The sequence below is a fragment of the Elgaria multicarinata genome, chromosome 2 (genome assembly GCF_023053635.1).
Source record: "Elgaria multicarinata webbii isolate HBS135686 ecotype San Diego chromosome 2, rElgMul1.1.pri, whole genome shotgun sequence".
In the NCBI taxonomy this organism is placed as follows: Eukaryota; Metazoa; Chordata; class Lepidosauria; order Squamata; family Anguidae; genus Elgaria; species Elgaria multicarinata.
In genome coordinates, this window is record NC_086172.1 from 82,094,571 (window position 1) to 82,238,749 (window position 144,179).

Sequence of the window (144,179 nt, forward strand, 5' to 3'; positions counted from 1 at the left end):
AGGCCTGCTGTGACTCTTTTTATTGCACTTTGAGGATAAGATCATTCAACTCTGGAGCAATTTAGATGCAACAGTTATAATAGATCGAAGAGAGGTATCCAATGCCTCAACTAGCCATCTTTTGTGGAATTGATTTCAGTTAATATGGCCTGATGGTGTGGACAAGGTGCTTGCAGCTATGCAACCAACCGCACACACTTTCAATCCCTGTGCCTCATGGCTAATTAGGGCATGGCTGCTTTAGTTGAGGGGCTGGTTAATGCAACATTGTGTGAAAGTCTGGTGCTTGCTATTGTAAAGGATATGGCTGTGTAACCATTCCTGAAAAAGCCTTCCATGGAGAAAGGCTCTGTGATAGCTATTGTCATGAATCCCCATGAACCCCCCATTTTGAGGGAAGATGACTGGGAAGGTTATGGTGTGGCAAGTGCAAGCATTCTTGGATGAAACTTATTATCTCCACTCATACCAGTGTGGTTCATTATATTTTTATTGTTATATTTTTATGGTCATATTATAGCTCTTTCCTATCTCTCCTCTCTCATCTCACACTATTGCCCCGCTCGTGCTCTTCGCTCCTCTGATGTCATGTTTCTCACCTGCCCAAGGGTCTCCACTTCCCTTGCTCGGCTTCGTCCATTTTCTTCGGCTGCCCCTTACGCCTGGAATGCTCTTCCAGAGCATTTGAGAACTACAAGTTCAATCGCAGCTTTTAAAGCTCAGCTAAAAACTATTCTTTTTCCTAAAGCTTTTAAAACTTGATTTTGTTCTGACTGTTTGGTGCATTCTGTTTGGTGCATTCTCTTCCCCTCCTTATTGCTTTATTATGATTTTATTAGAATGTAAGCCTATGCGGCAGGGTCTTGCTATTTATTGTTTTACTCTGTACAGCACCATGTACATTAATGGTGCTATATAAATAATAATAATAATAATAATAATAATAATAATAATAATTGTTAACTACTTTGATCATTCACTGGAAAGCAGTATATAAACCCTTGTAAATAAATAAAATAATATATAAATATACAGTAAGCAATATGGCTTATATTGTGCCAGGATATTGTGAAATATCTTAGGCCTCTAAGGGATCTAAAGGACCCCTCCGGGGTCAGCAACTTTTGAGCCACTCTAAAGAACTGGTTCCCATATCAGAGCTGATCTCTGATATACGTGAAATGATAAAAATGTTTCTAAGCATGTGTAGAGTACCTTTGAAACCGAGTTTCCCAGACAAATTTAGGGTTAAAGAGCAGGGGATTCTTCCAGCAGAGATGGCATGACTTCCAGACATAGTTGAGCCTAGAAAACCGTCTTTTTCGGAATTAAGCGCAGGAGAGAGGGGTCTCTTCTCCCTCATCTCAGCAATCTCCCGTCTTCTTCCTCCGAGCCCCCTCCTCACGCCGCGAGGCCTGCTCTTTTTGCCAATTCTCCTAGCCAGGCCGCACTTCCCGACACCAGAGGGCGCTTGAAGACTCAGCTGTCACCATGGTTACCGCTGGGTGCGTAGCGGGGCTTACGAAGCTGACGCAGTGGGCGGCCCGGCGGGCGGAGGCGGCCCTGGCACGGGCGGAGGCGAGATTGGAGAATTGGGGGGCAAGCGAGCCCCGGGATGGAGGCGGCGGCGGCGGCTCTGGCCCGTTGGCGGCGGCGCCGGAGGCGGCGGCAAAGGGGTGAGCGGCTACGATGACGTCCCCGGCTCGAGGGACTGAGAGGCGGCGGCCGTGGCGGCGATGCCAGGGGGGCTCACGGGAGGGCGGATGCCCCCTCGCTGTGCGGGTGAGGAGTGACCGCGCGCCCCTGGCCTGAGGGGGCAGGCGGGCGGGCGGGCGGGGCTGGAGGACGGAGACCTCCTCCTTATGCCTTCCCGGGGACCGGAGCCAGGCAGAGGCCGTCGTGCCGCCCGCGCGGGCGGGAGCGAGCGAAGAGCCTCCGCCCACGCGCCCTGCCCTGGCATATGGCAACGCGCCGTGGAGGGACTAGGTGCCTCCCCTCCCCCAGCACCACAACCGCCGGCGCCGCCAGAGGTGGAGGGCCGTGTTGCCATGGTGAACGGGGAAGCATCCCTCCTTCCCCCCAACGCCACCGGCATGGGAGCTGGGCGGGTAAGAAGCGACCCTTTCGCTCTCGTGCCCAAACAGGTGCCTGCTCCTGCTGCTGAGTGAGGCAGCCCCTCCGCCTTCCCAAGCCTGGCAGCGGAGGAGGAAGAGCTTGGGATACCCTGCTGCGGTTGGGAGCGGAGGGAAGAAGCACGGCGTGGGGGCGGGAGGAGGAGGAAGTGCATCCTCGGATGGCTCGGGGCAATGGCTTTTCATATGGCCTTGGCTTGCTTCTCCCTTCCTCCCCGCTTGCCTCCCAGCACCCCTTTTCCAGAACTAGGTAGGGTGTTGCCTGTTGCGGGATTATATGTCGGGGAATAGAAAGAGCTCGCGATTCGGGCTGTGCAGAGTGTGGAACTGCTGTGCAGCGGGCGTAGATTGATTTATGCGGGTGCGCGCATGCCTATGAGTGTGTGTGTGTAAGTAAGTGTGTAAGAGGAAGAATTTATGGCCTTTGCTTAAACGTTTTTATAATGTCATCTTTTGGCAGAATTTAAGCTGGAGGCTTTCTCTCTTCCCTCCCCCAGTTGGGTGGATCTGTGGATGCTGCCACTGGTGGAGTTTGGGGGGTTACAGCTTCTTACTTCCTTCATATGTTCTTGTGTTCCTGTCTTGGATTTCAAAAGAAACTGCCATTCGTGTTTGTACATCCATTCTAGGAACTGGATTTGTATTCATAAACATTTACTTTGGAGAAAAGGGGGATCTTTCTATATCTTGGCAGGAACAGGGAGGAATTGGTCTGGATATCTGCTGGGTCTGAATATTATGCAACATTATTACGGAGTTCAATCCTTTGAAAGTTAGGTCTGCTTAAATTACACTGAAGTCAATGAGACCTTGCCATATGTGGTGAGATCCTATGCATGTTTACTTGGAATCCTTTTGACTTCTGTGGGACACTTATGAATGTGCAATGGATTGCAGCCATAGTTCCATTGATTTAAATAGGACTGAAGTGTGCCTAATTGTTCACAAGACATTATGTTTATATTTGTATTACTGCCTAGAGCTGGGAATAAGACAGATTTAGGAACAAATTGTTTCAAAGGACATGTAGTTTAGAAAGACACAAAGAAATTGGTAAAAATGAATCCTGGATTAGTCTGTAGCAAGCATGTAAATATGATGTATATGTGTACAACCTTGCTAAATACTTGACTGGGTATTTTATATTTATCTTATATGTGCTTATTAAAACAAACAGCTAATGATGGACAGTATGGATCTGTGAAAGGGTGAAAGAAGCCTGTGGAAAAGGAAGTCACATGGTGAATATATTGAAGAACTTAGAATACAATTTTAATGGGTGGAGTTCCCATCCATTGCACTGGATTATGCCATTTCTTTGGTTGATGTGCAGTGGTATTCCTAGAGAAACAGTGTTCACAGTAGAAATAGATAACAGAGCTGCTTTCGTGGAGTATAAATGGGTAACACTGGATGTACCAGTGACATCATGAGATTAAATCAGGTGTGTGTGTGTGCCCATGCCGGGTTGATGACCTGGAACAATTGATTAATTCTGTGCCGTTTTTACCAAACTGTTGCTAAACAGAGCAAGTCATAGAATTCAATATTATAATGCATAATTGAGAACATTATGAGTATGGTGTGTACTATGGTACCAAGGCTCACAAAACTTATGATTCAGGAATGTACATTTTGCTTTATTCATTGGTTACAAAGATATCCTCATGGTGATAATGATGTAAGTGGAGAAGATTGTTTTTGTCTTTGTGAAGAGGAGAGTTCATGTCTGTGGGGATTACATTGTGTATTATCCTGTGTTCATATAAACAAAAATGATCAGAACTTGGTACTTTTTTCAGGCCTTGCAGATTTTGTCCCTGCCACATCTATAAAGTAGTATAAATAAGCTCTATGCACACTGCCAATAGCATCCCACAATGTGGTTAGGGACATCTGCTAACGGTGAGCTGGGCATACAGGTCCCCGCCAAGTTTTTTTTTTTTTAAAAAAAATCCTCCTATATTGCAGAGAGAAACTGTATTCAGAACTGGTGGTGAAGCTACTGCTACCGTCCATAGCAGTGGAGGCTGGTGGCTCCAAATTTGGTGAGGCTATGAATCCACTCTGGGTTTCAGTCAGAACCAGCCAGATCTCTAAAGGACCTGTCCAAGGTGCTGAACCTATTTTGGTCCTAGGATTCAGCACCTTGGATAGGTTCTTTAGAATTCTGGCTGGTTGTGACTGAAAACCAGAATGGATTCACAGCCCAACTGAAATAGGAGCCACCAGCTTCCCATGATCTATAGAATAGCTATGTTTTGGTAGCAGTTTAGTTATACTGCTTTCTGACAGTTTTCTCATACTCTTAAATTCAAGGTCCTCTTAGCGGTGAAGTGCATTTTCAACTTTTGATTAGATTTTTTTTTTTAGAGTGCCTCCTATAATGTGGTATAAGCAGAAAAGGTTGTTTGGTATAGTTGGTCCTGATCATATCCTCACGCCTTGTTCTCCCCACCCCATGCCTGTTAGCAATCATCCCATGCCCACATCCCCACCCCACGCCCACTCATATCTTTGACCATGCTCCTTTTTAAAAGGAAAGACAATTTATAAGTAAACCAAAAAAGAAATAGTGTCACATGTTACCTGTAATCAGGCCTTGAATGGGGCTTAATTTGTTCCAAGGCTCAGTCCTGGAATCTATGGAGTAATAAATAAAAGTGTTTCTGAATATGTACTTCAGTTTATCTTAAAGAAGTATGCAGAAACTATTTGGCCAGGGACTATAATGGGATAAAGTGTGTTCTATAAGGCAATAAGAGTTTGAAAATACTGTTTCTAAATTTCTGAAAAGCTATGGTCTGTGCACAGGCACAGAAGTTTCTCAGATCACATAGACCTCCCATACTGATTTCTGTTGCAAGATTTCTATGTATTTTGTATTGGGTAGAAAAAGGAAACATGAGTGTCTGTGTGGTCAGATTGTGTAGTAAATGTTTTGAAGTGGTGGTAGCTGAAAGATAACAGAATGGCAGGCTGTGCTTATAAACTGCTTCATGCAGCTTTGGGAACACAAATATGTCATTTCTTGTTTTTTCCATTGGTTACATTGCTTTCTGCTAGGTGATATCTGTGGGGTGGGATGAGTTGGCATTTCTCTATATGTAGATGAAGGTGTTTCAACATGAACTGAAATATTCAAATAGTGCTACTATCTTGTATCTGAGAACATGCGCTTTCTCAGCTGGAATGTAAATTAACTTTTCCCCAGTCCTTTAGAAGCTGAGTACTTTCACACTGTACCACTGAAATGTGGGAGAACTCACATAGCCTTTTTTTTTAAGTGGCAAACACAAACAAGGTTGAAACCTTTTTCAACCCAAGGCATGAATTCCATTTCAGAGAAGCTTGTGTGTGCGTGCGTGTGCATGCACACACACATCCGAGGGATGGGCAGGGCCAAAGGCAAAAGAGAGGAGGGCTGAATTTTGTTTTAAATCGATTGTTTTAAATTCCATTGTTACCAATGTATAGTAAGAATCAGGTCGACTTAGTAGTAACCATAAGCAGCATGTTTAATCACAAATAAATAGGACAAGCCTCTGCATGTCTACTCAGCAGCACTTTCAAATAGCATCCCAAATATCAAACCTACGCATGACTACTCGGAAGTAATCTGGGCAAGTCTTTGCATATCTCCTCAAAATTAAGCAGGACATGGCTCTCCAGTTAATGCTTCAGAAGGAAGCAGGACTGAATCAGCAGCTTCCTACCAACTTCTTAAATCAAGTTTGCCACTGATAGTTCTTCCCATATTTCTGAAACAATGGTGTAAATCTGCTCACTAAAACATGTTAATTTACAATTCAGTACAGCATTTTATAACACCAAGGAGGATATATTCCCACATAGGGTCTCTCTAATGCCCAGAAGTCATGTGTTTTTCTGTGGCCAAAGTATGGGGAAATAAAGGAACTGAAAGCTGTGTCTGCTATAATGTCTTCATTTTTTCTTTCTAGTCCACTTCGCTGTTCTTTCTACTTTGCCTCTCCTTTACTAGGTTGTCTCCCTCTCTTAACTTAATCTTCTGCCTTATCAGGGCCCAGCTCTACCACCACATAAGCACAGAACTACAACAATACTATCCAGCCTGCATCTTTGCACACGTGACTTTAGTCAGAGAAATTTAGGAAACTGCCTTACACTAACCTGGTCTGCATGATCAAAACAAGGCACTGTGGCCTATTTAAGCCACGGTGGCTTTGTTAAATAGCTGGTGTGTGCCAGGTGCCAGTAGCCTAATTAGCTGTCTGAGCATGGCTTGTCATGTTGTTTGAACCCAGGCGGCATGGTTTGTTTGAGGGGAAAAACACCCAAATAACTCAACAAAGGCCATGAGTTGCTTCTCTCTCAAACAAGCTGTGCTGCCTGGGTTCAGATGACACAACAAAACTCACCCGGGCAGATAATTAGTCAAATGACGCTTGGCACACGCTGGTATGTGCTGTTAATTTAAACAATCCATAGAGCCCAGTACTGTAGACACTGACAGGCAGTGACTCCGCCAGAGTTTCAGGGAGTATTCATTCCTAGCCTACCTAGAGATGCTGGGGACGGAACATGAGAACTTGCACATGAAGCATGGGGTCTATCAACGATGTATGACAAAGCCCAGAACTTTCAAAAAGCAAGAGCTGGTAGGATGAATAGAGGCATTTTTATGAGAGGAAATGGATGCCTATGCATGATTGGTATGTGAGTATGACAGAACTATAAATTAATTTTTATAAGACTGTAAGTTTAGGTTTAATATATTTGTGATTAGATTTAATTGTAACTATATTATTTTTAAAATGAGAAAGAAATTTATTATTTTATTGATTATTTTTTAAAAAACAATCTGATTTAAATTAAACAATCAATTTAAATTTTAAATCACAGGATCCCCATCTCTACCTTAAAGCAATGCCACACTGGTTTGTGAATCTCTTTATTATTTTTCCCTGGTTTTTATTTGTTTTTTAGCTCTTTGAAGGATGCACATCCTCTCTCTCCATTCTTGAAACACATCTATCATCTCTCTCTCTATTTATCTATCAGTAGAAGACATTACTCCTGTCAGCAGCTCCACTCTCACACACTATGGCAAGGTGAGCCCCATCTGATTTGCATGGATTGGATCAGGATTGTAGGGAAGAGCTCTGCTGTAAAAACTGAAGTATAGTTTGGGTATGTGTTATTAACTGATTATGGGCGTGAACTTATGCATGTTTAGACAGAAAAAAACTTCTACGAAATGTCTAAACATGCACAGGACTGTGCCTTAAACCCTCATCTAGAGCTCTACGTCAAAAGACAAAACTACTGCATACATGAATGAGAGTCTTTTATACTTTGGAGCCAGTCTGTTTCCTCTTAATTAAATGCCATTAATATTGAGATGCTTAAAACGTGGACAGATTTTTACTATATAATATATAACCAGTACCTATATTTTTAAGCAGAAATACAGATATAAATCACAATGAAATGTAAAGTTGTAGAGTTGTGCAACAAATGTGACAGATGAGTAGCTGAAACAGGGGTTTCTCTTCTCCATTGCTAGAGTTTAGAGGACAGTAAAAAAGACATTTCCTCAAATGATTAGAAATCAGAGTTTTCATTTTACAGAACTGAAGAAAAGCTGTGTAATTAAGGAGAATGATGAATAAAATACAAGTAATATCTGGATACATAATTTTCTGCTATTGAATAAGGAATGGTGTTGCTAAATGAATTACCCTTCTTTTAACATTCCAGTTTGAAGGTAGATAGGTAAGTGATACTGCAACAAGTTATGTTAGAAGTAACTTTCTTTTAGTGTATGTATTGATTACCATGTTAGTGTAGACATTTATAAAGTATGTAAGTGAATTAGCAGGTCTGGCTAGGGTTGGGTAAGCATATTAATACTGCTTACTATTTTAAAAATCTGAAAGCTGTTCAAACATTAAAACATACATTGAAATCCTATTCAGAGACACAAATTTCAAAAATAACAAAAACATGCGAGAGCCAGTATGGTGTAGTGGCTAAGGTGTTGGACTGGGAGTCGGGAGATCCGGGTTCTAGTCCCCACTCGGCCATGGAAACCCACTGGGTGACTTTGGGCCAGTCACAGACTCTCAGCCCAACCTAACTCACAGGGTTGTTGTTGTGAGGATAACATGGACGCTGCCTTGGGTTCCTTGGAGGAAAAAAGGCGGGATATAAATTAAATAAATAAATATGCAAGAGTTATTGTTGCACTTTTTGATGTATTGCTCGTAACAGGAAATGTCATGATACAGCAGCATTTCTTTGTCACTCACTGATGTAAATGTCTCTCCTTACTGAAAGCTGAAAATATAAATATGGAAACTTTGTCTCTTCTCTCTCTCATCTACTTACAACAATATTTTGGGCAAGAAATGTGCCAGTGCTCATCTGTGAAGTTTCTTGGGTCTCCTTGTGAAAATGAGAGATGTAAATCATGTAATATAATAGTCAGGATTTGTAATTTAGGATATTCTTGCTGTGTTGGTCTCCCAGAATGGGAGACTAACAATCTAAGCATAGCCATGTCAATTTGGAAGCAAATCCAATTAATTTTAGTGAAACATGCTTCCTTCTAGGATTGTAGCCATATAAAAAGTTTAGATGCTGGACCAACTTTTCTTGATTGTACTATGTGGGGAAGAGTCTTCGCTTAATGATAAATCATATTTGGTATATCCAGAAAAGGGTCACAGGTGGCAGGTTGGGAAAGATGTATGCGAGAGACCTTAGAGAGACTGCCCGACAAAATAGGTAATACTGGGCTGGAAGATGCAATGGACTGACTTAATATAAGCCACCTTCATATGTTTCAAAAAGCACCTTGGGGTGGGCATTCCTATGGATTGTGCCCTCGCTGATCGGAAGTCCCCAAACCCAGAGGCTTCCAAGATTCCTATGCTCTGCCAGGCTGAAGCTGGCAAGATGAGAGGAATGGTGAAGGTGTTCTTTGCCTATCCATCTGCCCTTTATGGTGATGTTTGCTACACATTTTTTTAGCCCATTTAGCGATGGAGCTATGGAGGGGGAGGAAAGGTGGAAGTTAAAAAGACAGGAAAGTGTTTAGAATCCAAATCAAGCCAAAATTAAGCACTTTTAAGTACCATTGATTTTAGTGTGGAGAGATTTAAGTATGCGCCTAATTATCCTACTGAAATAGGTGAATTTAAAACATTTTTTAATTTTGGTTGGATTATGCCCTTTGTATGAATAAGATGGGGATATGCTTAGTTTAGAAAAAGCAGTAAGGAGGTGAACATGGTTAAAGTATAATGGACAGTGTTTTTATTGTATCTGTTTGATGGCATCCCTGTTGATCAGTATGGAACTGAAGTCCTTGTTAAATTTGGTAGGTACTTCTGATTGTCTTGAATGGCATGGGGTTCCCCTAGGAGTCTATAAAGTTGTCTGCTAAACATAGTCCCAGGTAACTTCCTGTATTTTCAAATATTTAAAAGGATCTTAGAAGAAGGGCAAAATTTTACATTCCGTCTCTTGAGAATAGGGCAAGAAGCTATGTTTTTTAGTTTTGGTGCTGAAGCATGACTAATTTCAATCCAGAAGGGATTTAGCGGGTTCTTAATATGGAATGATTCTACCAAGATAAAACTTATGGACTCATCATGGCTTAAAGTGATGCCCAAACATGGCCAGTGTGGATTTTTAAAGAAAGATTTGTGGGAAGGATTCTAATTACTTCGTTCTTCTGGATTCTTTCTGAAAGGTTTGCATGGATGATGCATTTCAGTGTAATTAGGGATGGGGTCTCATGATCTGAAATGGAAGATTCTGTGGCGTTAATGCACTCCTGTTTTCAAGGCAGTGAAGTGTGGAGGAAGTAGGAGAGGCCTGTGTGGGGCCTCTCCTCCCATTCAAGGTGCCATGCTGGAGTTGTTTGCTACTCTGGCCTTAGCTAGACCTAAGGTTTATCCTGGGATCACCCCGGGGTGATCCCTGTTCATGGAAATGACACACAGGATATCCCGGGAGCAGGCAGGGATGACCCGGGATAAACCTTAGGTCTAGCTAAGGCCTATGTCTTGGCTCCCAAGGTAAGATTCTTGGCATAAGGATCAGGACGGGCTAGCAGGCAGGATGTATGCACAAGCAGAATTGGAGCTAGTGGCTTACATAAGATAGGCCTGTGCTACTCGCCTGCCTTGATTCTGCTTGCAGAAGTTAAATAGGCATGCTTGCCTATATGAGCACCCCTTTTTGATATCTTGATCTAGGTGTACAGATCTAGATCAAGGGAATGTCTGAAAAACTGTAAATTGTAGTTTGGGATGGCAGACTAGAAAATCCTGGTTATAATATCTTGCCCATTTATGCTTCCAAGGATCCAAAGAACAAGTATTTACTGAAAACGTTGCATGTTATTTCTACTTTAACACTTCTCTTACAGAAGCACGCCAATGATTTCAACTACTGTTTAAACGTAAAGGCACGTGGCTCCACTTGTGCAGTGGATTTCAGCCTTTATCTTATTCTTCATTTCTTCGGATATTTTATTTTCTCAATAAAACATGAACTTCACTTTATTTATTTCTACTGTTTAAAATTATTTTACTAAAACAAATGAAATAGTTCAGAGGCTAATAAGAAAAGGGATATTTATTTATTACAATTTTTTATATCCTGCCTTCTAAGGCAGCTAACGAGTAATATCAAAAAATATTTTTACAATGACAATAAAACAATACCAAATTGTAAGAAGTCAGCATGATCCTTCCCATAGGGTAGTTGATGGTAAAGGAGGGGACAGTTCACTTGGAACAGGAGCAGATGCCTCCTGATGTCTTCTTTGCCCTCCTCCCTCTCTTTTCTGAGGTAGACTACCAGTTCCTTTAAAGGATTAAAATATATGTGCAAGCGCCTGTGTTTTCAATTGCCACACTCACCATGTTGAGTATACTGCTGATCTTTCTAGTGAGCATGAAAAGCAAGCAGATTTTCACCCAGCTCCGGAGCTGCAGAGTGGTAATTGCTGCCTATTTCCCCAGCTCCATGGTTTGGGGAAGGCAAGAAGTTGTTTGGCCACTTGGTTGCTGGGATGCCCACTTGATTGCGCAGAGTGCCTAAAGAACAAACTTCAGCCTTCTACACAAACTCCAAACTGGAGAGGAGACAGGGTCTTGTCAGCTTTGGTCTAGAGATGTGAAAGCCTAGGGCGGGGGGGGGGGGGGGAACAGAAAAATTTTGGGGGGGTTGTTTTTCTGTTTGTTTGTTTTCCCAAGGATCATTTTTGGGTTCCCCCCCCCCACAAAAAAAAATTGGAAAATTGAGCAGCTTTGGATTATGAAATATTTTCTTTTAGAATTTAAAACAAAGTATTAATATATTGTTACACAGTCTTTACTCCATCAAAAATGATTTTTAAAAACTATGTAATAACACTTTTATAAAAAGACTAGAGATATAAAATGTCTGGAAATAATGAAGCCATGGGGATTTTTTTTTATCCTCTCTGTAAGATTCCCAGCATAGTTAGTTCTTTCATTCCTTATTAAAATTATTGATCTAAAGTATATTTTACTGATAGACAATTATGCTCAGTTTCCCAACATGTGAATAGAGTTACCCTTGTGCATCCTTCACAGTAAATGCGCATTCTTGACAGTTTGGGTTTTGTCCTATTCAGTCTTGTGTTTCTGATGCTGTTGCAGCGATTTAATGTAGTTTTAATCTATTCAATCAATAATTAAAATTTTACTAACCGACTTTAGTTTTAAAACTTTTAAAATATAATGACAATTTTATGAGCAAACAAAGGGCCTTGCTAGACCTACCTGATAATCCGTGTGGGAGGAGGGGCCAGGCCGTGCTAGAAGTAGCTCGGCCTGTAGGCCCTGTCCACACATAAGACACGACGGGACTGAGGGAAAGCCCCGTCGCGTCCTCCATTTTTTTTTTTTTTTTTGCCTTAAAGGGCCATGTGCACAGGAGCGCACCAATGGAACAGTAAGTGTTTTTTTTTTAAAAAAATAAAGGGTTCCCCGCTCCCCCTGCCCCTGATTCCCCCCCAAAATGCCTGATGCCCCCCCGCCCGCTCGCTCACCCGTCCTCCCCCGCTCGCCATGCCCGTCCCCGCTCGCCATGCCATCCCCCGTCCGCCATGCCCTGGCCCCGTTCTTCCCCCGTTCGCCATGTCTGCCCACTCGCCATGCCCACCCAATCACCCGCCTGCCATGTCCGATGCCCCTCTGCACACCCCCATCCGTGATCTCCACACCCTGGCTCCGCTCTTCCCCCCCATCTCTCCTGCCGGGTCCTCTCTTTCCCCCGGCCCCATCTCCCTCCCCCCTTTATTCCCCCCCCCCCGGCCCGAAGGCACAGTGCTCCTATGGAATGCTGTGCCCAGTGTGTGGCTTCTCCCGGCTACTCACGAGTAAGCGAGCAGCCGGGAAAAGCCACAAAAGTCGCTAGACCTTCTGCAGCCCCGGCCTCAGCCCGGGGCTGCGGAAAAGACGGGCCATAAGTGGATCCGGTTATCCCGGGTCAAGGGAGGACTTAGCCCGGCCTGACCCCGGGATTCCCTGTGCGTCATCTGGATGCACAGCAGGGAGCCCGGGCCTCACACCGCGCTAACTCCTCGTCTAGCGACGGCCTAAGTTATACATAAAGTAACTTTAGGAGCTGAAAGGCTTCTTTATGTTCCTAAAGCAGCCCTCCCCAACCTGGTGCCCTCTTGATGATTTGGATTACACTGCCCACCCTTTCTAACCATTGGCCATGCTACTGAGGAACTGAAGTTCAAGAATATCTGGATTTCACCAGGTTGGGGAATGCTGTCATAAAGCAACAAAGTGACTTTAGGTCTGTAAAGAGTGCTAAAAATAAATAAAAAGTGTTGCTTATTTTTCAGTTTCCCCCAAAATGTCCAAGTTCCCCCCCCCCCCAAAAAACCCAGAAATTTCCAGAAATGTTACATCTCGAGTGGGGCTTTGCTTCTGAGTTGTTTGGAATGATCCAGAAATACAGAACCAAACAAACTTTGTTCGCTTTCTCTAGCTTCAAGTTGGAGAGGGGGACAGGGCTTGTCAACATTGCTCTCTGCTTCTGAGGTACTTAGAAAAATTTGAAAGTACAATGCCAAGGGGAATTTACCCAACATTAAAAGATAAGAGCAATCATCATAATCATGGAGCAACTTTTATTTAACTTCAGCTTTCAGTGTTTCCTGGATTAGTAACATGGGTGATCCCATGCAATCATGGTTCATGCATAGATTGGAATGACATCAATTTACCATGTAGCCAGATTTGACTGTGTGATGATATTAAGGTCAAATTAAGGCAAGAGAGATAGATAGAGTTCAAGGGAGGACAATTTGAATGAACAGAATTTCATTAAGATGCTAGACCTGAAAAAGACAGCTGACATAAATGCTCCATCATGTGCCATTAAATGCCTAGGAGTAGAGAACAGTCTTAAGCTGGCACTATATTGGTGCCAGGTGGGCCTCAGTGGGGAGGTAGTTCATAGTAGGGAGGGGCACCCGTGTTGCCACCTTCCAAGCCTCCCTCAGTGAAGCCACTTGGAGGAAGGCCACAGATGTTCATCGTAGTGTCTTCATAGGTTCATGTTGGGAAAAGTGTTCCATCAAGTATTGCAGCCCCAAGCTGTTTAATATATGCCATATCAAAGATTATGTATATGTCACAATACACTGTACCTTCTCTGTACATTAGTTGATGATGGTGATGTTATGGTTCTCAGGCAGGTAGGACATTCCATGTGAATAATCTATCGTTCCCAGTAAGCTTTGTGCCAGTATGTCAACATCTTTTGGGGGCAAGTGATCCATGAAAACAATTGCTAGGGAGTGTGTAGTCTTACTTACTTACTTACTTACTTACTTACTTACTTGGGGTGTGCTTTGTTTGATCTGAATCCGTGCCCTGTGAAATAAACAATAATGGGAACTACTTGGAAAATGTAAAGAGCTTTTCTGTCTTATTATTGAATGGCTTCTTACATATCATGCCAAAAGGAAGCTGCACAGAATAAGAAATACACTGAACTTGAATGCAAGAGTTGTTTCTTTTCTCAAGAAGTCACTCGGAGAAGGCAGGTGCTGTCTAACCAGTCTTGCTAGTTGGCAAGCATTGGCAAAACTGTATGTGACACTCTTCCTTATTCTAACCTATGCAGTCACTGGCTTAGATGTAAGATTTTTGTTTCATTCCATATGAAGATCGGCACTTTTTTTAGAAACCACTGAAATATATTCAGAATTTGGGACAAACACCAGAATTTCATTTGAGTAAGCAAAAAAGAAGGGGCTCTGAATTCAGTGAGACTGAATTTAGCATTATGCTGTATCTCTCATTGATTTTAATGGGAGAGATGTGAGTTCAATTCTTCCCAGTGAAATCAACAGGCCACAAAAACATTTAGCATTGGCTATATTGGACTCATTATGTTTGTAATCAACATCTTCAAAATCTTTAACACTCCAGTGAGTTAGCCAGTATTAGAGTTGCCAACATTGTGATGGGGGGGGGGGGAGGGGGCGGGATCAAGTTCTTTGCCTTCAACAGTTAAATGACAGAGGGGAAATAAACAGCTGAAGCTTTTCCTACCTCTTTATTTCCATGCTGGCAGGTAGTATTTACTTATTATATAATTGTTAAAGGCCCAGGAACCCTGTCACAAAAAAGAACCTATGGCAGTCCTAGCAAGAATATTGTAGTATTCAAATGCCACTTGCTTAAAACTATTAAGATTTTTCAGTATACTATGCTTGTGTCATATTTTTTCTATATCCCATTTATCTTGGAAGTATATAAGAGAAATGTGTCTGTTTAGTCCAGGAAGTTTCCCCTCTTACTAGCACTAGAGTGAATTGCCATGAGAGAGAAGGGAAAGGAATGGAATTTCTGTTCATATTAAGAACTCTCCATAATACATTTAACTTCCTGCATCCTTGTGGTTCCAGGATACAGATTTTCAAATAGAGCTTGATTAATCATCTCTGGGTGCTTTCAGACAGACGGCTTTTAGCATTACAATCAAAAGACATTGTGCAACTATCCTGCCTTTTCCTTCTTAACATATTTTCTGTAGCAAGGGAAAAAAACAGAAGGAATGAAGGAAAAACATGGAAGGGTTACAAATGGAACATCATCTAGATTTCCTGTGAAATCACATGAATGAGGCCAGGTGATTGCACAATGAGAACCTCATCTGGAAGCCCCATCTCTACTGGAGGAATTACTCTTCTAAATATGTTCCCTGCTGTTGCTTTAATAGTCTCTGCATAAACTGTCTTCTGCTTAGTGTTTTGTAGTCACCAATACCAATTAGCCTAGCAATTTGCCAATAAGACAATAGTCCCTATAAAAAATCCAAACAGAGGTGTAGTCAAAAGGGAACAATTAACTAGCTCTGAAAAACTATGCTGCTTTGGAATGAGAAAAGTAAACTTCCCACCCAGTCTCTCCTTCTTTCCAGCCAGTAAAAACTTTGTAAAATCATCTACTTGCCAAACAGTGTATCTTCCAAATTCCAGACATTTTGAAATCTGTCTCCTCATCACATTGTTACTAACTCCTTATTTGCAAAAGGAGGTTTAAACCACGTCACCCAGGTAATCCTATGTCAAAAAAATGTCTGCCCACAATATATCTTTAGTAGGAGACCAATTAACATTTTGGTTCTAGGAGTAGTGGCAGATCATTAAATAGCACTGGGGTTTGCAACATGCTCATAGACGCCTCTATTGGGATCTACTGCCCATCTTGATTTTTATTTTATTTTTCTTAAGATCGTTCTTAATTAAAAACAACAACCCAAGAGGCTGACTGGATGCAAAGTGAAGTGCTGCCCTCCAGTGCCATCTTTATTTTGGTTCAAAAGAATTTTGCGTTTTGGAGCTCAGACCTCTGTCTTCTATTTAGGTTCTTGGCCAAGTTACTTTTCTTTTAGGCCATAGCTAGACCTACGGTTTATCCCAGGATCATCCAGGGTTCATCCCTGCCTGAGCGCTGGATGCCCTGTTTGGCACTTAGATGAACAGGTTTGACCCCAGGACAATCCTGGGATGAACCTTAGGTCTAGCTACGGCCTTAGTCTCACTAGCTTGCCTTCTGGAAAATGCTTCTCTCCCCCCCTTACCCCCCTTTTTGCTGCACCCACTGTCTTTTGTTAGGGATAAATTAACGTTCGTTAGTCATTGGGTTGGATCCAATGTTGCCCTTACGCAGTAGGCCTGCGGCAGCACGTACACAGCCAGTCCTACCAATGGCAATGCGTGTGTGGGCTCTACCACTGACAGCCATGATGTAGTGGTTCTTGGGACAAGCACCAAAACGAACAGAAACACTTGTTTCTGGAAGAAGTGTGACCTCCAATTCTGAAAATGAGCCTTTTTGCTTGTTTTGCTGCTTTCCCCCAGAAGGGCTACATCACAGCCAGCAACAATAGGTGCTGCACGCTTGTCACTGCTGGCGTTCCTGCCCTGCACTGCCCAAGTGCAGCATTGAATCAAGCTCAATGGAGAAACATAGGCATCATCACCCAGCATGATTTGTTAATGGGGGAGACTTCCAAATCATGTTCTCAAATGAAAGAGCACTTGGGTACAATGTTGGTAAATTGGTTCCATTTATACCAAGTCTTTCATTTTAGCTCTAATCCAGACATCAAAAACCAAGTCACTAGATCCTTAATGACATTTGAACAACTAAAGTTGTGGAGTACAGGGTGTATGGGGTGTTGGGGACTTATTTCCATATGTGGTCAGAATGTCATCATGTACAGGGATTCTGAAAGGACATCTTTAAGGAATGCAGTCTTCTAGTAAAGAAGGACATATAGATTAATTAAAAATTAGCCCTGTTATCAATTTTTAGTGGACAAAATATCCAAATGTCATACAAAGAAATGTTTATTTTGTTTGTAACAGTACACTTATTGTGAAATGCTGGAAGAGTTCTAAAGATCTATTGGTAAAAATGTAGTATAGTTATATTGGACAATTATATTGGCAGAAAAATTGACCAGATAAGTCTGGGTGCAAAGACAACAAAAGGAATCAGATTCATTTCATGAAATGTGATGTGCCTTTATTGACATTATTAATAAACAGGATGAGGGGAAAACCCACCAGAAAGCCATGGAGAATTGTGGAAATGTGCATTGTAACTGAACACTTAAAAGCCCTAATACATTTTTATGATAGATTTTATTATATGTGATCCCTTCACCTTGATGAATTTGTTGAATGATTGTTGTACATGTTATGAAATGTTTTTTCTTGTTGAAAAATAATAATTACTGAAAAAAGGGAAATGATTCATATGTCACTATGTCCCTGGGTTACTTATGATGTCTGAACCTGAGAGATGAATAACCCATAGTTCTGGGTTCAGATGTCACAAACCCAGGGACAGAGGGTCAACCCATAGTGTTTCTGGGTTATTTAGTTCAGGGGGGTAGGCACATAAGCAGGAACTAGCACACACACTCACTCCCGCTCGTCTTCTCAACAACCCAATTTGCTAACCATGGGTTGTTATGATATGTGAACTATGTCTGTGAGTCAGGTGACTTTGAACCAATAAAAAAGGCATTGTTTCCATTTCAGATGGACAAATATTTAATTTAGCATGTAGAATTCATCCCTACTGGGTGCTAGGATGTGGGTAGTAGACAGGTAGAATCCGCAAGATTCCAACTGTGATCTGGCTTCCAGGAAATACCAAATTGCCTAGAATAACTGATTGGAGGGAGATTCAAGACAAATAAAAGGAAGTACTTCTTTACACAGCGCACATAGTTAAATTACGGAATTCACTACCACAATATGATGGCCACCAATTTGAATGGCTTTAAAAGGGGATTGGATAAATTCCTTGAGGAGAAGGCTGTCAATGGCTACTAGTCCTGATGGCTATGTGTTAGCTCTAGTATCAAAGGCAGTAATCATATATACACCAGTTGCTGGGGTACATGGGTGGGAGGGTACTGTTGCACTGTGTCCTGCTTGTGGGTCCCTGGTTGATAGCTGGTTGGCCACTGTGTGAACCATTTAGTCCATTTAGTGCTGAACTAAATGGACCCTCAGTCTGTTCCAGCATGGCGCTTCTTATGTTCTTATGTTTGGATGGCTTCTCTACACATTTGGGTTTATGTTTCTCGCATATCGAAAGGATAGGCTTTGACTATTGCCTACCTTAATTATATGAAAAGGCTGTCAAGATTAATACCCAAATTAATGAACACACAACTGGATATATTATATTGCCATCACACCACTGCTCACTAATCCCCAAGGAGCAGATCACCTAGTTAAGATATAGCATCATACTGGGAACTGGTGCTCATTTTATTAACTATGACTCCTTAGGAATGTTAATAAATTAGTGGTTATGCATTCTATAAACATGTCAGATTTCTACCTGTAATTATATACATCAGTCATTTTAAATACTTTGCATGTAGTTGACATTTCTTGCATTGTCACTTGATTCCCCCCACCCCATGCTCTTTGTGCATAGGTAGATACTATTTGTATAGGCCCCCAAAGGGCATACTTTAGAGAGATTCCTTTTCTATATTTCATATGTATGTTTGTGATGGTTTGTTTTTAGTCAGTCGACATTTTCTTAAAGGTGAGGGAGGATCAAATGGGAGTTGGAAGAAGACTCCTACTGAGGAAAGAAGTGCTGTGTTATCAGTTAGGGAGAAAATTATTCACCTTTGCCTAAAATTCTCTTTCATTATTAAGTTCATTTTTCCTTCCATTGCAGTGTTTTTGGATTAGGTTTTTTGCCCTCTATAATCTGTCTCCTTGCCCCTGTTTCCAAAGATGAGAAGAAAAGGGGATTTAAGATTTTTCTAGCATTCTAGCAATAAGCTCTTAGCCTGATTATAGCAAGCTGCAGAAATTGGCACAATAAAGATTACCAGAAGGCCTGTAAAATGATTTTATTCTGCATTTGGGGATGGAGTTAGTGGGAATTGGCATGCTCATCTTTAGTTATGTGTGAAAAGTGATGACACCTTTGGATTTGAAGCCATGAATTTGAACCGCGTTCCTACTGATTATGTTCCTATTTCCATGTACTGTGCACTGTTTATTTTTGAGCCAGGCTTTGCTGTCCTACTTTACAAGGTAATTAAATGTAGTATGATGGACTATGCTGGTTTACAAGTAAGTAGAGCAGCATTTTTGTTATGTTCAGATTGGATTTGTTCTACAAATCCTAACACCGCAAGGCATTTTTTTCTGCAGTAATGTATGTTGCAAATTTGATATGTATATGTTCTGAACAACAGGGCTTGGAAGTTGGGAATTTTTAATATTGAAGCGACTGCTTGTTTACTATGAAAGTACACTACTGTGTATAAGTCAAAAGAAACTATGGATTTGCTCTGAGGAACGTACACAAGAGACCAAATCTCAGTTACTAATCCCTGACTATTCTACAGCCTATTAAGACTACTGTATACTGTAGATTTATGTTTCAGCTCTTTTTCTAAAGGTTGGTTTTAAGAGGTGCAAGAGCTGTTCTTCAAGTTCATGTAGTGGAATGTTGTTTTGTGAGACTCTTAGGAGACATTTTAAGTCACACATTTTGGAATAGCTAATATTTTAAAATATTAATTTATTTCATGCAGTAATAAATGGACACTTGCACACATTTGGAGCTTAAGCTCAATTATAAATAATAAAATACAATGTCTGCAGTGTCACACAGTTGACCTAACTCAGACTGTGGATATTTCCCCCCAGTGATATGATTAGATAGAAGAATGCTTTTCTTTACCCTAACCCAAAGGCTTTTTAGGTTTGCTGGGTCAGACTGTGGTCTGTATAAATGGGGAATCAGATCTGCAGACTTCCACAGCATGTTGTCTCTGAAACATGGATAAAGCAATCCTGTCCAGCATGCAGTATTCTTATGGGTGTCTATGACCTAGATAATCATGTTTTGTTGCTTTCCTTCTTGTAAAAGAGGGAAGGGAGAAAGAACTAGGCAGGCATTCTTGGCTAGAGAGGGTGGGTGGAGGGAGGAGAAAGAATCATGTGGGCGGCTTCAAGAAATATTCATTCTTCTGAAGGATGGTTGTTTGGTAGCTTACTGTGTAGTGGTGCTTGGGAAGAATATAACCACAGGATAGTGAACGGACAGTTTCTGCAAAACTTACTATCTGTTTTCTGGAGAGTTGTGCATATCCTGAAGTCTGTTCACTGTGGACACTGGAGGTATTCACATGCAAATAAACAGCAATATACATTTAGGTAGGGACAAGTGAGTGTGAACTTTCTTGTGGGTAGGTGGTGATGGCACTTGGCATCTTATTATTTTATTTTATATTTTGTTTTAACTTGTTAGCAATGTGGAGACGGTGTGTATTATATCTGTATGGGCATTTCTGAATATATATATTTTTTAATCTTGCTTTGCACACTGGTACACTTCTCAAGTGTGGGTGAATGGACAGGTGTGAATCCTTTTATATACTTGCACTAGGGTGAAGGGCTACTGTTGAAGGCACAAAAGCTCTGTCTTCCTTTGTATCTGTTTTACTCTAATTTTTGCAGATGTGCTTATGGATGTCCATCCTGTTTTATATTGTCCTTGTAGCTCCTTGTGTAGATTACACAGTGTGTGTGTGCATGTGTGTGCGCGTAAGGATTCTTCATGCACTAAGCTTTAAAGCATTTTGCTGTTGTTAGAACGGCAAGTCATGTATTTTGTCTGACCTTTATTCTCTGAAACATGTAACACTCACATGGTGATGAATTAGCCTGACCAAAGATGCTAGTTAGTGCAATAATCTTTAGAGTCAAAGTAACAGTCAAGGTAAAAGGCAGTAGCAGAAGTAACCCAATCCATCATTATCTTGTAGAAAAGACATGTGGCCTCCATATTTCAGAACTTGTAGGCACATGTTAACAAGTGATTTATATCTCGGATGATTTGATACTGTTCTGTTGTTGAAACTGGCAGAAGTTGGAGCAGTCTTAGAAAAAAAAGGTGCAGGTAGTCTTAAGGCATAAAGATCAGCTAATGATAAACCAACCATTCTCAGTCCCAAATGATGATGGGTCAGGATCTAACATGACCCTACTGTCATTTGTGTGTGCTGTGGATGGCAGTAGTATAGGAGGCTGGATTAGGAGATGGGTATGATAGATGGGCCCTGAGCACAGATAAAAATAAATTTGTTAAGAATTTGAGAATTACTATTATAAAGGGTGCTTCTGATAGTGGCACAACACATTCCACAGCCGCAAGGCTGTATTCTGAAAGGATTGTAATAATTTCCTTTTTATTGTTAGATGTTTACCCATTTGGTACATTGACTGTTGGTGTTGTTTGTTTGTTTATTTATTTATTTATTTATTTATTGCATTTATATCCCACCGTTTTTCCTCCAATGAACCCAAGGTGGCATTCATAAGCTTCCTGTTCTCCATTTTATCCCCACAACAAAAAACCTATGAGGTAGGTTGTGTTGAGAGTCTGTGACTGGCCCGAAGTCAACCAGTGAGCTTCTACGGCTGAGTGGGGGTTAGAACCCACAGGTAGACGTTTCTTAAAAACTACCCAATCAGAGCAGGACATTGAAGCTAGACTACTCTTGGCTTTCATTAGTAGCTTTTTCTCTCCCCCCCTTTTTTTTGTTATTATCCTTTATACCCATTGCTTAAGGATAAGAAAAAGTCAAGAATAGATATTACAAATCCATTAGTAGGTTACTAATAATGTGGCCTTGCTTGACTACTTTTTGACTTGTTAGCTACCTCTACATGTTTTAAATATTTAAGGAAAGAACAAAAATAATGCTCTGCCAGCCAGAATGCTGTGACTGAACAAGGGCTACATATACATTACTTTCAGAACCATTGAAATAATAGAGGTTGGGCTTTGTCTTTGAACAGAAAACTCACGTGTTGAAATCCACATTACACTGTTGTTCTGTATTTACAATACAGATCAGATCCCTGTTGTGTTAAGCTATAAATAAATAAATAAATAAATAAAGCTCTGAACAAATTTATAACAATGCTAATCCCTGTCATGTCACAGTGTCCATCATTTTCCAAATGAAGTAATCTCTGACTTGGTCATGGCAGCCTCTTTCTGAAAGAGGTAAGTTAGTGTATTTGTACACCAAACTGCAGCTGCAATGTTGCCCCTTTCAGACCTTTTATTATCAGGACACTTGCACCATTATGCTTCCACTTAAAAAAAAAAAAACCCAGAAAGAAACTTGCATTCTAAAACAAAGAGCTATTCTGAAGCAATTTAATGCTTGAGTTGAACAAAAGACAGGAAACTGTAACCCTCTTGCTCTGCTTCATTGCTTAAAAACAGAGATTTTGAATCATCGGGGTACTGGGCAGTGTTCACTGCTTGGGCAATAAAGCAGTTTGGAATGCAAGGGGAAGGGCACAATCTTCTAAAGCAGTTCACAAAAATATGTAGTACATGATGTGTATATCCTATAGTCATGAGATGGGAAATCTTTACAAATTCAGCTTGGCATAAGAGGAGAAGCCTTTACTTTCTGAATAGAGTAAATGAGATCTTGCTTAAATAAGGCATGGGTATCCACAGTTTCCCCCCCCCCCCCAACAGGAGAGGGGGAGTCTATATATAAATAAATACAAAATATGCAAATAGACATTTAAGCAATAGCCTTCTTCCACTGTTTGAAATAATCAGTTGCATCATGATATAGAATGGGGGGCATTCACAATATTTAGGAAAAAACACAACATCTGTTTTCTCTGTTGTGGCACCCCAACTGTGGAATGCCCTCCCCTTGGAGGCCCGATTGGCGCCAACATTGATTTCATTCCAACACCAAGTAAAAACAAGTATTTTTAACAAAGCCTTTGATGGTTAAACTCACTGGCACATTGTTTTAACTGTTTTAACTGCTTTTACTGCTTTTAAATTATATATTGTTTTAACTTGGATCATGGTTTAATTTGTTTTTAACTGTGCATATTTATTGTTTTATACTGTATGTTTTTATCTGTACGCCGCTCTGAGATCTTAATGATATAGGGCGGGATATAAATGTCTTAAATAAATAAATAAACACCTGTGAGCAGAAGCTAAGATAACTAGCTGGTTGGCTATTATGAAATAGAAACTGTCTGTGGTCTTATCTACATACACACATCTGACATTCACACCCAGTGCTGCCTCAGCCTGCGTCTATCCACTCTAGCTCAGTATCTCAACTCTTATTTATTTATTGTCATTACATTTCTGTATCTCCAATAGCTGAAGCTCTCTGGGTGGTTCACAACAATTAAAACCATAAAATACAACATAAGGTACAATTTAAAAGTTGAAAACTACAGTATAAAATAAAAGTCAAAACCAAAATAAAACCTAGCAGCAATGCAAACATTTAAAATATAGTAACAGATTTAAAATAATAGAAACTAAAAGACTAAAATGTTTGGGAAGATAAGAAGGTCTGGTGCCAGAAAGAGAACAACATAGGCATCAGGCAAGCCTCTCTGGGAAGCTCATTCCACAACCGGGGTGCCACAACAGAAAAGGCCCTCTTCTTAATACACACCCATCCACATTGGAATACTTTACTGCTCCTGTGTGGGGCCACTGCATGAATCCAGGCACTGTGCTTGGCAAATGTGTTTCAGATAGCTGTAGAGTTCAGTTCAGCATTTAAGTTTGTGTGAAAAAAAGACATTTCTCAAAGTTGGTCGGGGTGGTGGTGAATTTCTTAAAATGGGGAAATGTTGGAGGTTGGCTAAAAGCCTTTTTTGTATTCTTTTGTAGTGAGGAGTGAGGCTTTCTACAGAGCACCTGTCTTTCCCTGATAGGTTTTCTGGGGGCTGGGGTAGAAGCCTATGGCCCTTTCTACACCTAAGGATTATCCTAGGAAAATGGAGGGATCATCCCTGCCTGCTCCCGGGATCCCCTGTGTGTCATTTGCATGCACAGGGATGATCCTGGGACGATCCCTTGAAAAAAGGCAGGTGTAGAAACGGCCTATGAGAGATCATCAGTGCTCACTATCAGGCTAATGTGATGAGGCTTTCGCAGCACCTAGGACATGTGGCAGGGAAGGAATGGTGCCCTGTGTTGTCACTCACTGAAAAGGGTGAGTTGGAAAGAAGACCATGACCACCGAGTATTACACTAAGGTAAGCCAACCATCAGTCACCCCATGAAATTCTGTTTATTGGTGGAGGGGGAATGTTCAGGAACCTGTGGAAAATTTTGGCCTAGCACTAGTTTGCTGCTCCAGCCTCTGCCTGCTCCTCTGTCTTGTTCCAAGATGGTATAGTGGGGCCTGGTGACTGGTACACGGGGGATGCCAAGTCACAGGCAAGCATTTTGCACTCCCACTCATTGCTGCCTCGGTTTGTCAGTAAATAAATAAATAAATAAATAGGGATTTATTTATTGGTATTTTTTAATCTTCCCTGTGACCAGTGACTTGCTTGGAATGCTGGAAGTTTAAGACTTGCCTCCTCCACATGTCCACATTCACCTCTGTCCTAATCAGCTTTGAGCAGAAAAAAAAAGTCTTTCACTCATCGTAAGCCCCTGCCCCTACACTTATGGTGTTTTTCAGTGAACTTAGCTAGGGGCATCTTCACATTTTATATGATGTTCATGCAAATTGCCAACAAAACCACAGAGAAAGTATGACATTCCTTTAAAATGCAGGCATTAAGGCTTGTTACACAAAGACCCCTGAACCTATTTGGTGTTTGGCAAGTTTCATCCCCCCAGAAGGGGCTATTATGCCCGCGAATATCATCAACATCTATTTTAAAAAAAGTTACACTTTTTTTTGGTTTTCCCATTATGGTTAATAAACAATATCTGGGGCTTTGGAAATAATCTAGTGGAGGTGCCTCCCTGCAGACGCCCATTAACTCAATATTAACACAGGCTTGAGCTTTATACCATTGGTAAATGCTTTAGCTAGTAGAGAGGTGCTACTCTTCTTGTTGATGGGTATCCACCCTGTCTTGTTTGAAAACCAGAAGGGCTGGGCATTCTTTAGGAGTGATATTGTGATTTCAAGTTTGTCCTCTTAACAGATCTGAAATCTTAGAAATGTTCTGTATTTAATGTTGATTTCTGAGGAAGCACTATTGTTTCCTCATCAGTCTGCAGGTGGGGGCTCACTTGACTAAATGCTCCTCTAAAATAGAAACACCGTACTTTGTACATAGAAAACTAGTATGTTGGGGAGATGGCTAGGCTGGAATTATTTCCTGTGGAAATAATTTTCCACAGGAAATTTCTCTGTGGAGGTCATTTTTTGCATGGATGAGAATTCAGTAGAAGAGTCCTACTTGCAATCTGAAGAGATACAGCCTAGGCACAGGTTTTCGGCCTAGTTCTCATTGAGGTTCAATTAAGTATGCTTTAAAAGACCAATTGAAATGAATGGGATTAAAGCCCTTAATTGTGTTATGTAAAGCTCTATCTGTGTCAGTGGGATATAAAATAGGAAACTATTACATTGAGTCAGACTGCTGGTCCATAGAGTCCAGACACTGACTAGTAGTGGCTCTCCAGGATTTCAGGGGGGATACTTTCCTAGCCCTGTCTGGTGATGCTGGGAATTGAACATGAGATCTTTTGCATTTAAATTGTAGATCTTGATGAAAAGTAGACAAAGCAAAATTTGATAGAGGGTAGAAATCCTGCTGAAAAGGCTTCACCTGTGACCAAGACATTGTTCCATTTTAGATTTGCATGACCAAATTTTATTGCTGAGTTCGGATGACATGCTAATCAATGGTTGTTTCCCATTCTGTTCCTACCCCCACCCCCTGCCCCAGTTGATTTCCATGTTGGCCGAACTCAGCCTATATGTCTACCAGGGCATAAAGTAAGACAGAAAAAGTAGCTGAAGGTTTTGTTTCCAGTTAAGCCAGACTCATGCCATTTGAAAAGAAGTGGAATGGAATGGTTTTAGAACCACCTGTAAAGAATGGCATCCCACCCCACTATCCTAGTTGGAGGACTGATGAATCTTAAATTCCTTTTAACACCTGAAATCAGAGGACAGCATACATCATTATTACTTTTATTTATTTCTTAAATGAAATTTAGATTAGTAGCTAAGGTAGGTAGATTTAGAAAATGTTTGGAGACATCTTTGCAGTGTACATGTATGTTTACCCCCATATGAGCATTAGCAACTTTAGCGGGGTGGGGCAATTTAAACTTGGAAAATTGCAAAGGCAGAATGAGTTAATTCCCAGTGCCGTGGGACACCCCCCCCCCATTCCTCCTCCAGCTGTTTTACTTTTCTGGGGGGGAAAACCCACAGGAGATCACATCACCTATCTCCCAATATCTAGTCTGGTGTTGCCCTCACTTCAGGCAATTTAGAGACACTTCATCATTCTTTCCGTACTAGGGAGATCAAAAGGAAAAATGGTATGTAGCTTCCTTCATCCTAAATATATTTTAAAAAATCTACTAAGGTCTGAAAGTTTCCAGAGACCTATAGAGTGATCTGCTTGTAGCTACAACATGCTAGCTACTCTCATTAGTTGTGATGTGCATTTTGATCTCTGGTCAGAGTACATCATTAAGGTCTGAACATCGTTTGAAAGTGTTTTAAAGGATCATGGTCCCTTTTTCTTGAGACAGAAGCCTTCTATTGAAAATAATACCTGATAAAACATCCTTGCCTTTTTTTTTTTTTTTACTGAAAGCAATTCTTACCACATGCAAAAAGCCTGATTAAAAGCAAATAATGACAGTGAACAGTCTCCCCATACCTCTCATTAAGGTTGTTCCCTTGATAGAGGCTCTGTGCCTTTGCCAGATGCATTAAAGGTAGAAATTCAGCAGATGCTATTTTCCCTATCACTGCCTCTCCAGTTTGGGAAAAGTTTATCTTGTTTAATTGCTGTTGAGCATGTTGAAGAAACCAAAGCCTTGCAAGAAGAAGAAGAAAATATATAGGAACCCTAGGAGGAAGTGTATTAAATCAGGTTTGTTAGGAGACTAAAAGGGCTCCTATAACTCTCATGAGGGAGAATTTGATTACTGCAGCAGTGCAGTGGAAGACGCCACACCTGGCATCATTGTATTTACCTCTGTACTCTCAGGGTCTGACCTGATAATCCTAGATGGAAAAGATGGGAGAGAAATGGTCAATAGTCCGCACTTATAGCAGAACAATTTCTGAGCAGTGGTTGTTTGCTACATTTAATTTGGTCTCCACTAGATGTAGGATGGAATTTAACACACTATTTTCAGACATGGTGGCGGTGTGTGTGTGTGTGAGAGAGAGAGAGAGACGAAGGGGTGGGGGGAGACAGAGGGTGGTGACTAAGGGACAGACAGAAATGCAGGAACTCACTCTATCAATGCGGTTTCAAAAACGTAGAACCTGGCTGGTAGCAGAAATCAATGCATTAACACACAAGTGAAGTCTCAAGACATGAAAGGTGTGTGTGTTCATGTATTCCTTGCATGCTGATATAGATTTTGTTTTCCCATCAATTATTATTAGTTCTCCCTTTCAACTCCTCCCTCATTCTTTTAGTAGCACCCCTTGCTGTATTGTCCTCTGTCTTGAAGTTTACTTAGGTTAGCTTCTTCAAACAAAAGGAAATGAACAGCCCACCAGCTACTGTTCTTCAGGGACTATGTTATATTGGGAGCCCAGGCTGTGAATGATAAAAAGTGTCACCCCGAGAAGGTATGACATGGATCACTAAGCTAGTGGGCCACTCTGAATCTACTGGAATTCAAAAGCCCTATCACAGAAAGGTTGTCTAATATATTGGTGAAAGTGATAGTGTGACACTCTTTTGGATTTTGGAATTATGGAAAAAAGGGTTAGTATTTTATCAGCATGGTAATATGCTTTGAAGCTTGGTCTTTAATTAAAGTAATGGGAAAAGGGGTGTTTTCTGTGAATGGGGTGGTAAGTAAGAATTCCTGATCTAGTCTCCTGATTGCTTGAGGAATTCGCTGTAAGGGCTTAAGTATCACACAGTGAACAGTGAAGTTCAGGAGTTTATTCTGCTCCTGTTTTACGGATTTCATTTGCTCCATTTGGATGGTCTACTGGTGGAAAAACACACAGCTCTTTATTCTACTGAACAATTTTAATTGTTTCCTTCTTCCACACCAGCCCAGACTGCTTATATTATCTGCAAGCCAAAATGTAACTTTCTTGATGGAATACATTTTCTCAAAAACATTCATTTTTAGTTTTTTCTTAATGTTTCCTGTTAGTACAACTACAAATAGTAAATTATGCACTTTAACTTCTGTACAGTAAAGAGGAATGTAGAAGTTTACCCATCAGAGATCAGAATACATGACTAAAAATTGATAAGGGGTGTGTGTGTGTGTGTGTGTGTGTGTGTGTGTGTGTAGGAGAGAGTGGAAGAGATTTTTTTTCTAATTACATCTGTGCTCATCCCCACATACATGTCTACCCGTGCTACAGCACTGACTCAACCGAGCTGTAGGCATATTTCTCCAGAATCAGAGGGGCTTTTATGGAATTTCAAGACAGGAAATTAGGCAACATATAAATTAGCTGGATCCTTGTTGTGGTGGTAGGAGAACTCAGGTGACCAAAACTGAATAAACAGAGCAGTATTTCAATTTAACCTTTAATCTGTTAATTGAATCAAGTAATGAAGGAAGAGGATGAAAAATAAGGTGAAAAATATAACAGGTTTTACATAATTCAGTAGTGCATTCTCCTCTTAAGTAATTTTGTGAATGAATGCTTAGAGAAGCTTAGCTTCTATGCCCTCAGTCCTTTGTTTCCTCTTTTCTGTCCCCACCTTGGGTTTTGGAGGCACCCCTAAGGGGCTGAGAAGATTGGTATTTACTTTAGTCTTGGGGGGCAGAAATCCCATTATTTGAAAGTAGATGTGCTAGAGGTTGTTCCTCTGTTCTCCCCAGAAACCATTGTAAAATAGGAGTTATAACTATGTGGTGCAAATCCTGATAGAAAGTACCATGTAGCAAAATGTACCATGCTGTTTCTACTTCTCTTGACCCACCTGTTCCTAATATGGTTTCCTTCTAAACCTTCCGTCCAATAAGGTGGAAGGTAGTACATTGTATCTTACCAGGGTAAAAGATTTCCCGAATTTAGGAATGTGCAACTCAGACAGATAATTGTCTCTAATCAGAATGGTCTGAGGTCCAACTTAAATGAGTTTAGAGCTCCACATCCCAGATACATTGTTGAATTAGCATTTTGGCTTTTGGATAACCCACAGCTATTTGGGTGTAAAGCCCAAATTTTGGAGTTTCTCATAAAGCATCATTTTTCAGTTTCTCTGACATGCATCAGTTAATTTCATTGGAGCAAGGCCCACTGGGAAGAAAAACTGCTTTACCCAATAGTGGATCTTGAGAATCCATGCATGGGCCTCCAAGGAGGTTTGCCCCGTCCAAGCACTCAAAGCACTGTGTAGAGGAACTTAGTGGGCCTGTTCAGACAACACGCTAAGCCATGGTTAGGCCACTAACCGTTTTGCAGCAAATGGTTAGTGAGTGTGTTTAAACCATGGTTTTGTAGCCACCATGGTTAGGAATGGTTCACACGACATGCTGTTTAGCTCAATGTTTAGCTCAATCTGCTTAACCACTGTAGCTTAGGCCGTTGCTAGATGAGGACTTAGCCTGGTGCGAGGCCCGGGCTCCCTGCTGTGCGTGCAGACGACGCACAGGGTTAAATCCTCCCTTGACCCGGGATAACTGGATCCGCTTGTGGTCCAGTTTTTCCGCAGAAGGTCTAGCTACTTCCATGGCTTTTCCCGACTGCTCGCTTACTCGCAAGTAGCCGGGAGAAGCCGCGCACTGGGCACAGCACTCCATAGGAGTGCTGTGCCCATCGGGCTGGGGGGGGGGAAATCACGGGGGGGGGAGATGGGGGCTGGGGGGAAAAGAGCGGACCTGGCAAGAGAGATGGGGGGGAAGAGCGGAGCCAGGGTGGGGAGATCACAGATTGGGGGGCACGGAGGGGGCATCGGACATGGCGGGTGAGTGATCGGGCGGGCATGGCGAGTGGGCTGGCGAGCGGGCAGGGGGGCATCAGACATGGCAGATGGGGGGGAAGAAGAATGGGGCCAGGGCAAGGAGATCAGGGATGGGCGAGCGAGCGGGGGCCAGGGCAAGGAGATCGGGGACAGGCGAGCGAGTGGGGGGCGGACATGGCAAGCGGGGGGAGGACGGGCGTGCGAGCAGGCAAGGGGGCATCAGACATTGAGGGGGGGAATCAAGGGCAGGGGGAGTGGGGAACCCTTTATTTTTTTTAAAAAAAAGCCCTACCTTTTCATTGGTGCGCTTCTGCGCACATGGCCCCTTTAATTTTTTAAAAAGTGGCCGAGGCAACGGGGCTTTCCCTTACCCCGTCACATGTTAAGTCTAGTTAGGGGCGACGGCCCGTGCTAGCTGCAGCACAGCCTCGCCCCTACTCCCCATCAGATTATCAGGTAGGTCTAGCAAGGCCCTGAGTGTGTCGTCTGAACAGGGTCAGTATGATTTCAAATTGGGCAATGCTTTTATGTACACAGAGACGGGATCCATATAGCATTTGGGAGATAACCTTAGCCTAGAATACTTGAATGGCTGAGGGAAGATACTGTCCTCCTTTTTTATAGAAGACATGCAGGTATGCCTTATCAATTGTATTTTTAATTTGTGTGCACCATGAACCGGAAAAATATCCAACTATCTGAAAAATGTGACCTGTTCAATAGGATGATTGTTAATCTTCCACTTATACTTTATTTTCCTACTCGAGAAGACCATAACTTTAGACTTAGCATAGTTGATGGTCAGTAGTTAATTTTTGCAATAACAGTTTAAAGCTCTTAAAAAAAAACATTTTAGACCTATACTCATTCACAATAATAGCATCGCATCATCTGTGTAGAGGAGTATAGGCAGAGGTTTATTTGCTAATTTGGGGTTGGGTAGGAACCAGGGTGGATTTGATTTAAATCAATTTGATTTAAATCACGATTTAAATCACTACTCAGAAAGACTCGATTTAATCATGTGACTCCCCCCCAAAAAAGTGCAGTCTTCCTTGCTATATAATTCGGAGTTACCAAAGACTCATTCTTGATGATATAGTCTTAATATTTACAACCAGATGTAGGTTTCGTTTTTAGAATAACAACTTTTCAGATTAGTTTTAATCTTAGCTTCTTGTGCAGATCTATTCCACTCACAACAATCTATTCATTTATTTTTTTTGAAATTTAGCACTTAAGAAGTAAGGGGTTCATTCTGTGTACATAGATTTGCAAAGGAACAATGAGATTGTTATTATTATTATTATTATTTATTTATTTGTTTATTTATCTGCAGACACAAATTCACAGTTTTGAGAACTGTAAAACCAAGCATCTGTGATAATCTAGATAGAAAAATTGCCCAATAATCTTACAGAAACCTTTGGAAAAGCATGACATTGTGAATGGATTAATGGAATTCATTTACCAAAAAATTTAAACATTGCATGAATATACAGCCTCATGCTACATAATTAAAAACTAATCCTTATTTCATGATGAATAACCTTTGGACTATAATGTATCTTAAGTAGAAAACTATCTTTAGATAGATTTTTCCTCAAAAAGCATTTTATTAAAAAAATCTGATTTAAATAAAAAACTGAGTTTTTTTATTTTATTTTTAAAAAATCATTGATTTTTATCCACTCTGATAGGAACATACCATCGCCAAATTATTAACTAGTGAGTTGATGTAGAAGTTGAATAATGTGGGCGCCAGTATGCAGCCTTGGTTTGCTCCATTGAAGGTCAGAATCCAACCTGTTAGGTGTCCCTTCCTGTTACATCTAACCCGTGAGCTTGGTATCAAGGTATAAACTGCATATCAGAGCTAGAAGGCATCTATCAATGTTGTTGCTTTGAGTTTTTATTATCGCAAGCCCCCAATCCTCTGGAATACACCCTGAGTGGACGACATATATAAATAGGGCTGGCAGAACAGGCACCCACCAGTCATGTGCACACAACTGCCCCCCCCCCCCAAATTAGGTAACTTACTGTTAATTAAGGGCTGCTTCACACATCACTGAGTTCCTGCATAAAAGGCATTTCCATGTAGGAACAAAATCTCTGTGTGCATTGTAACATGGCGATTCTATTCCCCGGTTGTGGGGTGGTTGTTGTTGTTGTTGTTGTTGTTGTTGTTGTTTGCTTTATGTACAAATGATGGGAAGCTGTCTCTTGGCATGTGATAATGGCTATTTGTATAGATAGGTCCACAAATCCAGGGAAGATAGTAACATCTATCAAATGGTCAGATGTTACTTCTGTTGTCAAGGTTGTCCTGATTTGTTTTAAGGTATACTCAACTCCTCAGTAAAACTAGGGCTAGTTACGATTGGGTTCTGGATGTGGGTATAATAGGGAAAAGGACTAGAATGGAATTGGGTCACTTTTACTTTAAGAAAATTGTTTACACATGGACCAGTTGTAATACTCAGGTGTGACTAAAAGAAAGGGGCCCTCCAGGCCTACACTAGTATTTGTGGCTTAAAGCAGTTGCATTTGCCAGGACCATAGAGGAGAAATGTATACAACCCTGATTTCTAGTTCCCATTTGATGACAGTTTGGCGATGTGTCTACAATTTCCTTAAAACATTTTCATTCTTGTGCTGGTTGTGGAGTTAGCACATTTTCCAGATTACACTGAACCACAGATTGAGAGTATGAGGTATTACATGCATCATGCTGGCTATATGTCAGCAGCAGCAGGTTGAATTTACTTCAGGATCTAAGTTTAAAATGTGCATACCTAAGGTCACTATGTGTCCCAAGAATAGGTACTGGCACTATTACCCTAATTGCTTTGTTCTGAACCTGTTGTACCATGTAGTATGTACTTTTTCTTGTCATGGTCAGATGGGTTTATTTATTTATTACATTTATATACCTCCCCATAGCCAAAGCTCTCTGGGCAGTTTACAAAAGTTAAAAACAGTAAACATTAAAAAGTATAAAAATTTAAAAAACTGTGAGAAACATAAAAACAACAGCATCCATTTAAAAACAACAGTTCTGGGGGCCGTTAAAAAACAAACTTAGTGTTGTTAAATGCTGTTAAATGCCTGGGAGAAGAGAAAAGTCTTGACCTGGCGCCCAAAAGATAACAGTGTTGGCGCCAGGCGATCCTCATCGGGGAGATCATTTCATGGTCGGGGGGCCACCACCGAAAAGGCCCTTGTTGCCATCCTCCGTGCTTCCCTTGGAGTAGGCACTCGGAGGAGGACCTTAGATGTTGAGCGCAGTGTACGGGTAGGTTCGTGTCGGGAGAGGCGTTCCATCAGGTATTGCGGTCCCAAGCCATGTAGGGCTTTATAGGTCAAAACCAGCACCTTGAATTGGGCTCGGAAACATATAGGCAGCCAATGCAAGCAGGCCAGAATTGGTGTTATATGCTCAAACCTCCCTGTTCCAGCTATCAATCTGGCTGCTGCATTTTGCACAAGATGCAGCTTCCAAACCATCTTCAAAGGCTGCCCCATGTAGAGGGCATTGCAGTAATCTAATTTGGAGGTTACCAGAATACGGACGACTGAAGCTAGGTTATCCCTGTCCAGATAGGGGCATAGCTGGGCCACCAACCAAAGCTGGTATAAGGCACTCTGTGACACCGAGGCCACCTGACCCTCAAGTGACAGAGATGGTTCTAGGAGAACCCCCAAGCTACGAACCTGCTCCTTCAGGGAGAGTGCAACCCCATCCAGAACCAGTTGAACACCCCCATCTGATCAGAAGAACCACCCACCAGCAGCATCTCAGTCTTGTCTGGATTGAGTTTCAGTTTATTAGCCCTCATCCAGTCCATTGTCGCAGTCAGGCACCGGTTCAGCACATCCACAGCCTCACCTGATGAAGATGAAAAGGAGAAGTAGAGCTGCGTGTTATCAGCGTACTGGTGACAACACACTCCAAAACTCTGGATGACCACACCCAACGGTTTCATGTACGTGTTAAACAGCATGGGGAGCAAAATGACCCCTGCGGAACCCCATACTGGAGAATCCAGAGGGCCGAGCAATGTTCCCCAAGCACCACCTTCTGTAGCCGACCTGCCAAGTAGGAGCGGAACCACTGCAATGCAGTGCCTCCCACTCCCAACTCAGCCAGACGTTCCAGAAGGATACCATGGTCAATAGGATCGAAAGCCGCTGAGAGATTAAGGAGAATTAACAGAGTCACACTCCCCCTGTCTTTCTCCCAACATAGGTCATCATACAGGGTGACCAAGGCTGTTTAAGATTATTGCTTGAAGGACCATGGTAATCTATGACAGCAGTTTATTTGCATTACTTAAATCATAAGAAATTACTGGCTGAGTATAAGCTCATAATGATATGTGATCAGTTTTGAAAACAGAAATATACAATGGAAACCACATCTCCTTATTTCATGTGGAAATTCTGTGAAATTGCATTCTTTGAATGTTTATCTGATGATGATAGAAAACACAGGGGCTAGTTCATTAGCTTTATGGAATGAGTGGTGATTCTAAGTGGCTTGGCCCTCTACAGCACCAGTTATCTCAGCTACAGTGCAGTCCTATGGGTTGTGCTCTTCTTGAATGGAAATCTCCAAACTCAGGCCTTAGCTAGACGTAAGGTTTATCCTGAGGTCATCCCTGCCTGCTCCCGGGATATCCTGTGTGTCATTTACATGAACAGGGATGACCCCGGGATGATCCCGGGATAAACCTTAGGTCTAGCTAAGGCCCAGAGCCTTCTGAGCTTCCAGTGCCCTGCCAGCCTGCTGCCAGTAGGGTAGGAAGAACCACAGACATGATTTTTGCCTCTCTATCCTCCTATTGTTTCTTTTTCCTCTAGATGGGCCTCTGAGCCTGTCTAGAGGAGGTGTGCTGGTGGAGTGAGGTCTGGAGAGGCCATAGTAACCTGGCCTTTCCTCTCCTCTCCCCGTCCACCAGAATGTCCCCTTTCAGACCTCTGTGAGCTCTTCTGAGGCGCTGCAGTTTTTTCTGTGGTGGTTGAGAGGGGACAGGGGAGAGATTGCATTTTGGAGTCCACCTTTAGAAGTCATAGCAGTATCTACAGCTTTGGAGGGAGGACTTGGAAAAATCATGGTCCCTGGGATGCTTCCAAGGGACCAAGGGATTGCTCTCCCCATGTGGTTTCTTTCCATGCTGGCCCTGCCAGTTTGTATGGAGGGTGATTGCTACTATAAGAAATAACCACATCATCTTCAGTCTTTGTTTCTAAAAGGGAAAAACTGATTTGTAGTCACAGTTTGTTGATTTGTTGCTGAAAAAGAAGTATAGGTTTGGGTGATAACAGTGACCCTTTGCAATCCTGCAAACCAGCCCACTGTATGATCACTGAGAATGTTCTGGTGGCCTCCTTCTGCTCTTCCAATTAGGTTCCGCAAGGTCAAGGATTAACTTTTGTAAAATGCATTCGTTTGAGAGCTGATCAAAACGTTACCTGGGAAAGGGAATGTTTCTTTTAACTGAGGAACCCTTTTGATATTTTACTGCAGTTTGGGATTACATGATAGCAATTCTATCTCCCCTTTCATTTCATGCTGGTAACAATTTATTATGCAACTTTCGATTGTTCTTTGAGTAGCATTTCATGGGTTTTTTATTGTGAATATAAACAAAACAGAACAGAAAATACATTGTGAAAATGAGGGGGGGACACATATATTACATATATAAGATTATTGTCACTTTCCATCATATGTACTGTTCATTTTTTTAAAAAAGTGGAGAGAGTTATACAAAAGTTTCAAGAAAAGCAGACCAGATATCCGTATATTTATCCACTTGCAAGTTGCGTCTGTATAACACCCATTCAAAAGTTGATAATGTTATTAGGTCCTCCATCTATTGCATTATGGAAGGTGTAGGCTTGTCCTTCCAATATGATAGTATAAGTCTTTGAGCTGTAATAAGGGCTCTGGAGATCCATCTGTTGTGACCATGTGTTAACTTCCAAGAAGCCAGTAGGTAATTTAGGAGGACATGCACATTGTTCCATATTATAGGTTGTTTCAGTACAAAGTTCATTCTTATTATAACCTCCTCTCAAAAAGGGGTAACTATTGGGCAGTGCCAAAACATATGAGTTAAAGAAGCATTAGATGCATTACATCTCCAAAAATTGTGCCAGTTAGACAAACGCTTATTGAAAAGGCATTGTGAAGTCCAATTGACCCGAAATAAAAGTTTTTGCTGAGTAAGACGTAACCTGAGATCCATAGAAGCTTCAGATACAGATGTTAAAGCAACCATCCATTGGTTAGGCAAGATACGGCACTCCAATTCTCTATTCCAATCTAGGGCGTTACTAGACGTTACCTTCCGCAGTCACGTCGAGGCTTCCAGATGACGTTCACGAGGATCCGCCGTTATCCTGCGGTGAAGCCTCTTTCTCCCGACTTTAAAAAAGTGAGTTTTAGGGCGCCTTTTCCTGCCGTCCCGCGGTAATTTGGAGTACGTGTGGGAGGATGTGAGGTCACTGCGGTCCGCACTGGGCAGGAAAAGGCGTGCTAAGGGGGAGTGGTCAGCGGCTTCGGTCAAGCCGCCTCCGCCATTTGCGCGCAGTCCGCCAGCTGGGGCAGCGCGGCGGAGCGTCTTTTTTTTTTTATTCCCCCAGTGACAGTTTGCGCAGGAACGGAGGACCGGAAAAGTGGCTGGTGACTCCTTGCGGTGGGCAGCTACCGTGGCCGCATAATGGCGGTGCTGTACGCTGCCTGTTAGTGTGGGTACCAGGCTGGCAGAGGGCAGAGCTGTTTGTGGGCTGCTGCCATGGCTACGGCCAGATGTGGGTTGGCTCCTTGGGATGGGGCACAGGGCACAGAGGCGGTCATCGCCGCCGACACCTCAGAGGCATGATGGGAGATGTAGGCACAGAGTGGCCATGCAGACGATTGACCTCGGGTCATATGACACCCGCCACGACCCCCATCAGGAAGTGAGCGCATCAATGTTGACCCTCAACAGCACCAGCAGCACTTCAGCTGGCACTGGCACTGCCGCCGCTGCCGCCGCCAGGGCCGGCGGCGGCATCGCTGACGGCTGCGCAAGTTTGCGGTCTTTCGGACGTGCGCAAACCGTGCAGCGAGCGAAAAAAAAAGCCGCGGCAATCAGGCCGGTGTGGCTGCGCAACCGTGCTCGCGGCGGCAGCAGCACAACCGGCGCAAACTTCCGCCACAAATCGAAGGCAGGTGTGGATCATGAGGCGTCACGGCTGAACGGGAAAAGCCGCTTTCACCGCTCCTCAACGACGGAACACCCGGTAGGTCTAGCAACGCCCCTAGTCTTAAACTATGGGTATCATATTTACTTACTGCAATTAAATACACACACACACACACACACACACACACACACATATATATATATATATATATATATATATGGATCGACGTGTCAGTTCAACTATTATAACAGTGCTGGAGGCTCTGAAGCTGTAAAAGCAGCTAGATGAAACCTAGGTTCCAGCAGGTGTTGCAATTGTAAGTATTGCCACTGAGCTGTAGCACGTAAATTATATTTAACACACAAGTCTGAAAAGGACAAAAACTCATCGTCTGAGCCTATTAATTGATCCAAAGTAGAAATCATCTTATCCATCCATGTCCTCCACAGAAATGGTTTCCTTCCGATTCTTAAATCTGGGTTTCCCCATATAGTGATGTTAACATTACAAAAAGACTGTATAGAAGCAAACCAACTTCTAATTGAGTTAGTTTGAAATTGGCTGTGAGAACCTTTTCATCTGGGAAGACAAATCAGTTGCTGTAGAACATTGAACTCCTGGTATAGTGAAGAATTGCTACACTGGAATACCCAAGCTGCTGCCAAATATAAATTGTATAAAAGGACAAATTGATTTTGCAAAGTGTTAGTAGGGGCAAGGCTTGTTTCCAGGTTGCTTGAAGATGACTTAAATAATGGTCACTCTACCAATGCCCATTTCCATTGGCTTAGTTACTGAAATGTCATTTTTCTGCTATTTTGCCATTATTCTAAGAATCTTCTTCAAAGCAGAATACTTGTTCTCAAAACAGGGAGAAGAGTTAAGGAGTATTTATTTTAGTCTCACTTTTTAGGTGGATTCACACTTTCCTTCCCTCTCTATGTTATTTCACTTGATTTTTTAGGTTTATGGAATCGTATACACAGATACTCTCTGCTATGATTTCCATGATCATTGTGATACTTTTTAAAGCCGCCATGAATATAAAAAGTACAACAAAATATAGCCATGTAGCGGTTTACTCTTTGTTATTTAATAATTACATTTCTCCATGCACTCTTTTACCTGGGCACACAGTAAGAAGGAAATTGATTGAAGAAAGAAGTAACTGGCTTGCATATGGCTGGCTTCTTTAGCAGCTAAATCCTTTCCAGCTTTTTCTGGGGAAGACTTAAGAATTCTCAACAGTCAGAATCTGGTTTCATATGAAACAATTTTTCTTGAATATGATATCTTTTAATGTGAATGTGCTGTTTTGTTTCCTTCTCTTTGGCCTGCCAGAACATCTGGACACTGTTCTAAGTGCCTTTTTGTGAAGCTTTGTAAACCGCCCAGAATGCTTTGGCTCTTGGGCGGTATAGAAATGTAATAGATTAAATGATTTCTCCTTTCTCCAAGTATCTAGGGTGTTTTTAAGGCTGTTGACTGCTGATATCCATGGAATTGCAGTGAATTATTGATAACTTCATTCCACTAGCTTTCCTGTTTTCTATCTCAGCAAGGCTTCTATTTTGGTCAGTTAGCATGACTGCCTACTCAATCAAAGTAGGACTCTGCATACTAATGTCACCTTTTTGGCACGACACAGCTGTGACTTGGACAAAAAACACAGTAGAAGGGAGAAAGATAAGTTCTGTTTTGTGTACATCTGAACTTTCCCCACATTGCTGGGAAGCCATTTTTGCTCAGAAAGCCAAATTATCTAACATACTTGACTCTGTTCGGCTTTTGAGACTCATCCTTGTAGCTCCTAGAAACATTTCATGGTAAATATTGGTTGCTTTCTGAACTCCCAAATGTAAGCTACGAATGGGCTCAGTAGAATACATAAACTGGGAGTTTATGGATTTTGGCTGCACAACCTTTGAAGTCGCCAGAGCATTGAAACATAATTTATAGGTTGTGAATGTTGGCATAATTGAAACCCACAACTGATTGGTTGTGAAAAAATCAGTTACTTTATACATTTATCTGAAGCTCTTATAATAGAACTGTGGGACTTTCCTTCATTTGCTTTTTCTGATCCAGCATTTCTTATCTTCCCACTCTGCTTGCTCTTGGATGAGGCAGCTAGCCAGTCTTCTTTTTTCATTTTTGGTTCATTAATTTCAGTATCACAAAATCTTGACAGAGCTCCTTATAAAATGATGTCTAACTTGTGGAATTTAAGAGACTCTTTTCCCCCCTTCTTGTTGGAAGAGAGGGTGTTTTAAGATTCCTCATTTATGTTGATGGAAAACAAGGCAAGTTCACCACAAAGTACAATTATTCCAAACACCTATTTAGGTATATGCAAAGACTTGTACAGTTTCATCAAGGCTTTTGACTTTTTCCTCCCCTAATAGCAACTACCCACATTGGATTTTGAACCAGTTTTGAAACTCTCACAAATTTCAAGAATATCTTGACAAAGTGCAAGAACTGTTGTTTAAAGGATTAGTCAATGTCATATGGGTGATACAGTTTAAAGGGACTCTGGTGGCTGAGTGGCACAAGCACAGCAGTATATAGAAAATATGCAGGTGGCTAGTTGGGGACATATTTGTCTAGGAGAGAAAATAAAATCATGAAGGAGTTCATACAAAATTCAAACACATATGATTGAAAAAACCCTAAGTATGTTATGAGAAATAGTATAAATATAAAAATATTTAATTCTAGAAAGAAGCAGCTTTCCTATTGTACATGAGTTCAGGAGTAAAGAAGGAAGGGAAAATGTCAGGTGCATTGAGCAATATGAAATCACAAACCTTCAGGAAGCCAAAGAGGGGCTGCCTGAAACAATAGCTGGCTATTAAGCGCAACCAAAACTTGTGGACATTAGGAATTGACAGAGGAAGCTGAGGAAAGGCAGAGATATGGGGCAGTCTTTGATACATGACTTTGATGTAAGAGATGAAGAGGCTTGGAAAAATATTCCATCAGCTGCAGCAAAATATTACAGGGCCCTGAACTATATAATGAGAGAATCTGGGGATTGAAAGATATTTTTAAAAATGGGGCTATCTGATTAAATAATTAGACTAGAAACAGATTTTAATTTTCTCCCATAATCTTCCTTGTGGAGAGAACATAAGGGGTGATTTGAAAAGCAGATTCTGTGGGATAGGAAGATAACTCACAGTTACATTGAGGCCCCTCTTACATGGGTTTATGCAGACGGTAAGTGCATGCAGATTATGTGCTTGCTGTACATTTGTGCACAATGTACTGTGTGTGGGAGTTGAGTAGGAGGAGTATATGCTCTGTGTTTGAAAGTGTAGTCATTAGAGAGTCTGTGTGCAAAGAGAAAAGCCATTTAGCTCAGGGTTGCTAAAGGATGCATGTGCAATTTGAATATGACACAGGGTTTCAGGCACCTTAAACTTCTCTTGCATACATGGTTGGGGGTGGGGCGAAGAGAGATTTAATGTTTTAGCATTTCCTCCCTCCTTCCCTGTTTTCCAATTGCCCATGAGGGTATTGATCTGCTCTCCTGTATGTCTTGCAAATTAAGACTGGACTAGGAGCATAGCTAACAGAATGCAAGAAAACTGGCAACAATCAGGTGGTGAACTTATTTTATTTATTTGAAAAACTATATTCTGCTTTTTAAATAAATCAAATGGTTTACAAAAATGAGAAAATACAGCAAAACCAACATAAATAATAAGATTGTGTCCATTATAAATGTTCAATAATGAAATCATTAAAAGTCCTCTGGAGAAGATCTTTATTTTTAAAGCAGACAGACATTTTTAGGCTAACTATAGAGATGTAGTTGCCTAACTATGGGGGAACCACTATCGTTGCACAAAGTGAATATATCTATCTAATCAGTGGCACCTAGAGCAGGGCCACTAACTGCCTTCTTAAGGCATGAAAGGAGAAGCATGGCCTTGGATATGTTTGCTCCAGGTTACTTAAGTTTTAATAGGTTATCATCTACACTTGGAATTGAGAATGGAGCCTAGTAGGGAGCCAGTATAGTTCAAACAAAATGAGTTGTCTGTGTTTCTGCTGCCCTGTTGCTGTGAAAAACTTTAGACTAGGATACTTGAAGGACTGTCTCCCCCGATAACAGCCCTGTCCATCCATAGAGATCAGTAGGAGAAACCCTTTTGATTGTCTCACCACCTTTTGAAATGGAGTTGGTTGGAACAGGGGAAAGGGCCTCGTCTGTACTGAAGTCCAGAATCTGTCTTGCCCCTTCTTTATTGATCTTCTGCGGCAAGCTGAATATGTTTTTGCTTCAGCAAACCTTTAGTTTGACTTTTGTTTGTTTTGTTTCCTTTGGGGTATGTCTTTTTAATTACCTGCTGGATTTTTTTAATTTAAATTGTTTTATTATTGTGAATTGTTTTTAATTTTTGTGATGTTGGTTGGAGGTTGTTGTTTTTTTAGACTGTAAAAAAACACCCCTCCTAAATAAATAGGTAAACACCATCTACACCAGTTACTGTATTGTGAACTTCATCTTTTTCAACGAGAGCCAGACTAAAAGTGTATTGCAGTAGTTACAAAACCGTGGATGATTATTCCATTATTCATGGTTACTGTTAAATGTTTGTAGAAATACACACTTCTGGCTAGTCCCATCTGTGTTCATCTGTCCTATAAAAAAAAGTGGATGAAGTTTGGAGAGGAACTGGGCAGGACCTGGAGCAACAATCTGGGGTTAACAGCAGAAAGTCAAGGATGGGGTCTGCAGGACCTAGGATAGCTCCCAGCGTACACAGGTATTGCTCTGAGAAAAGGCAGAATTTAATTGGGATCTTAAAATACTGGCAATTCAAGTCCTGGTGATTTTTTAAGCCTTTATCAGTGAGCTATTGGGAACTTAATTGAGCAAAACCTTTGCTGAGGGCCTTGGGACAGAACCCAGTGCTGCCCATCTGCTAGGGGAGCTGGCTGCCCATTCTGGTCTGCATGCGGCCAGCTCTGCCATTTCGGGTCCATAAACAGCCCCAAACACTTGCAGAATGACAGTTTAGCACTTCTGGAGGCAAGGCCCCCAAACAAATGGAACCGCTTATTTCTGGAAGAGGGCAGGTCAGCAGAGCTTCCTTATGCGGGCTTCACTGAACTGCCCCTTTTGAAAACATACATTTCTGCTCATTTCAGCTTCCCTTGGGAAGTGCTAAATTGCTGTTCCGTGCGCAGTATTGGCTGCTTGTAGACCAGCAGAGGCAGGGCTGGCCACATGCCCAAGGGCAGCATTGAATCTTTCCCTTTCTCTCCAACACCTTTAAGTGGCCTCTGCATGTACCTTCTGTACCTTCTGGCCTTTTGGAAACTTTCATAGAACCCACAGTCTCCATATTTGGGTGGTCTGAGTTGCTGGTCATTGCAGAATAAGTTCTCATCCTTGGTATGGTTTATATGGGTTGTTCACCCTCTGATTGTTCCTTGTGCAGGCTTGGGGATCATGGAATTGCTGAGCCAGGCTCCTCCAGCTTTTAGGGCATGTCTCTATTTGAGTAAGACCAGATATTGCATACTGCTCAGTACATGTCTAACCAATGTGATCTGCATTAAACCATGTGCATGAATTGGTTTTAAGTGCAAGTTCATTGTTGGTTAAAGAGGAAGGATTTGCTGTTTTTGTTGTGGTGCATAGCAAATTGTGAATGGCTGGCCCTACCGACATGTTCTTAGCATCAGAATTCAACTGGTATTCAGTTTGTTCCCTCTCCTCCACAACAACTCATAATAGCCAGAAATGGCTACAGAAACAGAAATTTGTTAACAAGAGGGAACTATACCTGATGTGCAGCCAGCATGAGCAGTTTTCATAGTCTGAATTTGGTGTCTCGTTTCCAATGTCGTTCGAGAGCTGCATGCATTGTGGAGGCAGGACTTTTTTAATCTGTGGAGTGATTGGGAAACTATATGGAGGCCTTCTGTTGACAAATTGCAGAAAGAGCTCTTTGGCAAGTAGGCAAAGTATTGCTGCTTTACAATGATATTCTAGGGGGGCTAGATATTGAAAGTAACAATAGAAACTGGCAAAACTATGAAAGAAAGAGGCTTTAGAAATAGAGACTAAAGCTAGGAGGGGAGTTAAGGTGATAAAAGTGGCACCTGTATTATCATTATCATTTAAATATCTATATCACCCAGTAGCCAAAGTACTCTAGGCGGTTCATAAAAATTAAAACCATAAAATATAGTAATGGAGGAACAGAATAAGAGCAGTAAAGGAATGTATTAAATTCACAAGGGAAGCCCTTAGGGTCTCATGTGAATGAGATCATTCTAAATTGTGTGTGTGTGTGTGTTGTGGGGAAGGGGTGTCTCCAAGTGTAAGTGTGGGTTCATATTTCACTTCTGAGATGTTAATTATAGGAGGGTCTGTGGCTCAGTGGTAGAGCACATGTTTTGCATACAGAAGGTTGCAGGTTAACTCCCTGATGCTCTCCAGTTAAAAGCATCAGGTAGGAGGTGATGAGAATGACATCTGCCTAAGAGCTTGGAGAGCTGCTGCTGGAGAATATCTGGGTTAGAAAGGCAAATAGTCTGGTCTGGTGTAAGGCAGCTTCTTCTGTTTGAGTGTGTATAACTACGTGTGATATTTATGTGCATATGAAAGGTGATGGACATTGTGTACCCTGTGTGTTAAGGAAGTGCTGGTTTCAGTGGATCTGCTGCACTCCAGTACCATGTCTTGAAGCATGTTATTTATAGCAGCAGTGGAATCAGACTAGAAAAGTTCTCTGAAACTGTCATTTATATGAGCTGGAAAGCAAGAGCTCTTCTCCCTGCTGTGCTGTCTTCTGATTCCCACTTTAATTAATGAGCTATATGAGTAAGGTTAAGAGAACTGGGGTTGGAAGCTTCCACTCGAAATCTAGGATTATTAATACTGCGATCTAAGGTTTTGTTTTGTTTTCTCTTGCTTTCCTTTGTAGATCTCCCCCTGGTCTCTAAGATAAAGTGCATTAAATATTGCTCTGGCTGCATTTTGAGACCCTTGTTTTCCAAAGTATTTCCTTTGTTCTTAGTTGTGCTTTATACCCTTTGCTAAACAATGAGCTAAAGTCACTTTGGCTGCTTAAAAGTTCAAGTGTGGAAGAACCTGTTTGTTAATAAGAAGTCACTTCATACTGTTTATTAGGTACAGCACATTAAAAAACAACCACCCTGCGCTAACAGCATATAATTAATATATGCATGCATCATTATATTTTGATTAGGCAATATTAGCTCTCACTTTTTCTTTTATTATTCTCTTGCTATACAAGCATGACATGCATTGTAGGTCAAGAAAAACAATGATGGGTTAAGACAATAATTCTGTACCACAGTCCTTTGTGAATATGGAATGACTTCTTTTTCCCCTTGAAATAGATCCAGTATAAACCCTTCTGCTTCCATCAAGGGCAAATGATACTGCAAGAAAACATTCACATTAGTGTTAAATTCCCATGTTTGTATGCAGATGTTAGAAGGCTTGCATTCCCATTGAAGTACACTGCACATGTCCTTTCCTAGATACAACATTGGTTACTTTGGCATTTAAACACTGCTTCCTTAATGCTCTATTGAGAATGTTGGAGTGAAACAGTATCTCCTGTGCTGCTGGTATTCAGCAGCCTAGATTAGTAATGGGCTGAAAGAAGCTTGTCTTTAAAAAGCAATGTTCCCTGGAATTTAGGATGTGCTGATAGGACACCTCACAAAATATTGAAAATAAATTTAAATTCCTGGCGATGATAGTGGCTGCAAGGACTGAAGCTTGGCTAAAAGACTAGACCCAGAAAAGAATGGATTTAAGTTGCCAAGGAAGGTAACTATTAGTTGCACAAATAATTGTAATTGGGCAATGGAATGTGTTGGCATGGGTTTACTCTTTGAAGTCATTTAAGATCATACTGAGTAAGAGATGGTTTAGATCCCCAAGTCACCTTTCTACCCCAGTGACTGGCCACTAAACAGGAGACAGCAAGGTAATCAGGAAAGTATGAAGGCCATAATGGGCTGGGCATGTGAAGAGAAGGCATATCATAGAGTACTCTGGATTGCTATAAAGAACTTTTTGGGCACACATTTGAACTGAACATCCATCTAGGTTGGGGCAGCATGTGTGTAACTCATGTCTTGCTTTGGGTTTAGCCTTTACTGCTCCCCAGATGAAATGAGAATATATACTCTTACTTTTTTCAAAGGGCAGCATTGGCTAAAAGTAATGTACAAGGAATGAAGTACTATACAAACATAGCTGGCTGCTTGACACAAAATTTGAGTGTGCCCCAGAGTCCTCCATTGAACTCTGATGACTTCAGGGTGAACTCTCACTTTATATCCCAAATTCCTTATACTGTACCTTCCATTGCCCATTACCCCACTACTCCTCTGCAGGATGGAGAATGGCAGCTAGACTTTCCTGAGGACCACAGGGAAAACTGCTGGCATCCCTTGTAGAGGCAAAGTCCATCTGTGGGCTGCCAATTTCCCCATAGTTTAGTTGCATCCTGTAGTGTAGAGGATTGAATAAATGGCCTTGTAAGTTATTCACTAAATGAGCTTGAGATCATTTACAGCTCTTCATTATAGATAGTGTACTTCATTATGGCGATATGTACTTAGAAATGGAAGCTTGCTTCAGTAGGAATTAAACATGAAAAGGATTTTTTGTGAACCGCCCAGAGAGCTTCGGCTATTGGGCGGTATAAAAATGTAATAAATAAGTGAATAAATAAATGCAACAGTGTTTCCATAATAATTTGAGTAATTTAATAATTATGTTGGCTATATTCATATATTCAAATCAAGTGCCTTACTTGATTTAGTCCCATCGAATTCTGGGTGCCTGAGTAAATTGGCACAGAATTTGGCTGCATGATGAATAGGAAACACACAGGCTGTGTTCAGACATCATATTAGCCCATGATTGGTGATTGGCAGAAGATCCAAGACAAATAAAAGGAAGCTGATTGGTGGGAGATCCAGGACAAATAAAAGGAAGTACTTCTTCACACAGTGCATAGTTAAATTATGGAACTCACTACCACAAGATAAAGCCATGGCCACCAATTTGGATGGCTTTAAAAGGGGGTTGGATAAATTCCTGGAGGCAAAGGCTATCAATGGCTACTAGTCCTGATGTGTTATCTGCCCCAGCCAGGAGGCACCTGATCCAGCAACCAAACCCCACACAAATACTCACAAAAAAGTGAACATGTCAAGTGCCTTGAGGTGTTTGCAGGATTAGATCAACACTTCATACACGGCTTCGCCCAGTCCTGTGATTTCGCCCAATTGTTATTTTGCCCATTCGCTAATGTGCAGTTGTGCACTTTAGCAATTAAGCTATTGGCAGCTTAGAGGTTTCTTTTACTTTTTTGTGATGCTATATTTACATAGAGCTTTTGCACTACCTCATGGTCCTGCTATTTCGCCCATTGGTCTATTGGCTTTATGGGGGTGGGGTTTTTTTTATACTATATCTAGCCTGGTCCTGCTGTTTCACCCATCTGCTAGTGCATAGTTGCTCACTTTAGCTATTGGCAGTATAGCGTTTGTGGTTTTTTTAAAAAATATACGATATCTAATCGTGATCCTGCTATTTTTTGACTTCTGGGTCTGAAGTTGGAGTGGTGTCTGCGACTTCTGATCCAGGAATCCAAAATACCCTGTGGTCCCCCAAACTCTATCTAGGGGCCATAAGATTGCTCTCCAACGCTCTTTTAAAACCATCCAATTTGGTGACCATTCCTACCTTTTGTGGTACTGAATTCTGTGCTATGTAAATGAATACTTCCTTTTGTCTGTCCTGAATCTCCGATCGTTTGGTTTCATTGGATGATCCCAGGTCCTAGTATGATTTTTCCACACTTTCTTTACAGTTTCTTCATGCCATTCATGATGATTTTGTACACCTCTATCATGTACCACCTTACCTTTCTTCTAAGCTAACAAACTCCAAATGTTGTAATCTTTCCTCACAAAAGAGTTGCTCCAGCCCTTTGATCATTTTGGTTGCTCTTTTCTGCACCATTTCCAATTCTACAATATTCTTTTTGAGGTGCAGCGTCACCTCAAAAAGTATCAAAAGTGTGGTCACATAATAAATTTGTATAAGGGTATTATGATATCGACAAATGTATTTTTTATTTCTTTCCCAATAATCTCCATCATAGAATTCACTTTTTCCATAGCAACTGCATGTTGGGTCTATTTTTTGGTCAGATCTATTTTCTGGTCAGCCACCACCAACACAGATGCTATCAGTATATATGTGAATGCATCACCTTACATTTTCTTACATTGAACCAGTTTTGCCACTTTAATGCACATCCCCTAGTTTAGAGAGAACCGTTTTGTTTTAGCCACCTTAAATATTTTGTCATCATTTGCAAACTTGGCCAGCTCACTGCTAACTCCAGATCATTCAAATAAATTTGATTATTGTTAGTTTTATAATGCCAGTTTGTTAACTCAGCTCTACTCCTATTGAAATTAAAATCCTACACATCATTGTTCTCCAGACATAATTGCCATATTCCTCAAAACATTTCTTTCTTGGATTTGAACTAAGTTTAAGCATTACTAATCTTCTTGTGTTTATTTTTCCTTTCTCAGATGGCATTGAGAGTTAACATGTTCTGACTAGCTCTATGAGACTTGTTGCCAGTGGTCTGGCTGCTGATATTAGGAGTTCCTCCCTCACTGAATTTTTGCTGCATTCTTTTTATGTTCACTGAGAAGAGGTAGAAAAGCAGGGCATGTGATCATTGTTTTCCAGTTGTTGTTTTTTAAAGTTTTCTCATAAGCACAACTGAAATGCAGGCAACACTATTGGCAAACAGATCTGTTAAGTGCACTTTCTGGGAATGTTTATCTGTTTTATTTCTGAAAAATATGCTGAGGATATTGATAGTACATCTTGTATAATTTCCAGAGGCTAGTCAAGACATTATTGGTGGGTGTATAAGTTTGGAGATGTTCTCTCACATAAGTAGCTTTTAAAATGCCTGTTGCTTAGTGCCATCTGGTATATTTTCAGGTGAATATGAACTTGACAGGAATGAGATAAAATGGTCCTTTGGTGACAGGGAAGGCTTCCTTGTTTTCACAGGAATTTGTAGATATCCGCCTTCCCGCAGCCAAAGCTCCTGTTTAGGCCATCATCAGTGAATACAAAATTGTAAGATGACAGTGAAATACCAATAACATCAGAACTATGCTTCAGTGAGTGACATTTTTCAGTCTGTATTTATTATTTAAGATTTCAATCAGTACTGAAGGCAGTGAGGAACATAAAGAGGAAGAGAACTAAAGCTCTTTGTCTTCAATTTGAATTTCCATATATTCCTTTTCTAATCCATGCAAGAAGGGCCTACAAAGAATTGCAACAGGAAGAAAAGGGACCAGAGGGTGTTTCTTATTCTTTTTACTCACTATGAGTAGATTGTTGGGAAAAAGCTCTGAGAAAGCTTTTGTCTGAGCCACTAAGGCCCGCCATAGTCCATTTTGAGATAAAGGAAAGGTTAAAACTTCCTTTCTCTCCTGAGGCAAGTATTGGGAGGAGGGCACTGGGTTCAGAAACAACTGGGTTCAGAAACAACTGTGCCAGAGGAGCCTGCAGTCTTTGAGCCCAACTTTCTCTTTCCATGGTTTGTTTGAAGGTGAAAAGAGGGCTCAGCCTCCCTTTGCCTTTGAAGCAACCACAGGGGAGGGGGAAATTTGGGCAGTCAAGAGAGTAGGGAGTCTAGTGCTGCAGCCCAAGATCTCTCAGGATATGTTTGCAATCTACCCTCCTACTCTCTAGCTTTATTATCTTGCTGTCCTCAGGCCCAGCATGTCATGTTCTTTGGGGGATGATAATAAGGCAGAAGGTTATCATTCCCTCCCACTATTAAGGGATGTATGAGAAACTAGTTTCGGTTTGTTTTTGATCAGGATTTTATCTAGATCACACCTTCTCGACTGAACACAGACTTGGGTGTAACCTGCAGTTGAAGTCTGTAAATTTCCGAGCTTCCGATATGGTTCACGGATCAAAAGATTTGCGTTCATTTGAAAAATGAGCATGAAAATAATGCATACCATTGAAAAATGCACACAAATATGCATTAATCAATGGGAGAAGAATGCATACATTTCAAAGATGTGCATAATTGATGCATATATTTGGAAAAATACACATGGATTTTCATGCAAAAAACAAACAAAGCTCACACAATCTCATATAGACTCCGAGTCATAACGAACTACAACATGGAATTTGAGAACTTGATTACGTTCAAATTTTGCTGATTCACACATTCCTACCTACTGCTATTTTACAGGGACAGAGCGTATATTGGTAAAATCCCTCTCCTACCCTTTCTTCATTTCCCCACCCTTCAAGTCTGCAGAATAATCTACACATGGACAGTTTAGAAATATGTATTCCCTGCAAAGTATGCAGCCATCTGGAGCAACTCCAGCAGCAATCCATAAGCTAGTATGTATGTTTCAACACCCATGATATAGAGTGGGCTGGTAATTTGTGATACAGAGTTGCATGTTCCAGTTGCATCCAGAAATGCTTCTCCAGATGTTTAGTTTTCCACCTCTACTATGGTTCCTCCTGAAAGTATATCTAATGGCCACAGGTAAGCAAAGCAAGGGAGTGATTTGGGACTGCACCATACCACCTCGTTTCATTGTACCATCTCTTCAGAGTATATGCTGTGAGATGATGTCTAAGATGCAGAAAGAGAAGCTCCTTTTTTTGAGCAGACATAGACTAGAATGCCCCTCCCCCAAAAGCTGAAGACATTTCCTAAAGATGAAATCACATCCTCCAAAGAAGAACAACCTCCAGATTGTGAAGATGCACGTTCCAAGACAGAAAGAGCCCTATTCATAGGCTTTAAAATAGCAGTGTGAAGATTGATGATGTTTTATACATATTCTGATTACTGATTTCCGCTTGAGCTGGGTATGGTAAGTGCATGCCATCTGGTGTGATTACAGGGGAGAGTTTTCCAAGTGACTGTAGTCAGGCTAATATAGATTGGAGGGTTTAGCAGTGAGAGTGTCTTATCTGGGCTGCTTGTAAGGTGGAGGACAATGGGTACATAGACATCCCTTTTGGCAAAATGAGATTCAGTAGCCTTCTGGAATTCCCTCTTCTTTCTCTGTTCGTTTTTCGTTGTGTGTCGTGTCTTTTAGATCATAAGCCCACTGTGATCAGGGACTGTCTTCTCTTATTGATTATTTGTAACCTGCTCCGGGAGCTTTTTTGGCTGAGGAGCAGGATAAAATTACTAAAAATAAATAAATAAAGTGACCAGCTTTTCCCCAAGTCGCACAGATTCTGTGGAGTTGCAGATCAGTTTTTTAACTTTCTGGAATTTTACACAAATTTAGTCGTAAAATACATAAAATAAAAAAATGACTGAAAATGTGCATTTCCTCCCTAGGTTAAAGCATGAAAGTGTGCATGGGGACGGGGGGGGGGGGCACATTTTTTCAAATGCAAATTTGTGCAAATTGAGCAATTGGGGAAAATCCGATTTTGTCAATGAATGGATGATGAATGAAAATACCTGACATTCCATGAAATGCAGATGGCACAGATTTCACAAAATTTGTACATTCTTACTACTACCTTCCACTGTCCTTCCCCAACACCCATTCCCCTCCTTTAGGTTTTAAGTAATTATAATTACAAAACTGTATAAAACTATTCTAAACAAACAAACAAACAAACAAACAAACAAAATCATCAAAATAAAGGAGCATTTGGGAGAAGGGTGCTAAATCCTTCCCCCTCCAGCATTGTACCATACACTTTTCTCTGTTGCTAGCTCGCTTCCACAACTGGAGAAAAGTGGCTGAAGTTGATGTCCTTCAGAGAGGTAGGAAGCTGGGGAGTGGGGAGGGTTAAGTAAGATTTCACACACAGCTACTTTATATGTGAATGAGGCAGAATCTGAATGAGACTTCATCATGTCTAGTTTGGCTCTATTTACAGTGGCGGGATGGCATACAATATAAAGTGAAATATATGGAAATATTTTAAAACTTGCAGGGCAGTTTTGCCAGAAACTTGTAAAGGACAGTTGAAATCGTTTTTTTGGAAAGTGTAGTTGTTTTCTGTATTACTGAGAAGCTGGCCAGAAAAAACATACATTCCGTAGTATATAACTGGACCTTTAGGTAATGATTAAGTAGATTGTTATAGGTTGACTTTATTGTAAGGACTGGTCTGATGAGAATTACTTGGCACTCCCTATACAGCATTCTCATTCGTGCTTTCCCATCAAAATAATATGCTGGCCATTCCTACAGTTAGAGATGGTCCAGGCACCACAGGTTTAACAGAGCTGTCAGTTGTGATGCCTTAAAATGACACAACCTAATTTCGAATCTGTGCATAGAAATGGAAAATGCATCAGGAGAGCAGATCACTTAAAACCGCAGATGTCCCTAACATACTGTCACTCTGGAGCCTTGTATAATTGTTGGCGTTGCAGTGGAGCAGTGATTTGGACACTTTGGGTTACATTCTGTGATTTGTTTTGTGGACGAGTACAGAAATTCCTCAAAAATACAAGTGGTTGTGATTAAGTCTCATTTCTGTTCAATGGCCCTCATCCAGCTACACATGTTTGCAGCAGCAGGGGTTGCATGTGTGTAGCATAGGTCAGATTATCACTGATACCGTTAATCTACTGTTTTGAAGGGGCAGTTAAATCCAACTCCTTCCCACTCCATGCTCTCTCCTGAATATTTGATCAAGACGGTCACACTGTAATCCACACAGCCCTAGCAGCATGGTTCCTCAGCCAGCTAGGGATATGCATGATGAAGTATGCTTTTATCCATATCTGCCCACTGCAAATAGTTTCAGGATCTCGTGCTGTCTACAATCCATCATTTGTGTACTGTGTCTGATTTGTCCCTGATCTGTATCTTGGAAGTTTTGCATGAAAGTAAATAGCCACATTCATACATACATGGCTTGGGCTTAACAGGCTTCCTCCTTCACTTCTTTCCTCCTTTGCATGTTTTGGAACCAACCCGTTTTCCATTTTGGTTCCACATCTCAAACAGAAGCTTTAAATCTCCCTTCACATGCAAAGGAAGGACAAAGAGGAACAAAAATATGAACCCAAAACTCACCGCTGCATTCTGAATCTGAAAACAACTCATTTTTTTTGTTTAACTATTTTGTAATTCCTATGCAGTCATTTTCTTCGTGAGACTATGGGCTCATATACACCAAGCAGGATATTCCACTGTGAAAGCAGTATGAAAGCAATATATAAAAGGCAGGAGCACACTACTGCTTTATAGCGATATTGAAGTGCACTGCAGGATCTACACTACTGCTTTCTAGTGGTACTGAAGTGCACTGACAACTGTTGGGGCCCATGACACATCTACACCAAGCAGGATATAACACTATGAAAATGGTATGAAAGCAGTATATGATATGTGTCAATGGGCCCCAACAGTTGTCAGTGCATATCAATACCACTATAAAGCAGTAGTGTGGCTCCTGCCTTTTATATACCACTTTCATAGTGGAATATCTGCTTGGTGTAGATGAGCCCTATGTTTGCTATTTTGTTGTCATTTTGGATCCGTCATTGAAAATAGAGTATGTTAACAAAAAAAGAGGTAAAGTAGTAGTAGTGTATCTTCTTCTGCTACTTATGACTTATTCATTGAGATATTTATATATCCTATCCCAAATACTGTGGACAAGGTATAAATAAAGTGTAATACTTTCAGGGTTTCAACTTTAACTAAATTTCAGAAACTACCTTATTCTGAGCGATCATTGGTCCATCTATTCCAATATCGTTTTCTTTGACTGGCAGCAGTGTCTGTTTTCATCTTAATTGGAGGTACCAGGAATTGAACTTGAATTACCATCTCTATGGAAAATATATACTCGACCACTGAGTTATGTGAATCTAGGACATTTGGAAACCACTATGAAAAATTGGGAAGAGACCATTTCAAGACTTCATGCAGTTGGTATTCTGTGCCTGTGTCTCCCAGTTCATCAGAAAATTTAAATTGCAGGGTTATGGTAGGGCTGGGCAACTTCTGGATGTCTGGGAATGTTTTTTGCCCCCCAGGCCCCCAGTGTAGGCTGCAATCTGTGGGGCACTGCTGGTTGCCTGGGGGGGAAAGTTTGAAATCACCGATTTGTCACTGACATTCAGTGGCAAACCATTCCACAGCACTACAGAGTGCGAAAGTGGGATACTTTAGCTTTGTTCCAAGCTAAATTGAACCCTGTTAGTGCTCCATAGTGGCTACAGAGCTATAAACAAGCTAAAATTGGCTGTTTGGCTGCTATGGACACATTTTTTCCTCCAGGAAAAAAATATATATTTTGGGGTGGGGGTGGGGGCTGTAACGTGGCAGCAGTGGGGCTGCACGCCCTGTGTTGTCCACCTCTGGGCTATAGGCAGGTAAGTCAAAGCTTGTATGGGTGCAGGTGTTGTGCTTGTTAGCTTATTTAAACTAATAGTGTAGCTCATTACCTTCCCTACATCATTAGGAGTGGGTATCTCAAGGCTAGCATGTCAAACCTAGAGCTGTATGTGGTGTGTCTCCTAACTAATGGGATATTGTAAGCCAATTTCCATATCTCCTTGCTGTGTTCAGCTTTTGCATTTATCTGTGTGCTTCTGCAGCTAATGCCAGATCTAGTAAGATGCTGGATTTAACTAAATCTTCTAGATGTATCTAAAGTCTTATGCTAGTTGAGCAGGCCTTATGCTTGCTCTTTACATTAAATTTACTCCAGAAGTATATATTATACACTACTGCTCCCTCCACCCTTCCTGACTTATCCCTGAAAGTGTGTCACTGAGAATTCAGCCTAAACTACATGTTAACATTAAGCATGCTATTTAAAAATGCAATTGGGAGATGCAACATTTCCCCCCTTAACATAAAGCAGTCATGTGGGAAGGCTAATGTAATTGGAACTGTGGTGTGGGAGGAGGAGTTTAACCCTTTCCCTCTGTGCTGTGATCTAGATCCAAATTGGGCCCTCAGTGGCTAAAAAAGCAAGGGAGAGATTTTTCCTTTTGAACAATTCTTTTACTCTTTAACTAAGAAGATGGCCCCTTTTATACATCCCCTTTGTTTCTAGAATACCAAAGAAGTGGCCAGCGTTCCAGAGCCTTTCTAGTCTTCTGCTGCAGGAATTCTCTCTCTGTTGCAATCTATGCATAGAACAAGGAGTTCTCATTTCGTTGCAGGGTATGAGAATTTCTGATATTTAGGAAAGCTCTAGTGTGTTCTGAAATCATAGCTGCATTGCACTCAGTTGCTCTGATTTTCCAGTGGAAGAGGTGAGATGGTCTCTGCGCTGGTGCACTTACTTTCTGAGAGCTCTCTCCAGCTGGCAGTATTTCTTTCCTTGTGTAACAGCAATGCATGCCCTTCTTCTCAGTCCTTCTTCTCACAGTTCATGAACAGTTTCCTGACAGCAGGGAATGAGGTCACTTCCTTCTAAAGTATGGTGAAGATATGGAAAGGGATGGGAGAGTCATAATCCCTACTTCATTTGCTTGGAGCAGCCCCAGTTGAATAAATGAGGGTTGTGTCCTGGAGGGAGGGAGTTGCTGTGGTGATGATGATGATGATGATGACGAATGGCTTTGTTGGCAGACAGTCACCAGGCTGTTCTTTCCTGGGTCTTTCAGTGGCTACAGAGACAGTATGCTGATTCCTCCTTCATTCATGAAGCCTACATCCATGGACACAGACTTTCCCAAGGAAGCTTTTTGGCACAGAAGAATGTGCCTCTACTGGACTACATGCTATGTAAGCATATCTTATTCCCATCTCTGTCCCTTTTCTATTTCACCCTGGGAGACTCATTTCTGAGACAGGCAGCACACTTCTTTGAATGCATGGATTTTCCCCCTGTGCAAGTAAAAGTCTTTCCATGACTTCCGACATAGGTGAAATACTCTAATCCAAGTGCAAAGTCTTTTCCAAACCTGTAGTAACCCTTCATTATTTTAAGTTGTCAGGACATGTACTCATAATTACTTAGATTAGTTAGCCTTTAATAGAATTAAATTACACTAATGTACACAAAGCATAGTTAAAATGTAGCAAACGTTCCTTTTCAACCTTTCTAATGAATGCATATGGGTGAACTGGGATTTTGACCTGTATTACTGATTGTGAATACAAAATCTGTGGTGATATTTATTTCAGATTAATTAATCCACAGTAAAAGGATACCATACTGTATGTGTGCTGCCTTCTTGCTTTCTTACTGGATCCATAATGGCCATCTGAATTTTGAATGCGTCTATAGACTCCTGAATACTTGGACTCCTCATATGAACAATCTGTCCCTTCTTCTAGCTTTTAGGTTAGAACGTCTTTTTCACTTAGCTCTTGTGCTCCCTGTGTACCAGGAAAACAAGATGCTTCTTCATTGTCAGTTTCAAATGGAACTGTCCTTTTCATTTTCGCATTATGTTTAGTAAATTGGGCCAGAGGCAGGTTCATATGTTAGTTATATAGAGAATAATGTATTTGCTAAGGTGAAAAGGATATTCTTTCTCAAGGCTACTTGTTGCTCTTAAACATGAATCACTCTTCATTCTTATTTGCTGTGAGGTATGACTGCTTGAAATGGTGCACAATGGCAAAATGCAAAACAGGTGATAGATTCGAACTACTTGTTTCTGGTCGGATTCAGCAAAAGGTACATAATATCTTATGTGTTTACAAAGCTATGCAAGGGGTGCTGAAAATCGAACACACTAATCCTCAGTAAAACTGGAAGGCAGAAAGGCTAGTAATGCTTGTCATATTCCTTGGTGGGAAAGGGTAACACTGTGTAAAGAGAGAATAAGGCATGTCATCAGGAATGTTGACTAGAGAAACCCAGCAGATTCCTCATAATATCAACAGTCAGCTGAGTGATTCTTAAACTTCCTCATAGTAAGCCAAAGAAAAATTGTGTGAGCCACCCCAGACAAAACTAAAATAAAGCACAAACTTTAAAACTATGCCTATTATTATGATGAGAGCATTAACAGATATTTTATTTTATTAGCAATTGTTATCAGCCACTGTCTGAATACAAATCTGTCCTTCGCAGTTCAGATCATAACAGTAGGAGGACTCATGAAACATTTTCTCAAAGGGGACAGAAGAGAGACAGAGCAAAGAGAAAGATTTCCCCTTCTCCATTTTCCTTCCCTCTCCAATCTCTTTATGCTTGCTTCCTAGCCCAATCCCAACTAGAACCACTCTTTGAAGTAACATTTCCCACACACATCAATCGTGGATCAGCACTGTATATCCAAATGCCCATAGCCATGTAGATGTTCTCTTATCAGCAGTGCATTTCTTTCAGTGGAATGCATATATATCTTAACTGCATCTTGAGGTGAATGGGGCAGTGCATTTGAATGTTCACTCTAATAATGCAACACAGATCGACTGCATCCATGCTAGAAATTTGGATAGTCACCCAGTTTATGGGTCACCCTCTTTGAATTACTAAGGGACATTGCCTTTTCAGTTTAAAAGATACAATGCAGAGTATGTGTGTGGATATAGAGGTCATGGGGATGCAAGTTGCCGGGAAACCCAGCACTTTTTTACTTCACTGGATTTCTGCGGTGCCCTTTACTCAGCTTGCATTTGTAAGCTGAGCTGCAGGTTTCTTCCCAAAATCTCTGAACTTTTTCAGTTTTTTTAAAAATTGTTTAAAGAGCAATTTGTACAAATTGCAGCCTCAAATTATGCAAAATACACACATTTTGCCACAAATTACAGAAAAAATGCATAAATCTGTGTAAATAATAGATGCAATTTGCATAATTCCTTTTTACACATTCTTTTTTACACACATTTAAAAAACGGAACTCTGTGAACTGGCCCAACTCAAATCAGTTCATTTCAGCGAGCTCATGGGAAAGTGAGCCGAAGTCCAGCCGCGGGGAGGGCAAGGCTATTATAGTTTGGTGAGCTTCACCTCCCCAGACAGATTCCCCTGACATCCCTAATTGTGGGGTAGTGGTACTTAGAGAATGTATGCCTGAAAGTGCATCTTGTCCTCTTTGGCATCAGGGGTTTGTTAAGCTAGAGGAGAGGCGCTTCTTGCTCTTTTGGATTCAAAAGCCACAATGCCTTGTGGCACTTTAAAGACTCACAGATTTACTGTGGCACAATAAGCTTTCATGGATAGGAGTCCACTTACAGAAAGTTAGTTTGAAATATGTTGAAAGAAGTTTCATGTAACTGGAGAAAAATGGCACTTGCTGAAATATAGACCCAGGAGCCCTGATGATCTCCATTGAATCTGATCCCCTGGATCTAGCTGGCTTTTTGCCCACATGTGCTTCCCCTCCTGTTGTCTGTCCTCCTTTTGCTTCCATTGAATCTTTCTTCCTGAGATTTTTCTCTGAAATCAAATTCTCTCATCTCCCCTATCCATACATCCCATTTTACAAATAAAGGTGTCTTTGGAGACAGGGTCCTTCAAACACACACACACAGACACACAGACACACACACACACGAGCCTGAGGCAGCTGCCACAGACAGCTGATTTGGGACATCATGAAAAAGCAAATTATTCATTATTTAATGTTGTTGTTGTTGTTGTTGTTGTTGTTGTTATTATTATATTTTCCTTGCCAGGGAAGGGGAGAAGTACTTGTAGCCTCGGGGCCAAAGCAACTTGACTGGCTTTGAGTACTACTATGCACCTTGACAGGGGTGGGGGACATTTGCTGCTCTGCCTCAGGCAGTATAATGTCTTGGGGCCAGCCCTGGACATAGAGACCTGTGGGGCGGAAAAAGTAACTGAGATGGTACATGAAATTATGTGGGGTGGGAAAACGATTTGGGGCGGGGGTACAGAGAGATCTATGGATGGAGAAACATGTTCAGGATTACCTCAAGCTTGCTGTGCAATCCTAAGCATGTTTACTCAGAAGTAGGTTGTACTGATTTCAATGGGAATTGCTCCCAGGTAAGTTTATATAGGATTGGAGGCTTAATCCTTAGTAAATGTGCTCAGAGCTACAACCTGTTTTATCCACCCTGAAGATTGTTTCAGTATCTGGTTCTAAAGAGAAACCTGAGGATTGTTAACTTTTATGATGCATAAAACAAACAACGAAAACAAAGGTAGCCATACTGATCCATGAGAAATAAAAATCCAAAATTCATAGTTGGGCAATACCTTTATTAGGAATTTTTGTTGGTCCTAAAAAAGATAATCTTTGTAAACTGCCCAGAGAGCTTCAGCTATGGGTGGTATATAAATGTAATAAAATAAATAAATAAATATCCAACTATGCATTTTTGTACTGATGATGATGAGATTGCTGGAAACTTAATATTCCAATATTTGCTATATGTTTTAGGATTTCAAGATGTTAGAACCAGGAACTGTTAAAAAAATGTGTTCGATACAATCCTACAAACTAAACGCACATAGAGTACTGTATGTGAAATAAAATGAGGAGCCACCTTTGGCTCTGTCTGCCTCCTTACTGGTCCAGGGGCCAAGATCAGCAAAGCGATTTCCTCCTGTCCCGAGGTGCATTCAGTGCTGTTGTGCTTGTTACTGAAGGGGAGGGGGAAGCAAATGTAGATTTACTCAGAAGTAAATCTCACTAATCGGGGTTACTCCTTAGTAATTGTAGAAGTTTGCAGCTTAAGAGCAAGGGTTCTTATAGTTAACAATAGATCCCACACTCTCCCATGTCATTGTGCTATGTTCAGTTTGCAATTAATCGGTACATGTTTAAGGTGCCTTGCAGTTATATGCTCGTCCTAGGCACTACATCCTCCCCATCTGGATTGGCCTGAATTACCAAGGAAAGTGGGTACAGGGAGGGTAAGGGAGGGCAAGAACTATTTGGGACATTGCACAGTTCAGTCCAGAAAACAAGTGAGAAGTTAATTAGTTTGTCTTCTATAAATTTTAAATTATAGTCATTATTTCTCATTATGTACAAATATTTGCATATGTAAATTAGCATATGCAAATATTTGCAAATTTTTTTGTCTTATGGAACTGTGCCCTGGATCTTTTAGGTGCCTAACACCAGTACCGTTTACAAGTAGGGGAAATTATCTACATTTGTAGAGTTTTAGATAAGTGTTTCAAAGGATTATAGTTAAATGATATAACTTCAAAAAATAATAACTTTTCTCCTTCTAGTTTGTTCAGCTGACTTCAACAAATTTCTGCTGTTTTTTTCAGTTATTTCTTCTAATCTCTTCCCCTTTTCTCAACACATATTTTTTTCTGGCAGAAGAGCAACCCCTCCTTGTTCCTGCTCCTGTCAGATTGTTCTGCTGCTGTTCTTTATGGGTGTGCAGTTTGCTTCTGCTAAGAGCAGAAGCAGAAATAACCATGACTGAATAGCCCAATCTACTATGTAAAACAGCAAGCTGAATTGGGAGGGCTCTGTGAAGTTCAGGTACCTATTAGGTATTAAATGTAAATTATGCAAAGGTAATAGTTTATATTATGCATAAAGTTCCAGAAAATAAGTAGGCCTCAATGTACTTACAATTTCTATGCACAGGTTGGGTTCGTAAGAGGGGGGGTTGAATGGCTGTGTGCTGATTGGATGGTGGAGGGGGAATGCTTGGATTGGCTGTGTAAGAAGGGGAGGAGCTGGAGAAATATAGCTATATATAGTGTGTGTGTGTGTGTGTGTGTGTGTGTGTGTGTGTGTGTGTGTTAGGATTCTGTGAAGAGACGTAGAGAATTGAAGTGTATGATTCTGTGAAGTGAAGGGTAGAAGTGGGGTAGAGAAAATTGGATAATTATATGAGAGAAGTGGATGATTTTAGTATTCTATAGTGGAACCTTGTATGAAGGAAGTGACAGAAGCCAATAACGCTTAGAACCTTGTAACCATACACATTTCAACTGAGTAAACCATTAAGTTTGTACATGCACTTACTTACGTTAATAAATTCAAATTACATTTAAAAACAACTGGTGTGGTCTGTGGAGGAGTGACGGAGGAAAGAACAATTACTGGTGGCATTGGAATGGGAAACTGAGGGCTAGGTTGCTGGGCTGTGGAGCCTAAAGAATAAAGGCGAGACAGGAGCGGCAGCAGTAGGCCTAAACCCTCACACACGTCATTAGCACAGGGAGGATTGAAGTGGTCCTTGGTGCTAGTGGCATGGATAGTCTTGTCAGGTAGCTTGTGGGTGTCTCAGGTGAAGCCAATTTGACAAAGGTGGTCAGAGCATCACAGGCTCCAGGCTCCTGCTTGAAATAGGGCCATTTGCAGATACCTGCCCCTATCTTAGCTGAGAATTGCTCTGTTTCATGCAGGAGGCTAGAGTCCTCACTGCTAGCAGATTTACTCATAAGTAAGAGGCCCCTTAAAGGTGCTTTCAAGAAACACACAAAAAACTCTCCTAGCCAACAGATCTGATATGATCTCAGTATCTGTTCGGACATCACAGAGAACATAATGGGGCGGGGCTATCCCCTTAAATAATGAACTCACTTTCTTCATATCAAACCTAGAAGTGTAGCACAGGGCATCCATAATCTAGGAGCAGTTTTTCCAAGCACACATTCAGCCTGCATGCAGCCTGGTTTTACCTCTGAATTATGGGTGAGTGGGTGGGTGGGGGGTATATTTCAGTGCAACATTTGGAATGCGTTGGCAGAATTTGTTAATAAGAAAGAATACTTGCATAGGCCCAGCATGCACTGTTGCTATTACCAAGTCTCTGGAAAAAGGGGAAGCAGCAGGGGAAACAGCTGGCCATGTACTCTTCAGTGAAATTCAGGGTGGGGTGCCAAAAGTTCATCTGGGCTGACTTCAGCACGTGCCATCAGCTATGCCTGTGTGGCAGCTGTGCCTGGAAGCAAGCAGGGGCTGACTGAAAACCGCAGGTGCCATTTGCTGCAAGACCATTGAGAATAGGCCCTTTAGACACTGAAACTGAATGGAACTGCTATACAAGCTCTAATCACAGAGCAGTTTATTATATCAGCTCTAGTGTTTCACAAAGATATAGTAAGATCTCTTCTTAAGTGGGAGGGAAAAAGCATGCACAACTTTTTGTTGTTGATGTGACACTCAAATTAGAGGAAGAGTTTTTGAAGTTACCTGGGTGAGTAGAGAGCTGGGTAAAGAAACTGGATATCATCATTGTACAGCTGCTGTGCTCAGGACAATGAATCAGTCATGGTATCTCCTTATAGTAAGGTCAGTTAGCATAACTGCCATTTCTGGGTGGATAAAAGCACCAAGTTTTGATTGTGGATCTTTCATATCTGACGCTTAGATTAGACTGACACTGAAATCTGAGATGGTGAATGGTTTATAACCCTGTAGTTGTTTTAATATCCAGACCCAAGATGCCTGCAGCCAAATTATTACTTGCTACCATTTCTGTAGAACGCCCTCCAGCTTTGAATGTATTCCTATTTCTGTTCTATTGGAAATGTGTTACTACACCACAAATTTATGATATGGATGTTTAAGGAAAACATTTGAATTTCTCAATCCAGCATGAATCCCAGTATTGTGGACCAATTGCTGTTTGCCTTGGCAAAAAATATACCAGAGAAGTGGCCATTCACTCCTGGTGACACTGTGCATGTGCTTAGGCTGGATGGCGTGCTCATCAGGATGGCATTGAGAAAGGCACTGGGTCACATCTTGGAAGAAACTGGTTGACCAGGTGATGGTGTACTCTGGAGTTTCAGACTCATTCCTAAAAGCAGTTTTCTTCACAAGATCTCCGTATTTCACAAAGTCATTCTCATGGCCCTTCAGATATTCCAGCATATTTGATACGATCGTATAGAGCATACCAGGGCTAATAAAAATCAATGATTTTTTAAAAACAAAAACAAAATAATTGGATTTTTAAGATTTCAATTGGATTTTCTGTTTTAAAACAGATTTCTAAAAATTTAAATCAGATTTTTAAATTTCCTGAAAACAATTTCTAAAAAAATGGCCTAGGTCAAAGATATCATCATGAATACTAATTATACAGCTTCTAATTAGATTCTGTGGATATATTAGCAGTTTTTGGAGAGAGATGACGACTTGATCAGTCCCATTCTGCACTGCAGGTAGAGTACAGAAGTGCATGTTCTCTCTTTCTCTCTCGGCCTTGCCTCTCTGTAAGTGCAAAGATAGAGAAGGTCAATGAATAGAGAATTTGGGGAGATGGAGTAGATCTGAACAAGAAGGAGGAGTCTGGATATGGGAGGGGAATAGAAAGTGAAACCAAAAGTGAACAGAACGTATTCGTGCAGTCCTTTTTTTAAAAAATCCTTTTTATTGTGAATTTAACAAAACATAACAAAAAATAAAGAAAAACAAAGAAACATTACATACATAGGAATATCATCATCCCCCGCCCCAAATATTGTATACCATTCGGGGCGGGGGGAGTTATGCATAGTTTCAAGAAAAGCAGACCAAATATCCATATACTTTATCCACTCACAAGTGGCGTCAATATAACACCCGTTCAAATGTAGATAGCGTTAAGCCCTCAGTCCAATGCATTATGGGAGGTGAGTATTTATCCATCCAATGTGATAGTATGAGTCTTTTAGCTGTCATAAGAGCTCTGAAAATCCATTTGCGCTGACCATTTGTTAACTTTCAAGAAGCCGGTAGGTAGTTTAGGAGGACATGCCCATTGTTCCATATTAAAGATGGTTTCAGTACAAAGTTTATCCTTATTATAACCTCCTCCCAAAAGGAGGTAACTACTGGTCATTGCCAAACATATGCATTAAAGAAGCATTAGGTGCATTACATCTCCAACAATTGTGCAAGTTAGACAGCCCTTATTAAAAACATGTTGTGGAGTCCAGTAAACCGGAAACATATTTTTTTTCTGAATAAGATGTAGCCTAAGATCCATGGAAGCTTCAGATACAGAGGCTAGGGCAACAATCCACTGATTAGACAAAATAAGGCACTCCCATTGTCTATTCTAATCCTGTCTTAAACCATGGATATCATATATTTTTTACTAATACTGATGAGAGAGAGAGAGAGAGAGAGAGAGAGAGAGAGAGAGAGAGAGAGCAGGTCAACATGTCTGTTCAGCTGCTATAAGTGTTTCTAACAATAATAGAGTCTCTGAAGCTTTAAAAGCGGCTGCATATTGTGCAGGCCTGACTCCTGAGGAAACTTCCGCTGCATGTATCCTTCACTGTAGAAGGGAAATACCCAGCATTATTTTGGATGAAAATTAATCTGGAAAAATATCAGACTTGCTTAGCGTGCACTTACCTTATAATTAAATTTACATCTCTAAATATGTATTAAGGTTATATTAAATAAAAAATATATTTCTACTAAAAATATGATTAAACAGAATCTTCCTCACTAGTGATTTAAATTGTGATTTAAATCAAATCAATCCCGGAGCATACTTTTAATACATTCAAAAACTCCTTGCTCTTTTAGGACCCCACAACAACCTGGGAAAAATCCAAGACAATTGTGAACTGCTAGGTGGTGGTAGCATTATAAGCCAGGTAGTGAATGAATTTGGGGACATGTAAGCAGCCACTTAACTTTGCATGAGCCCAAAACAAAGCAGGAAGTATTTCATTAACCATAGATTCCTATTTTGCCCAAACAGGAAAGTCATGGTTATCAGCTTCACAAGAAGCAAACATATTCAATCAACTTCAAACTATAGTTTAATATCCTGGCTTGTGAAACTGGCAACCATAGTTTCCTGGTTTGGATGAAATGGGATACTATGGTTAATGAAAGACTTCCAGGTTTGCTTTTGATTTGTGTGAAGGGGCTCTACATGAGTCCAAAGACATCATCTGTTCTACATACATCCAAAAACGTTGTCTGCTCTCCATTGGCAGGTGCGCATTAGATGACTGCACATATTAGATTTTTTTTGCAAGGAATTACATTATGCCAAGAGGTTAGATATTGTGTGGGATACTTGCATAAGTGCGAAAACAAAAAAACAGAAAAGTGTCAAGTCAAACCAAATACTAGGCAAGTGGATTAACTTTTTTCATGAGTTGTTGAACAAGCAATGGATTCAAAAGGCCCTCTGTCTAATCGCAATCATAAGAAAACTAATACCAGGATTGCAGATTATGTGTATTATGCTTTAGTTCATAGTATTAAAATCAATACAAAATAGATATAGATGTATTTGCTCTTCCTGTTGGCAAATTACATAAAAACTGACTGATTAACCCCTTGTGGACATATGGGAGGTTCTTTGGAATATATAGGAATTTGGGGTTTTATCATATCAGTAACACATGCGCTGATTTTGGAGAACCAAAATCAAGAACCTTGTTCCTTTTTTTCTTTTTCTTAATTTTTTTATTTAACAACACGTAATAAATCATATACATACATAACAATAACATTCCTCTTCATTTCTTAGCTATACATTCTACTTCTTAAACTAACTCCCATTAATAAGTGCCCCCCACCCTCGGGATCTTATTCTACTTTCCAAAATTGCATTGAGTCTTCTGGAGGTGTTCTTCCTCTCCCTTTTGACAATACATGTTCTAGGAACAATTTCCATATCTCTTCAAAATCAATGTTTTTTGTTATTCCCCTTCTAAATCTAATATTACATGTTAATTTATCATTTATAGCAATATCCCATATTTCTTTATACCAATCTTCTATATCATAATCTCCTTGAACCTTCCAAATTCTGGATATCATTAACTTTGCAGCTGTTAACAGGTTCGTTATTAATTCTTTTTCCAATTGGTTACATTTAAGATTTCCATACATTGATAACAATGCTACACTTGGTGTTTTGGTGTTCCTTCTAAATCCATTCCAGTTATTTCATTTATCACTTTATACACCATTTTCCATATTTTTTGTACATGTTCACAATTCCACCACATATGTATATACACGTTCCTTTCTTCTGACATCCTCTCCAACAAAGTATCGAGTTCTCTTTATTTATTAAGTTTAATTTTATTGGAGTTAGATACCACCTCCAAATTATCTTATAATAATTTTCGTTGTTACTGTTCCACAAGCTTAGCATCCTTCTTTGTGCATAAAAGTTCAGTTTTGACAGTCCTATTAAGGCAGTGGTTCTCAACCTTCCTAATGCCGCAACCCTTTAATACAGTTCCTCATGTTGTGGTGACCCCCAACCATAAAATTATTTTCGTTCTTCTCTACACGATCCATTGTCATGGGATGGTTTGCTAATGAAAATAATACATAACAATAGCTTTAATAATACAAAAGATGATACATGACATAGTTCAGTCAATACAGTTTCCTAAGACCATCGGAAATATGTGTTTTCCAATGGTCTTAGGCGACCCCTGTGAAAGGGTCATTCGACCCCCAAAGGGGTCCCGACCCACAGGTTGAGAACCGCTGTATTAAGGTGTAACAGATATTTGTGCATCTTACTTATCACAGTTATATTTAAATGGCTACATTCAAAGCCCAATCCCATACTTGTTTACTCTAAAGTAAGTCTCACTTTGTTCAGTGGAATTGACTTCTATAAGGGATTCCTAGAATTGCAAGTGTAGCCTCTCATCACTCGAAAAACAAACAAACATCTGTTAGTGTTGTTGTTTTGAATATAAATTGTTGCCTGTCAGTTTTGCACTTGAATACTATTGCAAATTCAGATGGTTTCCTAACCTTAATTTGATTATAAGAATGTTATATTAAGTCTCCAACTCACCCAACCCAAATTTGGTTCTTTTGTCTACTGTGTAAACTATAATATGAAATAAAGATGCTAAGCTAAGACACGGAAGGTAAGAGCTTCCACAGGCAAGAGAGTATTATACACAACATGGATTATACACCTGATGCTTTCCTCTCATCTGTCTGTAATAGTATTTCTCTTAATCCTTACATGAGATGTCACATCTATAATTCTAAATGAAAATGTCCAGAGAACCACAAATTGTAGCCACCCCCTTCATCACTGAGTAAGCACCAACCCCATGTTTTTTTCCCCTCTCAGGAAGGTGGTGGGGGGAAAGGGGAGAATGCTGGGTTGGGTGACTCTGGTCAGAGGCACCCTGAGCATCTCTGGGCAGTCTCATCCCCACCCCTCCCCATCGGGAAAGGTGGGGAGAGAAGGTTGGACACCATTGCCAGCTTGCCCTTCACAGTGGACAAAGAAGGCCTGTTGGAAAGCACGTGGTGGGCAACACTGGTTGGAGGCATCTGACCAGTGCTATCCTACCTACCTCCCCTACTGGTCTTTCCTTTTGGAAGCAGGCTGGCAGGAGACAGACCAGTTGAATAGCAGTGGGTGGAGTGTGTCTCCATATTATCGCCCAGCCGCTCCAACAGGCAGGGCCAGCTGCTGCCTGGAGACATCCTGACAGTTGCATCCAACCTTCTCTGTCCACCTTACCTGCTCCGGGGGAGGAAAAGGTAGGAAGTGGTGGGAGGTGGTTTTCCAGTTCGACCTTATATAGCTCACTTCTTGTAATGATCAACAGAGGGAAGTGCCATACTTGTCATGGAAAGCAGATTTATTGAAGCCAAGCCATGGTAAGAGTAGTTTTGTTAGTCTGCTGCCAGAAGTATGGCAATAAGTGCAAGAACATCTTAAAAATTAAGGAAAATACTATTATATGACATTCCCTCTTTTTATCACATGCAATGAAATGCTACAAAATTAATATAACTTTTTCTTACCGTGATCAATAGTTTAACTATAAAATCATGAACAAGGAAATTATCTCACGATTCTGCAAAATCTACCTAATTCTGGTTTAAAAGAGTGTTTTCCTAGCTCTATTTTATTTATTTATTGCATTTCTATACCACCCAATAGCCAAAGTTCTCTGTTACTAAAGACAATTTCTATTTGATAACAACAAAGAGAGTGGAGATCAGAGGCCATGGCGGGACACAGAAAATGAGTGCTTTTACTCAAGGCATTGATTATTGTACATTATCACTTCTGAGCTGTCAGCTACGCTTCCCTTACCTTATGGGTTTGGGTTGTGGAAAAGACTCAGAGAGCCTATATGAGTAGTAGATAGAGAGTTCAACTTGGAAAAGAGAACCGTGGGTTGAAGTCCACCTTACAGCTGGCCTGGGTGATTTTGCCAATTACTGTCTCTTTGGGTGTCAGGGTACAAATGCAAGACGTGTATGGAAAAATTGTGTGAGCTACCACTAAAACAGTTCTTCCTCAGTGAAGACCAGATGAGGGAGCTGTAGTGCCTGCTCCTCTTTTTGTGGTGTCTGGAAACTTGCTTAATTTACCCTACCCTGTGCCTGCTTACCCTACCCTGTGCCTGTTTGCATTCTCTTCCCCTCCATATTGTTTTACTATGATTTTGTTAGATTGTAAGCCTATGCGGCAGAGTCTTGCTATTTACTGTTTTACTCTGTACAGCACCATGTACATTGATGGTGCTATATAAATAAATAAATAATAATAATAATAATAATAATAATAATAATAATAATAATTGCTGTTTCTGCTTCTATTATAGAAGGTGAGTGTTGTGCCTGGTGATCCCCCTCAGACCCACTAGCCATGCCAGGGATTGTGGTGTTCCGTCGTCGCTGGTCTGTAGGCAGTGATGACCTTGTTTTGCCGGCCATCTTTCTCTTCGTCCTTCATACCACTTGGTAAGTGAAAACATGTAACTGAGAAGAAAGCTTCTACAATACAACTAATATTTTATTTTGCTTCTCTCGTTACCAGGTACTGGTAGCATTCTGCTGCACCCCCTGTTTAAAAAAGTGTAGTTCAAAATGCTGCATTTTTTTTACTACCCGCTGTTAAGTGTTCAAATGTGCAAAGTAATGTGGGAAATGGATCCATGAGAGGGAGAGTGTGTATATGTGAATGTGCATTTATGTATATGTCTGTAGGTATTAGAAAGTTGATGTTCCAGTAAACTCTGAAGGTATACTGTTCTAAATAGTTTGAAAAGGGTAGTAATAAAATTACTGTCAATCCGATAAGAATTAGTGGAACCACTGAGAAGGCCCTGCCTTCATTCCTGCCATTTTAGCATCCAACAAAGAACAGCTTGGAGCAAGGGCTCCTCTGTTGATCTTATTGCACTGGAAGGTTTGTATTATTATTATTATTATTAGTAGTAGTAGTAGTAGTAGTAGTAGTAGTAGTAGTAGTATCCCGCCTTTTGCCCAATAGTGGGCCTCAAGGCGGCCCAGTATTGTATAAGAGAAGCGCCTTGGTCCAAGACCATGAAGGATTTATAGGATAAAGTCAGCACTTTGAATTGCACTCAGAAATAAATTGGAAGCTAGTGCTGTGCTTTTAGATCATGTCCACTAATATTTTATTTGCACCTCTTTAGTGTTGTTTGTTTATTTAATGGATTTTAAAACTCCCATGGCAGTGACCTCTAATCGGCTTCTTCTGCTTTAATACACAAATCACAATCGGCTTCTTCATAGGTTGTGCTGCATGACATGGGATCCTGGACCACTGGGTTGTTTAGAGGCTAACCAACCAAGCAGTTTACCCACTTCTGCTTCCACTAAAGTGGAAGAGCATACTAAAGAACACTGCAGGCAGTGTACCGGTGCATCCCCGACAGCAATGGGTTTTTAAATCGATGGGTTGTCTTTACATGTGAACAGTTCCAGTAAGAGCTTTCCTAAAAAGTGGGGTATAAATGCATAAGTGAGTGGTTGTATTTTTGGCCAGTTGAAGTCTCTGAATGGTAAAGCATCTTATAGTAGTCCAGTCTGGAGGTTATCTCATAGTGGCTGCTGGGTTGTACCGGGGTGGCAGCATAGGTACACCAACTTGTGCTGATAAAAACCATTTGTAGTCATGGATGCCACCTGGGGTTGCCAAGAGCAGAACTGGTTCTAGAAGCACCCCCAGACTGTATACCTACTTCTTTAGTGGGTGTGAAATCCCATCCATTTGGAATTACGTACTCTTTTGGTAAGTTCTGTTTTTATTGGTGATCCCTATTTTTATATTTATTGAATACATTTTTATTTATTTTTATCCACTTTGTAATGTTTTTGTTTAAATTGCTGCCTTGAGAAGGTTCTGCCCTTAAAGGCAGCCTAAAAATAAATCCAGAACAGACACCCAACAATTCCCTATATTGATCAGTTTGCCTGTTACCATCATCTGTTTTATCTGGAATGAGTTTCACTTTATTTGCTCTTATCATATTCAAATTGATATTAAAGCAATTTGTTGCACTGAGACTTTTAATTTTGAGAAAGCGCTGGGCAGTAAGCTAGCCTTCCTTACAACTACTAAACTCAGCATTCCATATGAGTTCATAAATATTGGCTTGACTTGTTATTTGCGATTACCACCAAACCTTTCCCATATATTTATTTCCATAGGACATTGTAATTAATACAAACATAAAAGCAAAAACAGAACAAATAAAATTAACAAAATAAAAAGTATAAAAAATATTTGCATAAACCCCCAAATATATAAAATATAAAACACTACTGAGCATATAAAATTGCTGAACTAAAATTCATAAAAAGAATTAGGACCCAGGGCTCCATAGTAGAATTCTGGGTGATTTGCAGTGGATAGCCAAGGATTTCTGACTTCTTATTGCTTGAAATCAGCTGCAACAAAATGACTCCCCCGCCCCTAAATTTTACTTCTGAAATGAAAGGCATTTGGGGATAACCAGGAGTGGAATTTTGTGTGGAAACAGTGTGAGCTCGATTCAGTTCTGATACTCAACAGAAATTCCTGTGTCTTTTGCACCAGGCTCCAGTTGGGGTTCTAGTAAAAAATCAAAATCAAAAATTAGATCCTGCAAGCCCAAAGTCTGCCCTCCCCTGCTCTACTGTTCATGGTGAATTTAGCAATCTGTATTGTATTGTGTGTGTATGTGTGTGTGGCACAATCCACATGTTGTTGGGCGTCTTCCCAGAGGGCAAGCAAAGTAATGGAAGCTTCAGAGCCTGTGAAAGTTAAACTGTTTTACCTTTTATAAAGTAGCCATGTTCTCATATATCATGTGTATATCATTACGTTCGCAAGCATGGTAAATACCATGTTGGCAAAGGAGCATTATAATTTTGAAGGATTAGAATAGTGTGTGTCTGCTACATTTCCTTCCGCCCTCTGCTGTCTACTGAAAGCATGTACAGGCTTTAACTATTCTTCCCATTTCCAGACCTCCTGGCCACAATGGAGAAGTAGATAGATCTATCAAAGGGGATTGCAGCCTCTTCCCCCGCCCCCTCTGTTGTTGCGGAGAAACACAGTGTGTTCTGGGATGCCATCCAGAAATTTGAATGTGGGCGGAAAAAATCCTTGTTCGCTAACCATCAGCATTTTACTATCGTAGCAGTATACCAGAAATAAATGGATGGCATTAGCGAAGCACCGTTTTACTATTGGTTAAATGTGATATTTGTCTATAATCTCACAAACCTATAGCTCACCTGCATATAGCAGACCTGTTCAGACAACATGCTAAACCATACTTAGGCCGTTAACCCCTTTGCAGCAAATGGTTAGTGAGCATGTTTAAATTGTGATTATGTAGCCACCCTGGTTAAGAATAGTTCGAGCAACATACCAAGACATAATGTTTACCTCAAAATGCTTATCCATCGTGTTTTAGCATGTTGTCTGAACAGGGTCACTATCGCTGGTGGTGTTCCATTTGTGCCTAACTCTGGAAACACTGTCATGTCTACTTTGTGGGCGGTAACAAAGAAATAATGTTGTGAATAAAGTATTAAAAATGCTGTAACACTGTAGAGGCTAACTGATTTGTTATGGGAAGAACTTTCATGGGCAACAGTTCATTCCAATTAGATGTATGAAGATGTGAATACACACAATTAATTATTTGTATAGTGCTTAAAATAAATTAACAGCTTCACAGATGTTAAAGAAGAGATACTTTCCTTCCAAAATGCCTACATTTAAAATATTGCCAAGACACAAGACTGGTGAGCCCTGACTTTTAATGCTTTTTAATCATGAATATGCTTTCTCAGGATTTATCAAGGGAAATATTGTATGTGTCTTGTGTGTGGTAGGTTCATAATCCTTTCTGTGGTGCTCTTTGGACTGGCATACAATCCCAATGAAACCTGCTCTCTCAACCTGGTGGACCACGGCAGAGGCTATCTGGGTATTTTACTCAGCTGCATGATAGCAGAAGTCGCAATCATCTGGCTCAGCATGCGTGGCAGCATCCTGTACACAGAACCCCGGGACTCAATGCAATATGTGCTGTACGTCAGACTGGGTAAGAGGCAGTAATGACCAGGGGACTTTAAAAATGCATGACCTTGATGCAGCCATCTGTCGCACTCTCAAAGGATTCTCCCTTCAACACAGTGGTAAACAGAAACAGACCCTAAAACTTATTGATTCAGCTGCTCCTGCAAAATAGAGTATTCTTTCCCAGAATTTCTGTTGAGCTTAAATGTCTTATTATCTAGGGGCACTAAGGACACATTTAGCCTGGTTGCGTCTCCTGTGAATCTTGTTCGACAGATAGATAGGAGAGCCATTTATAGATTATAAATTGTTTCATTTCTTTTACAGATGCGAGAAAGGCTACAATCCAATTTTTGCTAATTGCCCCCATCAGTCAATCAAACAGACGGTCAAAGATTATTATACAGTCACAGACCCATTCACTGCACCAATTTACCCAGTATAAGGTGTTCTCCTATGAACTTCTGACTATTTTAATTTTGGGGTTCGCAGCCACCTTCTTGCTCCTATTAAACCAAGTAGTAGCTTACACATCACTTCATTTGACACCTTCCCAGCAATGCATGTGCTCTTCTCTTTTACTGAGAAGGGGTGTAAATGTTAACATATTTCATTTGGTAATAAGTATATTTACTTTGCCATCATGTGGAACTGAATGCAGACATAACATGTAATGATTACTCTTCTCTACCTGCCCTGATATTTGATTTTATTTACTTTCTAGAAAAATGCAGCTTCTGATTTAAACAATTTCAATCCTAGGGAAAATTAAAAATGATTCCACCCCCCCCACACACACACAACCCCCCCCCCAAATGTTCCTTAAGAGGGAAACTTGCACAGTTTCGTCTTCTCCTTCTCCTTTTTAAAGCGTTACATAAGTGCCTAAATCTTCAAAAGCTCTTCCCAGATTGCTCCAAGCACTGGGATGGAGAGAGAGATAAAAGTGTGTTACTCATCATGGTATTTGGTATTTGGCTGCAACAGTTATACTGAAATATACACACATTTTGCAGTTCTGCCAATCACACTTCTGGGAGTTTGTTCTGTCTTTGAAGGATACTGAAAATCTAGATCATGAGGTTTGACCTGAGATTATACTGTGACATTAAAAAATGAACGTTTGTATCCTATTTGATATATTCAGTAAAAAGACATATGAAAAAAAATAACATTCATACTACAAGCAACAATTCTCCTTCTTGGATTTTTATCCAAGCCACAGAAGAATGTTGGGGTTTGAAAAGCTTACCTCTACTTTGAGCTAGGGTTTTATGAGACCCCAAAGTTCTCTTCTGATCCCGAGCTTGGAGAACGTCCAAGATTTGTCTAGCCAATTATTGTACTGTGTGTGTGTGTGTGTGTGTGTGTGTGTGTGTGTGTGTGTATATATATATATATATATATATCTTTTCCCCCTCACTACATTTCCCCCCAAAACTAAAATAAAATATACCACATGTTCATGTGTACCTTCCTGAGATTGCTAAATCCTTAAGTGCCTTTCAGAATTGAAATGGGAGTGGGCAGGAAATGTAAATCATATGTCAGATTAACCTTTGGAGATGAATTTCTCATAATAGACTCTCACATTGTAAATATTTGACAAGATTAATCTGTCTTCAGAGTAATTGTGGTAGGACAGAGAAAGATTGGATGTGTAAGACTATTTGCTGTTGCCTATATTACATATCTAGGGATGTGTCCTTGTTCTTAGAGTGCCTATTTGTTATAATGCTAAATGGGGATGAGAGATAGAGGGTGGGGGGAGTTAGTTATGTTGGAAACTAGTTTGTATGATTTTGCTTGGAGCAAAATAACATATTAGATGGATATTTTTCTTACTGCCCCAAGAAGTTCACCTTTGGTCAGTAATACAATAGTGGGACAGACCACAATATGGCTGTCTGTGACATCATTTGAAATGAGATGTTATTTTATTAGAATAATATTGCCACTGTGTACTATGTTCTTATTGTTTCAGCCATCCTGGTGATTGAATTCATCTATGCTATTGTGGGCATTGTTTGGTTAACCCAGTACTACAGCTCCTGCAATGATGTTACTGCCAAGAGTGTCACTTTGGGTGTGTATTTGAAGATTTCTGCATGAATTCACCGTTATATGCATGAAAGTCCCTTCCCTCAATGTTTTGAATATAGACTTAAACCATTCACAGATATGAGCAAGATGGATGGACAGTCATGCTTGATGTTTTGCTGCCATTTTGTGGCCTGAAAAAGTACTGAATGGCTCTGGAAACCAGCACAAGTCAGGATTAAATGACAGCACATGTCTAACTATTCAGTGACACTATGATTTGCCCATAATTTCTTTCACTCAGTGGTGAGAGATCTGAGATGTTATTGTACCTAGTAAATATGCTTTAAGATGCCTCCTTTTGCATTCAGAATCTTTGAGGCAGCCAGAAGCTTTATCCAGGAATGGCCTTCACTTTGGTTGGTGAAAGTCAGATGGAGTGTGTTGCTGCCAAAAAATAAAATGTAAACACAAAACAAATGAGCTGAATGAGTTATATCTCCCACTTATGGACTGTATTTGAATCTTTCCTGTTTCACTAGGAATGGTCGTCTGCAACTGGGTCGTCATTCTGAGTGTTTGCATCACTGTCCTATGCGTCTTTGACCCAACAGGGCGGACCTTTGTCAAACTACGAGCCACAAAGAGGAGGCAACGGAACTTGAGAACATACAACTTGAGGTAAGGAAACAGTCAAACAGCATTTCAGGGGGGTATAGTCTGAATTCTGTATCTTGTGTTTCTTTCTAACCTGAATGCTATTTTTCTTGATTTGTTTCATAACTAAAACTGTGCTGTTTTGATCTGGTCAGGCCATTTATATGGACTGTTCCTCTTTTCTACTAACCATCAGTCTCCCTAAACCACCATTCATTTGGGTTTTGTCTAATATATCAGATTGTCTATGGGTAGGCAACCTGGTGCTTCCCAGATGCTTTGGACTGTAACTCCCATAATCCCTGTTCTTTGACCATGCTGACTGGCACTTATGCAAGTTGTAGTTGAAAACATCTGGTGGACACTGTGTTACCTCCCTCTCATCTTCAGACTTTAATAATAGATTATACACATTCTTGTATATATTTAATGACTACGGTGCTTTTAATTGAATAAAGATAAATGCAGTAAAATTAGAATGAGTAGCATAAAGTTACATTGAGCTCTTATTTGATATTCATATCCTTATTGTAAGCCATGCTTCCTGTGGAAGTGGAAGTTCTTTCCAAGTAATCAGTAAACCCAGTTTTAGGATTATGAAGGCTCCTAATGTGCATTTTTTCCCAGTGAACACCTCCAAACTTTAAAGAGTTAGGCAGCTTTACAGCACAATGCTGTACCTGTCTAATCAGCAAGTCCCATTGAATGGGGTTCTTGTGCTTCTAAAATAACCAGAAACAAGTAGGGGCAAATCAGTAGACCTTGCAGAAAGGAGTAACTGACTTGTCCTGATCCAGAAATGAGTGTTTACACTCATTTCTGGGGTTATTTTTAGAAGCACCAAAGCCCCCTTGCACAAGCAGTCACTCCTGAGAGTGCAATGGAACCAGCAGAAGAAACGGAGTGGCTCCATTGGATATTGCCCAAGTAATTGTAAACATTGATATTAGCTGTAGTAAGGTTCTTTCTGTTCTGCATTAGTTTACAATGTCTTTCCACCCTGCAGTGTACTTTTAGCCTCCACTCCATGATGACTTTTTTGGTGATGAGTGAGCTCCTCTCCCCTCTTCATCCATTTCATAATTAGCTTACTTTTTCCAAGCTTTCTTGGAGATTTCTTTGTGTGTGTGTGTGTTTATGTGTGTTATACTGAGATTCTCCAAGAAATAGTGTATCTAATTCTTAATGCCTGTCACCCCTTCAGATTAATTGTGTGTGATTTTAGGACAGATGAGATGCAGAGGCTATTCACAGTTTTATACCTTGTTATAGTCAGTTTCTGCAGTGATTACTCTAGAGGATTTCTAGATGAGGCTGTTAATCCACTGCATCTACTTTTGGTTTTGTCACAGAATTGAGATCCAAGCACAACACAAGAGTGTTCGTTTCCTGCTTTTCTGCAACATAAGCTCCAGGTGGTACTGTAGTATAGTAAAATAATGCAAATACAAGTGTGAAAAAAGTCATTTCTTTCACTTTCACAATTTAATGCTGCATTTTCCTTGCTCTAAAAAAACTTGCTGAAAGTGAATGTAAGAAAAGCCCTAGGTGTTAATGCTGGTTTTGTAGTTAGGTTGGTTTCTTCTTTCCGTCTAATTGGATGTTGTACACCTGACTATCCATTTTTAAATTCTCCTTATTCAAGGCACCGTTTAGAAGAAGGGCAGGCTAGCAGCTGGACCCGACGGCTCAAAGTTTTCCTTTGCTGCACACGTACAAAAGATTCCCAGTCAGTAAGTAGCAACTATCCTTTCATCCAAGAGGAATATTATGTACAGCCACTTACATTCTAAGACCATTGCACTATGAGAGTTGCCAAGGTCAATGGTAAATCTGCTTCAGGTAATATTTCATGGCATTGTTATCTAGAATGGGGCCAGTCAGTCCTTATTTAGTTTTGTGCATAAATCTCCTGATCTCATGTTTAAGAGACCTAGAATGGTTCCTAACGTCCAATCAGGCTACCTCCTAGGTAAGTCCACATTTGTGGCAGAAGGGAACATGACACGTGGAATCTTCTACATGTGAGTGCTGCACCCAGGATGCAAGTCAATCATGCTCTGTTATAAAGAAACAATCGCAAAGGACTGATGAAGACCTGATTTTCCCAATCTCTTAAACATAATTAAGAAACTGGTAGACTCTGTAGTGGACCAGAGGAAAATATAATTTTCCTTTTTTTCTTTGTCAGCATTATTTTCATCATTATTGTTTCCAACCCTGGTATTTAATACATGGTATTTAATTATGCAGGTCAGTTAATACCCACTGTGTTTGCTGCAGAAAACTTAAGTGTGCCACTCGTTATCTGTAGAAGTATGAAAGTATGGAGCTTTCTGAACTGCCACAGATTCTTCCCATTTGATTTTGAGATGCTGGGGACAAATCACAGGGAGTGTCTGTCTCTTTTGCATCCTGCTTGGGAGTCATATCATAATTACCCTCATTACGTTGCTGTCATTACCTTCGCCAGGCACAGTTTGTCATGTTGTCCAAACCTAGTGAGGGTGGGGTACAAGTTGGTTTACAAACCACCCTGGAACTCATGGCTTGTTGTAGGATTGCAGGATGGTTTGTAAACTGCCACCACCTTTGCTGGGTTCGAATAAGACAACAAACCTCACCCATTGAGGGTAATTAGTGTAATTGGCAGCATGCAACCGGCACATGTGGATAGGAGAATAAGCTACATGGTTTGTTTTCCTTCCCTGATCATGCAAATCACACCACTGCGTCTTAGCTTCACTTACCTCGCATGGTTGTTGTGAGGATAAATGAAGTAATCCTATGTATGCCATGAGCTTCCTGGAGGAGAAGCAGAATACAAGTGTGATAAATTAATCCAGCAAAGTTCTGTTTTTAGATGGAATCAGAAAATGATGGACACGAACAATAAATCAGAACGGTTCCCCTTTCAAAGTGGGTATTTGGGAAGGGTGTCTGAGAACAATGTTTTCAGGACCAGGCTAATGACTAATTCCTATGTTTTATCTTTTGCCTGTTGCAAATTAATTTTTCATCTTTCTGTCTTTGGATTTTTCAGGATGCTTACTCTGAAATTGCATATCTCTTCGCTGAGTTTTTCCGAGACCTTGACATAGTCCCATCTGACATCATAGCAGGCCTGGTACTTCTCCGCCAACGGCAGAGAGCAAAACGCAGTGCAGTACTAGATGAAGTGAGTATGTGAAATGCTGCCCGTGTTTTTTCTCTGTTAAAACACAGCCATTACTAGTATGTTAATCTGATTTTTGTACTTTAACCTGATGACATGGATTCTAGTCTGCAAAAGTCTATGCCATAATCTTTAAGATGCTACAAATCTGGTGGTCACGTTTCTAGGTACTAGTGAAAAAATATCGGAAGATCTAAAATTAAATAGGATTGTTAAAAAGATGGAAACTTTGACAGAATATATTGAGAAAAAAAACTAATTGGAGTGATTCAATCAAAGGGGGTTTCTGTTTCTGTGTGTACAAGCAGAATGTTTCAGTGACATGACCTCATTCTAATATATGTGTGATTTACAGGCAAACAATGATATTCTAGCCTTCTTGTCGGGAATGCCAGTAACCAGGAACACCAAATATTTGGATCTGAAAAACTCAGTAAGTCGTCAGACCCTAGTGCTAGTTGTGTGTGAATATGCACTAGCTTGATATACATTAGCTCAACGAACGATACACTAGCTCAGTGAGCTGAAGGAATTAGTTGTCATATTTTTTTGAATATGAAAGTTTATGCTAATCATAAAAGTCAAAGATGAAGACCTTTATTAGGTAATAAGAACACCCATACAATTTCCCCCTTGCTTGAGGCAAACAGCAGGAATTTTGACAAGAAGATGAATGGCAAACTTAAACTGTATCCTGGTTCTTCCTCTAATCAACCTGCCACTGCTCAACCCATTTGTGCCTCCAAAACTCTCCCAGGTGCCTATCCAGCTGTGGAGATGGGGCGGGGGAGTGAGAGAATAAACTGTATGCAATCACCATAGTACTACACTAGTACTAATGCCTTTCTCTCCTGTCTCAAAATCTCTGAGATAGTTCCAATAATTACAATCACAGGCTCACTTCTGTAAATAACTATACGTGTGAGTATGTCATGTTGGGGCAGCAAACTCATGCAAGATCTTCCCGTTTGTCCAGTTTACAGAAGGGAAGGGGAGAACTTGCATGAATTTACTCCTCCAGCTCTACAAGTGAGCAGCTGATCTATCACTGCAACTTGCTCTCTGAAATATCTTTTTTTTATTATTAGAGCTTACCCTCACAGTCATTTTTGAGTAATGAAAGCATTGTGATTCTCTGGACATAGCATGCAAGCATGACTATTCGTAACTCTTCTGCCAATATGTGTCATCTTCCCTTCATTAACATAGGAAGCTTTTCTTGGCCCTGTACTGTAAAATAATGTACTTGGGAAAGCAAATGCTTTATGTATTTTGATCTAGGAAAAACCCATAGGTAGTTATGAAGCCCATGGAACCCAGAGTCATGGAACTCTGGTTCATTTAAAATATGATTTTTTAAAACAAGCCAGGATCTTGGCTTGTTAGCAAATCTTAGTTTAAACTAACCAGAATTCCCCCATTATGGATGTAACAAGAAACTCCAGTTAGTTTAAACTGAGAAGTGAAATCTCCTTGGCAGGCGTGCCAGAGGAAGTGGGGGGGGGGGTAGTGCTGCCTGCGACTTTTTCCTGTAGCAGTAGACTGTGGTTCAGCATTACATCTGAAATGTGTTTTTGGCTGCAGATGGTTATTCTCAGCTAGAGAAACCCAGTGGGAATGAGGACAGGACTAGGTTTGGATGCTTAATCAAAAACTGTTTGTTGTCATTCTTGGGAGTCACTTCTAATGAGGCTACCGGGATACTTAAATTTCTCTTATTTTCTCCAGCAAGAGATGCTGCGATACAAAGAAGTTTGCTATTATATGCTCTTTGCATTGGCTGCTTATGGCTGGCCCATGTACCTGATGAGAAAGCCTACCTGTGGACTCTGTCGCTTGGCCGGTTCCTGCTCGTAAGTGCTTGTAGAATTCAGGGATAGAGACAGTGAAAAACAGATATTGACATACTTCCTTTTGGTCTTCGGTAGTTCTGTGACTCCCCTTTGTGTTTATAATTAGTTATGTACCTTATTCTTTTAGGCTAAAGTTGATGTGACGTGGGAGATCCAGGATCGGATACCCCATCGTCTTTTACTTTGCTTAAAAGCAACTGGGGCAATTTGGATTGAAGCTGCAGTGCTGAGTGAGCCCTTTCTCCTGGTTCCATTTCCCTGATTTAATTCTTCCTTTCCACTTGAAGCAGCTGTTAGCCATGGAGGGCAAAAAAGATGGGTACCTGCTTTTAGGCAAAGGAAAAATCACAAGAACATACAAAGAGCCCTGCCAGATCAGACCAAAAGCCTATATAGTCCAGGAATATGTTCCGACAGCGGCCAAATGGATGCTTGTATGAGGCCCACAAGCCAGACATGAACTCAATATCACTTTTCCGCTTGTGTTCCCCAGTAACTGGTATTCAAAGGCATACTTCTTCTGATACTGGAGGTAATACACAGCAGTAATCACTAATAGCCATTGATAACCTTATCGTCCATGAAATCTCCCATGTCACATCTATTTTGAGTGATATATGTTGAAACCATGGTTCAATTTAGATGCCATATTTTTATTTTCCAAATAATGGAGGATCAAGAACATGCCATAGGTTTTTAAGCTATTTCATCCTTCCTCCTCTCCTCTCATGCACAGATTACCTCCTCCATTTTCTGGTTTGAAAACCCATAGTTTCTCGTGCTGTCTCAACTGGGCAAGCTATGCTTAGTGCTAAGCAGGATTTGTCTCTGAACCATGGTTTGCAAATCGTCTTCAAGCTATGGTTTGAAATTATGTTTCGGAGGCAATTTCTGGCTAACATTATTATTATTATTATTATTATTATTATTTATTTATATAGCACCATCAATGTACATGGTGCTATGCATGAAAGAAAGGAGGAGGAAGCTCATGAGCCCGCAGCACGTTGTTGATCTGCCAAACCATGGTTTAGAGCAGCCTCTCCCAGTCTGAGTTCCCTTCACTAGATCTTTTGGCCTACAAGTCCCATCATTCCTAACCATTGGCATTGATGGCTGAGGCTGATGGGGTTATAGTACAAAACATCTGGAGGGACTCAGGTTGGAGAGGACTAGATTAGAGAACTGGGAATGTAACACTAGTAGGAAAGCAGCAGGAAAATTAGGTTTCCTTGCATGTGGTGTCCATAAATAAAGGTATTGTTACTAACTTATCTTACCTGCTCTGAAAGTATAGACATTCTAGAAAGCTGTATGCTCCTTTCCACATGCTTACTTCTCTTCTGTCCTTCATATCCTTTCCTTTCCACCTGGGATTTATCTATGCGTTGTCTTTGAAGATGCTGCTGCCTCTGCCCCACTCGGCCCCGCTATGCACCTGGTGTCACTATTGAGGAAGATAATTGCTGTGGCTGCAATGCTATCGCGATTCGTCGCCACTTTCTGGATGAAAACATGGCCTCTGTGGACATCGTGTATACTTCATGTCATGATGCGGTAAGGACCATACGAGGGATCCCTTGGGTCGCACAACATTTGTGAGGCATTTCAGAACCACGTGTTAAGGCAGCCTTCCCCAATCTGGTGCTCTTCAGATGTGTTGGACTACAACTCCCAGAATCTCTTAGCCGGCATAGTTCAATACATCTGGAGTGTACCAGGTTGGGGAAGGCTATGCTAAGATAATAGGTCTAGTAGATCCGTTTAAAGGTTTTCCAACAAATCTTAAAGTTACTAGCAGTGGTGTACAGGTTTGGTGTACAGGTTAAGTCTTTACCTGTTGCTGGCATGTAGTTAGTTTTAAGAGTGGTGCACCCCTAAGAAGGCTCATCGGTCAGTTTGCTGTTTTATTCCATGTTGGGAATGAGAAAGGCATTATATTTAGGTTAAGTCTGAATATTTTATCATGATATTGCATTTTCTTCAGGTTTATGAAACTCCCTTCTACGTGGCTGTAGATCATGAGAAGAAGAAAGTGGTCATCAGTATCCGAGGAACTTTGTCTCCAAAGGTAATACTATGTCCTGCTATGTTCATTCACAACATGTGCTATTTCATGCTCTGTTCCTAGGAATCTGCAAAGGTACAAGCTTTGTTTTATTATGATTTTATTAGAATGTAAGCCTATGCGGCAGGGTCTTGCTATTTACTGTTTTACTCTGTACAGCACCATGTACATTGATGGTGCTATATAAATAAATAAATAAATAAATAAATAAATAATAATAATAATAATAATAATAACACATCATTAAGAGCTGTAACAGTGACATCCCCATATCTGATTGGGCCTCCTTCTCTGCCCTCCAGGATGCTCTGACTGATCTGACTGGAGATGCTGAGCGCCTCCCAGTAGAAGGTCATCATGGAACCTGGCTAGGCCATAAGGTAGTAATAACTTTCTCCTGATTTTTGTTAACCAGCCATTTCAACCCAATCTCTTTCAATTCCTCTTGAAAAGTGAACAATTTGAAATGATTTGTGATCCGTGCATGAAAGGCACAACATGATTGCAAATTGTTGCTACTGAAAAAGTAAAAAAGCTCTTGAAGCTGCTGTTGTTCCAGTTGTTAGTTGAATAAAAGAATTGGCAATTTAAGAACTAGCTCCTGGTAATAACCTCACAAGGCGCTGAGGTGTGAAAGACAATTCCTCTGACTGTCTAATGCAGAATTAAATTCAATGGAGATTTTTAAAAAACCAATAAGTTGTTGCACTGGGATATACGTTTATAATAGGGCACACTGCCAGACAACATTACCGTTTGCAGTTTTGCATCGACAGCCAACCCAAGACACTGTTCATGTGCAGCAATATGAATTGGCTTCTAGTAAAATTATTAGTTTGGCCAGCCATTAGGAAAGCTACCACAAATTCGTTTTTAGAAGGTAAATGGCCCCTATTAAATGTATCTTATACCTAGTGATTACTGTTGGGGATATGAGAGAGAAAAAGCAAACCATTTTCCTATATAGTAGGCATGTTTAAGTTAGGAAATTTTGGAACAATAAAAAAATGATATTACAGGAGATGATATATAGATGAATTAAAAGTTGTATTGGGCTATATAAAGGACTTTGTCAGTATAAGGGAACAGAGAATGAGGATTAATTCTTCTGGCAACAGCTAGAATTGAAATAGCCAGTAGATAGAAGACAACAGAGTAATTCGAAAAATAATGAATGTGACGAGTGTGGGTCAGACTTTTTATGATGAAATGAACTCATGTAGCTAGAGTGAGAGAAGAGAGAATTAGGGATTATTTTCTTAGAAAAGTAGGCTTGCATAATGCACACAAACCTCTGGCCTCCCTTTTACCCCCTGGCTGTGGCGGATGCTGAGCCAGGATGGGGGTGACGGTGCCTGCTGGTGACAACATCTGCGGGCACCAGGAGCTCACCTGCTTGACAGTTGGCTGGAGATGGCAGGGCATGGAGGAGAGGGGAAGGAAGGGAAGTAGGACCCTAGCTTCTGGCAAAGGACAAGCAGGTTGGCGGAAAGGGGCTGTGCCAGGCAGCCGCCTGGGGAGCCAACTTCTTGCCTCAAAAGGGAGGATAGAGAACATACCCTAATTACAGCACTGGGTAGCATTAAGGGACTCCTTAGTTTACCTCAAGGTTCATGGAAAATAGTCCCTCCTGTTTCTTGGACATTTTGGAAAGAGCTGGTTGCTTCCCTGTTTTAGGGTGATTCCACATGGGGTCAGGTAGAGTTCTCAACAGGTTTTGGTTTGTGCTGATCTGTCAAATCAATAAAACACCCCTCTTCTTTGTCCTCCCTTGCCCTGGTTGCCACCTTTTCCATGGAGGGGGGATGAGTAGAATCACAGGAAGTGGAGCCTCTGGCCCACTTTGTAAAGAGAACAGTTCTTGTGGGGAAAGGATTTGGAGGAGTGGCGGACCTGCAGCCACCAGAGAAACTCCTTCTGGGTTACAGGCTACTTCCTTTCGGGTCAGAGTGACTTTGAACCCCAGACATGTCAGCTCCCAACTTAACTCTTGGAAGAAGGGGGCTTCAAAGTTCCTTTTCTCTATGCGTATTTATTAGAAAGAAAGAAAGATGTGAATTGGCTCTGCTTTTACCAGCAAAGTGTCATAATTACTGGATATAGCATAATGGAATTGCACAAATCTGTTATGCAATGCTGACATGTTAGATACGGTGTGGGCAAAGCTAAATAATTCTCCCGTATGACACCCCAAGGCATTTAAGGCACCATTACAAATGAATTGCATTTGTATGAAAGCTCAGTTGCTGCTATTGCTATATCTGCCCATGCTAACCTATGCCAACTCATGGCTGTGGAAGCCTATAAAAAGATCGCCTTTCTCTGACAAATTGCAAATACCGCATAAATATTCTTTGGATCTAAGTGGGGCAATTGCCTATTAAGAATATGTGCCACTTTGGAAAACACACTGATGTTCCCTTGCCCTGCATGCATTTCTTTGTTGCCTGTGTCTACCGGGCAAATGTTTAAATACAAGGCAACATCAGGGGCTTGGCCAGTTACAGTGCCACTGTGTTCTGAAGTTTCTGCATTCTAATGCAGTCAGTGAGACTTTAGGACAACCAGATGTTTTCAGTTTCTGGATCCTGAAGGCACAAGCATGTTCATGCTTTAGAGCAGTAGTCTTCATTCATCCTTTTCAGCAAGTTTGGGGAACCTCCACACCACAAAACCTCCCCAGTCCACCAACCTCTTCCCCTCCTCTTAGCCCCCCCTTTTCCTGCTGCCTTTCTGTGCAGTTTGCTGCCATTCCACGTGGTGTGTATGTGAATGGAGTATGTTTGTTTATGAGTCCGGGCAAGCAGCCGGGCTGCATGCCAGAAATGGGGACGACCGCACCCACTTTGGGATCTGGCCCTGCCCATTTTCTTTACTGTTCGTTGCTCTGGAATATTCTTTAGATATAAGGGGTTTATAAATTTTGTAAAAAAATAAAAATAAACTTCCGATATGGGATTGACTTTTAAATTTGTACTAGATAAGTCTGTAGTTCTGCTTCACACCCTCCTCCTTCCTTCTTACTGTTCTCCATGTCCCCAGACCCTCATCTTTCTACTGTTTCTCTTTAAAAAAAAAAAAAGACAAAAGAAAATGTTGATTGTGTTCCTCTTCCAACCCCTCCTTAATTTGGTCCACAATGCAGTTTGACGTTCCAACACACTAGTTGAAGACCAATATTTTAGAACAGGGGTGGACAGAAAATAGATTGGGATCTACTCGTAGTTCTCTGGATGACTTTCTGATTCCCAGTTGTTCAACAGTAGCAGCAGCAAAATTATTCTTCCCCTGCCTTAAATATTATTGCTGAATTCAGGGAAGCTTGTGGGAAGTGGGGAATGGATTTTGGTGTGGAACGACTGCAGCTCTGGTGTTCAAAACACATTTTTGGGCTCAAAACTCTTTAATTCTAGGAGTACATTTTATGCACCAGGCAAGGTCCTGGTAAAAATACAGAGGTCCTGCAGGTCTGAAGTTTATCTAGCCCTGCAGTGGAGTCTACATGTGTGCTTGATAGGATTATGTATAAACAATTATAAACCACCGTTCTAACTAACATCTGCTGCATGCACTCATACAAATTTCCGCTAAGATTTTTACTTTGGAATTTAACATCAGTATGTCAGCCAGCGCATTCCTGTGCCTTGATAATTGATTCCATCTGGAACTGCATTCCAGTATCAGGTTATAGCCATCTCCATCCTTTCTCCTTAGCTTGTGAAAAGCCCTTCTGTCATCACTTAAATTCTTATGGAGGACATAACAGGGACCTATTTATTTTTACTGAATGTATCTTTCCTAGTCTCAATTGTAAGCTTAAGTCAGTTAATTCATATTTCAGAACATTGGCATTTCTTGTGGTTATTACCATTATTGGTAGACAGTTCCTGGGAAAACAGTTTGTCTTCTCAATTCTAGACATAGTGCATGATAGGAAGTCCTGTGGAGATCAAATGAATTAACTCTCCAGTGTAATTTGTTTAATACTGTAATCTTGTAGCTCAGTCCTAACCTTCTTGGATGGCTCCTTGCGGGGGTGGTGGGGTGGTGGGGTAGGATGGAATAGAGATACCCCTCTACTTGTGGAGAGGAACTTTGCTGGCAGAGGTGGGGCATTTGTGCTGACCACCCTTGGTATGTCCATAGAAAGTTCAACATGCGTAGATCTAACTCCAGAGCGTTGCAGAAGCATACTTAGGTCTTCTAGATCCAAAGCTCCCCCATTTCCCTGAGACAGCAGGTCCCTAGCTATGCCAGCCTGGAGCTGGTGTAGCTAATTCCTTCCCCATTGGTTTCAATAGGAGAGAAATTTCCCCCCAATGAAGATCCACCTGGCTGAAAAGACGAGTAAAGCCTCTGGAAGTGGTGGTCAGTCTTCTATTTCTCTCTCATGCCCACTCTGCCTAGCACTGCTCTCCCCATCTTTACTGCAGAATGAAAAGTTCAGAAGGTCTTGACCACTTAAGTTAGTATATACATTAAAATGTACTGATGCAGATCACTCTGGTTTGTACTCACATTTTCCCTTCTTGATGCTTCTTTTTAGGGGATGGTGCTGTCTGCTGAGTACATCAAAAAGAAACTGGAGCAGGAGATGGTGCTCTCTCAAGCCTTTGGGCGTGATTTGGTGAGTCTTTGCTTTTGTCCAATGTGGTCAGATGTTAGGTTCACACTTCCACCCATGTTTCCTTGTTAACTATTGAACATTATTTTGATTTACTAGAAACACTATCAACATCTGAAGCTTCTATCCATTGTAGCTGGTTTTGGCCACCAGATGACTAACCCATTGTTATGAAAAACAAGTATGGGAAGTAATACTGAAAATATTAAGAAATGGAAAGGATGGTGGGAAAGCACCTTATCCAAGGACGCTAAAAATAAACCAAAATTCATCTGAAAATCAGTTTCCATATTGATGGTTGATATGAGCCCTGTGACAAATTAGGAAATATTTTTTCCATATGCACATACATGCAAATCAACGTAACCTCTCTATTCAATAGGTCAGAGATAGGCAACCAAGTGCCATCCAAATGTTTTGAACTACAATTCCCATAATCCCTGACCATTGGCCATGCTGACTGGGGCTGATGGGAATTGTAATTCAAAACATCTAGAGGGCACAAGGTTGTCTATCCTTGCTTTAGGTTGTAGCAAATATGTGTATTTAATTCTTTGATGGTGGACTATGTGTATGTTGGCTAATTCTAGGTTATTTAGAACAATGCTCAAAGAAAACTTAGTCTACCACAGGGTTGTTTGAGGAACTAAGTCCTTACAAATTCCAATGTGGAATGATCCTGGTTTGCACCTCATAGGCCAGGGGTGTGCAACCTTTTCAGCCTCCAGAGACGCGCGTGATGCTGGCTCGGGCTGAGGGACACACATGCAACCACACTAAGAGTGAGGAAAGAGGGCTCTGTATCAGGATCACTGGGGGAACGGGTGAGAAAATGCTAGCAGTCGTGGTGGTGGCCGTTGCAACTACAGTGGTACAATTAGAAGCAAATTGGTGGGGAGTGGAGACACACTTCAGGGGGGACAGTGCACTAATGTGGAAATTTGAATTTAGTTAATGTGAAAATTAGAATTTAGCTTTCCACCAGGTTTCATGCTTCTCTAAATGTTGCAATGCACTTCTCAGCAGTACATCGATATAACACATTTAAATATTATAACAGTAAATAAACATTTTAATTCATGTTAAAATATGTATTTGAATACATATGGGGAAATTAATCCAGTGGTCCTGGAGCACATCCCAGAGACCATTGGGTTTTTTGGTGTACTTCTTCAAAGCTATAGTTGCTACTATGACCTCAGAAGTGGGACTCCGCAGTCCAATCCCTCCCCCACCCACCACCTTGCAGCCACCTCAGTGAGAGGGAAAAGGGGGCATTCTGGTGGGTGAGAAGGACAGGGGAGAGGCTGATTTAGAGGGGGGAAATGTAAAAAGGAGGACATAGAGGCAAAAATCATATTCCTCCTGTTCCACTGGCAATAGATGCCCATGTAAAGAGCGTACTATCCACAGGGGATTATTTCTGCATTGAAATAATCCTGCATTAGATTCAGCAGTCTGGTGGCAGCATTCTGGACCAGTTGAATCATAGAATCATAGAATAGCAGAGTTGGAAGGGGCCTACAAGGCCATCGAGTCCAACCCCCTGCTCAATGCAGGAATCCACCCTAAAGCATCCCTGACAGATGGTTGTCCAGCTGCCTCTTGAATGCATCTAGTGTGGGAGAGCCCACACCCTCCCTAGGTAAGTGATTCCATTGTTGTACTGCTCTAACAGTCAGGATGTTTTTCCTGATGTCCAGCTGGAATCTGGCTTCCTTTAACTTGAGCCCGTTATTCAGTGTCCTGCACTCTGGGATGATCGAGAAAAGATCCTGGCCCTCCTCTGTGTGACAACTTTTAAAGTATTTAAAGAGTGCTATCATGTCTCCCCTCAATCTTCTCTTCTCCAGGCTAAACATGCCCAGTTCTTTCAGTCTCTCTTCATAGGGCTTTGTTTCCAGACCCTGATCATCCTGGTTGCCCTCTTCTGAACACGCTCCAGCTTGTCTGCGTCCTTCTTGAATTGAGGAGCCCAGAACTGGATGCAATACTCTAGATGAGGCCTAACCAGGGCCGAATAGAGAGGAACCAGTGCCTCCCATGATTTGGAAGCTATACTTCTATTAATGCAGCCCAAAATAGCATTTGCCTTTCTTGCAGCCATATCGCACTGTTGGCTCATATTCAGCTTGTGATCTACAACAATTCCAAGATCTTTCTCGTTTGTAGTATTGCTGAGCCGAGTATCCCCCATCTTGTAACTGTGCCTTTGGTTTCTATTTCCTAAATGTAGAACTTGGCATTTTTCCCTATTAAATTTCATTCTGAACAGTTTTCAGAGACCATGTAACTAAGGCATGCATGATTATGATTTCTGTAATAACTTAGGAACCCAAGGTTTTCTTTTATAATTAACTTATTGTAATTTGATTGCAACAAATTGGCCTGGTTCAGACAACACGCTAAACCATGCTGCTTAACCACGAAATGGTTATTGGAATGCATTAAGGTTAGTGCATTCCCTTAACCATTTAGCATGTTGTCTGACCAGGCCAGAGTGTGTTAAAGTATTTCATGTACATCACCTCCCACCAATAATCCTTGCACCAATTGTGTAAGGTAGATTAATGTCATTCCTCATATTGGAGATGGGGAGTGGGGGCAATGAGAAAAAGAGTGGCTTGCCTAAAGCGTTTAGCGAGTTCATGGCAGAAGTGAGACTCAAACTAGAGATGTTCTGATTTGTACCTCTTCCTCTTTGCCATTGTGCAATACTGGCTTTTATAAATAAGAATTTCTGGGCACCGTTTTTAAAAGTGGTTGTAAAGATTTATTTTTTAAAGTAGAAGGTCACAGATGAGAGGGGAAGGAGAGAGAGAAATTATATTCAGAGAATCCACAGGCTGATCTTGACCAAAATGATTTTTAGTATGCAAGTTGTGAAGTTGCTTTATATTCTGAATTTTGTGTTATAAGGAAGGAACTTATGCTATAAATCTGATCCCTGTGTTTTAAATAGGGTTTGATTTATGCCCATCTCCTTTTGAAGGGATGTTTCCTGATTTGCAGGTAGCCTACTTCTAATTTTAATTTGGAAACATCAGGAGTTTCTTTAAAACATACAAATCAAGGAAACTTCCTTTGGAAACCTGGACTGGAATCCTGAGTTTCCTCCTGCTGGTGGGAGTGGAGCATCCCCTGAGCGGAATTCTGCTCATGAGAAACTCCTGCCAGCGGAGAGGGACACTGTTTTTCACCCATTTCCTTCTGTAGTCCTTAGTGCCCCCACCCCAGTCTTCTCCAGAAGGTTGGGGTATCTTCTAGAACAGTAGGAGAAATTGGGAATTGGCAAAAATTGCCTCCCTGCACTGCCAACGGGGATCTTCTGCCGGATCTTGGACCTGTATACAAACAGAAAGAGCCATTCCGTTCACATAATTCTGGTTAGGATTCAATCCCTAGTCACTACAAAGTATTGGCTGCAGTTGTTAGATGATGACCTTAGGCGTGCCAGTGTAGGTTAGTAGGTGACAATGGAGTGCGTGTGTCTGTGTCGGTTATGTGAAGGACAATTTACATTTTAGCTAAAAGGGGAGGGATTTGAGAAGAATTGTCAAATCCTGCAGATATCTAATTGTTTATTCTTTTGTAGGGCAGAGGAACAAAACATTATGGCCTCATTGTGGTGGGCCATTCCTTAGGGGCTGGCACAGCCGCCATTTTGTCCTTTCTGCTGCGTCCACAGTACCCAACTCTAAAGTGCTATGCCTACTCTCCCCCAGGTGGCCTTTTAAGGTAGGTATTTTTTTAATTTATTAAATAAAGGTTTTATTAAATAAATAAAAAATTAATTTATTAAATTTATTAAATAATACAGCAAAGCTGTAACTTCTGAGATCTCAGCAACATTTTCAGGCTTCCTTGTGCAACTTTAAGGATAGATACAGTACAAACTTTTTAAACCTTTCCGCACTATTGGGGTTGCTATTGACCCATCAACTGTTTGAAATATTTGTAAAACTTTTTTTTTGTCTAGTGATGTTTTATCTCCCCACCCCACCAATTTCAATTTTTAAAAGGTTATGTTTAACTTATTAAGGTACCAAGGATTCAGTTTGCTCCTTTTGAATAGGGTCTATTTTGTCTCCAGCAACTTCTTATGATAAAGTAGACAGTAGATATAGTTACTATAGGGATGTGAAGGACTGGGAATAATGGAAAATACCAGGAAAAATACAAAAGAGTATAGGAAAGGCTCGGGATTCCAGTCCAAGTTTCAAAAGGAAGTTTTTTTGATTTGTATGTTTTAAAGATACTTACGATGTTTCCAAATTAAAATTAGAAGTAGGCTACCTGCAAATCAGGAAACATCCCTTCTAAAGAAGATGTTGACCTGCCCTGTACTTGTGTGGTTGGGATGGGGAGTAGTGCTTTCTGTCACAGATAGGAAATTATGCAGAAGGCTGCCCGTGATTACAGTCCAGGGGCATTGTTGTTCAATAGATAATTACTGATAGGGATCATATCAGCGTATTTGGACTGAGAGTCACAGGAGAATGATTCACTAAGACTGATCCTGAAAGGAATTAACTTTTGGATTTTCCTTTCTCCATTATACTTCTTGCAGAAGTGTTTCAGAATTATTGCTGCATTATACCATTAAATCTAGTTTGGAACTGTGAATGGTGAAGAGGGGGCCCATCTAGCTGAGGTCTGTGATGCATGTTATGTATTGTAGGGGGTAGGCATTCTGGCATTGCTCTCATCCTTGTTATCTGGTCTTGTTTTCATCTCAAAAATGAATTGCCTTTCCTAAATTGGCTCTGGATCTAATAATATGAAATACATGGAAGATGATCCAGTACATGGTTTAGCTTACTACATTGGCGTAGATTATAAAGTTGTACATCTATAATAGTAAAGTTGTACGGCTTCAGAGAACAGACACAGTGCCAGCTCTAAACATCTAGGAATTGGACATTTTTGATTCAGAGAATTAATTGGATGTTATGTGTGCCTTTCTGCCAGTGCAATCCCATCAGTTTCTTCTTGATTCCTGTTTCTCTTCCAGTGAAGATGCCATGGAGTACTCCAAAGAGTTTGTGACTGCAGTTGTGTTGGGCAAAGACCTAGTCCCCAGGCAAGGATTCCTTATTTCAACATTCCTTTGTTTTATACCCAAACTTCTGGTTTCTTGTCTTGAAAGTCCCCAATTCACATTTGTCTTGTTTCCATTTACCAGTCCTCATGTGCTTCTTGCTTATCCCTCTTTTCCTAGCTACCTGTATTGCTGTATCTTTTACCTGGACATACACATTGATGTATCACTTACCTGTGTATTGGCATATCCCTCCCCTATCTCTCAGTTGCCTGTAATACTGAAAAATGTGAATATTCTAGTTCCACAATTGTCTTCTTTGAGGCATCAGACATATATGTGCCATCTCCTTAGTAATCTGTGTTGTCATTTACACATTTGTACTCTCTCTCAGGTCACCTCTTCCTGAGCCATCTTACACCTGTGAATTGTCTGCTGGCTATATCTTCCGTGACATCTCCCATCTATGCACTGTCTCTTGATCTATGAGTGTTATCACCTCACTCCTGTCTAGCACCTTTGTATTATGTGAGCTGCATCATCTTACAGTTGTGTACTGTGTGTTGTCATCCCTCTCTTACCCTTACACCATCTCACACCACCAGATTTGTGTGCAGTGTTCTTGTCTGTTTTTTATTTTAGCATCTCTCACCCTTTTACAACCTTGTTGTTTCAGATTGATTAAAATTATGAATCATTTCATAGTATTTTTTATTCTCAGAACCTAGTGCACATTACAAATCATACACAAGTGGCTGAATTTGGTATATGGGTGTGTCACATGACTGATAAGAAGAATGAGGAATAGGGTAGTTGGAGACAACTTCCATTGTGAATTGTAGTCAGTAGGTAGACTTTGAGCAAAGGCAAACTTCTGTAGGAGATTCTCCTTAGCAGGATGTTTATGAACTACGACTGACAAATATGTAATGCCTTGATCCTTGGGGGGAAAATAGGATATTGGAGAGTGACAGTAGTTGTCCAAGGCTACAAGGTAGCAGGTTCCACTGAGTTCCAGTCATACACATGTGCTTCAGTTTCACTTATTTCTGTAATTTGCTTTAAATTCTGTGGATGAAAAATACTGTGAGCTTATTTTTATTATCTTATATAGGAACATCTCTCACTTGTGTATATCTGATGATCTGCATAGTGGCACTTCTGAATTGTTGGCTTATTTCACTTCCTCAGTTTGATTATTTCACCTGTGAAATGGAATCTAAAATCTCTGAATCATTTCCTTAGTTACATGAATAATGATACCCTGCCTCCCTGTAGGGCATTTACCCCTCACACCTCTGTCATATTTTTAGTTATCTATATTCTTAGTTTAATGCCTATGGTATTATTACAACCCTTGTTTGGTTATCTGTAATGTAAGTGCATACCTTTCTGATGGGCTATGGATTGTTTTCAGTACATGTGTATACATTTTCTTTAAATTGTGTCATGGGTAAGTCTTCTCTGATCTCATCTCTCTTTGCTTTCCTGTTTATGATTCTCATAATAGTTATACCTACATCATTGCATCTGATACTCTTTATCACTCAGGATTGGCCTCTCACAGCTGGAAGGATTTCGCCGGCAGCTTCTTGATGTTCTGCAGAGAAGTAACAAACCAAAGGTAAGAAGATTTCAGGTCTAGCTGAAATAAAATTATTTATGTCATGTAAATTCCCCAAATAGCTAGGCTACTTCGCTTTTTTGGTTTGGGACCACATGCTCCAACTATAGTTATTCCAATTTTATGATATGTTCATGATATCCACAGTAATGTAAACAAACTAATCACAGCAGTCTGAAGTTTAGACATTGGGTGTGTTCGTGCAATGCTCCACGGATGACTATTTGCATGCTAGACTAGGGCGACACAGAAGTAGTGCTCCGTGGAGTAGAGTATTCACACTCCATTAAGTAGTCATCTCTTTCCCCCGCTCCCGCCTCCCAGTGAGGGTGCTGGTTCGAAGTGCCCATTGGTTCTCGCTGCAGCAGCCATGCTGGGACAGGCAATGGGGGCGTCACTTGGCGCTGATGCATCTTTCGGCGGTGGCTGGATCATGTGCCTCAACACGTGAGGAGACTGTTCTGCAGCTCCTTGCTTCTGCAGTGGCCATGCGCAGAGAAACACATGCCATGGCTGCTGCAGAAGCAAGAAGCTGCAGAACTGTCATGTTACGTGTCAGGGCAAAGGATCCAACTGCCAGTGAAGGACGCATCAGCACTTAGCGATGTCATCCCTGTCAGGATCACATGGCTTGGCGCCGATTCATCCTTCACATCAGGGCCATGGCAACAGGGAATAGCAATGCTGTAGCAATGCTGCCCTCTTCCCTGTTGCCATGGCGCCAATGGAGAAGGAGGGGCACCATTCTGGCTCAAGGATCTGTCCTACAGCTGTGGCGAGCAGGAGAGATGCTTCCGCATCCTCCGTCCTTCTTGTGTGGCAAATGGCGATGGGACATGCAAGCATCTCTCCTACTCATCACAGCTGCAGGACAGATCCGTATGCCCCTGCCCTGATATTGGCGGATGGATTATTGTCATGGTTTGATGTGCCACGTCAAGCTGCAGGAGACATCCTTGCCCCCCCTCCCCGATCCATTTGGAAATCAGCTCGAGGGGATGGAAGGGGCTCCTTTCATCCCCTTGAACCGATCTCCAGATGGATCATGGGGCAAGGGACGTGCACATCCTTGGAAATACGTGCGGCGGTGTGATCGGCAACATCCCATGCAGGGACGGCTTGTGTCCATCCCCAGAAGTGCATGAGGAGCCCCCAATCATGGCGCCCTACCAAAGGACAGTATGATCTGCAGCTCCCCAAGCGCTTCCTGGGACAGGATTATTTCCCATGCTGATAGAGCCCCACTGGGCAAGAGTGCCAGGGGCTTCTGCTGCTCTTGCCTCACAACTCTGTAAGCGTGGGAAATAATCCACGGAGTCCATCACACGACACGATAATCAACGGTTGTGCAGATAAACAACTCTGCAAACCATTGGTTATCTTTGTTGATTATTTCTGGAAAATAACTAACCATGGCATGGTTTTCCCCGAACAGACGACACATTAGTCAACGGGGGACTATTTAAGCAATGGTTACTTAAATAGTCCAGCGTTGACTAATGTGTGGGCCAAACTGACCCATTGTGTGCATTAGTGCCTTACTGCACATTGACAATCTAATGTGAATTTAATATTCATTTGCTCTATGACATCTGCCTGAGCTATAGCCAGAGATTATTGTTGCTTTTGGCCTTCTTATTAAAAACTGTCTCAGCTTAAAGAGGGGTTTGATCAGATGGCTTGAATTTCTGTTGCAGAAAACTGTCATTAGTTAGAAGTCTCACATTAGCCTCAGGCTCAATTGATGCATACTGGCCGCAGTATATCATGTGCTGTCCCTTTGCCTTTGCCTCCTCTTTTGTGACTACTCCTCGTTTTAAAGGTGATGGCATTCTCAGTTGAATTTATTTTCCAGCTGGTTCATATTTTGTTCATTTGTTCCTTCCATAGTTGTTCAATTGCACTAATATGCCAGCAATGGGGCAATACCTTTTGAATGCGGTTACACTTACACAGCTTATTATTACATGTTTTTAAAGAGAGGCAATGGACATGCATACTTGATAACTACATCCTGTGTGATAGTGCCGTTTCTCTGAGATAATCTGATATGTGCAGATGCAGGCAAAAAGAAAATAAGAATTAAATACAGGATCTTGGGATGGAGATAAGGTGGAGATAAGATACATGCTACCCCACATATTAATGTTAGCATTCCCCATGAGCAAATGAAGCCATTTTTGGTGGAGTAGGGCGTGGTTATGTCAGGCTTGGAGAACCAAAGGTCAGTCTTTTAGCCTGCCAGACGCAAACTGTAACTTCTTTCTGTATATATTTTGTAGATTTCACATAATGTGTTTTAATGGTTTTTAATTTTTGTGAACTGCCCAGAGTGCTTCAGCTATGCGACAGTATAGTAATGGAATGAATGAATGAATGAATGAATGAATGTTTTCAACATTCTTGTTAGGCAAACCTCCCCTGAAGACACACCCTGCTAAATCTCTTTCCCTTTGGGTAACTTCCTTCCTTCCTTCCTTCCTTCCTTCCTTCCTTCCTTCCTTCCCTCCCTCCCTCAACTTTCTCTGATTTGAACTATAACTGGAAAGTGATTGATTGGCTCAAACATTGCCTGACCTATGTCATTACTAGCTTGTCCCCAATCTATGAAGTTTTATTATATAAAGCCTGCTGGTTGTAGGCTCCCATCTCTGTTTTATACCATGCTATAATTTCTGCTGCTTCTCTACCTGCACTTAATGGCATTAGCTCAGAGTCCTTCTTTCTTTTCTCTTCCCTTGGACAGTGGAGAATCATTGTGGGTGCAACAAAATGCATACCCAAATCTGAGCTCCCTGAAGAGCTTGAAGGGAATTCAGTGACCAGTAACCGCCTCTGGACCCACCCCAGTGACTTAACCATTGCCCTGTCAGCCAGCACACCACTCTATCCCCCTGGGCGTATCATCCATGTGGTTCATAATCACCCTGCTGAGCACTGCTGGTAGGTGAAGCTGTGAAAAATGATGGGTGAACTCCCATCAGCTCAGTTTTTATGGGCTTTCTCAGGGGGGAAAAGGTATATTTTCTAAGATTTCTCTATTTACTTGTGCTGTTGGTGCATATTTACTGATGGTACTGCAAAAATAGGCATTGTTGTGTTGCTCCCTGGGAATTGTAGCCTGGATTTACCAGTTCTTCACCTGCCCCATATGATCAGCCATGGTGGGGAGAAACTGCATAGAAATCCAACTGCTACCTTCCTTCCCTGCAAGGTTTGGTGCTGAATTTGTAATATAGCTGAACATTGCAAGATGGACAGATTCCAGGTACTTTTGGTGACATCACTAACTTGGGAATACAGCCATGCTTAATATATAGTGATAGAAAGGTATTTGAGGAAGCCTGTTGTCGTATTCCTTTTGGCATTTTGGTTCCTGTGTAAAACATTATTTAGTAGCAGGTAGATGGATGACTGGAGGTAACTGCTTGAGTCTGCTTGCTCCTGCGTATGTGTGTCATGCCCACACTACAGCCTCACGATAGTCAGTTAATTAAAAGTTAAGGTTAATTTGTGATTAATCAGTTTTAGGATATGGGCTTGAATTTGTACTGAATGAAAAATGATTGGTTTAAAACCCACCTGACTTACGACATCTATAGTATACGCATTGGGTCCTTTGATGACATGCAACAGACTCTCTGTCCCCCATCCCACTGTGTGTCCCTTTGCTTCTGGAGTTGTCGCTACCCCCTCGGACTTCCTTGCTTTCCCATGACTGTGTTTCTCCTGACATCTTTTTCAGCTGCTGTGATCAGGAGGAACCCACATACTTTGCCATTTGGGGAGACAACAAGGCATTTAATGAAGTGATAATTTCCCCAGCGATGCTACATGAACACTTGCCAAATGTGGTAATGGAGGGTCTTAACAAGGTAATAATGCACATTTGATTTTGAGTACCAGCAAGGGTAGAAAAAGAATGAGAAATATGCTGAGCACCTTGGTGTGAAACATTTGGGTCAGTGTGAGACTGCAGGAAGTAATCGTGCTGATTCAGAGGTTCACAGATGTACAAAGGAGAGACACTGTGTGTCAAAGGGGACTGTGTATATATGCATATAAATGCTAACTCATTAATTGTATAAAACAAGGTCATGATCCAGTTTAGACACACTTAAGAGTTTGTGCACATGCACTGTGAGACTTCCGATTTTCTTCCTTGGAACAGCAGACACCTGCACCCTCCGCAATGCCTTATTGGAGACTACTTTTGGAGCTCCGTTGTATTTAAAATGGTTTGCCATAGTTAGGGGGGAACCGGGAATGGGGAGGGGAGGGGAGATGCCATTTGAGAAAAAAGCCCTATGAGTGTGTGGAGCTTTTCTAGAGTATGACTGTAGATTCTTACGCATCTTGCCATGCCAAGATCTTTAACTGCCATACCACTGATAGTATACTTTCATGGTCTCTCATCTGTGGCACTTGTTTAATATTAACACACAAGGTCTGTAAAGAGTGGAAGAAGCTAGATTAGAAATGGTAACTCAGCAAAGCTGTTCTCCACTGATTTACTTTGCGTAGGTCCTGGAGAATTACAACAAGGGCAAAACAGCTTTGCTTTCTGCAGCCAAAGTGATGGTGAGTCCTACAGAGGTGGACCTCAACCCGGAGTTAATCTTCCAGAATCAGCCTCTCTCTAGTAGACCCTCTGTGCAGATTGGAATTGGAGACATAGCAGTGGACAGAAGGAACAGCAGCACTAAGTAAGGATATGGCTCTGATTTTCTAGAAAGATCTACCAAAGGCTGCTGGCGGCCTTGTTCCTTGGATCAATGTGGATGACTGGAATCTAACTGATATAGGACTGGATATAAATGTTTTAAATAAATAAACAAACAAACAAACAAACAAACTGCTGTTGTGTGCATGTCGTGATGTCATAAATGAGGAGTCGTGTCTGCAGTGTGCTCTTCTGTAGCTTGCTCCAGGAGGTTGTAACAGGCTTGCATGAGTCTAATATTTTTGTTTTCTCTTTTTGCAGGAGTAAGGCTCACTCTGAAATCAGTTTGGAAGGGTTTTATGAGACCAAGCTTTTATCTCCAGTGCAGAAGGATCCCGTGGAGATCCTGCTTCTAGATACCAAGGAGCGCCTGTCTGTAGAACTGCAGGACCGGCGCGCTCCTCTTGCCACAATGGAGAGCCTGTCTGATAATGAATCCATCTACAGCTTTGATTCAAGGCGTTCGTCTGGTTTTCGTAGCATCCGCGGCTCACCCAGCCTCCATGCAGTCATGGAAAAAGATGAGACTCACTGTTTTTATATTGATCCAGCAATCCCTGAGGAGAACCCCTCCCTCAGCTCCAGGACAGAACTGCTTGCTGCTGACAGCCTCTCCAAACACTCCCAGGAGACTCAGCCTCCTGAGGCCCTGCACAACAGTGGAGGCACCACTCCTCAGCGGCGATGTAGTGATGAAGGGGCTGGCAGTGATACTGACCATGTTTCCTTCACACCTCGGGAGGAACTGACTCTCCAGAATGGGAGGCTCAGTGATGCCCCCAGTCCCCAAGTTTTGGAGTTTGCAGAGTTTATAGATAGCCTCTTTAACCTGGACAGCAAAAGTAGCTCCTTCCAGGACATCTACTGCATGATGGTATCGGACAGCACCAGTGACTTCGCTGAGATGCCCAAGTCTGTCAGTGAACAGGAGATCCTCCTAAGAGCACAGTATGAGCCCAACCTAGTCCCAAAGCCCCCCAGGTTATTTGCGGGCTCAGCAGATCCCTCCTCAGGCATATCAGTTTCCCCTTCTTTCCCTCTGAGTTCTTCTGGGGAGCTTATGGACATCACTCCTACAGGAATGAGTAGCCAAGAATGCCTGGCCACTGACAAAATCCGGACTTCCACTCCCACTGGAAATATGACCAGCCCCGCCAAACAAGAGGACCTTGTGATCTCAGCCCTCTAGTATAGGAGAGGAGGGCCCAAATAGCCAATCCCATACAGTGAGTCATGGGATAACACTTGGAGGAGCTGGTCACTGGGCAGGTGAGAGTTGGGGAAGATGCATGGGGAAGGGTGGCAACCCTTCCTAGGTGCTATGTTTACAGCACCACAAAGGATGTTAGCATGAAGAATGCCACACCTTGGAACCTGTCCTTTAGTTAGGGAGAAAATCACTGCCTAACACAGTCTGCTGCTTTTGGAGGGCCTCGTTCACTGAAGTTAGATGGTTGGTTTCCCTACCTCAGCATATTTGTTTAACAAGAGGGCAGATTCCCTGCCTTTCCTGCTGAAATGAGGAAGTTATTGTTCACAGACTAGAGGACCAGAGTTACAGAAGCTGAGAGGTCAGCTAATGTCCCTATAATCATGTCAGAATCAAGGAAATTGTGACTTTGGGCCCTATTGCACTAGTGTGTCATGTTTGACCCAAGCACCTGTTCATCGTTGTCATCATTGTGATTTTTTTTAATTAGTTACATTCTCCTGTTTATAGCCATTAAGGCTGTATTCCAAAGGAATGCAGCCATCCACCTCCTTGCCGTGACTGGGTGCAGTGAAAATTGGGGTGGGGCTGTGTGTTTGCTCCCCTAATTAGCTCTGTGTTCAGTGATAACCAGACTTCTTCTGAGAAGAAAGAAAGTACATGTACTGGAGTGTTGAAGGCCATTTCTGCATTTTCTCATCCATTGGAGGGGTGAGAGGTCTTTTGGGTCTCACAGCATTGCTTAGATCACTATGAACTAGTGACAGTCTTGCTCTAACTAACATAATTTTCATCTCTGTTTGCATGGATTGATTAGTTTAAATTAGCTTTTGTTATTCAAGATGCTTGCCAATGCCCTGCATTATTCCCCAGATTTTTGTGTCAAGACCTCCTTCATCCCCATTCACGATCTTTCATTCACCTGCAGTATCACGGCAGGCCAGTGCCGGTCTGTCCCTGAGTTCAGGGAAAAGATGGACTTTTGCTGCATGTTGAAGTCTCATAAATGTTTACAGCGCTACTAAGCATTTCAGAGGTATTAAATGGACAGGAAATCCATGCCTGAGTGAGGAGAATGTTCTCTCTGTCCCTTCACATCACTCCCCCTCAACATGGGACCTGAGACAACTATGGGATGGGCAGGAAGTATTGTTATTACAAATCCTTATTAGAAAGGACAGAGTGCTGGGATTAATCCTCTGGGTAGGTATGCCTTCACCCACCCTAATATCAAGAGTTTAACAACATCACCTGACTGTACAACATTTCATGAGTTATAAAATTGCATCTCAACCACTAGTCCTGCAACTTGGTGCTCATGACTGAGATCTTCAGTAGTCATGACAACACAGTGGTGCTGTGTAAAACTGCAGGGATTTTCTAGTGATGAAAGTAGGAGTGAAAGAACATTTACATAGGAAGTTAAGCTTACTGCGACTTACAGTCCTTTTATTGTACTAATATATATATATCAGGATGTGGCATTAATGTGGCAGGAGAATTCATATTGCTGGCCTGTTCAGCATGCAGCCTTTGGGCTGTATGCGGTATATTAGCCGTGCATTGCAGCCCATTTATCAAGGTCCTTCCTTGATAAATCTCCTGGCTTTGCAGACTCAGGTCCCCAAGTAGGCTGACAAAACTGAGGGAGCTCTCAAATTCATGGCGAGCGCCATTTGTGAAGAACTGCGGAAGAGTGGGAGGATTTCTACTGTTCTTGGTGACTAATAGTGCAATACTATGCTTGTCTACTTGGAAGTAAGTTCCACTTGGTTCAGTGGGATGCACTTGCAGGTACATGTGCTTAGAATTGCAGCCTTAGTTCTATTACCCAAGGACACTCAATATTTCAAGCTGTTGCCTTGCATATTTTAATGCTTCTGGGCATACTTGCTCAGAAACATGTCTCCATTGAACTCCATGGGATTTCCTTCTGAGTAAACATGCACAGATTAAGCAGCAAATATGTTGGTGTAAAACAATACCCTTATGTTGCATTAATGTAAATTCGGAATGGGGAATGTGTTGTGAAACTACAACTCCCATCAACCCTAGCCAGCATAGCCAATGGTGAGGGGGATGGGAATTGCATGCAGCCCACCAGCATCTGACATGCTACACATTTCCATCCCTGATGTAAATGATTTACAGTATGTAGTGTGCTAGTGAATTGAGGCCTGTTGATTTAAAATGCTGGCATTCAACCTTCAAGTAGTTATGCATTGGAAATAGAAAAGTTTTAATTTATAAAATCCTGCCAATTTTATGTCTATCCAGTCTGTCTTAATAGTTTAAATGATCCCCTTTTGCCAACAACTTCGCAGTTTTGAAGAATTATTTCCAGCTTCTAAACATTATTACAAAATGTATGTAGATTTTGTTGAAGAATGACAGTGTAATCCTATACACATCTAGTCAGATGTAAGTTCCATTGAGTTCAATGGATTTGCTCCCAGGATATAGGATTGCAGCCTTAGTTACCATTTTTATAGTCACTACAAAAACAGTTGTTTTGACTCATTTTGGTGGTCCTAAGACAGCTGCTAGCCAGAACTAGGCTGACAATATACTCTTCTTCACTGAAGACACAATGAGAACATGTGTGTGGTTAGAGGTAAATTCACAGAAGTTTTCAGATATTTTTGTTGGGAAAGCACATAATAAACTGCAACATTTATGATGAAATTGGGGAGGCAGGGTGTTGCAGAGGTACCTGTAGTAGGTTAGGTTAACCAAGCTGGGCAGTCTCCTTGAGGTCTGGTACAGCTCAAGCAGTCTGTTAAACGTGCAGAAACATTGCCTTGTGAATTGAGCTATGATCCAGTGCTAATACTTAGCACCTAGAGGCGCTTTAAACTTCAAAGCACTTTATAAATAAAATGAATGAATCTTCCCAACTCTTGTGGGTCATGGGAATGTGGGGTGGGGAAAACGAAGGGTGTGTGTGTGTGTGTGTGTGTGTGCGCGTGCATGCGTGCAGCATATCTACTGTATTATTACATGGAGGCAGTGCTGTCTCTGAAAATCTACCAAGGCCAACTGAAAGCAGTTCCTTGCCTTAGGAGATTACTTTAGGACTGGAGTGCAAGGTTTGAAGATAACTAGGCAATTGATGCAGCTTTGCTTGGAAAAGGTTTTAATTTGTTATTTCAGTGGTGATTAGATTGTGAATGATGGATCAAGCTATTGCACTACAGTGTCACGCCTAACCTGAGCATCATTTCACTATTGTTTCATTGGTTTTGTTTGTTTTGTTACTCTTAGGCCAGATCTACACCAAGCAGGATATGACACTTTGAAAACGGTTTGAAAACTGTATATGGAGTGTGTCCTGGGCTCCAACAGTTGTCACTACTGATACAAACCATTTTAAAGCAGTAGTGTAAATCCTGCCTTAGTTTTAAAGCTGTTTGATTGTGTCCTAAGAGAGTGTTTCTTGCCCTCTTCCTTGTCAATGGTAGGAGGAATCAGATCTTAACTGTGGTTGTCCCAGAATGTCTGTGTGTTCTGTGACTGTTGGGCTTTTGCCCAGAAGAAGAAAAATACACAAATTCTGTTGACTCACATTTTTGCACTGACCAAGAAAGACTAGAGTGAAATGGGAGCTGACATTGTTCATTTATTTGCTGCATCACATCATAACATCCTATTCAAACTGTTTACCATTTTCTTGAGTAAATGGGTCTCCTAGCATTTGTTGGTGTTTTTAATGTAAATCCATCAGCAATTCCCAGGTACACCTTGATCTTTTTTTTTTTTTTTACTATTACCAATATACATTCCAATTGTAGTGAACAACTAGAAACTAACATACTGCTGACATACACACTGACTGGCCTGTTGAGTATGATGCCTAAACACATTGCTACCTCTTTCATTCACACTACATACTGCTGTTTGATATATCCATATTCCCTGTGCTCTGATCAATTGATTTTCAGACTCTTCTGCCAAGTTTTGAAAGTCAGGGCCACTCCTGTACTCATCCAACATGAGTCGGATGAATTTTGGGTGGAATTGAACCACTCTACTGAGCAGAGTGAGACAGTTAATTTAAACTTAGAAGCTGGATTTTGTGCACTTTAACAATGGAAAAAATATGATCAAAAGCCCCATAAATATGCTGATGCAACTTTGCCAAAGATGCCCTCAGACAGGATATTTTCCAGTTGACACTTTATGATTTAATGCATCTTAAAGCACTTCTGTGGCACATTTTAACAATGGGAATCTTTTAATGACTTTAGGTGGCCATAATGGAATGTAAATCAAGAAACATGTACAGAAAACACATCAAGCATTAAGCCTTTGGGAGGTGGGGGGATGCATTTTGGTCCACTCTTTCCATAGCTCAAAAGACATTTGAGTGACAAAGGTAGAATGCTTCCAAACTTTATTTGGAAGAGGATGCTTTACGGACTTTCCCAAATAAAACATATAATGATATGTCAGTCTTCTTGAACACTTCTTGGCTCAATATAAACTCTAGACAGATTTTCATTGAATTTGGGGGTGCTTAAAGTCAGAACTTCTGATAACATTTTTATAGGGTGCAAATATACATAATTTCTCTCCTGTTCGACTTCAGTCAGTTTGGCAGTGCACAATTCTGATTCTGCCAGGGTATCTATCCCTCTTCAAGCATAATCATTCTACTTGCTTTTCCCCACTTGATCCTCTTGATGCTAAAATATTCACATCTTTGCTTCCAGCATTTCATCTTAGATTAGCACTGTGGGCATCTCATTGGTTTTGCTTTCATACAGCCCAACCTTTCCCCACATTTTAAAGCTAAGGACTTCCTCCATGGGAGTGCTTCTGTTGCAAGGATGCTAGGTTTTCCCAGCACTTCAATTATAGCAGTTTGAATTGGGAAAATGTAGTTCTCCCATGTGAAATGTGGTGTCACAGGTATCTATGGACAAGCACACAATTTCCCCTCCATTATGGCATCTTTCTACAACAGCGCTCTAAAGTCCAATTCTGGCTCTCTCAAACTCTCTCCTTTTCTTCTCTCCATATATATTAAGTTTTCTTGTATTTCTTTATTTCTTTGTAACTAACTCTTTTTTTACTTACTTACATTACTTTTATTGCCCCTCCCAACATTTTGGACAATCAGAAGGGAAGCAGAACCCTGGTTAAGTTGCTATTTCTCCTTGACTCTGTAAAGACGACACACGAAGCCACAATGGTTAAGCATTTTGAGCTAAACATTATGGCTTAGTGTGTCATGTGAATCAATACTTAGGCCATAGCTAGACCTAAGGTTTATCCCTGGATCATCCAGGGGTCAAACCTGTTCATCTAGGCGACACACAGGGGACACCATTTACCAGTTCATTTGAGTCCTGCTTTATTTTTTCCTGGCCTACTGTGAACAGTGCCTAAAATGCAGCTCTATGCCAGCTGCAAGGCCATAATTGAAGATCTATGTGAATCATTCCACCAGCTTTTAAATTGCCCTTTGCAACTCCACAATCCCCTGCTCCAAACCAGGCTGTCCAGTTGTGGGCACCACACTTCAAGAAGGATGCAGACAAGCTGGAGGAGGTTCAGAGGAGGGCAATGCGGATGATCAGGGGTCTGGAAACAAAGCCTTATGAGGAGAGACTGAAAGAACTGGGCATGTTTAGTCTTGAGAAGAGAAGACTGAGGGGAGACATGATAGTACTCTTCAAGTACTTGAAAGGTTGTCACACAGAGGAGGGCTGGGATGCCTTCTCGATCATCCCAGAGTGCAAGACACGGAATAATGGGCTCAAGTTACAGAAAGACAGATTCCAGCTGGACATCAGGAAAAACTTCCTCACTGTTAGCATTACAACAATGGAACTAATTACCTAGGGTGGTCGTGGTCCCACAATAGAGGCCTTCAAGATACAGCTTTAATGTGAATTCCAGCATTGAGCAGGAGATTGGACGCAATGGCCTTATAATCCCCTTCCAACTTTATGATTCCATGATCCATCTAACTCCTTGATGCTGCAAAATGCAGTTATTTCTAGCCCTCCAGCTTCTTGCTGCTGATTACACCTCCACACTAATCCAAATTAATTGGGGGAAGCTTTGGAGAAGTTTGCCACATTGTCATTTTGTGGAGAAATCTGGAGAATCCAGATGTACAATTCCCTGCCTCTCACCTCCAATACCATCACCATTTTGCCTGACAACCCCAATAAAGTACTCAATAAGCACAAATAATTATTTTGCTGCCTGTGTTTAACAGGCTTTAAAAATACTTTATTGGGGATTTGTTTTGTTTTGAACAATGCAAACAGAACAAATGCATGGGGAAAGGCAGAGAGTTAAAAGACAAGGGTAACGTAAGTAAAAGGGTTGAAGAGCATAGGCACGGCCAAGCTGAACAGTATTTAAGGAGGGCAACTAGGCATATACATCAGTGTTTGCAGCCCAAATGTTCAAATAGGTCTTTGGGAGCTGTTGCAAATAGTAAGCTGCACATTCAAATATGGAAGGAGCATTAAGGTCCTCTATCCGCTGAAGAGTTGAGAGTGGGATTTGTCATTCCAGTGTTGAGAGTAAAAGTCTTTCTGCAACCATGAAGGCTCACAAGATTCATTTGTGTTGGCTGTTTGACAATTCCGAAAGCATGGGAATATAATTCAGGAGTATGTGGACATCTGTGAACTTCAATGAAGTCTCTAACCCACCCAAAAAACACAGGCAGATCACCCTAAAAGGAGCCACTCTGGGACACACCCACAATGCATGTGATTTGAGACGCAAAATCAAAATCACAGCACCCACACCTAGCAGAAGTGTAAATGGTTGCTTTTTAAAAAAGACAATATGACATCCAGTATGTTTGAAAAAAAATTATGCTGAATTAATGCTAATTTTTGGCATATCAAATTTAGGTCCATTAAGCAATCATTTTATATAGACACAGGTATTTATCAGTCTTAAGATCACTGTGGAATATAATCATCTATCTTAGTTTTCAACTCTTTGACATTTTTCAGTTTCTTGCAATCAGGAATAGTTCACACCAATGGAAGTCTTGAGTATGAACAAAACTATAAAATAAGTCTTCCTCCACCCCTACAAATGTGTCTCTTTTCCTATGCTGGATTCAGGTTATGTGTGTGTTGACATTGCATTTCATACAGGAATGGAGAAACCCTTTTCAGCCTGAGGGCCAAATTCCAATCTAGGCAAAGTATCAGGGGAGGAACAAAGGCAAAATGAGTACGGAAAAATGTGGTGCTTTCATATTTTAAGAATATGAGGAGTAAGTCCTATTGAATTCAATTTAACTTCCTTAGAAAATCACAGTAATTGTTTAGATATCTACTCAGAATTAATTCTGAGTAATATTGAATTTACTTCCAGGTAAGTGTGCATAGGTCACAGGAATGGCATTCTAAGACAAAAATATCCCAGGCATGCAATTCCATTCCCCATCACCTAAAGTCCTACCAAATTCAAAGGTCTCTGGAACCCCCCTCCACAAAAATCCCTGCCACCAAAACATAGATGTACATCAAATTTCTACCTCTTACAGAAAGGACGTCCAAAAATGCAGCCACAAAGTGAAGAGCATGCCTAATTCAAAGCGCTCTGCAGACCTTCACCCCGCAAACAGGAATTCCATCCAGCAGCACTACACAGATTCGAAGGAGATCCTCCGCAGTGAAAAGTTTAGCCATGACCAAGCAGGACCCCATGGAGCAAAGGCAAGGGAGTGGAGGTGAGATCTGAAGAGAGCAGTTCTGGAGGGGGCTGAAGAACTCCAGAGAATGAAGAGCTCCAAAGCAGAAGAAATGGCTCCAAGGAAAGAAAGACCTTTGGAATTGAAAGAAGCAGCCCGAGGCTGGGCGGAATGCTTTCTTTTGCATTCTAGACTTCTGGAGCTATTTTAAAACTATGGTTTAGCGCAGATGAAGGCAAAGAAGGCAAGGCAAACAAGGACAAGCTATGAGGGGAACATGGGGGTGTGCTCAAGTTCAGAAAGCATGGCTTGGTGGGAGAGCTTGATCCAGCCTGAGTAAAACAATGACTGTTTGACTTCAGAGATGCACCTTTTTTTGCAACAAGAGCTGAATTTAAAGAGCTTTGTACTAGGCCCTTCACAAAATGATCATGTGTCATAATCCCTCTCATTCTTCAAACCAGATCTCTCTTCAGGATGATTCCAACTGTTATGTCAAATATGGCATGAAAATCGGGATACATTTACCATATATGTAAGTCCCCTCTGCCCCGTCTCACATTGAAGATGTCCAATTACCATGGTTAATGAGAAGTACTTACGCAGTCTAGTGGTACATTATTGCAGGCATCTTATTGGATGTGTACAATAATGTGTGATATGGCTGGAAATAGTACTTATGCATATAGATGTTATGCTCTTTCAAATCTACTGCTCATTTGCATGTATTTTTCAGTGTATATTCAGAATCAGAAGTTTTATTAGCACTTCTCCAGAAATCTTCTCTTTCTCCCACAATATATATTTCAAGATTGTGTCAACAATGAAGCCGTCTTTAATTCATTGCCTTGAAATTCAAGATCTTCAGATATTCCCACAAGTATACCCTTGCAAACTGGATTAATTTCCTTATTCTCCGTTGTTGCTTTTCATATTTTAACTATTACTTAATCTGCTGACCTAAAAAATTAAAAGGCCATAATGAGGTCTTCCAAATACTAAGATCCCTAGCATCTATGGTAGAAACCACTACATATAGCTTCACTCTTGTACAAAAGCAATCACTAGAATGATATGGTAGGAATCTTGCCATTGAGACAGAAATGTCCCCATAGCTCAGTGATGGATCCATACTTTGCATGCCGAAGGTCCCCGGTCCAATGTCTGGCATCTCCAGTTAAAGGATATCAGGTAACTGAGTTTCCCTCTTCAGTCTCTTGCCACATATTTCATGTCTGATACATTTGTTCTTCCACATACTTCCATGTGCAAGATAAACAATAAACTTGTTATCATATAAATTGTAGCTATTTAATGTCATGCACACTTAACAGGACAGTATCAATAACTGGGAGAGTAAAACAAAAGTAAGATGTATTGGAAAGAGTATGACAATCCCAGTCTATGTAAAAACTGCCCTTGAGCATATTGCTGCCTCACTCTTGCTTTCCACCTCAGTCCATACCTTTGTTGTGCCTTTGTTTGTTGTTTTGAGATGCAAGGAGAGGACACAGTGTCAAGTGGTTTCATTCCCATGTGCTGCCATGTTGCTTATTATGTGATGTGCACAAGAGATGGCTCTTGTGACTAGTCATCATTCTTCATGTCATGAACCTTGGCCAAATTTCCTAAGTGTCCTCTCCTCTCTCAGGTTGTCTTAACAAGTGCCAATAGCAATGCCATCTAAAGCAGGCTTTCCCAATACTCATGGCATACATTCAGGTCATCCTGTTGGACAAGATTGTTGACCCATCTGGACTGGTAATCTGTGTTGGTCAGGGAGTATGCCTGAAAGCAACATGTAGAAGTATGAGTGAGACTACTGGGTATATTTACATGTTTCATTGCAAACTATAGCTAGAATGTCCATGTTTGAGTCCTGATGATAGCAGTTTTCTTTGAAAAGAGCAAAGCTGATTATGTTCTACAAGGATATATAATAAAATAAACTTCCACCTGAATTGTGCTGCAACAGGTTTTGGAGCAATTTCCTTCCAAAATCAGGTGTTCAGTTGTTGACGATCTTTCCTCCTTTGATTCCTGTGTTTATTAACTATTAATAGTTTATTATCTATTAAGCATGACCAACTGGGTTCCATCCATCTCTCATGCTTCTGGAAAAAGTAGACAAGTAAACAATGGCTGACATAATTTTGAAAAATACAATGCACTGCAGGAAAAAAGCTTTGTTAACATTTATTGGGATTCGTGTACCTGTTTATCACAACTTCAGTGGGGCCTAGATGTTCAAAATACTGAGTTCGTGCTACATGGGACTGTACGGTTGGGATATGTCCCTGTCCCAAGCACCATGCTAGCATTCAGACTGTCTTATTAATACTTAACTGCATGGCCTGTCATGTATTTGCCCTGTTTGGGCATGTTGTGCATACAGTTGCAATCACACAGGAGATGCAATTGATGGAGCACTACCACACATATTATCATTATTATTAAAGTTCATATCAGCATGTCAGCAGTGCCTGCTGGCAGACACTACCTTGCAGAAAAGTGTCTTACCTGATACCATTAAATAGTAACCTGCACTTACTCCCATCTCCCAAGTTGTTACAGTTATAAAAAAGGGTCATTTTAAAGCAAGAAACTCATACCCCAGTTCTGATTAGCAGCTTTATTGAAAGATGGCCATCGATCACTGGTGGTGACAATGCTCTTTTCCACCCGTGTCTTCAGAATGCTGGGCATGATGGGAGGGATGTTGCCTTTTACAATCCTTTCAATTAGCTTGAACTTATGTTGATGCACCTGTAATGTTAACTGCCTGTCTGCCTGGTCTCCAGATTCACAAGCAGGGGGCAACAGCCCAGATAATGTCCTCTTTATGCCGAAATATGCTCACGTTCCTTGTTCTGTGGGTGGAAGACCTTTAAGTGGAATCAGTGTTGTGGAGCACTCAGTTTTATTTATGGAATCTTGGGTTTATGGAAGCTTTGGCCTGTATGAAGGGCGTTACCAAATGCTTTTTGCTATTCAATAAGGTTTGTGTACAGAAAATTACTTTTCTTCCCTTTCTTTTAACAGCAGTCACAATCTCTATATGAAAACCCCACTGCTTGTACCCTTCATCCTTTTTTATCCCTTCTGCTGGGGCACGTTGGAGCCAGGCATTTTCCAGTGGGTTCCTGCTTCATCGTTTAGTTAGACTTTTCTTCCTTTTGGGGGAGTAAAGTGGCAAGCCTCCCACCTTATGCCTTTGATCCTGTAGGATTCCCGCTCATGGATGGATTCTAGAAAGCCTTTGTATGCAACCACTAAAGAGGCAGCAAAGAGTCCATGTATTGCTGTCTCTTGCAAAATCACTCATTTACCCTTTCCAGGAATGCTATCTGTTGGATCCCTGCTCTGATTTGCCCCAGCATGAAGGCTGTAGGGAACTCTGAGCGCACTACATGTGCCATTCTCATGTGACTTTTTTTACATATGTATGAAAGATATGAACTGATATTGCTGTAAAGAAAGATATATTATAGCATATTATATAAATATATATGTATATAACACTTCTGTATGTTGTATACCTCAATGTATGAGATGATGGCACCCTCTAGCCTTATAGAGCTGAAAAATGACTGGGCCTATGCACTGTAGCTATAGTTGAATTATTCCCCAAAAAGTTGCAAACATAAGGAATTGCTTATGATGCATCAAACCTGCAATCCAGTTAATCCAGCACTATCTCCAGCCATGGTCAACCTCTGGGTGAGGAAGGATGATGGCAGCCAAGTTCACTATTACAAGGGTTCAGAAAAACAGACCACTTACTGGGTGTTAAGAGTAGGAGGATGGCAAGCAGAACAAAGGGGGGGGGAAGGTAACCCTTTGATTATGCAAACATCAATCAGTCCTCCTATGCCGTAAATGTAAGGCCCTACAAAACAGTTAACAAATAATTTATGAATGGCCTCAATCAGTGCTGAAGTAGCATTCTTAATACCTCTTTCATGGTTTCCATCAGATATTTTAGACCCTGGATTTTAGATCCATTTGCTTCTCTTCCCATACCCCTATACAGACCAAGATGGTCCAGGCCTTTGCTACCTTCTTTGGATGCACACAGGAAAGAACTGTATGTGCAGCCAGCCAAAGGTGTCTTTGATGTCTACTGCTAAAGCCATTTGCATGGCTGAACAGGCAAGCTGCATTTTAAATTGCAAAGTTCAAACATTGACCAGTCTGGTTCTGCCTCACAAATGTTCAAAGCTTTGTAGGATTGCTGCCTTTGCAAATCTCTAGAACCCCTGTGTCCCTGAAGAATGAACAGCCTGATCCATTGATTTCAATGTGCACAGATCTAACGTGCACAGATCTAACAGCATAGGATTGAGCCATAAATAAACCTGGAAAGGATATTTTTTTAATTTATGGACAAAATGGCAGGTCATACAAGCCATAAACTAAATTATTTAATTTATTTATTTACAATTTTTATATACCGCTCCATATCTAAAATAGATTCCAGAGCAGTGAACATAGGAGTGAAACAGTAAAAAGATTAAAACAACATATTAAAATTGTTCAATTTAAAACAATACCAATAAAAATAGTGACTGGTCATTTGAGGAATGCTTCCTGGAAAAGAATTGAGCCACCGGAAGCAGCACAGTGTTGGTGCCTGCCTGACCTCCAGAGACAGGGAGTTCCAAAGAAAAGGGGCCACCACACTAAAGGCTCTTCTCTTGGTGGACTCCAATCAGATCTTAAGTCCATGTGGAGCCACCAGGAGCATGCCCTTGAATGACTTCAGGGAGCAGGTAGGCTGGTAAGGGAGAAGGTGCTCTCTCAGCTTCCAAAATGAGGGATCAACTAAAAATATGTCAGGCAAAAGGCTAGTTGATGATGGAACAAATTTGGTTTTGTTGTTCCACAGATTACAACCCAAACCAATGGGTCCGAATTCCAATAAAGGGGATTTCAACTAAACATTAGGAAACAATTTCTGACAATACAAGCTGTTTGACTGCCTCAGAAGATGGTGGACTTTCCTTTGTTAGATGGCCATTCACCCTCTACTTGAAAATCTCTATCAGGGATGCTCCAGTAGTGAATTTCTTGTCTCAGTAGAGGGTTGGGCTGGTTTATCTTTGAGGTCCCTTCCAGCTATATGACTGGGTTCACATGATCGGTAGGCAATTAACAAGAAAGGTGGCTTGTTAACTATGTTGTTTCTGCCAGAGGGATTTGCATAATTACTCTCAGTAGAGCAGCTTCTTCTGTCATGTGAACCTGGCCAATGTGGGTTGCTCCTGTGAGTAGTTGTAAGGTTGTGGGTTCCTTATTACCCACAGCAACAAGTCACCCTGGCCAGTTCACATGATACAACAAGCCTCACTGAAGAAGGTAATTATGAAAATCTGCATAAAAATATAAGAGCCATCCTGGATCAGACCATCTAGTCCAGCACTCTGTTCACTCAGTGGCCAACCAGCTGTTGAGCAGGGACCCTGCTCAACAGGGTCCCTGCTACAGCAATACTACAAACGAGAAAGATCTTGGAATTGTTGTAGATCACAAGCTGAATATGAGCCAACAGTGCGATATGGCTGCAAGAAAGGCAAATGCTATTTTGGGCTGCATTAATAGAAGTATAGCTTCCAAATCACGTGAGGTACTGGTTCCTCTCTATTCGGCCCTGGTTAGGCCTCATCTAGAGTATTGCGTCCAGTTCTGGGCTCCACAATTCAAGAAGGACGCAGACAAGCTGGAGCGTGTTCAGAAGAGGGCAACCAGGATGATCAGAGGTCTAGAAACAAAGCCCTATGAAGAGAGACTGAAAGAACTTGGCATGTTTAGCCTGGAGAAGAGAAGATTGAGGGGAGACATGATAGCACTCTTCAAATACTTAAAAGGTTGTCACACAGAGGAGGGCCAGGATCTCTTCTCGATCCTCCCAGAGTGCAGGACACGGAATAACGGGCTCAAGTTAAATGTGTAAATAAGATCCAATAGACAAATATGCCTTCGCACACACAAAGTTGATTCAGAGCAGAAGGATGATATATTAACTGACATAATACCAAAAGGAATAATCCTTCATTGGTTATTTTAGTGAGGAATAATGATGAGCCTGAGCTGCGAATGGAAAACTAAGGATGCAATCCTATATACATTTACCTGGGAGTAGGTCCCACTGACGTCAATGTAGCTTACTTCTGAGCCATTTTGCTCAACTCTAGTTGTCATTCTTCCAATTTTAGCACCTTCCCCATGAGACTGGGGAGGGCATTACTTCACCTCTGAGATGGCTCCTCCCTGTGGAGAATGTAGGTAGGGCCAAACTGTTGCTTCTTCAGGGGAGAGGCCACCCTGAGCTCCTGGACCAGCTCTGCCTAGCAAGCCATGAGGTCAGTGAACTGGTGCCTTCTCCCTGCCCTGCACATAGAATGCCCTGGAACTAGACTAGGTGTGGGGCATTGGGAAGGATGCAAAATAGTGGCCAGGCTGCCAACACATTTGCTGCTGTTGCCACTTGCAGTGGCAACATACACAAAAAACCTTAGGGGAAAAAGAAAGAAGCTGTGCTACAATCACTACTAGTGGTAAGACCCAACTCTGAGAAACTGTTGGAGAATTTCTCCTCTGGCTGGAGAAATGCATTGAAATGGAATCCCTCCTCCACCACCAACCACAATTTCTGTGCCAACAAATAAGGTGGAGAATTCAGAGAGACCATTCACGCACAGCTTCCCTTGACTAAAATTCCCTAGCCTAAAAGTGGGCAAAATATGGCAAACAGGAGCAGATACTGAATAGGAAAAGGGGATCTACAGCACATTGGTGATAGAACGAAGCAGGGAGAAACAATTTTATTGGAGTTGCATTGACAGTTATGGGTTAGTTCTGTGCCAGATTCACACCTTGTGTCAAATCATGTATGTGGAATAAAAAGCACGAAATGACACTATGAAAGTGGTACAGTATATGGAATGTAGATTGTGCCCAGCATTTATCAGTGCACTTCAGTACTGCTATAAAGCAGTAGTGTAGATCTAGCTTTAGATTCAGGTGTGTGCAACTGGACTGCCAGAAATGGATGTCCCCACCTACCCCTCTCGTCCTGACAGCAGCCCCTGCAGCCTTTGGAAAGTGCTACACTCAGGAGATCTGGCTGAATAGTGTAAGGTGTGACGCAGGGAGGAAGGGGGACTCCCTGAAAATCAGGCAGAAGCACCTTCCAGGAGCAGAGTCTACCCCCTGACACTAGAGATTGGGTTACTTTCTTGAAACGGTGAACTTAAGGAGACAGTGTTCCTCATGAGAAACATTACAGGAAAACTAATCACTCTTCAAAAAGCTACTGGCTTTCCTGAAACTTTGATGGAACTATCATTTGATGGGAAGGAAGATACAAATTTAACATATATATGAGTGGTGCTCTCACTCACACCTGTTCCTGGGGTTAGACCTTCCACCTTGGGAGTTGTTCAGTAGTAGTTGCTATGAACAAAGAAGAAAAGGATGTTTCTATGTTTTTTACAATGCTTTGACCACCGCAGAGAACCTTTCCTGTGCTCGGTCCCACCCCCTCCCCAAGATTGTTGGTACATGGGGAAGCCAAGCCACACCACATTTTAAAGTGCAGAAACAGCGATGCAGCATTAAGGAGGCTGGGCACAGACTCTCCCTTCTGGTCTTAAAAGCAAGGAGAAAGAGGAATGCAGCAGTTGGTTATGCATTTCAGCTACTTCAGATAATTCTGGCACAACAAGAAAGTGAACGGGGCAAGTAATGATCTATTAATATCAGCCCTCCCAATATTTTTCCTTGCCTGAAGTAGTTTGGCTGTTTCCGGTCTTAGGCCTGGGCATCGGTTGAAGCCGCCGCCCGGACAATGACAGAGCCAGGTAAGTGGGGGAGGGGGGCTTACCTGACTCCGCCGCCCGCCTCCATGGTCCCTGCGGTGGCGGATAACAGAGCCAGTTAAAGGGGGAGGGTGGCTTATTCAGCCCCCATTTTGTCCCCCCTTCCCCACTTACCTGTCTCTGATGTCCGCTGCAGAGGCAAGTAAGTGGGGCGGGGGGGGGGGGCGGGTGGCATAATGGCGTCCAAATATTGATCCGGACCTTTGTATCTCGCTCTGGATCCGGAAGGTCTGGATCGGGATCCGAAGCGGTTCGGGGGCCCTGTGCACGGACCTAGTATGTTTAACAGTTGTAGAGACAAAGGAATTTCAGCAGGTGTCATTTACTTGCATGCAGCACCTGGTGAAACTCCCTCTTCATGACAACAGTTAAAGCTGCAGGAACCCTGCCCTCTTTTGTATCTGGTCATGCTAGACACCTCCTGAAATTCCTTTTTCTAAACAACTGTTAAAGATACAGGCACCCTGTCCTCCTTTCCATATGGTCACCCTAATCTGGAGGGCACCAGGATGAAGAGGGGTGGTCTATCTAGTCTAGCATCCTGTCTCCAGCAGTGGCCAGTGAGATGCCTCTGGGGATCCTGGGAAACAGGCAGTGAACGGAAACACTTTTCTGGGTTCTTTGTCGCCAGCATTTGGCAACAGGGTACACTGCTTCTAAACATGGAAAGCAGACACCTATGATCGAACACGAGACTGTGTGCCAGCCCTCAGGGCTGCGTTGTCCCTGGCAGCTTCCCTGTCGGGAGATAAATATAACATTAGCGATTTAGGAAAACAGTAACACGCGATAGGGCAATGGAATTGCCACTGACAAATACTGTACCTACACAGTCTTGCAAGTAGGTGGCGCTCTTTCCTTCCGCTACTGCTCTTCCCTGAGCGATCACATTCTGCTTGTGCGGGAGAGGATTCCTGATGCTCAGAGCCCCAGGCTGCCATTGGTGCCAAAAGTATGGTTAAAAAAGCCCCCAATGCATCACTTCTGAGTGTTAAAGCAATACGGAGAACACAAGCAAGTCGTTTTAACCATGTATCCACATTCTGACAAATGAGGCTCCAGTGTTTCATTTACAAATAGAAGGCATTCAAATATTGGCCTTAGCATCACTTTTGAAAGCATTATATTCAGTCACAATGAACCAAATGTATAAGCATTGTTTACTGAATGCTTTTCCTTATCATAGTTATTCTCCAGCAGAATTCCTGACATCACCATTCTTAACAATTGACAGAGCTAAATAGTATAGGTGGGGAGTCTCAAGCAGAAACTGTAGATATCAGTTGTAAGACTGACTTCCATTTTGACTCCCAAGAGCCCTTCATCCAAGCATGTCTGTGTGGGAGTTTGGACCAGCACGGAGTCTTTTTTGTCTGCTTGAAGGTGGGGTGGTTGGCTTGAACAGCTGCAAGATAATCTCGTTTCCTTGCTGCAATTTGCAAACTGCTAGCAAGTTTCTTGTGGGTCAACATCAACCTGTAAATTGCTGTCATATCTTACCCTAAAACTAACGTAGACACCTTTTCATGTATTGGACAGCCTTGGACAATTCTGCATTCTTCAATTCATTTCTTTAATATGTAATTCCTCAATATCATATTGAGGATATGAGCACTTTGCAGTTGATTGAAGAAAAATTAAACACTTATCAGTTAAGTTTTCTTACAGTGTAGCCCGAGGCACCCCTACTGGGAAGTAAGTCCCATAGAGTTCAATGGGTCTTGGATAGGGATTGCAGCCTTTCTAAGGAGAAATTGCAAAGCAGAAATTGCAAATTGCAACGCAAGGTAGCACAATACTCCCATTTCTCATTTTAGGCAGACAGTGGAGGGGGAGGGTACTCTAGGTGAGCCTCTTGCAGAAGACACACTCCTTTGCAGTGGCTCTTGGCTTGCTTCAATGGGGGCCCTGGAGGGACTGCTGTGCCTGGAAGGGCAAGTCTATGTGAGACAACATAATCTAAATGTGAACTGCACAAAGTCTATGCATGCCAGGTCACATTTCTCTGATACAGTTTCCTCTTTAGCCCTTCTGGAGACTTCTCTGCAGCTATGCGTTTCATGCTTAGGAACACTTTAAATGTGACCAAGCTTCCATTTGGAAAGCAATTCCATATAGGAAAATGCATGGATCCCAGGTGCAGGTTGTTTTATTTATTTATTTATTTATTTATTTATTTATTTATTTATTTATATCCCACCTTTCCCCCTCTAAGGAATCCAAGGCACACACAATCCTCCTCCTCCTATCCATTTTATCCTCACAACAACAACCTTGTGAGGTAGGCTGGACTGAGAGTCTGTGACCAGCCCAAAGTCACCCAGTGAGCTTCCATGGCCAAGTGGGGGCTAGAACTCAGATCTCCTAATTTTCAGTCTGACACTCTAGCCACTACACCACACTGTCAGGTATGATAACATATTCAATAGTTAGGGAAAACATTCTTTGAAAGTGTCAATATGCATATGAATATGGGTGATCCCATAAACACCGTGTACTAGAATTTACAAAAAAAGTTCGACAAAGTTCTTCACCAAAGACTCCTAAGCAAATGTAGCAGTCAAGGGATGAGAGGACAGGACCACTTACGGATTGGCAACTGAGCAGAAAAATGGACAGTCCTCACAATGTAACTAGTGGGGTCTCCCAAAATTCAGTTTTAGGACCAGTACTTTTTAACTCATGCATAAATGACCAGTGGTTAGGCATGGCAATGAGGTGGCCAAGTTTGTGGATGACACCAAACTATTCAGGATGGCAAAGACAAAAAGCGATTGCAAAGAACTCCAAAAGAATCTTTCCAAACTTTGTTAATGGCAAATGGTTCATAATATAGATCCATGTAAAATGATGTACAACGGTCCATTGATGAAACTTCCCCCAGGAAAGTGATCTTGCGGTTGTGGTAGATAATTCAATGCGAACATCAACCCAGTGAGCATCAGCTATGAAAGAGCCGAATTCTATGGCAGGGATCATTAGAAGAGGGGTCAAAAATGAAACTGGCTATATCACAATTCTTTCATACAAATCTATGGTGCAAGTGCACTTGGAATACTATGTACAATTCTGGGCAGCACACCTCAAAAAGGATATTAGAGAGCTGGGAAGGTTGAACAAAAGGGCAAGAAAAATTATCCAGGGGCTGGAGCAACTTCTCTATGAGGAAAGATTTGGGGCAGTTTAGCTTAGAAAAACAGGTAAGTAAGGGAGACATGGTAACAGTTTCTAAAATTGCTTCATAGTATGGAAAAAGTACATAGGGATAAGCTTCCCCCTCTCTCTTAACCTGGGCAAGGGGCGGTCATCCCATGAAGCTGAATGGTGGGAGATTCAGTACAGATAAAAGGAAATACACCTTCACATAGTATATAGTTAAACCAGAATTCACTACTGCAATTTGCTTCCTCAAGATGTAGTAATGGCCACCAGCTTAGGTGGCTCTAAAGGCAGATTAGACAAATTCATGTATGATAAGGCCATCAATGGCTACTAGTCGATGGCTATATATTACCTCCAGCATCGGAGGCAGTTTGCCTTTGAGTACTACTTGTTCGGGAACTATGTAGGAGAGGGTCTTGGTGCTCTGCTTGTAGAATTCCTAGAGGCATCTGCTAGTCACTGAGGGGGAAAAGATGCTGGACCAGTTTCCTCTGTCACTTCTGATTAATTCCATATTTTAGTCATGCCCATCAGTATTCATAGCAGTAAGCAGCAGTAAGATTATTTCTACACCAGGCTAAAATCCAGCAACTTTATCAGGGCTTCTGCTTCTGGATTCCTTGTGGGATTACAACTTACTCCTTTCCACCCATTTCTTCTTCCTTTTGTTTGTTGGAAAGTTCTATATGTTTCATTATAAGCCACTAGATAGCACTGTAGTATTATTTGTGAAAAAGTTCCCATTTCATCGGTACACACCACCCCCCATTCATAGTGGAAGGAGGGAAAATGTTGGACTTTCGTCATCATGAAAAACAATGCAATAAAAGGTTGTAAAGAGTGGGAGCTGCCCTGGAGGTTGATGACATCATGAATAAGACCCACAAACTTCCATGAGTGACCAACCACAAATGCACAATGAATGCCTTCTGTAGAAACAGCCATACTGTGAAGGGGAGATACACATCTCTTAACACTCAAGGATATGTTAAGGAGCCTGGGACAACCACAGCTTTCCTTTTTCTCTCTCTGTCTTTTTGGCATGTGGCAGAGGAAGCAGCTCCAGCAGAGGACACAGCATATCTCTGTGTGTGTGTGTGTGTGTGTGTGTGTGTGTGTGTGTGTGTGTGTGTGTGAGACTCTTTCTCTCTCTCAGGTTTCCTCCTACTCGTGCAACTGCTGCTGCTCCTGCCTTGTGCTCCAACTATCATGAGAGCTCCCGCTAATTCTTGTGAGCTCTGTGTGTGGCTGGGGCACAAGGCAAGAGCTGCCGAGCAGGCAAGAGCAAGGGGGCAGCATAGGAGAGAGTGGCTAGTCAAGTGAGCTATTGGCAGGGGCAGGGTAGGGAGAGCACTAGAATTCACTGCTCTTCCTGTCCTTAAAAACCCTGATTTGAGCAGGGGGGAGGCAAGAAAGCGGAGGCAGTCCCAAACATTAGGGTGTGCCTGGGCACACTATGTACACCCCTTGCGCATGCCAGTGCTGCCCTTGATGTTCTACAATGCAGTGGGCCTGTTCAGACAACATGCTAAGCCATGATTAGGCCTCTAACCCTTTTGCAGTGAATGGTTAGTGCACATGTTTAAACCATGGTTATGCAGCTACCATGGTTAGGAATGATTCACATGACAAGCTAAGTCATGGTCAGGGATGCTTTGAGTTGGATTCCTGCACTGAGCAGGGGGGTGGACTCGATGGCCTTATAGGCCCCTTCCAAATCTACTATTCTATGATTCTATGGTTCTCACAACACACACTAAGCCATAATGTTTAGCTCAAAATGCTTAACCACCATTGCTTAGTGTGTCATCTAAACAGAGTCGATATGTTCTGAAAGAAAATGAGGCTTTGGAAAGATAGACTTTTGCTGCCATAAAAGAGAGAACAAAAAGGAAGGAATTGAGATTTGCACTGACTCTGTTGAAAGTCATTTGAAAAACTAGCAAGGGAGTGGCGGGCATTCTGCACACTTAGAGTCCTCCAAGATAACCACTCATCAGATAGGAAACTTGCAGCAGCATTTGGCATCTAGAGAGTCTACAGAATACAGAGTTTAAAACTGGTAGGTTGACCAGAAAATTATCCATAGTGATATGAAATGTAGGAGAGAGACAAATATATTTGATCAGAAAGTGTGTTTGTATTTGGACTTGGCTTGAGGAGATCTGGATTAAAATGCCTGCTCAGCATGAAGTTCAGTGATATACGTTGAATTTTACATGATTGTAGAATGCCCTTTTGATAACATGTGCCTTAGTGTTGCTGCTTTCCCGCTTTGGAAAACACCTGCAGGATCCTCCTCCTTCACCCTTGGCACCTGTTCTGCAAACAGAAGTGTCACATTTGGCATGAAGCAGAGAATCTAATGTGATAAGGATGGTTCAATGAGCCTGAGAAGAGCAGCATGTTCTCAGGGAATAGGGCATGGTCTTACAAAGTGAGCCTCATGGATCGATTCATGTATTTATTCTTCCTATTTTCAGTCTGTCTCTCACTCACCTGGAGAACAGTTGGCAATGCACCACTGTCCAGGAAGAGAGTAATCTTGGATACAAATTACATCATCAGTGTTGCAATCACAACTACCAAAGCCAATAGAAGTCAATGACCTAGGAGTGAATGACTTGGGTTGGGTGTCAATTGTATTAAGAGTATTAAGGCTACCTGCTGCATCAAATTTTCACAAAACAAATCTTCCCTCACATTTCGTGAAGTTAAAGAGATTACTGCAGCTACATTGCTTTATAGCAAGGACCCTTGAGCAACTTACTATTGTGGAAATTTATTACATTTAAAGGAACTTTAAAACCTTTACAAATGTTCCGAATGATTGTATTCATGCAGTTATACTATGGCCACACATCAGACAAATTGAAATCAGTGGAACTTAAGGGCACATGGATTGTGGCAAGTATCTCTTGCCCAGCCATTACATCAACCTAACTGTTCTCAGTGTCTTGTCAGAGCCATGTCTCAAACTATGACTCACCCTTTGCATCTCCTTGTATGTTTATTGTTGCATGTTTACTGTTGCATGTTTACTGTTCTTATTACTATGATTTTTCTCTTATTTCTGCTTTGTGAACCCCTTCCCCCCCTTCATATGTTTTAATGTGATTTTAGATTGTAAGCCTCTAGGCAGGGTATCACTGTTTTATTTGTATATTTTGTACAGCACCAAGTACATTGTTGCTGCTATATAAATAAATAAATAAATAAATAAATAAATAATATTGACCAAGTAAAGAAAACCCCTACATTAGAGTTTAAAGCACTCCTCCATCGGGGCTGTAATATCAAAGCAATTTCAAATACAGCTAAACTAGATGTGACATTTGTCACACAATCAGCACCGGCATGCAAGAATTCTCTTTAAGAAAGTTCCCAGAGTTTTCCTTCCATTGAAAAAAGCAGGTGTGTACATGTGTTTGTGGGTTCCAGATGGGGTGATGATGGGGGCAAAAGGTTAAAGAATCCCCTCCCACAATGCTATGGTCCCAATCCAGCTCTCACATACCGGGTGAGCTAACCACCTGGCAAATGTCATGTCTAGTTTGGGCATTAGTGGCTTTCAGAGATGGCCACAGCTCTCCAACAGCAGGGCACATGTTTTGCATGCAAAAGATCCTAGTTTCAATTCCAACTGAAAAACATCCCAGCTAGCAGGTCTTGGGGAGACCTCCCTCTGACATCCAGGAAAACCACACCAGGCAAACATCAATACTGGTTTCCACTGATTAATGGTCTGACTTGGGGTCAAATTGAAGCATCATCAGATAGGGGGAAATCACATTTCCCTACCGTCGCTTTTCTGTTCCACAGTAGGGATAAGCAGCTTCCTCTTCCTTCACAGAAAGAGGAAGCAAGCAATGACCACGTGGCCCATTCAGTGGGCATTTTTATTGTGCTGCTTCTCTTGCACATAGCCTTAAATGGTGTTAAGTTTCGCTTCAATCAAAAACATAGCATTTACCAGGTCGTATTTTGTCACGGAAAAAGGAGCAGAAGAAGCAGGAGGCAGACGGTATAATCAAAAGGACCCATGAACATCCGTAAGTGGCCAGTAACGAGTGTGCTGTAAAATGCGCATCTGATGACACGCTTACACAGGACACAGTTCCAGCAGTTCTTCAGTAGTTTTGTTTTATTTTCACTTATTATTTCAGAAGAATATAAAAGAAATGTATCCCCATATCTCCTACCCAACATAGTGAAAAAAGCAGTTCATGGAGGGTGATTTTCAGCTGGAAAAGTACCAGAAGAGGAAGGATTAAGAAGCATTTCCCCACCTATCCTTCTTCCACTCATGCAGTCTGCCCTAGCTGCTTCAGATTGACACACACACACAGAGTAAAAAACCTATTTGACGCCACTTAACATGCAGTTTGAGCCACAGTTTAATGCAGCTTCATATGTTTGCATATGTTCTGTGAGTCAGTGGGTAAAATGATTTGAGAACATTTCAAGCAGGGCCTTTTAAGGCAGTGACCTGGAAAACTGGAAGAGATTGTGTGTGTCATCTTCTTGTAAGACACAAGATCCTGTGCATGAAGCATTCCTAGTAAAAAGTTGGATCCAATGGTGTCACTCTATTGATGGAACTGCATCCAACAGCAGAAATGGGAGGGGGACGATCCCCACCGGTGTACCCTCAAAATTTGCTCCAGGGGGCTGAGAAACCCTTTGAGGCAGAGTTTTAGGCAGTGCAGAGGGCTATAATGGGTAGAAATCTGAAAGTCCCATAGCATTAGCAGACTTAAACTAGCGCAATACTGAATTTAACCCCATATCCTCATACTCTCAATTATACAAATAATATTCATGAGAAGGTCCTTAGACTATTCCTTTTGGTGTGTGCATCTGAAGAATTATGTCAAACAGAACTATGTCACATAGCAATGACAATGAATAAAGTTTCAGAAAAAATGAAAAGTTAAAATCACTGGGTCTGGATGGCATTTAAAAGAACTTAAAAATTAATGTGGATTTTTAAATTGACAGCACAGTCCTATACATGTCTACTCAGAAGCAAGTCCTGCTGAATTCAATAGTACTTACTCCCAGACAAGTGTGTACAGGATTGCAACCTAAAACATGTAACTTTGAAACTTAGCCTCCTTATGAGAGCATTGGAAAGTAACCAATGAATCACCGTTTGAGAAGGTCTGGGCAAACTGAGGAAATGACAGACCTGTCTGTCTACTATGAGTATTGTGTACAGAAATCATTAAAGCTAGCATTGCTCAACATAATGGGTTGGGTCTAGATTTGGGTGTGTGCAACTAGGCTGGTGGAAGTGGACTTCCCTGCCACAGCAACCCCTCCTTTCCACATCAACCACTCCAGTCCCCAGAAATTGCTACATAGAAGGTCAGGGGACCCTGCTGACTGGGGTGAACTGTGGTAAGGGAGAAGGGAGAATTCTCCCCACAAGTCAAGCAGAGGCATCTTCCATGAGTGAAGCCCTTCTGCCAAACAAAGGCAAATCCTGGATCCAAACTAACAGAAGAACAAACCTTGCTGAAGAGGAATAAGCATGGCTTCCACAAAGGGAAGTCTTGCCTCACTCTTTCCCTGAGAATGTCAACAAGCATGTGAATAGAGGCGAGTGATACAGGAGACACTGTATGGACAGACTTTCAAAAACCCTAACAAAGTTTCTTAGTTAATGCCCCTGAGAAAATTGTAGACATGGGGTCAGAGGACAGGCCCTCTTTTATCTCCTTTTGATATTCCCATATTCTTACAGGCTTAGGCTGTAGTACGAGTGTTACGCTTCCCTGATTCAAGGGAATTAGACTTTGTTTCACAGCTTCACAAAGAGACCAGAGACCAGCTGCCACGCTCCCCATTTCTTGATTTAGGGAAATATTTAGATATGTGGAATTGGATTCGGGGCTATAGCTGGCATAAACCAGCAAAAATGTTTTGCTTCCTCCCTGGCTGCCTGAAGTGTGCCTTTATGAAGGACAAGGGCAGGGAAAGGGGAAAGGATAACAATTGTCTTAATAGAAAGAGTTGGGGTGGGGGAGGCTGGAAAAGCCTGCTGAGCATTTGCTTTCCAACCCTGAAAGAATAGCCCTATTACTGTCCCCAAACCTCAACCCCCTCCCTTTTTCTCGCCCCCTCCCTGGAGAAGAATTGGTCACTGCACAGCTGTGAAAGAGAGAAAAATATATTTATATATAAAGGAGAATCTGCTCTTCTGAATTGGCTTGTGGGGCTGGACAAAACCTCATTGTGTGCTTTATCTGCCCAGAAGAGAATGGGCTCACAGTCTTTGCCTGGCAGGGGCTCTGCCTTTGGTTAACTGTGGTCAGATAACTGTAACTTCATTTAGATACTGTACTCGTGTGTGTGTGTGTGTGTGTGTTTGAGGCATTATTATTGATTGTGTGCACATCTGGAGAAAAACACAAACATTAATCCTCTCACTGCCCTGTTCAGAAGGGGGAAAAGGGGGGGGGGAATTTGACAGGTTTTATGAATGCAGATTAAAATTCCAAGTCTCCAGCAATTCATTTTAAACTTCTTCTACAAATATATATCTAAATATATCCGACTGACAAAGATGCACTGTTAGGGAGATAGCTCTGGGGCCAGGATTTTATTTTATTTTTAATTTTTATTTTGCTTATAGCATTGAGCCAAAAACTTGTTTACTCAGAAGTGACTTCCTTTGAGCTCAGTGGGACTTACTCTCCAGTAAGTGTGCATGCAGGTATGCAAACAAACTTCAGAATATTTATGCAGAAGTAATTCCCTCTGAATTCAATGGGACTTTCTGATACAGAGAACGGAGAACATTCAGTAATGAACACAATATGCTGCATTGAAATATCATTCATATTATCATTGTTTCATCTTTTACCTGTATGATAACATCTATAGCATGTGTGAACATTTATTCATTGTTATTGTTATTTTCCTTTAAGGCAATCCCAAAATATGTGAATTAAATTGCCTGTCTTTGGACCATCTTCACCAAAAACCTGATTTTGGGTGAGCCTTTGATAGAACATTTTGGGTATCCTACTGTCTAAGTAATTTGTTGTTGTTGAATTAAATACAATGTGGGCTTTTTTTTTCTTTTTTTTTTTGTATTTCACCATATTCTACATCAATGTAAGCCTGTTGTGTTTCCTAATGTGAATGGCATGTACAAAGAAAAGAAACTGACTTTGAGACAGATTTGAATGTACAAATAGGATAACAGAGCTGGGAGGGACTATGGAAACAAAGAGCGTTGAGAAATATGTCAGTAAGAATAAAAGAGAATTACTTTAAAATTATATGGAGGTGGTACCTAACCCCGGTTAGATTAAATAAGATAAATAATCAGCACTCAGCAAATTGTTGGAGAGGATGTGGGGGGGAAAGGAACATATTTACATATGTGGTGGGAATGCAAATATGTACAAAAATTGTGGAAGATGGTGTTTTTGGAGATTGAAGAAATTGTGGGAATGAAGATAGAACGAACACCAAAAGTTGCATTACTGTCACTATTTGAAGATTTAAAATGTAAAAAAGAAATTAAGGAATTGATAACGAATTTGCTGACTGCAGCAAGATTGATGGTAGCTAGGAACTGGAAGATTCAAGGGTATTATTGTATTGAAGAATGGTATAAAGAAGTATGGGATATAGCTATTAATGATAAATTGACTTGTAATATTAAATGAAGAAGAGGTATAGCTAAAACAAATGATTTTGAAGGAATTTGGAAACAGTTCCTAATATTTGTGTTTTCTAAGGGAAGTGGGAAACCACCAGCAGAAGAAAGTATGAGATTTTGGAATCAGGAATGAGATCCCGAGGTGGGGGGTGCACTTATATGTTAAGTTTGATCATGTTATATAGATATATTGATGTTATTCAACATTTATGTAGTATGTTGTTTCTTTAATTGTAATGGTGTATGTTTAAGTATTGTAGAAAATAAAAATATTTTAAAAAGAAAGAAAAGAAACTGACTTTGGCAAAGCCCTTATATCATATTCTGGCTTGCATCCCAACTTGCTTACCCTGCTGCATCAATGTAACTGAGGCAGCACCACAGAAAAGCATACCAGCCTCCACGTTGAGCTGTGCAACGTGCACGTTCATTATTTATTAGGAGGATTTATACCCCTGCTACCAACCAGAGTTCAAGGTAGCTTACAGTATATTTAATATACAATGAAATAGGCAAGAGTTACTTAGGAGGGGCTAAAGTGTACGCACTTTACCCCCAAGTCCTCAGATGTACCAATTGCCAGTCTGTTTCTGAATCTTTGAGCCACAGAGAAAATATCCCCAGCTCAGAAATGGCTGTGGGAGCCCCATCCACAATTGCCAATGATCAGGGTGATGGGGTTTGTAGTCCCAAGCACCTGGAGGGCACTAGGTTGAGGGGGGTGCCTTAGACCTCCACAGGGTGGCAGTTGTCTGACGCAGCCTATTTCTGCTGCTGGATCTTGTAGCTTCTGGCTTTGGTGGCCGATGAAGAAGCACTGAAGCAGCAAAGATGTTCATGGAGATGAAAAATTTAATAGAAAGTGTGTGAAGGGGAAACAAGGTCAGATTTTGGACAATTTGTACCGTATTTTCAGTCTCTGGGGAAAAAACTATAAGAAGGGAAGAAAGGAGGAGGAGCAAAACATAAACAGAGCAAGTATAATTTTTTTACAAACATAAAATACATATATAGTTTCATACTTATAATAATGGTAACAAGAAGAAGGGGCTCCTCCTCCACTGCCTCTGCTAATTAGGCTATTGGAATGCATGATGTATAGCAGCGCAGATGTAGATCTGTATTTATATATGCAAGCCATCCCATAGTATAGCTCATGGGGTGCAGAAGGTAATTTGCGCCATTTTATAGCCACTATTTTCCACCTGGCTCTGTTTGGTGGACCTTGGGAATTGAATAAAAAACAAAGTAGAACCCACCAGCCTGAAATCCCTTGAATGATAGTTCTGCCTTTTTGTCACACTCTAGATTGCCAAGAAACAGAGAGCTATGCAGATAGGGCAACGTCATTTCTAAACATCTTCCACTGACTTCTTCCTATGGCATCAAGTGTAATTGCTGAAGGGGCTGTTGTCTGGTGTCTCAGCCTCTAGGGTCATCATGGACAGGTTTAGCCCCAAGTGATCCCTTCACATTCTCGCATTTACATGACTGGCTGCCATTCACTGTTATGGTAGATAGTAAAGGGCTGCACTTGGGAACACCACTGTGGTGTGACCAAGGCTTGCCTGTTCTCATGGATGGCCTGGCCTCTGCTGAAAGAGACCCAATGGCATAATGTGTGGCCTGTGCACAGAGATGCACTGACAGCACACTCTAAGAGTCTCTGTAATATATGTGCCTTCTTTTTACTATTCCCCTCCTTGTCCATCATAATGATGGCCATTTCACTAGTGTTCAGATAAAAATTAATACTCAGTCTGAGCACATTTGAACAGAACTTTCTATCTTTTCTCCTAAACCTTCCCCCCTTGTTCCCCATCAAGATAATTCGCCTCATAGGCCTCTGCCAAGGTATATAGTTATCTTTGCAGTTTATCTTTGATTCCTTTTTTTCTTTGCCCTTCAGAACTACACACTTGCCTATTGTTCATAGCAACCTTTCTTATTCCGTCTCTCTTCCAAAACTTTAATTCACTCTCTGATCATCTGCAACTATCAATCATCTATAAGGATTACTGTGATCTTCAGCTCTATGACCATCTCTTATTATTTGTATTTACTCATTAGTGTTATATCCCACCATTCTTTCAGAAAAAACCTCAGGGAGGCAAATATGGTGTTACCCTGTTCTATCTTCACAACAAGGCTGGGAGAAAGGTTAGGTGAAAAATTGTGATTTTCCCAAGCCACTGATGAACTTCATGGTGGACAGAGATTTTGAAGTCAGATCTCCCCAATCCGAGACCAACACTGATCACATCTTGGAAGACTACATCTTCTCAGATGTAGCTAGTAAGATTATTCCCCTCTCCAGCCACTTTTATCACATCTGGTTTCTCTTTAGTTCTCTCTACTGTTTTCCTTCCTCCTTTGCATGGGAGAGATTCATTCTTAAGATTCAAACAGTTTTCTTCTTTAAAACTGTAAGCAAACCAAGAGTATTCATAACTCCAGTTGTTCCTAATCTTAATGTATTTTATGTTTGGTTTTGGGCATATTTTCTCCTTTGTTTAATTTTAGATTGTGAGCTCCACAGAGTAAGAACCTAAAAGTACAAAGCAATTGAAACATATGAGAGGTGACAGAAAAGAAGAATTCCAGCTAGCATGGTTAAACTGGGTTTATAATATTCAGGCAAAGGAATAAACTTTCAAAACTGTGGATTAGAGTAGACCCATTGTAATGAATGGAACTTATGTTAGATTAATGGTGGATACAGCCCACTGGGCAGTATGCGATGGGGCTGCTGTGCTTACACAATTGACCTCTAGCACAGTGCTAATAGCGTAAGGTGGCATGATGTGTTTTCCACTGAAACCCCTTGTGCCAGCTAGTGCTACTGGCATTGTGCTAGACGTTGCTTATGCTAGTGCTACATCAATTGCATAAGCACAGCAGCCCTGTTGGATACTGCCAATTGTATTTAATTTGTCATCTGACTTATTCCTCACCCCCACCCTTTTTATTCATTTTAAAATTCTGTATACTTATTCTAAACTCTATGCACAAAGAACACTATATACATTATTTCATGCAAATGTACAATGCAAATGTTTGTATAAAGACCTATGCTATGAGTGAAAGTAGAATCCCACCTTCTCTCCTTCCACGCAGTCACCTCCTAATCTGATCTGGAGAAAAAGAGATTTCTCAGCCTTAAAGTGCAATCTGATGTGTCGACTCAGACTCACTAGAGCCTTACTCCCAGGTAAGTGTGTGCAGGATTGCAGCCTTAATGTACTGAGGTACTGAACATTCAAGGAACCCCTGCCAATCAAATCCTGGTAATAAAATCTATAGCCCTATGAGTAACCCATGCAGAGCTGAGTTGAAACAGGGAGCCCTTTCAGTGAAACCTTTTGCCTCCTGACCCCCTTTGAAAAAGACCCTTCCTATTTCAGCAGTCGTTCCAAGAGTGAGGTGAATGTTTGCAGAGAAGTGAAAATGTTCACCTCCTGTAAAATGGCCATTTCCAGTTGGAAAGAGATGATCCCTTTGCCCTCTCATGGCAAAGATGGGGACAGACAGCATTGTCTGCTGGGCTGTGTATCACTTCCACTAAAGTGGCAAGAGCCACTTCACTTTCAACATACAATAAAATACAGCCATAATATTCAAGGGTGTATGTGTGGGGGAGATGGTGGGGGTTTTCTAAAAAAAATCCTCCTTAAAGTTCTCAGGATCAGCACCCTTCAGATACAAATGGTATCTGTCTGTATAACAGAAAGTGTATTTAATTTCTATTATGTACAGCAGTTGCAGTACAAGATTTATAGTACTTATGGTACTGTTCATAGCCAGATTCGTTATTGGTTCAGTAACATGCTGATGGTCCCAATTGTCAGAGCTGGAGGGAAATTAAAACACATTCCTAAAATGTGTTTAAATTAATATTAACCTTTAACTAATTTTAGATCGCACAAACTTTTGTTCATTACAACCTACTTCTCCAGATGTCAGAACTGGAACATCTAAAGAAATATGAAAGTGTTCTGAAACATCTGAAAATGCATGTTGTGTTAAAAGCAGATGCAGTAGGTCTGTGTTCACCTAGAAGTAAGTGCCTCCAAGTTCAATGGGGCTTACTCCCAAGTAAGTGGGCATAGAAGTGCACAGACATGAACCTTAAGTTTGCAATCCTAAACCCTCTTACTAGGAAATGAGTCCCACTTTTTTTCCAGATAAATGTTCACAGGATTGAGTTTTAAGACAACTGTCCCAGTATAATTTATCAAATGTGTATTTCCTCTAAAGTTCTACATGTTCTAAGGAGGCTTCTCTCTCTCTCTCTCCCAAAATTCTATGTTCAGAGTGCTGTTGTGCTATCTGAAAGACACTTCAAATATTACCTAAGGTTCCTGCAAACTATTTGGCATGTGTACATGGATGGAAAATAATTATTAATGAATGCAAGAAACCCAGGAAGCTGGGATTGGCAGTGGCTCTCTGACAAGGCCAGTGCCAACTACAGACATGAAATTACACTAAATTGTAATTGTTCTTCTATGGTGCAGGGAACCCCAGAGATGGGAACTAAGGGATGTAGACCCGATAGATATTGCAGAGATGGTGGGTTGACCTCAGTCTTAAGTGATGCATTATTTTAGAAGAAAGAATGATTCACAGATGCGTTTTTAATTTACAAAGCAAGAGTGCACAATTAGTATCTCTCCACAATTTTAAGTCAGAACTAACATGTAAGTGATCCAGGCTATGCTGATGGATCAGATTAAGGCCACCTAGTCCAACATTTGGTTCAAGCATCCCAGCAAACAGCAGATGCTGAATAGTCCGTTGGAAAATGACCTACCTTCTAACCACTCCCAAAGCCAGTTGCCTCCTTCCTTGCTAATTTGTTTATTAGGCCAAGCATTTGAAATACACATAGGTTTTTCATCAGAAACCATGCTGCAAACTATTTTTGTGGATTATGTGCAGGCATCATATCGTTTTCTCCCCGGTCAGTTTCACATATCTGTTGTGCTGAAGGTGAGTGTGCACACAGCTTATTATTAATCTGCTTCTGGTCAACAGATTGTGTGAATGATTCCATCATTAAAAAAATAAAAATAAAGCCTGCATTTTTGTAAGATACTCTTTTGGATTGTTATTCTCTTTTATTCCTGGCACCTTTCCTGTACAGGTATATAGTCTCAGCAGGTGCACCCTTGCCCAGCCATTGTTGAATTTCTACTTCTTAATGCAGCTGTTAAAAAGTACAGAACTGCTTTAGCGGGCCTTAGAAGGTTCTGTATTTTGAGTAGCCCTCTCCAGTATGGTAGCCCCTTCCCCCTCTTCGAGATAGATGCTATTACAGGACAGAACATGGATGCAATCATAGGGATGGGGGCTGCTGCACACCAGTTGAATTTTGACTTGCCTGGCAGCGTTTAGTAGTTCCTGAAGCGCCTTGAGCGCTTCTCTGTGCGGGCTGGAAAGGCGGGTGATCAATCTTCTCGTAAATGAAACCTTTGTCGGGGAAAGCACAACAACGGTAAGAACAACATCCCGTCGCCCTACTCAGGTGCTACTCAACGCTCGCTCTCCGCTTGCCCCCGGACGGGGCGTTCCTGCTGTGCCGGGTCCGGCCAGTAGAGTGCAGGAGCCACGGAGGCGGTAGCAGGAGGAGGCGGAGGAAGAAGGGGAGGGCGTGAGGGGAGAGGCTGGGACGTCCGCAGAGCCCGAGCGCAGCTAAGCAGCCCAAGTGGAGTGCCAAGCGGTGCGGTGGAGGCCGATGCGTAGCGCCCGCCGGGGAAGGCTGGGAGCGGGTCTCCCCGGTTGAAAACGCGCCTGCGTGCGTGTAAGCGAGAAAGGCGCGCCCAAACTCACCTCAGGGTCAGCCGGGGCCACAGTCCAGGAGCGGTGCCGCCGCCGCCCGAGGTCCCGTGAGAAACGGCTTCGGGGTGCGCGGCGCCGGCATTGCACGGCTCGAGGCGCCCTGGCCGGGGGGATGTCCCCCTGCGGGCTCGGCGGCGACTAGTCCGGTCGCTTGGTGCATGGCACAGCTATGGAGGTGGTGGACGAGACGGAGGCTCTGCAGCGCTTCTTCGAAGGTAGGCGAGCGCGAAGCCGGCGCACGCTGCGCGGGGGAGGAGCGGCCAGCCACGTTCCCCGCCGCCACTTTCGCTTCCTCTCGTTCTCCGCCGCCTTTGGCAGCGCGCTTTATTCGGGGGGCAGCCGAAGCCCTCCCGCCGCCCGCGGGCTCTGGGTGGCAGGAGCGGCGGCGGCGGCGGCTCGTAGAAATACGTCGCGTGTCCAGTAGCGAAGTTGTTGGAGGGCGGCGCGGGTCCTTGGTGGAAAACGTAGAAAGTTACGACGGGGGAAAGGGGCTGTTTAAAAGAGTTTTCTTTCTTTCTGACTTAATGTATGGCAGTGTTTTCGGAAAGTCCCAGGGGAGGACCCCGAGCACCTCAGCAAACTTTCCGCCAAAGACGCACCGAGAACTCCTCTAACTTCCTCCCCGTGGCTCCCGGGACGGGACTCTGGGGACAGATACTGCCCCAACCACGGTCCCAAGAGTTGCGTTAACTGTTCTCTCCCCCACTCCCCTTTTATCCTCACAACGTGTGCATCTGGTTCCCCCCGCCTTTCCTCAGGGACCTCATTTATAGTTACTTTCCCCACCCACTCAGAGCTAATCTTGCTTTAGGGTGAAGCGGCCGTGCACGTAACCGTCACGTGTTGCAAACGAAGTTTAAGATACTGGAGTTGGCTGATCTTGTAAACACTTGGGCCCGTGGCCAGTTTGCAGGTGTCCCGAAATTCTTGGGGAAATGGGTTGAACCTAGATGAGGGTTGGACAGGTGTGAAAGAATTCACACACACACACACCCCTTCACCTAAAAAAACACCATTGACAAGCTGAATATGTGATAAATTCCAGGGAGGAATGTGCATCATAAGTGGTCCTGGGGATTGTCCGCAGTCTCTGCTTTTCAGTCAGAGAGGCCTTCCAGACCAAACCCTGTGGGGCATCCAACTTCTCCTAGTTTAGGGCCTTGCTCTATCCTGGAGGTCTTCTTGATATGGGCTTAATACCCCACAGCTACTCCTTTGTGGAGGTGTTCTTTTCAATCACAAGTCATGCATCACATCCTATGCTTTACAATTCAACTTAGACTAGCCTTTTCCAACCTGGTGCCCTCCAGATGTTTTAGACTACAACTCCCATCAGTCCCAGCCAGGGTGGCCAGTGGTCAGAAATACTGGGAGTTGTTGTCCAAAAAATCTGGAGGGCAGCAGGTTGCGGAGGGTTGTCCTAGATCTTGACCTTGTCCTAGACCTTCTCTACTGTGCACATGGAAGCACATTTATCTCATTCACATCTGTATATGTATACTTAAAAACAAACAAGCAGTAGGTATACACCTTTAATCCCACCCACCCCCAGTGGTAGCAGTATCAGTCTGTTGCAGCAAAGATAACAACAAGAGTCTTGGTGCACCATAAAGGCGAGCATGTTTATTACAGCAAAAGCTTTCAAGGACTAGAGCCTTAAGTCATTATAAATGTTTTAGCTTCTAAGGTGCAACAGGACTCTTTTGCTTTCACATTTTAAAAAGTATTGTGTGAAGTGAGCCTTACTTTAAGGAGTGCTAAACTATATGTTAGATGAGAGATCTGTGTTTGGATCTCCTGATATTTTGCTTTTATTTTAATGCAGCTGCAGGGGACATTTAATTTGATTGGTACAGTGGCGTTGGAGGAGAAGGTGTTTGACTCTTGTACTGTTTTCCCGGTCTAAATGGCCACTCCTCACCCAGAAGCTGCTGTTAGTTCAATAGGAAAATGTATATTATTATTATTATTATTATTATTATTATTATTATTATTATTATTATCTCATGCAATAGCTAATTGCTAGTGGTCTGAGAATGTTCTTTTTAAAAAGATCATTTACCATTTCTTGAAGTTTGAAGTCCAAAACACATGATGTAAGACTTTTCTCTCTCTTCTCCCTCTGGTGTCGTTTCAGTTCTTCCTCCTTCCTCCTACTCTGTCACCAAATGACTTTTCTTCAGCCCCTTTGCCAACTTTCTGAGCCTGTCCTTTCACTGGCCCAGCACTCTAAGAGCTCATAGGAGTAAGCATTACTACACGTGCAGACACACACTGGCTGAGTTTGGATGACAGGATAGGAAACAACCACTGATTAGCGTGTCGTCCGAACTCAGCCACTGTGTCACATGTTACATTACATGCACAGTGTGGGGCATACACATTAACCTCCCTCTTTGCCTCATCCCTCTTTCTTTCTTTCTTTCTTTCTTTCTTTCTTTCCAAGCTGTCTGAAGCTTAAGCTTTGAACTTTTTCAAAGATTAAAAATTTGTGTTTACACTGCTCAAGCTTCAGTTAAAAACAAAAAATGAGCAAAATCAGTTTGGAAGATCCCAAGTAATAATGATGATGATGATGATAACAACAACAACCACTACCACCACCACCTAATGGCCATAAAGGATCAAGTTATAGCAACCAAGAACTACTAAAACTTCATAAAAAAAGATAACAGTGTAACAACAGACTCATGTAGGAAATGTCATCAGTCCCAACAAACAATAGACCATGTAACAGGAGGATGTAAAATTCTGGCAGGAGTGGACTATACAGACAGGAACAATACAGCTGCAAAAATAATTCACGAACAACTGGCTATCAAATTCAACGTTATCAAGCAGCCTACACCATACTATGCATACTCACCTGAAACAATCTTGGAAAATTCAGATCATAAAATGTCTTAGGACAGAACAATTCATACGGACAATACAATACTTTGCAATCAACCAGACATAACATAAACAAAAAAGAAAAACACACTTATCTCATTGACATAGCAATACTTAATGACAAAAATGTTCAGAAAAGGAAGAGGAAAAGAGAGAAAAATGTACACCACTGGCTACGAAAGTTAAAGAACTATGGCAAGAGGAAAAAGTTACAATTATTTGTTAGTCCCATCAGTCACTGGCATCACATCAAATATTTTTATGGAAAACCGTCAGAAACTAGATCTACCAAAATACATCCACACCAGCATCCAGGAAAACATGTTCAATAGTCAGGAAATTTCTGAATCACCCTGGAGTGTGGTGGACATCACTGAATACCTAATAAAATGTTTACTATTGGTTTGTGGAATGGAACATAATATCCTTTGTAATTCTTTTTCTAGTTCCCCCCTCCCCTCTCATCCCCCCCCATTTCCACATTTATTTTGTGTGACTTTTCCTTTTTTTCCATCCTGTATCATTATTTTATCTATATTTCCCCTAATATTTCTGTGATTCTTCTTCCTGTTCTTCCTCTGCAAAGTTTAACATTTCCATGTACCTTCCTGGCAGAATCATTTTATTTGTGGCTCCACTGTAACACTGCCAAAACTACCTTATCTTATTGATGATTCTTCCAGTTCAGTCATATTTCCAGGTGTGCTAAAATCTTGTACTAAAAGCTACCTTTACCCATTGATCCCACTGCAAAAGACCCAGGGGTGGGAAATCACACAGCGTTATCTTGCACCATTAATTCTTAAGAGACACCCTGTACACGTCGGTTTTGACAGGCTGAATGGCAGAATAATCTTCCATGGACTTGAGGGTCAGTTTAATACATCATACTTGAGATTTGACATCGCTTTACATGCTTCCTTGAAGCTTCCTTGCTTTAGGGTTAGGTATATTTGTGTTTTAATGATGTTGCCAGCTGCCTGATACAGTGCTGATGTGGCAGACGGACTAGTACGTGGAAATGGTACTGAGCACAGTAAAAGAATTGTCTGTAGAAGTGTGCAGAGGGAAATTGATTGATCAACAAACAAAACCCAAGCAATGTGCTTAAGCTACAGCCATCCTTCAACAGATGACCTGTGTGTATTTATAGAGGGTGCACATGGCTTATTGGCCAAGAGTATAGCCGAGACCAGGGATAGGCAAACTGGTGCCCTCCAGCTGGTTTGGACTATGATTCCCATAATCTCTGACCGTTGACTGGGACTTATGGGAGTTGTAGTCCTAGCCTAAGAAGTCCCTAGTTCTCTCATCTTACTCACGGATATGGTGGCTGTTCTTAGCCACACCAGTATCCTCTCCGTTACACTTCCCACCTGCAATATGGGGATGATAATACTGGCCTGCCTTATACCACTGTTGTAAAAAATTACTCCCAGGTAAGTAGATACAGCACTGCAGTCTTAATGTTTGTATTAGCACCTGTGCCCGCTTGCTATCAGACTGTGCATGTTGGATGCATCTCCCCAGTTGAAGAAACGTAGGAAGCTGCCTTATACTGAGTGAATCCATTGGTCTATGTAGCCCAGCATTGTCAGCACTGACTGACAGCGGAGTTTCCTAGCCCAACTGGAGAAGATGAGCTTCAAAATTGGGATCTGTTGCATGGAAAGGGTGAGCTGTCCTACTGAACTGGGCTCCCCCCACCCTGTCAGCCTTTCTACCTTCTAAGGATGTAGCTTTTGAGTTTTGCCAAAATCTGTTAGCCTTTCTATTACCAAATTGAAATACTGTTTTTCTCCTTCAGTTGTATTGATAAGTAGGACATGTTTAATCCCTGCAAGTCACTGAGTTGTATAATTTCCCCTTTTGAGTATGTGATTTCTATAAAGGCTTGGAGAATGATATCTTGTTTCCCATGCGTTGTAGTTTTGTTTGGTTTGAACTGAGTCTGTTGCTCTATGTTAGGTGAGAATGAGAGGCGAATGTTTAGCAAAAAGGAACGTTGTGTGGTGTGTGTTTAGGGAGCTGCTGATATGGATTATTTGCCCTCTTTCATATACTCATATCTTTCTTGACCTAATCTCTCTTTGTGTTCAGATGACTGATTTTCCAAAAGGATATTTGATGGGATAAATATTGGTGCCTATGTTCTTGATGCTGGGTTTTCAGCATGGTTCTTTACTTTAGGTCAGTTTGGGACCCCTGAGAAACCGCTAGTATTGGGATCAGTAATATGTATTTGTAAAATAAAGCTGTTCTCATAAGTGATGCATAAATTTGGTTTTGGTATCTTGTGTTTGCATTGCAAATGTAAAGCTTACATTGGCTAGAACGTACGCTAGATTTAGAAATGGCTTCTTTTCTGCTTTTGACCTCACATGTGCAACATTCACAAGTGATATATTCAAAGCTTTTCTTGGGTGACTTGTGAAACCATTTCTGAGTTGATTTGAAAGGTGAATCTGTATTAGTGACCAAAAATGTGCCTAAAACAAAACTTCCTTTTAAAATATTCCTGGTGGATTGCAAGCTTCATTTATGTTTTAGTATAATAGCCCCATAAGGGGATATAACATGGTCAGTCTAATCCAGCAATCACCTCCCTCCAAATTTGGCCAAGTCCAGATGGTTAAGAAAGATTCATCAATATACCATAAATGCCCATAGATATGTTGGTCATGGTTGTTTTTATATACTTCATATTGCATTTTATCTCCTATGCTGGTTATACTTGCTTACTATTTGTTCATTCTTTTAGTATTATGTAATCTACCCAGAGAACTCTTGTTATTAGGTAGACTAAAAATATAATAAATAAATTCAGTCCTCATTATTCACTCTTCAGGCTTATTCTGGCCCACCCCAGAAAGATTGTGTGCAGCGTGGGGGTTCCTATGCTCACTTTCACTCTCCCACATTCCCTTGCTGTCCTCTATGTGGGTAGGGGTAAACACCCAAATGGGAAGATTTGAGTTTTGTGGGGGTGGGATGGAATTTCCCCTTTGTATTCCACTAAATCCAGTTACTTGGGTACTTGCTGTATAGGTGATAATCTTGAAGAAATATGGAGTGGTTTCAACTTTGACAGCAGAATTTACAACCTGAGATTGAGATCTGGAATGAATGTTTGAGTTAAATGAGGTTGATTATCTATGTTTCAACAAGCAAAGCAAACAAAGTTAAATAAATATATGGCTGTTTCCTCAATATGTATATATGTGTGTGTGCATTTGTGTTTTCTTCTCTCCATCCCTGAAAATCTGCCTCAGGAAGTGATGGGGTCTCTGTTATTGGAAGTGTTTAAGCAGAGGATGGGCAGCCTTTTCTCAGGGATGGTGCAGCTGCATCCTGCGTTGAGCAGGAGGTTGGAGTAGGTGGTCTCTAAGATCCCTTCAAACTCTATGATTCTGAGTGGACTGCACAAACTACTGGTTGACAGTCCAAAGGTAGCTCTATCCTTCTTCTGATGCTGGTGGCTGGATGCAGGAGAGCATACATTTATTTTGATTTTTCTTATATATATATATATATATATATATATATATATCCAGTGAATAAGTATCTGCCAATAATTCTTTAGAATTTAAGAAGAGCCATTCTGTATCAGGGTCTAAGTAGTTCACCACCCGGTTTCCAAGAGTAGCCAGCTGGAGGTGTCCAGGAAACTCACAAGTAGGACATGAAGATTGTTGTCTTCTAGGCACTAGTATTTGGTGGTATTGTGCCTCTGAACATGGAGGTTACATTCAGTGACATGCTGAAGCCCTAAGCTATGTCAAGATTTAGGGGCTCCATATCATTAAAACAAAGAGAAAAAGTATATTACATTATAATAAAAAGGGCAATGAAAGGGTACCAGCCTGTTTTAGGGTGGTGCTTATAATTAAACAGTGTTAGACAGGTTTCTCTGAAAATGTGTATAAGAGCACTAATAAAGTAAGCTGGTGAACTTCTTTTAAATTGGCTGTAGTCTGCACTTATTGCCTCCAATATTAAATGCTATGTTGCCATGCTTTCTCTGTATAAGGTAATTCTGCTGTAAGTCACACCAGACTTTCCAACATATTTAAGCTGAAGCTAAGTGTCTTTGGTTTAAAATGGGCAAGATTTGTTCCTTATACCTTCCCCCAATATAGTAATTCTCTACTGTATTCTGTACTACCTGTAGTTTCTGAACCATCTATTAGGTATGCCCCATGTACAGTGCATTGCAGTAATCCAACAGGGATATTACCAGATTATGAGCGACTGTGCCCAAGCTACTCCTGGCCAGGAGGGGTCATAGCTGGTACAGCAGCCTTAGCTTTGTACCAATGAGGCTGCTTGGTCCTTCAAGGGTACGGCCAATTCTAATAGCAGCCTTAGACTTTGAACCTGAATCTTAAAGGAGAGTAAATCCCAGTTCAAAGGAGGCTAACCACCATCTACTGGCATAGGCCTATGTTTCACAGACAGCATCTCTGTTTCTTGAGATGGAGCTTCAGTTTATTGGTCCTCTTCTAGTCAATTACTGATTCCAGATACCAGTTTAACACTGGTGATAGATCTTTCCTCCATCAATTTAACCCTTAAAACATCTGTATTGGGCCCTTAACATGGGGGTTGGGAGAGCTTTTGAGATCCAGATCAAGGGCCTGCACTGCTCTAGAATAAAAATGAAAAGAAGACATAGCTACTACTCACACCTTTAAAGTAATGTCTATTTTGGCCCTAAGCTAGCTGCTGTTGCTGTATTCTGTGACAGCTAATTCCATAAGTGAATTGCATGTAATGTGGAATACCTTTTGTCTGTGTTGAGCCTACTGCCAAATAGAAGATATATACCTGTATGCTGCAAATAGTACTATAAAGTTAATTCTGTAAGAAATAATATTAAGTCCCATTTAAAATAATAATAATAAATTAATCATCATCACCTATCACTGCTTTTAATGAACACCAGTGCTGCTGCCCAGTGTTAAACCTGCAGTGAGAAGAGCAATGGGGGAGGGGAGAATGAAAGAAGGCCTTCTCCTGATCTCTCCCCATTGAGAATTTTGGAGGTAGGGGAACTGAAGTTCAAAGAGGCTGTAACTCCCATTAGCTCTAGCCACCATAGCCACTGGTGAGGGATGATGGTGGTTATAGCCTTAAAAACATTTGGAGAGCCATAAGTTGCCAATCCCTGCTCCAGTGTTATTACTTGAGTTGCAGCATTCTTATTCTTCTAGTGTTTTGTGCCCCTACTACAGCAGGATTTGAACTTGCAACTTGCTCAGTAAAATTTTGATGTGCTTTTCTCAAATGGGTTGCTGTTGGAAGGCCTGGCAGTATTTCTAAACATCAAAGGAGAATCAGTGGCAAAAGGGCAGTGTGGGCTATCATGGAATTTGGAGTAAATATTTCTGTCCTTGCTGACATGAATAGTTGACACAAGATATTGTGACTAAGCATCGTATCGTCCGTTCCCTTACCCCTTCATTGCAAGTTCCCAACGCAAATAAAAAGAGGTGAGAAAAAGAAGAAAATGATAATTCCAGTGCTGTGACAAAAATGGAAGTGAAAAAGGAGTAGAGTTAGACTTATTGGTGCCACGCCAACCTATATGGAATGGCTGCCCTCTGCTTTTCTGTTTTCGGGGCAGGCAGAGCATGTGTAGTTCAAGATATTTCTGAGATCTAGAATCTGTTTTGTTTTCTACATGATGATTTTCTTCCTGCTGACAGGGAGAGTGAAAATACTGTGTTGACTGTAGCATCTCAACTCAGTTCTAGATTTGCTGTACTCGAGGGGGATGGAGAGTACTTACCATTGCTTTTGATGAGGGGGAAAAAATCAAAAGTATAGAAATGCTGGGAAAGGTAACGAGTCACTACAAGGAAGGTGAAGCAGTTAATTTTTGTCTGTCCATGGTGTACAGGGAGTGTTTATGTAGAGCTTTTGTATTTTATATCAAAGAGAAAGTGGGGAGTATTGGGGTGGGGGGGGCGGGGGAGAGAGGCAGCCTGACCCTTGGCTGGCATTCTCTGGAAACCCTACTTTCCTCTCTTCTTAACACAAACGTAAGGGAAACAGTTACAACAGAGCTTAGCTATTTGGGATCCCGCTCTCTCTCTCTTGACTAATTTATGAGATAAGAGGTTGTTAAAGAATGTATACCGGGAAAGATGTGCAGAGTAGCTTAAAAGGAAGAACAAATGGTGTGTGGTGGGGGTGGAGTTGAACGGGTGGCTTGGCAACTCTCTGAGAACTTTAATAGGGTAGAAAGAAGGTGATGGTGGAGGCATCTCTCTCTCTATCTGTAGAGACAAGAGGCACAGGGAGAGGTGGATAGAAAATTCTAAAGGGTTTCAGGTGCTCTGATGCACTCAGTTTTGAAATAAACTGATTAGATACAAAGGATCTAAAAGGATACAAAACTGATTAGATACAAAGGATCTAAAAGGATTAGATACAAAGGATCTTCCACCTGTTTTCATTTAAACAGGTGGAAATAGAGCTTCTTCCTTCAGTGGCATGAGAAATTCATATTTTACCCAAGTTGAGAATCTTGGCACTTTAAATATTTTTGCAGATTGTAAAGGAAAGAAAACACCCATGTTCATACACACTGGCTTTCCTGCTGAAGTGGTTTCATGTAATTTGGCTGTTGATGTTTCTGTTTTCTGCCACTTGTGCCTGGGAGTCCCTGAGATGGATGCATGTGCAACATGAGTGTGTTATCAGTGTGTAAAAGAGAGCTGCTTGTATTAGTGAATGTTTAAGGCAGAGTGTGAGTATTATTTGTAGAGCTGTATGGGCATTCCAAGGATAGTTAAAATGCACCTTTCCTACTGTAGAGAAATTGTTTAGCAAGCGTAACACTATTTGTTGGCTTTTGTGAATTGACTTCTGCAGTGGCCCAGGAACTTGGGGTGCTTCCAGATTAATCTTTTATGATGCAGTTCCCCTGCTTCATTCACAGAATTTCACATGGGCACAGACAACGTTGCCGTCTTCTTGTAATGCTCCCGTGTTTTCCCACCACTTCTTGTATCTTTTTTCTTACCTCAGAAAATTTGTTAAGGAAGGAAAGACAGAACAGCTGCACAATGTCTGTTAACTAGTAGCACTAGCAACCCTCCATGTAGAAGCATCCTAAGACTATAGTCCCAAACCCATTCACATACTTGAAAGTCACACTGAAGCCAATAGTTTTAGACGTATGTACTTCTAAAATATGCATTTTGAACCTTTGGTTTTCTGTTTTGTCATGGGAATTACAAGTGAGGAGCCCCAGTTCCCACAGACGGAACAAAGAGTTCCTCAATCTAATTTTTCCATTCTGATCAATTTTAGTGCTGAAACAAAGATTTTACACAGAACCCACATTTACTACATCTTCCTCTGATTTGGAACATCAGCTGAACTTAAATGCAAATATCTCCGGCTGAGAGATTTCATTATTTTTGCATTGGCCTTGGAATATGTTAACACTAATTTTAAGTTTCCAGTCATGTCTAGGCTTTCCTGAATGAATTGATTAGAATTCTTTGTGCTTAGCATTATTTGCTTCCAGGAGGCACATGTATTGATTGAGATGCCTGTGTGTATCTATGAGGGTGAGGCTCTGGTGACAGGATGGAAAGAAGAGCTGGTTATGTACAGTGGCAAAGTTAAGCAATCCCACAGTGAACTAGAAGAAAACAGCAACAACAACAACCCGGTACTATGGCTCGTTGTAGGGGTGTGTCTCTATTAATCCCCCCTCCCAGCATCACAAGGAAAACATAAAGCACAAAGAGTTGGGAAGTGCGTCATCTGCCCATGATGCATCACTCTGGGGTCTAACAAGGGAACTAATTGTGACTGTTTGGGGGAATGGAAATGAGACACCAGATCTCTAGTAGGTCAGGTACTATACCATGCTGCAGCCAGGCATGGTCAATGCTGGGAAACTGTTTATATACACTGCATGCAGTTGTTATTGCCTGACTTGGAGTCATGATCCTGACCACCTGAAAGTGAGTAGAACCAGATTAAGTAATCCCTCCTGTCACCATTCATTGATGAAACCAGGATGATATGAGGTTGCCAGCCACCCATCATCACCAATAATATTTTGTATTCATGTTTTTAAATTGTTCGTTGTTTTTATGCTCTTCATGGTTTTAATTTTTGTGAACCGCCCAGAGAACTTCGGCTTTTGGGCAGTATAAAAATGTAATAAATAAAAATAAAATAAAAATAAATAATACTATTATGAATCTATGGTTCCATCCCTATTGGCAACAGTTTTATGAATCTAATGTAGGACCCTCCATATCCACAGTCACTCTGTAGTGTTAGCTTGATGTGTTGCTCAAAAATGGCACAGAGTAACCTATTTCTGTTCAGTACCACATTAGTTCTGTTTTGGTTCAGTGCCTTCAATTTTAATCAAGGCCACTAATTCTTGCATAGGACAAATGTTTCCTTTAGGAACAGACATGCGAGCTCTGTTCTGTGATCAATCCCTTCTCCATTTGCTCTTGGAGCTTAGAAGTTTTCTCTTTTAGAGCTCCATCACAACTACTTTTTTCCCCTGGTATGCACCTGTGAATTTGACCTCCATTTCATTAGTGTGTTAAGCGCTGGTCCCTTTCATGATGGCTGCTGTACCAGTGAACTTTTTTTTCCAGTTGTTTGCTCTCCTGCTATTGTGTCCATCCTACCCTGCCCCTTCTCCTTCCCCCTCCAGTTCATTGGTTTTTGTTAGGTGATGGACATGGGCAACTCCCCCCCTTGCTCTAGTTTTGTTGTCTAGTGTTTTACTGATTCACTGTTTAATCAGCTGGGCACCATTTCTGTTGGCAATGAGGGTGGGGTTAGAGCAGCAAAAGTCCGTTCAACCAGCTCAGCACAAGTCAGTTTGTTTGACCAACAGACTCAGCAAGCTGGAGGAGAACTGCCCTGCTCTCCTCTTGTCAGCAGGACTACCCCCAACAAAAGCAACATAACATGAGGATGGCAATGCACGGGGACGGAAGGATGCTTTTAATTCATGTGGAGAAAATTAATTGTACTTTCCCTGCTCTAGAAAAAGATGGAAAATGGAGGGGAAGAGGCAAGAAAACTGCAGGACAGGGATGACGTCGTATGAGTGTCGTGGGGCAAAATGACAAACAAGGCAGGACAACAGTGTGATAAAACACTGGTGTAATGGAGCCCTTAGACTAGGCTTATGGTTTGTTCTTTGCACATAAGGTTTTTGGGATGCATCCGTCCTCAGGTTACAAGCTTGGGTAGTGTACTGCCTGGGCCCCTAGCACCTTGCTCCTTTTAACTTCTTTTCTTAGTACAAAGGAGTGAACTAAGTGGGTTCAAAATTCATCGGTGGATGTATCTGACATTTATTTATTTATTTATTTACTTATTTATTGCATTTCTATACTGCCCAATAGCCAAAGCTCCCAGATACTAAGAAGTACCCTTAGTATCTGAGAGGGAGGAGATACAATCAGAAAGCGTTACATCAAACATGGCAAGATTTTGCTGAATTTTACTGCATGCTTTAAGAAAGCATGGAGTGCTGCAGGCTCTCCTGCTGGGATTCAGGTTTTTGATATTACCTATTGAGAGCCTGAGAGTTCCTATATAGGATGGCCTCTTGTGTGTGTGTGTGTGTGTGTGTGTGTGTGTGTGTGTTTTAGGACTGGCTGGTGGTGTGTTTCAGAAAGCTAAGAGGCTTTCTGTAAGGTATTTTGCTTAGTGGAGGAAGTCTGTGACAGAAGAGTCTCAGGGAAGCTGGTACAGTACAAACACATGACTGGCCCCTCTTGATAATAATCCCCTTGCAAACCCAAATCCCAGTGTGTGCCTAATTGGAGTGAGATGCTGTAGAGAGGTGGCAGCCTCCATGCCTGACAGTCACTTCCTTACCCCACCCCCTTTCCCTGCCTTTTGGAAAAGGGAAACCCTGCAGGGAGCAACGGTGGGGTACAGACCAGACCAGACAAGCAAAGCAACATAATGTGATGCTAGAACGGGATATCAAGGACATGGTTGGAGTGTGACACCTTGGCTGTTGCTGCACTCAGGATGCGTTGGATCAGAACAGGTAAATGCATGTAGCAATGTAGCATTTCCCTGGTCGAGCACCAATGCTGACTGACTGGCAGTACTTATTTTCTTGTCCCTTTCCATCTTTCTCAGGATCCTGGCTGACTTACTTGGGGGTTTACAAAAAAGCTTCTCTAGAGGAGAGGGAAAGAGTAAGCAAGAGGAGGTTGGACCTTCCATGCAATATCTGCTTCTGTACACCCAGGAGCAGAGATACCATGGCATCCATTTTATTAAGGCTGGAGGGGAACATCTTTCCAAGTCTAGGCTATTAATTTGACATTTAGTTTGGATGTAGCTCAAAATGTCCTGCTTTCCTCGTGCCTATTGTCAGAGGCATGGTGCAGTTTGAGCGCCTGTCCTTGTAAGATGTCACTCAGGGTTTTGTTTC

The 144,179-nt window shown here is 41.5% G+C and overlaps 1 protein-coding gene across 7 annotated transcripts; it reads left to right on the plus strand.

Annotated features, from left to right (window-relative positions):
• The first annotated feature begins 1,717 nt into the window (after positions 1-1,717).
• On the plus strand, positions 1,718-102,946 carry DAGLA (diacylglycerol lipase alpha). Of its 7 annotated transcripts, none has more exons than XM_063117008.1 (21): positions 1,718-1,782; positions 55,059-55,179; positions 67,865-68,003; positions 71,397-71,608; positions 73,568-73,669; positions 74,166-74,304; positions 75,926-76,013; positions 77,324-77,458; positions 77,811-77,888; positions 79,184-79,308; positions 80,709-80,865; positions 81,296-81,379; positions 81,679-81,756; positions 85,923-86,003; positions 89,596-89,738; positions 91,015-91,083; positions 92,593-92,665; positions 95,412-95,608; positions 96,411-96,540; positions 97,190-97,371; positions 97,650-102,946. In XM_063117008.1, the coding sequence occupies exons 3-21, from the start codon at positions 67,909-67,911 to the stop codon at positions 98,575-98,577; spliced, it is 3,096 nt and encodes a 1,031-aa protein (XP_062973078.1). In that variant the 5' UTR covers positions 1,718-1,782; positions 55,059-55,179; positions 67,865-67,908; the 3' UTR covers positions 98,578-102,946. The 7 variants fall into 7 exon arrangements, with proteins under 7 accessions (XP_062973078.1, XP_062973079.1, XP_062973083.1 ...); XM_063117009.1 differs by lacking the exon at positions 1,718-1,782 and adding an exon at positions 1,994-2,108; XM_063117013.1 differs by lacking the exon at positions 1,718-1,782 and adding an exon at positions 2,275-2,382.
• Positions 102,947-144,179: the final 41,233 nt, after the last annotated feature.

What these genes read in the sequence shown, in the direction of transcription:
- DAGLA (XM_063117008.1), top strand. Translation starts at nt 67,909, where the DNA reads ATGCCAGGGATTGTGGTGTTCCGTCGTCGCTGGTCTGTAGGCAGTGAT. An exon ending in GTACAAAAGATTCCCAGTCA is followed by an intron (nt 76,014 to 77,323) that starts GTAAGTAGCAAC and finishes TGGATTTTTCAG; the next exon opens with GATGCTTACTCTGAAATTGC. An exon ending in AAGCCTTTGGGCGTGATTTG is followed by an intron (nt 86,004 to 89,595) that starts GTGAGTCTTTGC and finishes ATTCTTTTGTAG; the next exon opens with GGCAGAGGAACAAAACATTA.